At 45.8% G+C, this 142,851-nt stretch overlaps 2 protein-coding genes across 5 annotated transcripts; one reads left to right on the top strand and one right to left on the bottom strand.

The window, feature by feature from the left end:
• Positions 1 to 8,438: 8,438 nt before the first annotated feature.
• Positions 8,439 to 21,968, bottom strand: ACTR10 (actin related protein 10). Of its 2 annotated transcripts, XM_037395193.1 has the most exons (13): positions 21,821 to 21,938; positions 19,553 to 19,625; positions 18,927 to 19,009; positions 17,778 to 17,886; positions 15,407 to 15,514; positions 14,976 to 15,043; positions 14,596 to 14,675; positions 14,154 to 14,189; positions 12,545 to 12,624; positions 12,381 to 12,454; positions 11,839 to 11,920; positions 10,210 to 10,411; positions 8,439 to 9,033 (listed from the first exon to the last, which is right to left on the bottom strand). In XM_037395193.1, exons 1-13 carry the CDS (start codon positions 21,895 to 21,897, stop codon positions 8,852 to 8,854), a joined length of 1,254 nt encoding a protein of 417 aa, XP_037251090.1. In that variant the 5' UTR covers positions 21,898 to 21,938; the 3' UTR covers positions 8,439 to 8,851. The 2 variants fall into 2 exon arrangements, with proteins under 2 accessions (XP_037251090.1, XP_037251091.1); XM_037395194.1 differs by lacking the exons at positions 18,927 to 19,009; positions 19,553 to 19,625 and having other exon boundaries at positions 21,821 to 21,968.
• An 11,010-nt stretch (positions 21,969 to 32,978) lies between these two features.
• Positions 32,979 to 106,125, top strand: ARMH4 (armadillo like helical domain containing 4). Of its 3 annotated transcripts, none has more exons than XM_037396092.1 (9): positions 32,979 to 33,026; positions 39,217 to 40,600; positions 42,568 to 42,780; positions 43,996 to 44,211; positions 58,846 to 59,097; positions 96,511 to 96,542; positions 97,534 to 97,638; positions 101,123 to 101,257; positions 101,459 to 106,125. In XM_037396092.1, exons 2-9 carry the CDS (start codon positions 39,274 to 39,276, stop codon positions 101,525 to 101,527), a joined length of 2,349 nt encoding a protein of 782 aa, XP_037251989.1. In that variant the 5' UTR covers positions 32,979 to 33,026; positions 39,217 to 39,273; the 3' UTR covers positions 101,528 to 106,125. The 3 variants fall into 3 exon arrangements, with proteins under 3 accessions (XP_037251989.1, XP_037251990.1, XP_037251991.1); XM_037396093.1 differs by having other exon boundaries at positions 101,462 to 106,125; XM_037396094.1 differs by lacking the exon at positions 97,534 to 97,638.
• The last annotated feature ends 36,726 nt before the right edge of the window (positions 106,126 to 142,851 follow it).

The following is a 142,851-nucleotide window of genomic DNA, read 5'->3' on the forward strand; positions in this document are numbered from 1 at the left end:
GGGACCATCATTCCCTAGCCCTGCTGGCCGCACTATTTCTGACACAGGCCAGGGCGCTCTTGGCCTTCCTGGCCACCTGGCCACACTGCTGGCTCATATGCAGCCGGCCGCTGACCAACACCCCCAGGTCCTTTTCCTCCAGGCAGCTTCCCAGCCACTCTGCCCCAGGCCTGTAGGGTGGCGTGGGGTTGCTGTGGCCCGAGTGCAGGGCCTGCACTGAGCCTTGTTGAACCTCATGGAATTGGCTTTGGACATCAACCCAGCCTGTCCACACCCCCCTGCAGAGCCTTTCTGTCTTCAAGCAGATGAACGCTCCTGCCCAGCTTGCTGTCGCCTGCAAACTTACTGAGGGAGCACTCAAGGCCCCCGTCCAGATCGTCGAGAAAGAGATTAAACAGAACTGGCCCTGGGACTGAGCCCTGGGGAACACCGCTTGTGGCTGGCCACCAGCTGGATTTAACTCCTTTCGCTACCACTCCTTAGGCCTGGCCACCCAGCCAGCTTTTGGCCCCGCAAAGAGTGCAGCCGTCCAAGCCATAAGCAGCTCGTTTCTCAGCAGAATGCTGTGGGAAATGGCGTCAAAGGCTTGTCAGACGCTCACAGCTTTTGACCCAGGCGGCTCCCTTGGTGCTGACCACTGTGCTTGTGGTCGAGGGTGTGCTCTTGGTGCCTTTGGGACAGCAGCGGGTGCGGGGTGGTATATCTCCCGATATCCTGGTGGCGGGACGGGGCCTCTCCACGGCAGGATCTCTGTGCTGCTGTGCCACTGCGAGAGGACATTGCTTCCAAAGAGATGTTTCCCAAGGGGCATGACGGGGTGCGGGTGGACGTTTCCCAGCAGGCAACTCCCGCTGCCGAGAGAGCACCGTCTTCTCCATGTCCAGCATGTTCACTTCTGCGGTACCAGCTCCCTGGGGAGTGTCTGGCACGGGCAGATTCTCCAGCCGGACCCCAGTGAACACGTGGAGGCACATCAGCGGTGCCTCCCGCTTGGTCCCTGCCCAGCCGCAGCTGCCAGGGAGTTTCTGAGCCTGTGTGGCATTGCCACCGTGGCCATGAAAGTGTGAAGGGGAAGCAGGGTGACTATCATCTTTGCAGCCACTGTGGTCTTCAGCGGCCGCTGCGCTGGGATAGACCACTGAGAGGAGGATGCTGCCGCTCTCGTCAGAGGGCTGCGGTGCAGGCATTTCCCTTCCGTTTCGGTGTCCCGCATTCTGCCCTCTCCTGCCCTGCGGTATGAGGTCAGGTGAATGTCCCCAGCTCCCAAGAGACGCAGCTTCTCAAGGGTAGATCCACGATGATGGAAGCCAAAACCTTGAGCCCCAGCTACGCAGCCAGGCACTCTTCTATTCAGCATGTCTCCTCCTTGCTGAAGCCCCTCCTCTGCCTGGGAGGATGGAGGAGAACACCACCTGCGCTCCTGATTCTTTTAGCATTGCTCCGCAGGGCTACAGTTTGATTTGATGGTCCTCAGCTGCCTCGTCACAGCATCACTAGACCTCACATTGCATAGTAGGAGTGGACGATAACCTGTAGGCTTCAGCAGGCTTGGCAGCCTGTCGGTGACGTCACGACTGTGAACTCCTGGTGGGCAGCAAGCTTCTCTAGAGAAACTGTCTGGGCAGCAGACAGGTGCTTCGGTGCCTCTCAGGACAGACGCTCCAGCTGCTAATACTTAGGCGCTTTCCTGGTGGCACTGGTTCTGATGCAGGTGGCTGGGTGGGTGGCTCAACTTGGCCTCCTGGACTTCTCCTGGATCCTGTCCCTTACTCACGTGCTCTGAATGCCCCAATCGCAGACTACCATGCCTGCCTCCGAGCCCCTCTAACACCTCTGTGAAACCCCCCCGTTGCCTGGCAGCACCGATAAGTAACGGTAGCGAGACCAGCTCCAGGGTCGTTTACATCAAGAACGCGGCAGGTGGGACATGATGCCACGTGATGCCATAGAATTGCAGCTGCTTTGCAAAATAATAGTATCTCTGAGTTAAAGAGGGATTGGTCAAATCATGTTGAGGTCTGAGAACCTCGTGTAAAGCCGTGTTCGGGGTGCCCCAGTTTGAATGGGACACCTCATGCGCACGAGTAAAGAATCACTCTTGTAAGTCCATACTTTGCCTCCCGGCCTCTCTCCTGGCTTGGCCTGGGCCAGTTGTGAAAGTTTCCTAATGCTTCCCATGATCCAAAGTGGCTGTGGGGACAGCCAGCACCGCCCGACTCTCCCAAGACCTGCTGCCTTCTGGCCTGGCCCTCCCACATGCAGCCCAAGGGTGGGTTTCTGTTGCTTTTAATTCTTTTTTTCTTTCCTTATTTGAAAACCACCAAGATAAAAAGGGAGTATCTCCTGCCATGTGCCCACTCACACCACATGCTGGAGGTAAACAGAATGACAAAATTGTGCTGTAGCACACTGCCCTGTATGAAGATTGCTGGGGTCTGTAGTGGGTCTGCAGACGAGCTAGTTGCTTTAAAGACTTAGCCGTGTACCTTTCAGACAGCCCCAAATTGTCAGGTATGTAAACAGGATGTGAAGAACCGGAACTTAGAACCGTAGCATACGGGCACCTACAGCAACAGCAAATAGCAAACAAGAAGGACACAGAAAGCCTGTCAGGGTCTGACACATGTACTATCGAAGATATTTATATACAATTTATATAAACAATAAAAGGCATTTTTCCATTTTGTCCGAACCCAGCCACATAGGCATAGTGTTTCTCAGTCTGCCTCCACTTGCGTCACCACCTAAGTTCCACCGCAACGGTATTTCTTCGTGCTTAACTTCATGAAAAGTGCTGCTGCATGCACTCTCGCGTGGCCTCATCCAGCTCCTCACCAAGGCTCCTTGCATCGGTCCCTTCCGCTGCATCGGGCCCCGCGCCCCACAGTGCGCTTTTGCTGTGGAGGAAAGGTGCGGCAGCAATTGCCGTTGCAAACAGAGCAGTGTGTTGTGCGTGTCCGATGCGCTCCGTTGTGCAGCACCAGCTCTCCGGGGAGTGTCTTGAGGACTGGCCCTGTGCATGAAGAACTGAACCTCTCCCATAGCACAGCTCTCTGGCTGCGTCCTGCTGCTGGCAACAGTGGCCTCTGCCTACCTGATGCTCAGGAAGATGTCCGTGTCATCCTGCTGCAACCCAAACATCATCTCAGTCAGGAGGGCAGCTTTGGAACCGGACATCAGCTGGACCTTGCAGGAGCGCCTGGAGGGCAGCACTGTCAGACTGCAGTGTTCCGACTTAGGCAAACGCTGCCAGGCTGCTTTTAGCAATATCTGGAACCAGCGGGTGGTTTTCTCCATGTCCAGGTAGGGGCCAGTGCAGAGGGTGCCTAGGAGGCTGGCACCCTGATTTTCCATCAGCTCCTCCTTGGGGTGGTGGATGAAGCACAGCGCGCCCGCCACCAGCTGCTCCTGCCCGCAGGTGCACTTCAGCTCTACGCGGAGCATGGGGTTCCTCAGCAGCTCCCCCTCTGTGGTGCCCCACTCCATATGGAAGGCATGTCCTTGGGGGGGCTCCAGGGGCACGAGCAAGCGGTAGACAGCGTAAGTGTTGTGGGGAATCGAGCCTTGTAAGGCAATGCCCACACTGATGGCTGGCTTCAGTCGTGGCATGAAACTGGTCCTGGAGAGTTCTTGGCAGACATAGAGCAGCTTATTCAACAGCTGCTGAAGCATCACAGACAGTTCTGACAGATCCGGGGGGCACTTGGTCGAAACTCTTGCCACATCCAGCGCAACACTGGGTTCCTCTTCTTGGTCCTCCTTACACGCCTTGTTTTGGGAGCTGCCCTCCTTGCTGCTGCTCTCTGGCTGATGGCTGCTTTTGCTGGGACAGCACCACAGCACTAAGCACAGGACCAGGGGTGCAGCAATGGCCCATAACCACCAGTGCTGCCGGGCAGCCGAGAGCAGGGCTCCCCAGGTAAAGCCGCTCTTCTGCTCCAGCTCCTGCAGCAGCCGAGACGTCTCCTGGTTCAGCTGCTGGGCACGCTGCTGCATGCGCTCATGTGTGGCATCATCCAGCTCATCACCAACCATCTGTTGTTGCTGGATGAGGCTTACTACCAACCAATAGAAGAACGTTGCAGCCATGGCCTGCAGGAGGAGAGAGAGAAGGGCTTCAGTGGGGCTGGGCAGGAGGGAGCTGGCTGTGGGAGCCGCAGGGAGCTGGGGGCAGGCAGGGGAGGGGGTGAGCCAGCTGGGCGGCAGCAAGGCCTGCGCCCAGCCCCAGCACCCGGGCGTCCCCATGCCCTGCCCAAGGCGCTCCCGCCAGTGGCTGGGCCCTCGATGCAGGGTGAAATAACTAAAACTTTGCACCCCGTAGTAGCAAACCCATATACGCTTTTAACAAAGTTGAGGATCACTTGATTTGGGTTACAGTGTTAGACTTAAAAGATGCCTTTTTCTGTCTACCCCGAGCTCAGGAAAGTCAAAAGCTTTTTGCTTTTGAATGGGAGTCTCTCAACAGAGGGAGAAAGGTGCAGCTAAGCTGGACGGTTTTACCACAGGGATTTAAAAATAGTCCCACTTTGTTTGGTAACCAACTAGCCAAAGAATCGGAACAATGGCAACAGCCACTGGGAGATGGCGTTCTTCTACAATCTGGAGATGACTTATTAATAGCGACCGAAACAGAAGAAGAATGTGTACAACGGACGATCTCTCTTGTAAACTTCTTGGGTTTAAGTGGCTATAGAGTCTCCCAACAGAAAGCACAGCTGGTGCAAGAAAAAGCGGCATACCTGGGATACGAAGTCTCCGCTGGGCAACGCTCCCTGGGAAGAACAAGGAAGGAGGCTGTCTGCCAGACACCCAGACTGGAAACGGTGAGAGATCTACGAACCTTTCTAGGAACGACAGGTTCGTGTCGTCTATGGCTATATCAGTATGGACTACCTGCAAAGCCTTTATCTGATCCGCTGAGCACAACCCGAATCAACGTAACATGGACTCCCGAGGCAGACAAAGCATTCAAGGCTGAAATGAGAAGGCAGGGTGAGAGCCCACCCGCGGGGGCCAGCCTTTCTCCCCCAGCCCTCGTCCAGCCCAGCCTCCCACCACGTGTGCACTCACGGTTGGCCCAGGCCTGCTGGCGCCCCTGGTAACTGTCCCCATTGTGACATCTGACATCCCAGGCCTGCTGGCGCCCCTGGTAACTGTCCCCATTGTGACATCTGACATCACCAGAGCGCATCACAGGCACGGCCACCGGCCAGCCCGGCCTTTGGCCCCAGCCCGCCTCAGCGGCTCACAGCTGCCCTGGTGTACTCCTTGAGGCTGGGCTAGAGTTAATTTCCTTCACAGCCGCTTGCCATGTGATACGCACGCTGCTATAGTTTGGACGTATTGTCATATAGAATCAGAGAGTCGTTTAGGTTGGAGAAGGCCTTTAAGATCACCGAGTCCAACCGCAAACCCAGCACTGCCAAGTCCACCAATAACCCATGCTGCGGTGCGCCACGTCTGCGCGTCTTTTAACTACCTCCAGGGATGGTGCCTCCACCACTTCCCTGGGCAGCCTCCTCCAGTGCTTGACAACCGTTTTGGTGAAGAAATCTTTCCCAGTATCAATCTAAACGTCCCCTGGTGCAACCTGGGGCCTTTTCCTCTTGTCCTAGCGCTTGTTACGTGGGACAAGAGACCGACATGCACCTCGCCACAACCTCCTTTCAGGCAGCTGCAGAGAGCGCTAAGGTCTCCCCTCAGCCTCCTTTTCTCCAGGCTCAACACCCCAGTTCCCTCAGCCGCTCCTCGTCAGACTTGAGCTCCAGAACCTTCACCAGCTCCGCTGCTCATCTTTGGACGCGCTCCAGCACCTCAGTATTTTTCTTGTAGTGAGGGGCCCAAAACTGATCGCGCTGCTCGAGGTGCGGCCTCAGCAGTGCCGAGCACAGGGGGACCATCATTCCCTAGCCCTGCTGGCCGCACTATTTCTGACACAGGCCAGGGCGCTCTTGGCCTTCCTGGCCACCTGGCCACACTGCTGGCTCATATGCAGCCGGCCGCTGACCAACACCCCCAGGGCCTTTTCCTCCAGGCAGCTTCCCAGCCACTCTGCCCCAGGCCTGTAGGGTGGCGTGGGGTTGCTGTGGCCCGAGTGCAGGGCCTGGCACTGAGCCTTGTTGAACCTCATGGAATTGGCTTTGGACATCAACCCAGCCTGTCCACACCCCCCTGCAGAGCCTTTCTGTCTTCAAGCAGATGAACGCTCCTGCCCAGCTTGCTGTCGCCTGCAAACTTACTGAGGGAGCACTCAAGGCCCCCGTCCAGATCGTCGAGAAAGAGATTAAACAGAACTGGCCCCGGGACTGAGCCCTGGGGAACACCGCTTGTGGCTGGCCACCAGCTGGATTTAACTCCTTTCGCTACCACTCCTTAGGCCTGGCCACCCAGCCAGCTTTTGGCCCCGCAAAGAGTGCAGCCGTCCAAGCCATAAGCAGCTCGTTTCTCAGCAGAATGCTGTGGGAAATGGCGTCAAAGGCTTGTCAGACGCTCACAGCTTTTGACCCAGGCGGCTCCCTTGGTGCTGACCACTGTGCTTGTGGTCGAGGGTGTGCTCTTGGTGCCTTTGGGACAGCAGCGGGTGCGGGGTGGTATATCTCCCGATATCCTGGTGGCGGGACGGGGCCTCTCCACGGCAGGATCTCTGTGCTGCTGTGCCACTGCGAGAGGACATTGCTTCCAAAGAGATGTTTCCCAAGGGGCATGACGGGGTGCGGGTGGACGTTTCCCAGCAGGCAACTCCCGCTGCCGAGAGAGCACCGTCTTCTCCATGTCCAGCATGTTCACTTCTGCGGTACCAGCTCCCTGGGGAGTGTCTGGCACGGGCAGATTCTCCAGCCGGACCCCAGTGAACACGTGGAGGCACATCAGCGGTGCCTCCCGCTTGGTCCCTGCCCAGCCGCAGCTGCCAGGGAGTTTCTGAGCCCGTGTGGCATTGCCACCGTGGCCGTGAAAGTGTGAAGGGGAAGCAGGGTGACTATCATCTTTGCAGCCACTGTGGTCTTCAGCGGCTATTGTATCCCATGTAATCCATGATTTAAGTTTCATGGTATAGGAATGACTCCAGCAGGAACTGCCTGAACCACTGGAGGACAAGCCTTACAAGAAGCAGCGCAGGTGTAGCAGTGATCTGACCTGAGCTGGCTTTGGTGCCTGATAACCCCATACCAACACAAAACCTCTCCTCTGCTGAATGACCACCATAATAGACTGTGTTCATTGACTAAATGAACCCAACGGATATTTTGTGGACATTTTTTAGACATTTTTACAGGGGTGGTCCATAGACTAGGGGAACGGTATCTGTGTATTTTATCAAAGGATGGGAAGGGTGATGGTGGTTAATGAGGTTGTATTGGAAAGTGTGGCATGATATAAATGGTATGGAATAATGGGTGGATACTGACCTGGCTTCAGCTACAATCAATTGGTTTTCTTCTTAGTAGCTAGTGCAGTGCTGTGTTGTGGACTTGGTGTGAGAGCAATGCTGATAAATGTCAGCATCCTTTAGTTGTTGCTTGACGTGGAAGGTTCAGATACAATCTGTCCTTCACAACAGCTGCAACTTGCTACAACTTTGGCCTGCTATTACAACACAGTTACTTGGTCTGGATTGCTCATAATATGCCCATTGTGTCTAGCCACTCCACAGTTGCTAGGTAACGTTTACACTAAATCTAGGACTTTTCAGTTCCTTGGGCTCTGCCAGCAAGAGGGCTGGATGGTCATGGAAAATTGGGAGGGGACACAGCTGGGACAGCTGACCCAAGCTAGCCATAGAGGTATTCCATACCATATGGCGCCATGCCCAGTGTATAAACTGGGGGAAGGAGGAGAAAGGCGGGGACATCTGGCATTATGGCGTTTGTCTTCCCGAGTAACTGTCAGGCGTGCTGGAGCCCTGCGCTCCCGGGGATGGCTGAACACCTGCCTGCCTGGGGGAAGCAGTGAATGAATTGTTTTGCTTTGCTTACATGTGTGGCTTTTGCTTTACCTATTAAATTGCTCTTATCTCAACCCTCAAGTTTCACATTCTGATTCTCCTGCCCATCCCTCTGAGTGAAGGCAGAGCGAGTGAGCGGCTGCATGGTGCTTGGCTGCTGGCTGGGGTTAAAACATGACAGAGCCAACAATTCCTAAATGTAGTGCTAATATCCAAATGTGTGACAATAAAGTTTAATATTTCTGATGGGGGGAAGGAGGGCAAAGAAGTGACTTCTGAAGTGGACATTTTAATAAGAGGTTAAAGATTTCCTCTTTATAAGTTTTACATGGTTGAAGTCTTGGAGGAGAGACACTGGGCGAGTTTCTAGCTTAGAACTGTGGGAATTACAGGCAGAAGAGTCCTCTGCTAAAACTCTAACAACAGGGCTGTGTCCAGGGGAAATATTGTTCCCCCCCCTCTGCTAAAAAGCCCCAAAACATTTCCTCACACATGATTCAAGCTTGGAATATTTTAATATAGAACTTGGCAGAAAGAAGATCCATAGATGTTTCCCATAGTAGACTGCCCTTCATTCTTCTAAGCATATTTAAAATCAAAGTATCTTAAATTCCCCCAGCAATGCCATTTATTGTACACATAAATAAACAACTCAGTAGGCTACAACTCATGATGGTAAAGAATTTCTTCAGAACAGGACAAAACATCAGTTTCCAGAGTTAAGTTTTTAAACTGTAACTGGACATGGTTTTATATAGTGTTAGTAACCACCACCATACTGCCTGAAAACATTCACAGTGTTCATATTTAATAGTGTTACACACAAATTACTTTATTAATAAAATTCCCAAACCAATGCACATACACGTACTTGAAACAGAGGAGAATCCTTGTGTAGCATTTAGGTGCTTATTTCTCAGTAGAAAAGGCCCTCTTCATCAATGGTGGGGGTGCTTTTCCAACATCAAACATCATTTCCAGCAGAGGATTATTAAGGCAGCACCAGTCAGGTATGCGGCCTGTCTGGCTGTAATATTCTTTGGACACAGATCGACTCCCAAGTATGTCCTGAAGTGCTCCAAAAATGGCTCCTGCATTATTGGAGGTGGTGAGAAGTTGCATTAATTTGATGTACTGAATTTCTTTTTCTACTTCTTCCCACCAAGAATCCCAACAGTTTTTTTTCATTTCTGTCCCCAAAATTAAAGGAATGAAAGGATATAACCACTTTCCTTGTCAGTAGCCCAGCTAGTCCCAAATTGCTTCCATTTATGTCCCCGAAAGTAACTGAAAACAAAGAATCATGTAGTCTCTGCTGACAGCTAAACTGGCCTAGTTGACCTGCTTCTTATGACAAAGCTTCCTAGAAGTTTTTATTTTAAGCACTTCAAACAAACCACCTTGTGTTTAAGAAAACTTCCTCTCCCCAGAAAGTGCATCACACAATACGCATAAGAAGTTTACATGATTCAAGACTGCAGCAGCTGACTAGCACTGCCAGTAAAGAAAAGTATGAGAGAACTTGGTGCATAAGTCATTCTTGTTTGCTAATCTTAGAAGTGGACTCAAAAGGTTTTAAAACCAAAAGTTTATAAACATCTACCTTTCAAAGCATATAGAAATAAAATATCTACCTTTACAGTTAAGGTTAGTTTCTCACACATACCAGTTGGGCTCAACTTAGTAACCAAAAGCTTGGAAAAGCATGAATTCTTATCAACCTGAGAACATTTCTGAGGAGTTGCTAGCAATGCAAAGCCCTACCATTTCTCTGACTCACGAGTACAGCATCCAAAACCCATCACAGATGTGCTGTATTTGTTACTGGCACTTGCAAACAGCACAGGGAGTTAGCAGCCTCAGGTGTCTCCATAGCTCACAGCTCCTCAGTAATTAAACTTGCTTTTTCAATAGGCAGATCTTCCCACACGCAGAAGGTCTCTGGTCTAATTACTTTACTTGTGTCACAACATGGTGGTACCCCTGTACTGCACTTGAGTCAACACCTTATCTTCCACACCTCTTTCAAATTGCTCATCACCTATTTAAAGCTCCTATAACCTGCAGCACCATTCTGCGCTCCAAATGTCCCTGAGCGTGCTTTACTCCACACAATTTCTTTCAGAAGGGCGTAACGATTCCAAAGAGCTCCAGTGCAGCTTGATTTCAGTTCTACTAACTTTTACAGCTATTTATTCATTACAAATCTCACTTGGAAGGTCTGTTTTTCACTTTGTACCTTTGCTTAGTAGTGTTTTCATTCTTACCTCCCAGCCAGGCCACACAGTTGGGTTTTGCAGGTGGAGTATGAATTCTGAAGGTTTTAGTGGCAAGTGCTTCTTTGTATTTTGGTTTCTCTACCAGGTATCTAATTTCAGCCATAAGCCTGTGAAGGAATCCTGGCAACATAGCAGTGCCACCAGTAACTACCAAGTTCTCTGCCAGCTGCTTCCTGGTGTCTATTGGACACTAATGCAAAGAGGAATAATAATACAAAACCACACATTTTAACTCAAGTTGCACAAACCAGCATTCAGAGGTCTGTTAGAAATTCAGTCAGTCTTTCTGTGCACTTCCACTACCTGGCTGAAACATAACAAACATAATTTTTCCCCAGACTTCCCAAGAAAAGGCTTAGGAACTGCCCATCTGAGGCTTTCATGGGCACATTGCGAGTGCCTGTAAAGCCCTTCAGCTGAGAGAGGCCAAGACAACAGAGGACAGAGGTTATGAGTGCCAATAATTCCCAGAGTTCTGTGAGAAGATGTGTCAGAGAGAGGTGAAGCCTCAACCAGTGCTCTCAGAGAGGGAAAACACATACGAGACTGACCCTTTTTAGCTCCATGTCGGAAAAAGGTACTATAGAAGTCTCAGTGGCAGAAAAGGTTTCTGCTGGAGCTTGCTTTAGGCATCAGATAATCCAACCAGAAGACACAAAGGCATGAGAAGACCAAGCTTTGTCAGTTCTGCGCCTCACAAACAGATCTGCCCTATCCCTCTGAAAAATATTCCAGACTGCTGTGGTCCTCTTGTCCACAGGAAGTAACTGGATGCTATTTAACACTTTTTAATTTAACATTTCTCTCTGCCAAAGAGTGATGCAAGGTAAATGCCTAGAGGTACAGAGGTGAGGGGTCAAGGCACAGATTTAAACTATTTGTTTTCATAAGGATTTCTAATTGAAACGTTAGTTACATCATCCAAGCCTATGACTCTCCAACAAATTATATCTCAGCAAACTAATTTAAATGGCAGTGATAACTACAGGAAGTCAACTTTAATTAACACATGTACACCATCACATAATGAAAATTTCCATGTATAGTGTTTTCCTAATGCATTATTTTCCTAACAAGAAATGAAGTGTTTGTATATGCCAAGAACGAATCTAATATGCTGCCTGTAATAGAGATGTCCAAATTAATTTTATTCTGTCTTAGGAAAACCAGAAGTCTGCAGGACTCAGTCTAACTGAGGAAAACACCTTGAAAAAAGAAGAAAAAGAATCCTGTGTCATTTCAGTTTAAGCAGCGTGATTCCTACAACACCAAGTATTAGTCACTCCATCATCATTACATATGTAGAGCCCCACCCCCAAACAAGCGCAAGCTAGGTTTTTACTTTTGCTGAGGAGTGAGCACTGCTTTCTTAGAAAACTGTCCTACACATGCTGCAGTACAACAAAGAGTAAGAAAACAATCACAGAGTGGATGACACATGGTGACTTACTACCCCGCAGAAATTCAAGTGGCAGAACGCTAGGAGTCATGCTGTGAAATGTTTTCAACCAACCGCAACCTGCAGTCAGAATGGTGTTACTCTAGAAAGAGTAATTTATAACAGCAGATTCTCTAAGGCTGAAGGCATTCAATAAATTGTTTATAATATATAGATACCTGAACAAGTGAATCTAAGATCAAAGTGGCAACAGATGTCTCTTCATTATCCTGTTCAAACAGTATTTCAACAACAGAGTCTCTGTTGAAGACAGGAAACAAGTGTTAATGAGAAGCAACACTACACTATGAGCTAACACTCATGAACAGCAGAGCTGGAAATAACCACAGACTTCCTGCTGACAAAACAACATCACCACATCTGTCATACAGTCCATGCACCAGGCAGTGCCAACAGGGAGGACACAATGAATGCCCCGTTCACTTCGTTAAACCTGTCTCATCATCATGCATTAAAACTCTGTTTCTGTTTCCCCCATCCCAGCAATCTGTTTACTCTCATCTTCAACTGTGAGCTCTCTGGAGAACCTGACACCTCTTGTCATGGGCTTGCACTGTGCCCAGCACAAACCCTTAATTTATGAGGCATTAAAAGCATATGCAAGTGTTTCATTGAAATTCAATTTTATGAAAATTAATGTGCTTTTAGAGTTGAAAACACACCCTCCTAAAAATAAATACTCTGCTACAGTATTTCTTACCTGATAGGGCCAACTACATGGAGAATCTTTTCTCCATCTAAAGGATAGTCCACATCTGGAGGTGGTGAAGGACGCTAGAAATAATAACATACGTGCATTATTTTAGAGGCCCAAAAGGCTACATCCACTTCAAAAGACCAGGATAAGCTTTATTTTCCACCCACCTCAGCACCGCCACCAATGTTGAACTTGGCTGCTTGGATTTTCAGTCCTCGTTGGAGATCACTCACAAAACAAGTGCGGACTTCATAAAAGAAAAGAAAGGGGCAGAAGACAGACTTTGCTGGATCCCTTCATTACCAATAAAGACAATAATTTTGCTTAATTTAGAGAACACACACCTTAGGCCCTTGCTGGTCCAAGACACCATCAGATAAATACAAAGAAAAAATGGTCTCTACGCTTTAACAGAGTTCAGATGCTATCTAGACCATGAATTTAAATGAAGCCGACACTGAAACTATGCTAGGACAGGCAAGATTTCTTTCTCACACAAGGTACATAAGATTTTAAGACACAGCGATATTACTAATTGTGCTTTTGGCTACCACAATGTGCCAGGGTTTGTATTCTGCTGTCAAACATGCCACTGCAGGTCTTGCACCATGGCTTCAAATGAGACACTGCTCATTTTCTAAAGAAGCTGGAATCATACAATATTTTTCCTAAGGCAATTCTTCAGCACCCTAAGAATTCCAGAGGTTGGTTGTGGTGGGTTTTTTTCTTCAGGCAACACTGATAGAGCACAATTTAATTTGTATCCCAGCTGTTAGTGTTATTATATACTTATTTATTTGTATCTGGTCAAATAAGCATCTTCTTCATAAATGGATATCACAAAGAAACCACCCCTCAATACACAGACACTCACAATTCCAACCCTAGCATATTATATCTGGTTCCAAAAGACTGTGTAAAAGGACAACTGATCAGCAAATTGCGTTCAAGTCCAGGAATTAGAAATGCAACTTCCACTTGACATAGCACCAGCTTCATATTACTTATTTTGCATTTGACTGATGCATTTCTTCCTAATTTGGCCCAAGAGATACATACTCGTTGCTATTTCCTATGATTATATATATTTTTATATATGTTGCACATGAAACATTACATAGGAATTCATCCAAGTTCTGCCCAAAGATAGACTCTATTTTTTCTGGTGTAAATGTAGTCCTTGGCTCATCTTGCCTACCTGATTAACATGCCAAAATGTCTTTTCTACATAGGGTTTTTTTTTTTTCAAAATTGACTTTCAGGAAAATTGAGCCTTCCTAGTTAATTTATAAACAAACCTCACTTGAAATATTCTTGTGTCATGATGTTATGACTACTTAAATGCTGCGTTTGCAAACAAAACAGATTTATGGTAACAGGTTTTGAACATCTGCTAACTCTAAGTTCCATGTAGAGTACACACTGTACACATTCATATGCAAACAAAATGTCGGTAGTTAAAAAATGCAACACAACGTTAACCTGACCTCCTGGTCACAGGATACATACAATAGCGTAATACTCTTTCTGCACCGGTCTACCTAATGTGTCTGAGCTACATCTGAACAACACATAGGCTAAATGTGAAAGAGAAATTCAACATGATTTTGGTTTTGCTTTCAAAGAGGAAGAACACTGCAAGTTCTTCCAGTAGGTAAGAAACATGGTAAACAGAGAAGATAAAATAAATTCCTAAATATGAAGTATTGCACACTTGTTGTTATCACACCCTACTGAACAATATAAGAACTAGTTTCATGAAGCAGAAAATTTTACCTTTTATATCCTCTACTATGTCTTCTGGAACTGAGCCTGAAACAAAAAAAGTAAAAAGCTTTTGTTCTAGGTTGTTAAGTGTAGAAAGAGAACTTAAGAATGAAACTAAGTTTGAATTACATTTAATACATCAAAATTTCACTTTGACAAGAGCTTTTAAAGATTTCTAGGGAAGAAAGACTATTAAGAACAGAAATAAAAAGTATGTCTTCTCTCACAACAGGCTGAAAAATTACTACAGAACTTTTACCTCAGCCTTCATTCAAACCTGCTGCTATGAGTGGCTTATCATAAAAATAATATACCTGTTAAATACAGAGAAACAAATCCTGAAAGTAGATCACATAAGATGTGGTGAATACTAAAATAATTTTATTTACTGTTAATATTAACCCACTTTCCCCAGTGCAAGTTCACATATGCTACATCAAACAGACCTTACCCATCACGGATGGAAGGCTCTGTCCTTTGGCTAATCCTGTGTCAACTGTGCACTGCTCCAACAACTGATATTCCAGTTCCCTAAAACATGGCACGGGAAGTTAGTAGATAGTTATTAATTCAGGCTGATTCTCTGTATTATGCTTAAGGGACGTTATTTATTCCCTTCAGTTACATTCTTCTAAATATAAACTGAAACAGATTGATTTCTACAGCTTCTACTACATCAACAAAAGCCAAACAGCAGTAACTTTACAAATCAGACACTATCACAGTAACAGTTGTGATTTAAGTCAAGTTCAGCAGGAATCTTTGTTCATTAGTCAAAGATGAGCTTTCATAAATAAATCAGTAAAGTGGAATGTGTAACTGTGAACTTACTTGTGGATAGCCTTTCCTCCCAGGGGAAGAGAACCCCAGCAGCTCAGAATTGGAATTCCTTCATATATCTACATGACGCTCAGGAAATTCTCCTTTTTTGTTTAGGAGTTTTCAGTCTGCTGGAACTACATGTTTTTTCCTCTCAACAATCTCTTGCATTAGCTATTGGAAACACTTTCTAACTGCTTTTCTCTACAATTAATCTCTATTATATAAAGTCTGAAGTTATGAACCAGCCTTCCCAAGTTTTGAGGGAACACAGATTTAGCATGCCAGCTGTGAAAAGATTCCACACATCATGGTATCTTACAGTCAAAACCCAAACTGCCTGATCTGTTCCTATTACTTTTTAGCACACTTGAAGTCTATAAAAATATGTTGTCACAACAGCCCTACTGGTGAAAATTTTGTTTGCGTATTATGAAGGATACAGGCAGCACCAAGCTTTCTGCATATCCACAGTCTAGCACCATGGCAGAATTGATCCCAAGTGTCAGAAGAGACATTAGATGACTTGGAGCAAACAAAACGGAAGGTACCTACATGGAAACCAAAAGGACAATTAACAGAAGGGGGGAGTGGGGGGGAAGACAGAAACAAATCACCCAAAGCACTGATGTTTTCTCCAAATGTCATATTAAAAGAAAACCCAGGCAACTTTATCTTGAGGTAAGCATTTTTCATTTAGTTTTAAAGGTTGCATAATAACAAACAAAGCCCAACAGGATTCTACACTTGTCTGTGGTACGTACCAGTTACTTCACTAACAACGAACCTTGGAATGGGCTCGTAAGAAAAGTGTTAATTACTGAACTCATCTTAAGTCCTACACCAGGTTTCTTACTGCCATCGTCATTGAAAAGAAATCAAAGAAACTAAAAGAGCTACTTGAAATGTTGTAATAAGGACTTGAAGATGTGAACAAAGGTGCCAGAAAACCCATAAAAGCGTGCCTTTATGACAATGCACTGTTGCACACAAACTCACAGAAGAGGCCATTTTAAAACACTCTCCCAAAAGCAATGTGGAAACTCAAGTCCAAATTACACAAGAATTACTTTCTTCTCCCAGAATTCCATAAATCAAGTTTACTAGACAGAGACAGTTCCTTTAATGGAACACTTTGAAGCATGAATTAAACGAGCAGGTTCAGTAAATCTTGGATTTAAGGGCAACATCAACAATACTTAGCCCGAAGAAACAAGTTGTAATATTGAGGCTGTATTAATATGCCACCCTTATTATTTGCACCAAATGGAAATACTAGCCAGAGAGAACTAACCTCTGTCCTGGTTTCAGCTGGGATAGAGTTAATTTTCTTTTTAGTTGCTAGTGCAGTGCTGTGTTTTGGATTTGGTGTGAGAACAATGTTGATAACACACTGATGTTTTTGGTTGTTGCTGAGTGGTGTTTGTACTAGGTCAAGGACTCTGTAGTTTCTCAGACCTTGCCAGAGAGAGGGCTGAAGGAGCACGGGAAGTTGGGAGGAGACACAGCCAGGTCAGCTGACCTGAACTAGCCAAAAGGCCATTCCATAGGATGGCACATCATGCTTGGCATATAAACTAGGGGGGTTGGCCAGGGCCTGCCAATCATTGCTTGGGGACTGGGTGGGCATCAGTCAGCAGGTGGCAAGCAGCTGTACTATGTGTCACAAGTTTTCTTTTCTCCTTTCCCTTTGGATTTCATTCCTCTCTCCTTCTCCCTCCTCTTCATTCTGTTATTGTTATTACTATTATTATTGTTCCTTTGTTTTTATTTTATCTCAATTACTAAACTGTTCTTATCTCAACCCTCAAGTTTTACACTCTTTTCCAATTCTCCTCCTCACCCCCTTGGGTGAGTGGGCAATGAGCGAGCACTTAATTACCGGGTGACATTAAGCCACAACAACCTCACAGCAGTATTAGCTGGCTTAACAGGTTACGAAGTCTCTCCATCAAAATACAACTTTCCAAGTCACAAGTCATTTTCAACAACCAATTCTGCATGGGAGTGCTTTATCTGAGATGTGTTTTTTTCTTGTAAGGGGATTCGGAAAAAACCAATCCAAATCACTCAAATGTTTCAGCAATTTCAAGTCATCAGAAAACTTTATCTATAGTAGGAGAGAACTATGCAGAAGTTTAAGATTAGTTGGTAAACTGTGTTGTCGAAGCACAGTGAAGAAGTACTGCACACAAAGCAGTTTCACCACTTTTTACAGAAGAACCTTAATCTTTGTTCTACCTGAATTGAAGAATTATGGAATCATCTTCCAAAACATTTTCTGTTAGAACTAAGCAAGAATTAGGTTCAGACTTTTCTTCAAAAAGACCGATTAGCAGAAAAGAGAATGAATTTCAGGTAAGCTTTTATCTAAAAGGGTACAGCCAGGGGTTAGATCACATTAGGCAAAGACACTGACTCTGGTAGAAGTCATGAGATTTGCTGACGGAGCACCAACAAATGTTTAAATATATTCTGGCTTCAGGCAGTGCTCGATGGGGATTACTTGATCTGTCTGGAACAGTGCTATGTGAGCTGTATTTTTGTATGAACCAGAGAAACCTTTCAGATTCTTCTTAATAGCTCCTGTTTTGTGGCCTCATGAAGTCAGAATGGAACAAAAATGGCCTTCAGCTCAATTTCCAAGCCCTACCCCCCCAGATGACCACCTGCTTTTTTCCATCTTTTTTATGCCTCCCTCATTCTTTTGGCATTATTTTCATTTCTTTGTCTGCATCTGGTAGGGATTGTAAATAAAATTTCTACCAGCAAGTGCTATGCTGAGCATATACAGTAGTTAGGTAAAACACACACCTCAAAATGCTTGAAAAGAACTCTTGTGAGCGTGTCTCTGAAGTGTGAAGGGCACAAGACAGATTCTATGATCACAACACGCCGGTCTCTGGGATTCACCAGCAGATGTCTAAAACAGACAAGACACGTAAAACAAAACTGGTAAGATTAAGCACATATTATGACACCTACCTTGTTTTCATATTCCATTCTCCTCAAAAATCCTAAAAATATGCATTTAGGTAGCATTTCTACAGCAGATCCCCAAGTCTTTTTAATCTAAAAAACCTAACACTTTTCTAAAAGAAAGTTAGGAAGCTGAGTTACAGAAAGCAAGTTACAGAGCTATCTTCCAGCAGACTCTAGTTCTGAATACCTGTTATAACCTTCTAAATCAATATAAAGAAATGCAAAAATAGTCACGCATAATAGCCATTAATGCCTTGTCCAGTGTCATATAGTGTGCCTATAAAAGAGGAAGAATGACGATACAGATGTCCTCATTTCAGTGGAAGAAGATGGAATTGTCCTGATTTCAAATAGAAAGCAATGATCAAGGACAGGGGGAAAAAACCCCAAAACCAACCCTCACCAGAAGATCTGAGACACAGAAATTAAGTACTGGTTTCCCTGTGTCAAGTGATGATTCTTTACTGTGTGAAAATAAGGACTGGAAGTAAAGAGAAAAGACTAAGTCCAACTTCATTATTCATTAATCGTACTAAAAATACAAAAAAAAGAGGTAATGTTGGAGTAAAAACATTCCACGGGTTAAGATTCCTCCTTCCAAACCACTCTCACATGGAAAGAGCTCTGCACCAATATAAGATGAGCTTCAGCCCTACCAAAATCAGTGTAACTTCTTAGGTAATGACTCTTCTCTATCAAGTAGTTTATAAATGCCATAGTTAAAAGGCAACTTATAAAATACTTTCTATTTCTAGAGAGCAACTGATGCTGCAGAACATTAACTCTTTGTAATATAACCTGAATCTCAGCACCACTGAATTTCTCCTGCAAGAACACAGCCAGGCAGCCACCTGCAAAATCTTGTTTCTGTTTTCTTAATTCAACTAGACAGCAGCCTTCAGTCACGCTTCTAACACCTCCCAATTTACTCAGAAAAGAGCTGCAGAAGGCTTGCATAACTAACGTTCAAGTATCTGTTACCTGAAATACAGCATATGGATAAATTCCTTTAGATACGAATATAGCTCTTCCGTATTAATATTATACTGAACAACTTTGATAGGCTGTAAAGTAAAAATATCCACAGTTAGCTTAAATACTAGGCAGTGATTATACATAAATATATAAATGATATATAAATACATATATATGATAATATATATGAACGCATATAATCTGATACATACAAAGAAGTACTCACTCTTGCCTGATTTTGCTCTATGTCCTTAAAAATGCATCTCATAAACTCACGCTATAACTAAACTCCAGAATTTATTCATGCTAATTTTTCGTACTGGTATCTTATCTCAACATTAGTATTTCAAAGCTGCCATCCGCTACTAATGAAAAAAAACCCAAACACATAGCTAGGCAAAGAAATTTCTCAAGAAATGACCCAAACATAAGCTGCATGGGTGATGAGTATGTATTAACACCAGCACTGGTATCATGCTTACTTGTATCTAGTTATGATTTTTTAATAGCAGCAGTTACAAGATGATGAAAAATAGCCCACGATGGACAGAAAACATATCTGCAAATTCCTTCTATACCATAACATATATCAAACATTATAAAGGTAACACTGTTCAGGTAAAATAGTTTACCTTTGCAACATCAGGTTTCTTTATTTCACTAGGAATAATGCATCTTGGTCCTGTCTCTCCTGCAAAACCACACCTAAAAGAAAATATTGAAAACTTTATGATTTGGAGTCACTCTTTAATACACTGGGTCTAGCAATCAAAAGGCAATTAATTAGGGATATCTCTGTGACTGCAAAGAGGTGTCTTGTGTATTGCTTTTCTATCTAGCCTTTTTGAATGAGAAAGATTTTATATCTTTTTACTGACTCCCTCTCAGCTACATTAAACAAGTTTTCTTCACTTCTCTAAGGACTGTAATGCTCAGTTCTGATGCGCCTCCAAATTTCCACCGAGTAGTTTTCTGTTTATAACCATACACCTGCAACCTTCGTCATTGCCTATTAAATTTCCAAAGAACCATCTTCCTGTATCCCCCATACAGTCCCACAGTTTTCACTGAAACTCTCAGTAAGGCAAGATTAAGTTATCATGACATCTTTAAACCCTCATCTTCTATGACTCTTATTTCGAAGAAACAGAAGACAAAGACGTGATGATCACAATCATGCAGGTCCTATGGCCTATTTTGCTGCTGATCAGCAACATTTCACTGACACTTTTTTCCTACTTCCAGCACTGAAATGCATTACCTTCACAAGCATCCTGGGCGATACAAGGTATTACTGCCTCGAGATGACTGGTTAATACTCCAGGCCTCGACAAAACACGAGAGCTCTGCATCCAGCTTAGATGCAACATAATAAAAATAGCTGCAACCTCAAAACAAACTTTTCAGAAACCCATCCGGTTTTCATAAAGCAGTTGCACCTTAAATGGCACAAGAACCATGGACTGGAGAAGGCAAAACCAAAAGAAATTCAAGATTTGGTTTTAAGAAACTCAGTGCTTGACATTTGTTTCACCAGTGCCACCCCTATTAAGTACAAACCTCAGAAGAAAACTGCAGCAGAAAACACTAGTAGAAACCTACAAAGCTGCTGGACTTTGAGTATGTTTAATGTAAAAGGTCAATACTTTATTTTCATATTTGGCAACTATCAATGTGTTTCTTCAGGTCATTTCAGAAAAATAATCTGAAAATAGACACAAATCAGAATTTAATTTTTTAACTTAGTCTCCCAAAGACTTGTGTGGTCCCAGTATGTATAACTGTTGTCCCTGCCTGTCATCCTGACAACTTTTGAACTTTTGGTTAATTTCAGACTTATTTGGAAAAGAACAGACTTCTGTCATAATGAAGTTGATATCTCTTCTACAAGAATGAAGCCTGGAAACAGACCCTAAAAACAGACTATTCAGGGGAAATGCCTTTCCATGAGAGCATATTAATAGGCAAATAATGCCCATGGGATAAAACTTCACAAGTGCCCCAGATCTGAGAAAAGCCTGTGATCGACAATACGACATGAATCCACAAAAAGCCACTTCTGGAATTGCTCATGTCCATCCATGAAGGCTTTATTAAATCCTCTCCATAACCACACCATAGTGATTTCCAGGTAACAAAGCCTGCCTGCTGGTCTGCAATTACACAATCACTTGAAAGAAAGCAAGTACAACTTAATACAAAACAAAGTTTGACCAAGAAACCCTGTTCCTGCGACTCCTGCCTCTTTAGACAAGCAGAGAAATCCTCAGGGTTTCAAGGAGGTAAACACATCCACACCGCCACAGGCAGGGGCCTAGGATAGTAATATAGTACTATATTACTATATAGCAATATAGTATACATGTATATACATATGGTATACACCTGAATGTATGCTTTTGTTACAAGACAATCTTTTTTTCTGTATGCAGGTCACCTCTCCACACAGGCCACTGAAACCCTGGGAGCATTTCCACAGTATTTTAATTCCAGGCACTGGGCCGACTGCTTAAACAGCCCCTTTTTCACGAGGGCTGCACGGACCTTGGACACGAGTAAGGAGGTACCTGGAGGTTTCTAACATAACGGGGTATTTTAGCATTGGGCGGGCAGAGGCACGGCTACGTTTTTAGCCCACAACATAAATAACTAAAGACCGAGCACTTCTGCTTGCACCTCAAGTTTTACCCTTTCTTTATCTAAAACACGAGAGTACGAAAATAGGCATACTGTCGGCTTTGTACCACGCAGATCACCACAGAAAAGGGGCGAGGGGAAAAAAAGCCGCACAGTTATCCATCGCGACAGCAGGCCCGCCCCGCAGCCGCGACACTGGCTGCACGGCGAAGCCTGTCGCAACAGAAGGGGGGGGGGGGGGCGGGAGGCGCAGCGCCACTCACTTGGTGAAGGCCTCGCCCAGGTCTATCACGACGGCGGTCTTCTCACCGCCGCTGCCTAGGCCCTCGTAGAGCGGCATCGCGGTCTCACTCCCCCTCAAACGGCGGCGCGGCGGGGCCTTCCTCCTCCCCGGCGCGGCGGGGCCTTCCTCCTCCCCGGCGCGGCGGGCTGTCCGCGGCGCCTGCTCGGACCCGCGCCGCCGCCCGCCCTGCAGCGCTCCGGGAGGGCCAGGCGCGCAGCGGTCTCCCCTCCGCTCCGGCGGCGGGCGGGGAGGGGCGGTTTTCCCGCCGGACGAGGTCCCTGAGGCACAGCCCGGGTGGCGCCGTTGCTGGCTTGAAGGCGGGGCGGGGGGAGCGGGCGGCCTCGCTGCGGTGAGGAGATCAGCGCTTGGGCTTGCCCTGCCCCAGGGAAATGGCTGTGGTGCTCGGAGCTGGTGGAGGGTAAAGGCACGCTGGGGCGGCCGTGCTGTAGGGGTGCGTTAATTTACACCGCACAGCTCATTTCAGAGGGACCAAGCATCGCCTGTCTGTGCCTTCCAGCCATACATCGAACCATTTCTTGTATTCTAAAGCCCTCGCGAAAACTTAAAGCTACCACGAGCCCTGCAGCGTGTGCTCTGGCTGCCGTCAGATTTAATGCAAGAGCCATTTACTACAAGGCCAAATGCATAGGTACCCTCAGGGTGTAGTGTCCTTCCTCTCAAACAGAAATGAATGTTGTCTCAGGGGAGCAAAAAAGCCCCATCTCTTTACTGGTCCGAGAGAGCAGTGGTTCAAGAGTGAAGAAAGAAGCCCACAAATACAGTGAGGATAGAAATGATAACCACCATGGTAACCCATGCTTTCAAGACTGGCTCACCTGCGTCTCATGATCAGAGAGAGAGGTAGATCAGCTGTGGTGGTAGCCAACTGGTGGGGCACAAGTGCTAAAAATCTAATTCAAATTGGCTCAATTTCACCCATTTTCATGAAAGTATCATCGTGCTGGTTCAGCTGCAGTTTGCCTTCACCTGTGTTTTTTAAAGAAGGGAATATTGCTGTCCAGGCTTTCAAGATCACAGAGCCCCACAACAAACCACATTTCACAAAGTTTGCGAGAACACTATTATTTCAAATCCTGACAAAATTACAGGCTCTCAAAACCAAGATCTTAGTCCTGGAGCAAAGAAAAAACTCTGTAGAAAAGCATGCATGTGCCCACATACTAAAATAAAAGACTTTGAGTCAATGCTGAGGTTTTAATTCCATCAGGCTTAGAAAATGTTAAGTTTTTCTGAATAATCTTCATCTCTGTATTATAAGTGAATGTGAGCTCTGCTGCAGGTAAGGTCAGTCACCACTTGTTCACAAGTTACTCAAACTGAAATGCACATCCTTGCTTAGATGGTATTGACATTTCTGGTTTGAAGTAGCTGTGTCATGAAAGCACCTTAGCATGAGTTTGTGGGAATGGGCTCTAGAAGCACCTCAGGGTGTGGACGGAGAGACAGTTATCCAAAGCCAGACTGAAGAGAGGAAAAGCACATGCCAAAAGGCAGCACATGAAAGTCTCCCAAGAATTAATAATCCCCACAGGCTAGTAGTCCTGCTGAATCTGCCGGTGATAAACTCAGGAGTCCAAGAGTTTGGTGCATTCGTGCAAGGCTCTCAGCGTCAGCAATGGGTTGTCTGACTCCAACTGCATCCACAAAGGCAGTGGCTGTGCTATGCTGACAGAGACAAAATGATTATCTATACACCCAAAAAAACCAAGGCACCCTTTGAGGGACTTGGTGAACACCCACCTAGAAGCATTGGCACGTCAGTACGAGCCTCTATTTCTGGGTAAATAGCTGGGGTTGGCCTTCCAACTGTCTCTCCAGCTGGAACACAGAAAGAACATCTGTATGTGACTGAAGTGTGCGATCAGTTATCTACTATTAATAATAACAGATGGACTCTATTAATAGTAAGAGCTTAATAAATAAAAGGTGTTCTAATTAATATTGTTTGTGATACGTGTCTCCCTGTGACTTGATCCCCTAGTGGGGAAAAGTGATTTTATAACAGATGTTGGCTAGTGTAATGACGATCTGGGATCACTTGAGAGGGATTTCTAATGTAGCGCTTATCCAACTCCTAACAACCAGCTACTTTCCCCTACCAGTCTTCTTCTTCTTCTTTCCTCACAATAACCACACCTGTGAAATCAGCTCTCTTCAGGCATTGTCAGTGCCTGCCCAGGTGTGCAACTGTGGCCCTAATCACGTCCCAAAAGATCTGTCACAGAGTGTCTATATCAGCTAAGTGCATGAGACTCATTTCTTCTTCAGGGAAGCAAAATGAATATTAAAAAAGCGATTAACTGGTGACTTGGGTCTAGACGTTTGCTTATTGCTAGACAGGCAAGCCAAAGAGACTGAGTGCAGGAGGGCAAGAGCACTAATGAAGCAACAGGATTTCAAAGTAGTCTGTCATGACACTGATGTGCTCTGTTGCCACTGAACCCAAACCACCTGAGCTGTGAGCCACTGTAGTAGTTCATAGATGCTGTGTTTTTCAGGTACTCTGCAGCAGTGCTGTTTGTCCCACATCCATACGTTCTATTTAGGATCTGTGAAGGTGGAGGAGTGTGCGAGAGTTGGATGATGAGTGAGAGTGATATCAGACACCGAAAGCTGTCGCTGCCACCATCTGCTCTGTCACCTGAGCAAACCTCTGCACTAGCCCACTGTTGGACTAGCAGCTCTGCATAACTGCTTTCTCCTTGGCTCCTGTCACAGCCTTGTCACCTCCCCCGCTTCTGGTTTCTCTAAAGTCACCTGGGTTACAACCTGGGGTCAAGAGTGCAGAGCTAAGATGAGAAGGTCCATGTATGTGCGGAGCAGGAGTGCAGGCTAGAGGAGCTGAAGCAAATGGGCATCCTGGAAGGGCTCCGTATATCTGGAGGACACATGAGGAATCCAGGCAGTGCAGAGGGAGTGCAAGAAGGGTGTGAAGGGGAAATCTGCAGTGATGAAGTCAGGGGAGACTCTTTGCAAAGCCCTTGCATCCCTCAAAAACCCTTATATCTCTCCTTCAGGTACTATCCCACAACTCAATATAAGTCCATGCACTCTCCGTACGACCCATCACCAGCTTCCCATCCTGTCAGCTACCTCTCCTTGGAGAGAAAAACTGAGGATCAGGAACAAGGCTGTAGTGGTGATGTGAGATGCAGAAGTAGTGATGGGACCAGCACACAACCAGTGAATTCTGGAGGAGGAGGAATCATTGCCAAGGCAGCAGTGGAGGGTGCCAACACACGAACAAATAAACAAACAAAAGCCTGTAGCAATTAAATATTCTAATAGAGATCAAATTGCCTTGTGATTTTGTGTGGTTTTATGTTTTTAATGTTTTTGTAATTTTTTATGGTTAGTTTTTTATGCCCTTCCAGAATATGGAAATGCAGCTGAACTTTAAAACATATGCAAACAACAATGCCCAAAAATATGTTTAAATGTCATTCTCACAATAGAACCTTAACTCTGCCATAGTTGAGCCATACCCCAGTGTACCAAGGATATGTGCTCAGTTAGAATTAACACCTGACAGAGCTGGGACTTATATTCAAGGAAGTGTTCTCTATTTGGGCTTTCTTGCCCCAGAGTTCCCAAGTTTTCCTGGAGAGATAGCAACTGGACACAAAAGGAAAATTTTTCACAATGAGAACAATCAGCCATTGGAATGGTCTCCCTAGGGAAGTGGTGGATAGCCCAACACTGGACACTTTTAAGACTTAGCTGGACAAGGTGCTGGGCCATCTTGTCTAGTTTGTGCTTTTGCCAAGAAAAGTTGGACCAGATGATCCTTGAGGTCCTTTCCAATCTGCCATTCCATGATTCTATGATGAGTGACTAACTGGAGTGCTGTCTGCCATCACTGTTCAAGGACAGCAGGAGGAAAGTTGAGCAGTTTCTGTGCCTGGTGAGAATATGCTCTTGCCAGCATGCGAATTTTCATGCTTTAAAATTCTGTAAAATGCTCCCAAATCTCTCTGTGATAGGGGTCTTATAAAGACTAATATAAGATACTAAATTTTGTTGCTCTTGAAATACTTAAGGTCTAAAAATTGGAGTAAAGGTTTAGATATTATATGATTAAAGTACAATGTTTTCATCACCTGTTTTCATCCCAAATCTTACCTGTTTGTGATACCTTATCATGCCATAATTACATGTTTTCAGAACTGTGCTTATGTTTTAAATTAAATGTCTTATGTAAAAATAATTACTTAGATATGTTTTACAAAAATACTTGAAATACACAGCCCATCGCTTCCTCCTAATTATCACTGGGTTAGGAAAGATCATAGTTTACTGCTAATCACATCACCATCTTTATAGTCCATTGGAAATGTTTTCTTAAATGACATTAATCAATCAATCACAGTTAACATGAGTTCTGAAATGCAAGCTGCAGCTTAGAAGTGGCTTAATTTAATGGATGATCTTTCCAGAGCCTAGAATTTATTGATAATAGAAGCCAGAGACTTAGAAGTGTGCCAGCGTTTCATAACAAAATCCATCCATGCTGTGCTGGTTTAATCAAGGAAGCTGCTTGCATAATGGGAAAAGTGCTCACGCTCTCCCAGATATGCAACTGTTGAAGAAACAGATGGTAATGTTAACCTGTAAGAATCAGACTATAAACACATTCAAGATAACAATATAAATTAAGATAATTATTCACAGTCTAAGGAGATGGTAGGACAATTAAGCCAGCTAGTAAGCAGAAGGTTGAGGGGAGTAAGAAGCAGGATCTCCCTAATACAATAAAAAATTGTTCCCTGAATGCAGCCGGTTCCTTCAACTCTTGGGAGCGGTGGTGTCCTCTGACAAGCAAGGAAGAGGTCGCATAAGTATATAGAAATACAAGAAATAACAGTAGCCCGTTGAAATCAGTGAAGACTGTGATTTATATAGTATTTGTCGGACAGTTCCTTTCAGCTAATGCAGTCCTTTTCTTTTTTACTTTTTTTTTTCAAGACCCTGTTGGTATTGAAGCCACTGGCAGCAAAAAATCTTTTCAAATCTCACGCAGACATGTTATTGTAACAGAGCAGCACTGTGCACTCATCTGCAAGGAGCGGTGGTGAAAGCAATGCTGGTGCCTCGAGGTGGCAGCTACAGAACTATCCTGGAGGGTTAAAAGGGAACATTTTTCATAAAGAAAATGACTTTTCTGTATGAGTCCTGAAATACGGCAGCTCTCAGTTGAATTAAACCCCACAGTGCACTTGCAAACATTGGAAACATAAAAGAATGTGTCCTGCAGCATAAACACTGCAGGCCCGAATGGGTACAGCAACGAGGCATCATGCCCAGCTAATATTCTGTTCCCTTTAATGCTGAAATGCCTGTCTGGACCCCTGCAGAGACTTAGATTTCAGCTGAACCCTATGCATATTTCAACAGCAAAGCATTATTTTTTCTTGGTCATAAAATAAACAGTCTTTTGTGTCCTTACATTGGATGGCTTAGTCTGTATACTCACTTTTAAGCCTCCTTAATCCCTATATACATGCTAACTGAGGCACGTACCCATTTTTTCTCACAAAATCAGGTACTTGCATACTTAGGGCCAGCTTTAGACATAATAAAAGAGCAATTGCTCGGAGATATGTTGTAGCTTCTGGAGCTCACAGTATCTCCTCATCTTTTTCCAGCAATGGATTCAAGGGGATCCACTTACTGGCTCTCCAAAAGGAGAAAGAGGAAGAAAGCCCATAGTTTTTCTACTGCATGAGGTTCTGTTAATAGCTGGACCTGGTGTCTGCTGTACAATTTCAGCTTAATTGATTTGAATATTTCCGACACAAAAATGTGCATTTGCTCATAACCATCCAAAAAGCTGTCTGTACTGTCCTAAAATCCCCCCAAAGGGGAATAATGAATCACTGGTGGTGTCTGGATAGAGAGCATTGCTGTTTCACACTAAAACACAGTCTGCCTCCCACCCAGACATCCTGATACCATGTGTTAGCCATGGTGAAGACCCCATTCAGCCCTGTGGTGGGGGGATTCAGACCCTTGGTGCTAGTTTTAGTAAAGGGCTATACTGTGAGTGATAGAGTGGCGGTGCTCAAACTGCACTTCTTTAAAACCTGGATTCAGGGATTTCATTTAACCTCAAGTTTTGAGAAGCAAATGAAAGCTGAAGTTTTTGGTCCCTCTGGGTATTATCTGAACAACTATATTTAAGATGATGGAGAAGCTGAGGGTTTAATGTCAGAACAATGCTTAGGGTTAGCTCGCTTTGGGGTGGTGTGTCAAGTGCTTTTTTTATTGTCAGCCTAATTTTGTAGTGGAGTATGTAGGACGGGGGGGAAAAATACCCAGGCGCTACAGGGAATTGACAGATGGTTCACGTTTTAGCTGAGACTTCAATATGTATGGGGATGGCTTCCTCAGCACTTTATTTCTGGGAAAATTGTAATATGTGGTGTACTTTGATGTTAACTGCATTGATTTTGTTAAAGGATATGAAGAAGAGTGAAGGCTGTAGCGTGATTCAGTTATGGAGGTGAACATTGGTCCTCCTGGGCTGTATTCCCAGAACAACTGCAACTGATTCCCATGACCTTGGAGCAGTCTGCAAAGCCTGGTTCTACTCTGAAAAGTGACTGTGTAAAAATGGCACTTTCCTACTCAGCAGATCTGGTTGCTGTGCACTTTCCAAGTCATATTTGCTGACTTTAGTGACAAAAATAAGTTTTCACAGCTTCCCTGCTCTGTGAGCCCTGCAGAATCATGAGAGCTGGGGAAGCAGAAGCTGGATCCTGTGCCTCCTTTTAGGACTAATTACTATAAATCACAGCCAGCAGCGGGGCTGGGCTGGCATCACTTGGCCTTGCAGAGCTTTTCTGTTAATGCCACCTTTTTCTGTTAGGTGAGGAATATGGAAGCAAGGAATCCAAGTTGATTATGTTAGGTGAGGAATATGGAAGAAAGGAATACAAGTTGATTCCAGGTTGAGTTTTAATTGCAAACGTCATTTATCAGGTTTGCAGTTGGAGGAAAAAGAAACCTGTTCATCTGTAACATGATTACATTTGAAATAATTCATTGGCTATAAACTTACTGATACCTTTTTCAGAGTGGACTTGTTTTAAACATACTTCTCTCTCTGTAACAGGGGATGCTGTTCTCACTTTCCCTGAATTAGACTCATTGCTACACCATTCCAATATTTGCTGTTTAATGGGAAAAACAGGATCCCTTAAAACAGATGCTACCAGCCGATGTAAAGGTGAATTGTGTGATGGAGATGTGCACTGTTTTATGTGCTGGATGTCCCCAATATTCAATTTGGGAAAGTTATTCAGCAGCAAAATTAATGGTAACTATTTTAAAATTACCTTTACCTTCTGTGGCATGTCCTGACATACTTAGGATAGCTGATATCATTGCAGATGCCAGGAGTAGCATCATAAGATACAGTATACTTATGTCAGAACATTGATTTTTTTAGTTAATTTTATGCATACAAAATGTGTCTTCATGTAAATTTTTAACTGACCCAGCCTCTTAATTAGGACATGTTATTTGTACTTTTTGGTTTGTGCCATGAGGCTGCAATGGGCATATCACCTTTTAAAGAAATCCACTGTATTGTATTATTACTTTATACAACAGTTTGCTGTTATAATAATACACAGATCTTATAAGGGACTCTTACAAAAATTAGGTATTGTTATTTCCATTTCACAGAATGGAAATGAAGGCAGAAAGTGGTGAAGTTTGGTTTTGAAAGTCACCTAACAAGTTAGAGCTGGGAATGGGACATGAGTCCCATGTTCTTTATCAGCTACGCTACCCGCATGGAAGAATAAACCAGTTTATATCTGAATTTAATTTCTGAATTTCACCTGAGGGGTGAGAAGACATTGAAGAACAAGACCAATAGAGGACTGCACTAAAATGTCTCAAATCAGAATGTTGGTAAGAAGGGAAAGGAATGGATGTTTCTCAACTTGCTGTGGAAATGGGGCCAGTTTTGCTTGTTAGTGCAAAGTATATGCTCTGTGACATACTGAACCAAGTTAAAAATCAGTATTTCCAACTGATAAATCATAGAAATGAATAACAAAACAGTGCACTCTGGTGATTGCTGATTTCTGCCTCTTTCATCATGCCTCCTTCCTTTCAGTCTGCAGATTTTTTTTGTTGATAATGCAGGAGGCCGTGATTTTGGCAGGTTATGCAGGGTAGAGAAACTTGCAGTGTATGGGGAATTTGCAACTTCAGACAGGGAAAAAACCATAGATAACTATTTTGGTTACGGTGATGATCAGTGAAATGTTTGACCTTGAGAGTATACAGTGCCAATCTGGGTTCAGAGTCAGTCAATGACAAGGGGGAAGTGAAAACCTCTCCAATCTATTAGTGCTCTGCATGCCTTAGAGAACAGTAGAGCAGCAGTTACACATGCTTTGCATTTTAAATAACTTTCCTGTTAATTTTAAAGGTTACATAGAAACAGAGTTGAAAACAATATCCCTCATTCCGAATCCCAGGTCAACCGTTAGGCGTGAATTTTGTAGCTACTACAGCCAAGCCTCTGGGTCAAGCCTGGTGGACTTATCACTGATGGCTCTGATTTCTGGCAGGGGAGGGTCTTTTTTCCTGCCCCTCTCCCCACACACGGATGACTGAGCAGCTTGGGAATCAATGCCTGATCTGCCACAATGTGCAGCACTGCACTGGAAAATAAGCCCGCATGTAGAAGAATGGCTGCAGAAGCATGGCCTTAGAATCTCTGAAGATCTGCACAATCCAGGCCTGGTATTAGAATAGGCCCGTAATCAGAACTGTACTGAAGTTGCTGTGCTGAAGTTAACAAGAACGGTAGCCTTGAGCTATCCTTGAATCCAGAGACCAAGTAATTATGTTGTGCCAACAGGCCGTGGCTGTAACAAGGTACAGCTGCTGGGCCAAGAAAGATAGGGACCGGTATGGGAAAATAGGGAGTAACAAACTACAAGGCTGAAGCACAGCAACACAATTAGCTACATGGATAGAATGCTTATTTTAGTCATGATAATTAGGGGTGTGAGAACCGCGCATGTTTAGAGACTACTAACCAATTATATTTCTGCTTTACAAATATGCATGTGTATCGGTTCTATATAAGTAGTGTTAGAAACTAATAAAGTTGAGCAAGATGCATAATTCATATTGAGCGTTGTCTTGACTCTGGCGAAGCCTTCTTCCAACACCAGCATTGATTTCAATTTGCTGTAAAATCTGGCTACACCATTAATTTCAGAGGTGGCACCTACTCCATGGCTGAGCCATCCCCTCCTCTCAGTTAGAGCCCTCCACTGGAATGAAATGGGTGGAACAGAAGATGAACTTGCAGAGAGTTTTGGGTCCTTAATGTGGGAGCTAATGGTCTATTAAAATGGCCACAAAAATGCAGCTCTTATCTCTTCCCCGCCCCTGCCAACTCCCTTAAAGGAGAGAGTAAACATCCTTTCTTTTCACATATTTGTTGGTTTGTTGTTTGTTTGTTTGTTTTTGAAAGATGCTGCAGCACTAGGAATATAGATTCATGAATAATTTCTCAGATTTCACAATTCATAGATACAAAGCCAGAAGGGACTATTCCTGTTGTTTTGTCTGACAATTTGCTCCAACAAGCCTAACTGAAGTTCTTTCTGATGTCTTTTCCGAATGACTCTCTTTATTGCCGATACAGGCGCTTTTACATTTTATTTTCAACTTATGCAGAGGTTAGCAATATTACCCTGAAAGAAATTGCCCTGACCTACAACAAATCTGTCTTTTTTAATATTGGGTGCAGAATGCTACCAAAAATGAATTGGGTTGGTTCCAGTTTGGTTGAAATCCAGTGAGAAACACTCAATTCTCTAAAATCTGAGCAGTAGAACATTGGGCTGAGTATAGCAAAAAGAACAAAACGGTAATATAAATGTTATTTCCAGTAGCACAACAAAGAGAAAATAATTACGAACCATTTCGTGACAAGGAATATTTCTGTTTTATTCAATCAGTTATGTTATGTAAAGAGCTGAGTGTTTTGACACATACTAGCAGGTTAAATCTCACATTGTCTGAGGATTAAAAAAAACAAAAACAAAACTTTATTTTAAAGATTGTTATTATAACTGGAAGTACAGAGGGATTCACTGATGTGTTTTCACTTAATGTAGTAGAGCACATTCATAGCAAAGTCAAGATTTTGACTCTCCTGTCTCCTATATCATCCCTCCGTTCCCCCCTAGCAATTCCTCCCTAAATCTCTCAGCCCCAGCCATGCCCTCCTTTGAAAGAACATTATTTTTTGTCTCTTTTCACCATGAACACTTTGCATCTGCTGCAGCACCGCTCTGAGTAGGTCATTGCCTGAGACAGCATACAAAATGTGTGCAGCTGAGACACCATGGTGACACCAGGCTGAACAGGGATGGATGCACCAAGCTGGCTTGGGTGGTAAGGTATGGGCTTCTGAGGGGCTCTGACAAAGTGAGTTGATGTGTATGCTGGGACCTGATGGCGTACAGGTTATCCGTTCCTGTTGTTAGGCTAGCTATGGGGTTCTCGGGGGGAAGGTAGGAGAAGAAAACCAAGAGTGAAATTGTTTATCTTGCTTTCTTCTGGACTGAATCAGTCTTTAAAGAAAACAAACAAACAATCAAACAAAAGAAACTGAAATAAGCTCTCCCAATAAGTGTGTAGGATACTATTTAAGAAGCTCTCCTTTGCAGTCAGAGTACTGGGAAGGTGATGTCTACAGCCACAAATACCGGAGGAGAATCTGTAACCGATGGAAAGCTAAGGGAGCTGTAGGCCTTGCTCCTACATCTTACAAGCGGAGAGGCGCCGGCTGGGTGGCAGGCTCCGGTCCCGGCTTGTGAGGAAGAGCTGGGTGCGAGGCCGCGGCTCTGACGGGTGCTGGAACTTCCTTTGGGAGAAGGACTAAAGGAGACACGGGCCCGCGGGCGGCACCCCCCCATCCCCCGCCGGTACGGCGCTGCCGAGCCCCGAGCCCGCCACGGGCAGGCGGGAGCCGGCGCCCGGGCGGAGCGGAGCGGGCCGGGCCGCCCCCGACACCGCCCCGACACCGCCCCGCGGGGCCGGCCCGCCCCGCCCGTGCGGCCGCGGGGCGCTGGGGGCGAGCGCGGCGCGCCGCCGAGGTGCCGGGCGGAGGCGGCGGGAGGCAGGTGAGGCCGGGGGTGCGCCCCTTTGCTGCAGCCCGGGGGGGGGGGGTAAGGCACGAGCAGCACCCCACCCCCAAGCCGAATGTGCCCCGTCTTTCTGCAGTTTGGGGTTTTTTTTTGGCCGTGATTCTTGGCTGCCCGCGGGGCAGCGCATCCTCGGCGCGGCTCTTTGTTCCCGGCCAGCGGGCTGCTGCTCCCTGCAGCCCCGGGGGATGGGGATCCCGGTGTGTGTGCCCTCTTGGAAAATCCTGGTGTGGGTGTGTTTATTTCCCCGTGGTGATGGAGAGAGGGTGACCGCTGCTGTCCCTCTGTCCTGCTGCGGGCCTGGGCTGGAGAAATCCCTGGGTGGTTGTTTGCACACGATGGGTTGTCGTGGTGGGTGGCTGCAGGGAAAGGATGCACTTGTGGGTCTCTGAGCTCACCTGTAAATATGACTAAGGACAGGGGGATGGATCTGTGCCCTGCAAGCAGGTGTGCTGGGTGTAATCAAACCTTGAGCCACCCCTAATCCCATTCTCTGGCCAACAAACAGGTTCTACCCAAGCTAAAAGGGCTGGGCAAGGTGTATTTAATCTGATTTTAAACCTTCATCTGTGGAGACTCATGATCCTCCAGGAGCTCCACTGTGTGGTATTGGTGTCTGTGTTAGGTGAGGCACTGAAATTTCTGTTTCTTGCTGATTGGAATCTGAAGGCTCTGTCTCTGCTCCCAGTCAGTCTGGAGAGCAGCATTTCCATCCTCTGGTGTTTGAAAACTGCTGCACGCTTTTGCCTCATTCTTAAATCCCCCCTCCTCCCAGTCTTTTTAATACCTTGGGGATTTGGTAGAATTCTGACTTCTGTGGTGCTGGGGACCTGGCACGGGTCAGAAGCCACGAAGAGCTACGTGGCTTTTACTTGCAAATCTGAGTAGGGATTTCCATAGGTGGTCTGTGCTGTTCTGAACAAAGCAAGTGATCGCTTAGTTGGGGAAATAATGCCTAAAGCATGTCTTGTCTCTCACTTCTCAAAGAACTGCTGCTGGAACACCAATGCTGGGAGTGAAGGTGATGTATTATGTATTAAGGTTCCTCACTAGGACTGGTAGGAAGCTGTCCTTACAGAATATTAAACCTTATTTGTTAGCTTGTAAGGATCTGTCCTCAAAGGTAGAGTAGGATGTGCCCCTCCAAAGTGTAGTTGTGTCTACACAGTTTTGCTTCTCGGACTTGGGCTGTACTGGTGGCTGGTGTAGAGTCGTGTAACTGTTGGGATTTCACGGTGAGCTGTTAGAGATGGCTTAACTGTTTGAGGTCTGTTTATCTGAAGTATGTGCTGTAAGAGCATCAGCTCTACAATTCACTTGATTGAACTGGGCAAGGACATAATGTAAGATAAAATGAAGGCATTTTTCTCAGCTTGTGTGCAAAAGTAGGAGTACACTCTGCAGTGTACTGTCAGCTGGCTTTTGTATTCACCACGAGTAATAAGGCTTGGGTAGCGTACATTAGCACTCTGGTAACATAGCATTTGATAGCTGGTAGTTGCTTGACTTGTATGTTTTGGCTAAATCTTCACATTAAAAGATTTGTAGCATTTTTGTCCATTTCCCTTATCAATCAGCGGATGAATTGCAGAGCTGAGCAATCCAGGACTGTTCAGCCAGTCAAAGCTGGCATAATCAAGCTTGTACTTGGAGGTGCAGAAAGCTCTGTTCTGCAAAGGCTAGACAGTGATTTTGTCTGAAGCTGACCTGTTAATCTCCTGTGCTCTCTGCTATATGATGCATGCAGCCACTTCAGCTTTGGAGTAAAAGTGTCCTCTCAGTGTGGGAGAAGGATTGTTAGAACAGGGTTATTAATTCAAGCGAGTTAAAAGCTTGATGCTTTTTTCTTGCTGTTTCAACAATTCAGGAAAAGCACAGCCAGAACTTGCCAAAGGCAGAAAATAACAGTAAATGGTTTTCTTCAGAGTTTTCTCTGAAGTAAACTGTGCAAAACTCTAAAAAGCCTTCCTCGGGAGTAGCTGCATACCACTGGGGCAGAGGGGAGAGCTTAATTCTTTGCAGCATGTGTCCACAAACTGCTGGTCCATGTAAGGAACAGCTACTGGAGAGAAATCTGGTCTGCTCTGTGCTTGTCCCCTTCAAGTATACCCTGTTGGAGTGACCATAGCTGGCTGGGGTTCTTTCTGAGCTGGCTTTTGTCAGACCTCCCAAGAGCTGACTCTTAAAACAGGTCTCCCAAATTCACAGAGGGTGTTAGTGGTTTAATAGCTATTACTAGTGCTAACTGTATGGCACAAGGAAGCAGCCTGGTTCAGAAAGATGCAACTGGGTCTGCGAGACTGCATCAGCTGGTGACCAGTTTTTATTTATTGTCCCTCAGCTTGCTGACTTGCCCACAGTAGTAGATGGTTCATATTCTGATGGGTGGCTCCTGGAGATGGCTGGTTTTGGCACCTGTTTTAAATCTAGCAGTCCTTTGTGCTTCTTTCCAGCCTAATAAGTGATAGGTGTTAAAAGAAAACTCCAAACCCCCCGCCCCCTGCCGTGCTAAAGATAAAGCTTCTTGGCTGTCTGCGGTTGTGCTGCCTTTGCAGCTGGGGGAACTGCATCCCTTGGGATTTGTTAAGTGGAGGGGAAGTTGCTGGTGTTGTCTCTCAACCTCTGTGTGTGCTTCCTATTTGAAGCAAGGATTAGTTTTCCAAGAGCCTGGCCAGTGCTTGGCAGCTGTTCTCCAGGGCTTTGGCTTGGAGAATGCCTGGTGAAATCTGGGGACAGGGAGTTCCTGCGGCATGGAACAGGGTTATTCTACAGCTTCAAGCTAGTAATGAAAAAGCTTAGGCTTACTATATAGGAGGTGCTTGGTTGGAGCAGCATGCTACAGCTTGCTTTTATTGCTTGGCTAAGGCTGTAGAGCAGACTGCCTATAAAAGTAGCCAGATGGGGGGATAAATGTATAGCCCAATACAGCTTGAGTAACAAACTGCTCTGCAGCCAGCTACCTGCTAAAACCTGTGTCACTTTTGCATTAAGTGAAAGTGCTACAGCAAGGTGTCAAACTCTGCTTAAGAAGATAGACAGGTGTCTGCTGTTCATACACTGTCTAATCCAGCCTCTTCCTAAAGCTAAGTAGTTTTTAAGCTCTGACTAATCTTTTTTTGAAGCGTGAACTTGAGCCATTATCCTGCAGCAAGCTCCGTGCCGCTATCTCCAGCTTTCATTGAATGTAGAGGTCTAGGTTAGCTTAGATCTAGTTGTTGTGGATTTCCTGAGCAAATAACTCTCCGATGTTATTTTTGCCCTTTACAAATGTAGGACTATGGCCAAAGTGCTTTTCAGACTGGGGGAAACTGTATGAGGCTGCCCAAATTATCCTGGAAACTCTTTTTCAGGCTAGTACTGACTGCCCACATTATCTACTAGCCAGAAGGAGGAAAGCCTCTTCATACTTTTTTATACATTTTCATTAATGGGTCTCTAAAAGCCTATTAGGGAGCAGCTTTCCCTCATAGTCACTGACGCTCCTGATCCTAGTAAAGGTGGAGTAAGCTTGTTGGGAAAAGAGATGAATGTTTCACTACTACTGCTAACCACCTCCTGAATGTCTTAGGCTATTTGAGAACCTAGAGCTAGAAACCTACAAATGTATGTACATATGGATAATGTATATGACTGCAAAAGAAATACTATGGCTGTCTTTCAAGTGCAACTGGAGTTCTGGTTAGGTTTAACCACTGCTGCAACTACTTGCATAGCCTAAAAAGACTCCTGATGTCTAGAGAAACTGTATTTAAATAAAGAACAGTTTGGATCTAAAAAAACCCAAACCATCTTGATGTTTCAATACGTCTGGTCTTAACTGGTACTTGCTAAAGGGGCATGATGAGGTGAACTTAATTTAAATTCACCAACATGGCAAGGCAGATGCATGTCATCGGGGACTATCAATTTAACTTGTGTAATGCACACTTAGTGCTTTTTTTTGATTACAAAAGCACATGAAGGTTTAGCCTGGAAGAGTAGCTGAATACTGTCAGTTTTCAGCTATTTGTTTGGCAGGGAGGGTAGAGGAGATAGGCGGCTGGCCAGCTATCCTCCAGAGAAAGGCAATGCTAAAAATAAAGTGGAAGGTATCTAAGCTGTTGCTGGTGAATAGCTCTTTGGTGGCTTCTGTTTGTCCCTGAGCACCTGGTAGTGTGTGTGGCCTCTGACAGGGAATTATTCCAGCATCTCAAACTGCTGAGGGTCAGGGCTGCAGGGAGAGTGGAAAAAGTGACTCAGTGTGCCCTGAAGGCTCAAGCAGATAATGGAGCCTGCAGGAGCTGACTCTGACCTGTGTGTCCCTTCTTTTGCGTTACAGATAGCCCTGTGGATCTTAAGGGTCTTCAGCTAGAGAAATCTCTCTCCTGTGTGGAGTAAGAGTTATGTTTTACAATGGAAATACACAGTTGTGTGTGGCCAGACCAGATGTCATACAGGCTTTCTGACATCTTGGTTTTGTGTTTAGCTGGCTGGACAGATAACGCTTTTCCAAAAGGAGACAAATATACATGAGCAGCAGGACACAGAGGGTGTTTGAGTTAGATCAGGGGTCCTCACACTTTTTAACCAGGGGGCTGGCGCGTGGATGCAGTGGCAGGAGGTCATCTGCGGCTGCTTGGTTCCCCCCCCCAACCCCCAGTGTGGGGGGGCAGGGCGTTCTGTAAATACCGGGGGCCGGATTGAGGACCCTGGGGGGCTGTATCCGGCCCGTGGGCCGTAGTTTGAGGACCCCTGAGTTAGATGGACTAGCACAAATGTGGTGTTACTGAGATCCCGCTCTCCACAGCAGTGGTTACCTCTTGCACAGCATCACATGGGTGCATGATAAGACATGGAGGAGTGATACACCCTTGTATAAAACAAAGCGGTGCTAGACAGCTTGTTGCTGCACTCTGTGTGTACAAGTGCCAGTAATAGTTATCTACATGCTGCTTGGGTGGGAAAATGAGGTGTCTAGCAATCTGAGGGGGTCATCCTGGAGCCCATGGGCAGAGGGTCTTCTAGAGAGGACTGAGCAGTAGTTCTGATGACCCCAACCTCTTTCCTAACTAATATTGGTTAGTCCTGCTGCTCAAAGGTGAGAGCAGTTCACCTGTTAATCTGAACATACCAGCCAAAGCAAGTGAAGCTGTTGATGGTTGGAAGCTTCTTGCCATAGGGCTTGATGGTGCCACTGAGAAGCTGCCTCCTGGAACTGGGAGGAAGAGGACCTTACAAGATCTGCTGTGTGATGGAGGGCTGTTTGCCTCGTGCATGAGATCTGTGTAACCAGCAGTGCTGTATGTGAGTGGGCCCTTGGATGAGGTGGTCTTCTGTTGAGCAATGGTGCAACAAGCCCAGGACTGAGGCACCTGCCTGGAAGGAGGTGGCTGGGAGCAGGTGGTTGCTGCTTCTGAGAGGTCCTCTATCTGTCCTGCAGCCTTAGCTGTTACTGGAGGCAACAGAGCCTGCCAAGAGCAGGCTGTCAGCTGGTTGGATCACTGCTGGACTACTGGTTCAGTGTTCTCTTGGAAACTCTTGAAGCACACAATTATACGCATGAAACTTTCTGGAAGTGCCTCTATGGTGCAGTGCAGCGTAAACACTGTGCTAATGCAGCAGTGCTGCTGTCTGGGCTTAGCCTTTCTCTGTGGGGCCAAGGACCTCATACAGGACATGACACTAATGCAGCCCTAAAGCCTCTTGTTTCGGCTCTGGTCCTGTATTGCACCCTATAGAGCCACCTTGCTCTCCATGCAAGTTCTTTAGTTTCTTTCTGTGTCAAAGCACAGAATAGGGCTTGTCGGAACAGGCCTGAGACTTCAGTCTGGCCCTGACAAGTATCACTTGTGGACTTGGTAAAGGACAAACAGGTTGATCCTCATCATAGGCTTGCAAGTCTGATCTCTACTGGGTAAAGCACAGCACTCGCCCACTGGGGTGAGAGCTTGGCAAGCTCTGTCTTGGGCTTTAGATCAAGGTTTGCTTTTTTCTGGTGTGAAACTTCAGACTGGTAAGCTAGGAACAGTAAAATAAATGGAGGGATCCATTGCTTGGGACATGTAGGAGGGGTCTGCTCAGAACTGGCCATAGACTGGCATGCTTAGGACTTGTCACCCAGTTATTTAAGGCCCTGGGTCAACAGGTGGTTATGGGTATGTGTAATCTTGGTTCTTCTTTCCCTTTCTAGGTCTTGCACTCTGGACTTGTCAGTCTTGCAGGCTTCTGGGCAGATCTCTTCTCAGCTATGAGTAGATCAATAGGATTTAACATCTGCATAGTCACCTGCAGCATCCTGCTCTTGTCCTCCAGTCCATCATGCCTTGCGTCTCAGCCACTGGAGGAAGGGGACATGACAAAGATCCAGCATGGCCCCTGGGCAAGGAGTGGTGTGCAAGATGAAAGGACAAGCACACTGAATGTGAAAAATAACCCGGGCCCTTCTGAGCAGACTGTCTCTGAAAAGCCACTTGGAGTGTCAGCAAAGCCATCTGGGATGCCCTTAAATGAAGCTTTCACTGGAGAAGGAGAAATGCTGCCTGTAAGCCAGAGCCATGTCATCCCAGGCAGCCAGAGCGTGGCTGCTCACACCTCTGCTGCGGCAGTGGCTGCTGTGGGTGAGGAGCTTGGTCACACAGAGTCAGAGCTGGATGAGGGTGATGCATCCAGGGCCATGCTGACCACAGCTGTGACCACGCTGAACCCTGCTGTCCAGGAGGAGTCTGTCGGTGGTCTTGTTAGTGAGTCCACCACAGAGGGTGGTGTTGAAGTAAAGCACAGCTCTGCTGACCTCTCAGCAACCCCCCTTTCTGGGACAGCTGAGGAGGAGGCACAGGGCAGCTCTCACCCCTCAACTGTGCCCCAGTCCATGCTGTACCCCAACTCTCCCAGCTGGGAAACAGCTGGTATCCACCCTGTCATCCCAACTCCCCAGGCTCATGACGTGACCTCTGAGGTGGGAATGCCAAGAGCCCACACAGGGAGCCCTCTGAAGTTCCTGACTGTGCAAGCATCTGTGGCTGCAAAACAGCCCCTCATGGTGACTGAGGCCTCTCTCCACCTAGAAGCAGGGACAGATGTCAGGCAAGGAGAGCTGCCCACCACAGCTGGCACTGTCACTATCCACCCTGTGGACACTGTGCCGCCTGACTGGGATGACACGAAACTGGGGGATGTAAGTCAAGGGGGAAGCACATCTCACGAGGAGGTGACAGAGGACCTGGGGGTGACAGAACCATCCCAGACACTGCAGGGAGGTGTGAGGGAGGAAGAAGATGCAACAAGAATGCTGCCATCCCCAGCAGCCCCTCCACCAACTCCTGAGCTTGCCAAGGAGACCAACTGCACAGTGCTGGTGCAAGGGGAGGTGCTGCCAGCAGCTTCCACAGACAGTAGTGATGCTCTCCACACTGTGAACCTGACAGGCGTAGACATGGCTGATCTGGACTCACTGGAAAACATAAATGCAGTCACAGCAGAGGAGGGAAAAAGCATCCTGTTGTCACAGCCAGAGGCTGTTGTGGTGACAAATAAACAGTCCAATCTCTCTCCTACTCTGGAAAGCTCATGGAAAGGTAAAACTTGACTGTTACAGACACTTTCCTCTAAGTGTAAGAGGGGTGCTCCTGGGAATCTGTGCTTCCTTTCAGGGGGATAAAGTGTAGAAAGGTTGTGATACCTGCAATAGAGGGTAGGACACCTCTTCCTTGCCCCGTGCCCCCCCCCCCCCCCCCCGAAAATCTGTGAGACCTTTGTGGAGGGGTACCAGCCTAAACCGATAATTTGCATCTATAAAGTACTGCCTCAGCTTGGCTGTTCCTGTATACGATGTCCCTGACTGTGGGTAGGACAGTCTGTTGGGTGGTACCCTGTCCTGAGTGTTACGTGAAGTATCTGTATTGAGCGGCCTCTTCTGTTCCTCATGCTGGGAGAGGGTGGCTATAGTAACAAACTGGAAAGGCTGCGGCAGCTGAGCTTGGGGTTGAAGCGTATGCTTAAGCATGGAGGTCTCTGTCGAGAAATAGTCTCATCAGCAGAGACTTGGTGCTGGCTAAAAATTTTTCTTTGTTAATGTTCTGCATGTGTGGGGTACTACCAAAGCAGAGGCTTTGGTTTTGGTGCTCGCATAGTGGTTGAGGGGGAAGGTTATAGTCTGGTTGTAGGTGTCTTGCCTTGACCAGATAAATATATGTAAATCTGCTTTGAATAACCCTCTGGCATGCCACCCCTGTGGCTAGGAAGGAGCCGAGCCTCTGACCCAGTGGTTAAATAGTTTATTTCAAGGAGGATAAAACTCCCCCAAGTGTCACTTTGATACGGCAAGTGCAAGGACCCAAAGGTCGTCCTTGCACTAGCTCACTCTCAAGCCCTGGAAAACAGAGCAGGGAAATAATTCCTGGGGGTTTAAATTAATTAGCATCTGGGATCACTTGGCTCTCATCTGCTAGCTATAGACACTTGCAGTTGATGCAGAAGGTGCAGAGACAATGGATGGCTGTAAATGCTTCCTAAATCCGGGAGCAGGCAAGCTGTACCGGTAGGCTGTAACTGGTATCTTCCATGATTTCTTAAGTATGCTCAGATCAAAAGATCTGTCTGGGGCTCTGTGCTGTCCTTTAACAAAAGCACCTGGTGTTGTCTCCCCCCCTAGAGTGAAGCTGTGACCAGACTCTTACTGTTCAGTGTTTGTGCCAACTCTGTTACCAGCAGGCAGAAATCTTCCTAGGCAGCCTGCCACAGGCTGATGGTGTCACCCTGTACTGTATTAACCTGCAGAGATGGCACCTTCAGCCTAATGATGATGTTTCTACTCAGTGTTTAAAATATAGGGGGAATGCTAAAAAAAGTCTGGTTAGGTGTTGGGCAATGATGTGTTCCTAGGCTGGAGGAGCATGAGCTGAAGTTTAGGACTTTGTTTTAATTGCTGGCTATCTTTAATCTTCCCTCTTATGTTACAGAGGCAAAAAGATAACTTCCCCTCGCTGCATCAAAAAGATCTAGCTTTTGCTGTAAAAGCAGGAAAGCTAATTGCATGTTGGTGCTGAAACCTGACTGATTAACTTCTAGATTAATTTATAAGCACTTGACTTGTCAGCAGGTTCCCTCTCTGCCATTACCCAGATGTTGGTGAAACAACACCATCAGTAAGATTTGTGCAACAAAAATAAACCCTTCTACAAAGCCCAAGTCTTACAGTAATGAGAGCTGGTCACTAAAAACACTGTTCTGGCAGCCTTACATGCTTCAAATGGTATTTCCTCCCACGAACCTTCAGTGCTGTAGTCATTGACATTGTTCCCCAGGGGTTCCATGTGTCCCTAAGGGGCAATTATGAAAATCAGGAATGATTCCGCTGCTTTCATTCCTGTTATGCACATTTTCATGTTTGTCTTTATGCTACGCTACCCTGATACTCGGCTGGACCCGCTACTTGCACTGTGGCTCTGGAAATGCTAATGCATGGAGTTATATTCCTTCAAATGTCTGTTCAGTTGCTGTCAGCTGTCCTGTGAGTTGGTACTGACATATGTTCTTGCTGTAGGTGTTACTCAGGAGGTGACAACAGTTGCCCGGGAGGCTGATGCTGCTCTGTCAGTTGTGACACTGGTGCCTGGTGCTACCCAGGGAGTGGGAGCTGCAAACTTTCCCCAGGAAAACAGTGGGGAGGACACCCAGATGCTGACTGTTCCTAGTGCTGTCCAGATGCTGGTGACAACTGGTACTTCCTCTATGGCAAACACTCCAGATATAGAAGGTAGGGTTCTGCTTCAAGGACTGGGTTTGTTTCCATGCAAGATGAGATAGTACGTCTGAAACAAATATCAGTGCTTGGGCACTGAAGTCTCAATGCACAGCATCCATATTCCAAGTGACCTTTTTTCTAGCCTTCTGCAGGCTGCCTCTAGCCCTGGGCTGCCACTGCTTTCTGCCCATGCTACCAGATCAATCACATTGAAATATGCCAGCATATGTTTTTGCCCCAAATAACAGTGGAGTAGAGGTTTTTAAAAAATAATCACCCCAAAACAAACTCACCACATGTATCCTTGCTAGAAAGCTGACTTTTAGCCTTAGACATTTAAGCCAGTTTTTATTTATGGAGGGAGAGCTCTTACTTCTGGAGCCAAAGGTAGTCACAGATTGCTGATCCTCTGTCTAAAAGGATGAAGATGTTTCATCAGGGTGTCATGGAAGCAGTGGTGGGGAGGTAGACTTGGGTATGGCAGCCTGCATGGATGTTCACTTCCATTTAGAAATGGTGAGTTCTTATCAGGTTGATGTAACTCATACAGAAATGCTTTAAGCAATTGTGTTCATCTAGTTGCTGTCTACTGGCTTGACGTCACCTTGGCAGGTACGTGTAGTCTTGACAGCCTGTAGTAGCAAGCCTGTAGGAGTGTAGCAAGGGTTCCCTTAGCACAAAGCTGATTTTGAGCTTCAGTGTATTTCTGGAGTAGTAGGTACCACTGTAATGAAACTGCTGCTGGGCAACTTTTCTGGTAATTCTTACATTGCAGGGCATCAAAAGAAAAAAACTATTTGCATTGTAGTTCTTAATTTAAGGTCCCTTTGTAGGGGGGAGAAGGCTCTTCCAGCAGTTTCCACTAATTAATTTGCTTCCGGGATTGAATTATGAATTCAACTAATTTTTATCTTTGCAATAAGCAATTAGATCTGTCCCTCAGTTCAGATCTCAGACAGTGTCTCAGTGCTCTGATCTTGCTTTGGCATGGTGACCAGCAGTCCTCAAAGCAATGGAAGTAAAACCTAGTTGAGTTCTCATTAAGGGAAACCTCCTGTGCTGTCTGTTCTGGAGGAGGAGCTTTCATTACAGCAGAGTTACTTACACATCTTGAAATAGCAAGAATTTAACTTACTTCACTCTAAGAACCAACTTTTAATGAAATCTTAAATAGTGGGGGTTTTAATACAGTTGTGCCAAACTGCTGCTGCCTCCTGTCTTCTGTAGATCTCGCAGAAGTGGTCCTGGTCACCAGTGAGAAGGCTGTTCCAGCTCCTGGTGGATTGTCTGCTACCCAGTCTGGACAGACAGAAGAGCCATCCAGCAGAACTGCAGTCCTGGTAACTCCAGCATCAATGGCTTCTGTCAGGAGGACAGCTCTTCCATCTGTGAGGAGGATCAGTACAGCTGTGACCTATGGGCTGGACCGCCTGGAGTCAGAAGGTACCACTGATCCCAAGGCTAAGAGGCAGGCAGTTTCATGTGGAGTGGCACATTTGCCTTGACACTGAGCCCTGGCTTGTCTGTTTGGCATACAACTATGTGCATATGTCATTGTTCCTAATATAGTTGTTGAACAGCCTGTCCCCTTTCAGGAGGTGCAGGAAGCAAGCAATGAACAGTGTCATGGAGGATGCCTGAAATTCAAGTGGCAGTGGTGGAAAGGGTGAAACTTTCCCTTGGGGAGAGAGCAGCAGTGATATTGCTGTTGCAGTAGAGTCTGGCTGTGCACCTGTAACTGCTGGGGTGTGTGTATCCACTGCAGAGCCCCTGTACCAGGTGACATTCATGAGAACATGTTCAGATCGCTGGAGAGCCCTTGCCACCCTACTACTAAAATTGTCACCACATGCAATGCAGGGGGATGTTCAGCATGAGATGGTGGTCTCAGCGTCCGGCTGGCTGAAACCCTGCCAGGACAAGTGATGCCCTATTTGTGCTCCCTGTGTGACACTGCTGGGAGAGATGAAGGATGCATACCCTTTGACGTGATCTTCCAATTCAAAGCTACCTGCTAAGCTGCTGTCCCATTACTGGCTTCTCTGGCCTTGCTTCACCCCCTGAACTTCCTTCTCCTGAGCTGCTTTTGCCCACTGCCAGTCTTGGAGTCTGCTCCCTCGCTGTCTTTGGACAGCTGAAACCTAGCGATGCAAATTCCACCTGGGAAAACACCCATCAAGAGAGGTTTAGGTGAAGTAGATCCTACTCTGGAGTTGGTCTGCAGCTCAGATCGGTTCTCTCTTCAGCTCAGCTGTGATTTTCCTGCAGAGAATTGTTTCACTTCTGCTTCTTGCGCTCTCCTACTTAAACCTCAGCTTGCTCATCCATCCAGTTTTGTACTCCAGTGTCTGGACTGACACCACCTGACAGGGATTAATCTTTCTTCCTGTTTTGCTCACCTTTCTTTATCTTGACCTTCTCTTGCTTTCGTATTTTACTGCAAAGGTTGGCAGCCCTCCAGGGGTGGCATGCCAGATGGTATTTTTCTTCTGTTTAGAGGTGGGGTGCCGTAGACAACAGCTAATCAGCATCTTTTCTCTGCATGAAGCAATAATTCTCACTCCTGTTAAGTTTAGAGGGCAGCAAAAGCTGGGAGCCCTCCCCACTGCATGTGAGAGGTGCTGCAGCTCCTGCTCTCTGTCAGGCTTGCTGCTTGCTTTGAAGCCTGCCATGAGCTCTCCCGGGCCTCCAGCTACAGCCCTCACCCCTTGCCAGGATTAATCTTGCATGTATCTGGCAATGCAAGGATGTGTTGGTGATGATGGGAGAGCGGCAGCAGGGGAAAAAGGCATGTGTAAGGGAAAACCTGATCTTTCAGACTGGGAAATAGGGTCTCTGCTTAGGAAAAGCAGTATGATTCAGGAGGCTAAACTGTTTCTGAGCCCTCTGGGATCTCCTTTAGCAGTCTGGTTTTCTGCACAGAAAGATAAGAGGGATTTCTCTTTCAACTGTGGATTGATCTCTCCTTATTTAATTAGACTTTCTGCATAGGCATTTAAAAAATGTCTTTCTGCTCTGACACAGGACTGCTGCAACTTTCTTGGGTTCTTACTCTGAGCTCTTATGTAACCATAGGCCTGTTTTCTCTGCTCCCAAGTATGGTCTGAGATCTTCAAAGGGCAAAGATGAGCTGTAGCTAGCACCAGCTTTCCCAAATTATGATGGCTCAACTAGAAGGCTGTGAGTTTCTTGGCTCTGTGGTATGGCTCTGCAGGTGCCTGTCATCCAAGTGACATAGTGCTCTCTGGTGTGCTGTGTGATTTTGATGACTGGCACAGCTTTTGTGGTCCAAATCTGTTCTGATCAACCTAGATGTTAGTGCAGTGAGCCAGAACTTTCCACGGTGGTAGGTATCACCAATCCGTATTTTGTAAAATGGGACAAATTCCATTTGAGGATAGGCTTTCTGCCTGGGGATGCTGCTGCCCCACTTAAGTACGAAGGAAACTTTTGAGCTGTGGCTCTGCTTTCTAGTATCTTTTTCTCTGTGTAATGGCAATTAGGGGATACCACATCCTCATGGTGAATGGGCATTTGGAAGCTTGGTTTCTGTTCCCCCAAAACTACAGTTCCTGGTGCTTACTCAGAATGTCTAGATGCTGCCAGATATGAGGCGTTTGGGAGTGCTTTCCTACAAAACTATGTTGAGCTCCAGCACAGGGTGCTCAAGCTCTTGGGGGGTGCAAGGTCAAACATCACTGCTGTTGCAGGCATATGCTTGGATCCTTAATAAGGATCCTGGCCCTTGCTCACCAGTGGAAGAAGTGAAAGGAGCTGAGTGAGCTCAGCTGGTCTCCACTGCCTTCAGTGGGGTCTTGCTGACTTGCCTCACTGAGGGCCTGGCTCATTAAATATAACCCCCTGCTGTTCAGTTAGCTCTGTTTCTTGGGGACCTTCTGTGCCAAGCTGCCTGTGGTTACTTGCATCAGTATATTCACCTATCTGGCTTGGATGCAAAACTGCTTTAAAAATCAAATTGCACAGACAAACATGAGGTGCTTTGAATGTGTCTCTAGATGAGCTTATACTCTTCTCTAGCAGACTCTGGAGAGATTAGCTGGGTAAAGAATATCCTCCTACTTTGATTCTGTGGTGAGACTGGTTGTACTTGCCCTTCCCAGCCAGAGAAATCCTGTAAAGGGATTATAGGTTATGAGGACAGGACACAGCAGAGGATGAGGCTTACTTGCCTGGGAGACTTAATTGTATTTTTTTTTTCCTATGTCCAGAATTTTTGTGTCTCTAGCAAGCTAAACACTTTCTCTGCAGGGCTTCTAGGGTCCAAAGAGACACAATCTGATTCAACTTCCCTGTTCAAGACCATTGTGTAAGCCTCCCAACACACTTTGAAAAGTGGCTCTTCTGAAAAAACAAACCAAACCAAACCACATTCCTTTTTGACTAGATTCCTTTGCTGTAATGTCTGCTATGGTAGCTATTGGCAGAAATGGCTGCCCACCTTTAAGCATGGCAGCATTTGGCAGGTGTAACTTGCCAAAGTGGCAGGTAGCTTGCCATGTTTCCTCTTCTGCAAGATCCTTGCAGTCTTTAGTTAAAACATGGTGGACAAAGCACAACAGCAGCTGGTTCCCCTCAGCTGGTCCTAAAGTAGCTCCTGTCACTGTTCCGTTTGGAGTGTGATCTGGGAACGCACTGAGGCCAGTCAGGTCAGTTAGTGTACCTTCTGTGAGGACCCTGAAGGTCATGTTATCCTTGTGTGCTAATACTAAACCAGCAGTTAGTACAGAGCTAACCTGCTGCCGACAGTGATGTCTCACCCATCACAGCCTGGGTCACCAGCCAGTTCAGAGGGAACAGCTTACAGCACTATTGTCTGTGGCTGTTGGTGAGGGTGGGTCCATATTGACAGTATCTATCAATACCGACTCAAAGTTTGGTTTTCTTGTGTGCCACCACCCTGCCTGGACAGCAAAAATTCAGCTGAAATGGCTGGAGAAGGTGATTGTGGAGTGAGACGCATAGGATAGAGAATGGGAAGATGACGTGGTATTCATCAAACTATGCTGATTAACCTTCTCTGGCACGTAGAGCAGGTATTGCTGTGTTGCCTTCTTAGGTTGTCCAAATGCAGCAGTAACAGATGCTTCTTGATGTGCCTGTGTTTCAACCCTCAAGTCCATAGAAGCCCTTCAGCTGTTAGACCCCCACATGCTGCCCTTGCTGCATCCAAGATCATCAGGAAAACAGTTTGAGCTAAGTGCTGCCCACTCCCTGCAGCTCATCTCCAGCTTGGCCCACTTCAGCAACTTCAGCATTAACTTAGGATAAATCTGTTTACTTGTGGTGCTTCTGAGACGGAGAGAGAAACAAATAATCTGACTCTTGCTGCTCTCCCATAGGTGTTTTAAAGAGAGCTAAACAAGTATTATGCACTGGGGTTTATGGATACGCCTATCCTATTTTTTTTTTGTGTACCCCTTACCCCACAAAGTCCAAACCCACTCTGCAACAGTGTGTAAGGCCAAAGGCTGGTTCCTGTTTAGTCATCTAGGCTTATTTCAAGCTGTTGATGCTGGGGGTAAGCTGCTTGCACAGTTCAGCTGTCATGTAGGCTGCTGGATGTGGAGGGTGCTTGGAGCTTCTATAAAAGTAGGAGATGCTGTGGCTGCTGTATGGTGTCAGGAACAGTCAATAGCTCTGAAAATGGGCAACTTAAACTCAGCTGCTCTAGAGAGAGAGGTTCTTAACCATGTAGCTCTCATGTGAAGTGTTCCTGATCAATCAGGCTGGCTTTCAACAAGCAGCTGGTAGCATCCTGGTCTTTAGGGTGAAGGGATCGGAAACATTGTGTCTGAGTGTCTGCTCCCCAGGCCAGCATAGGGTCACTTCCAGTACTCTGCCTGATTAGCTGTTGTGTTCCCACCTAATGCAGTATTTGGCTGTGGAGAAGCCTTTCAACGATGCTGAAATACAGCTGGCACTGTCCTGGGGATCAGCAAATCCAGTGTCCTGCAGTCATGGGGCACCTCCACTCTGAACCTTGGCTGTGGGCTTCGCTGTGTTTGCTTCATCTGCTGTGTTAAAGGCTGTCCCAGAGCAGTGCTGGTATGAAACTTCAGGCTTTCTGACCTCAACATATTCATAGCATCTTACCAATGTGCACTTCTCTTCAGGTTTAAATAGTTCCTGTTGCTCTCTGCTGACCTGTGTACTCAAGTTTACCCTTCTAAGAAAGCTGTAGCTTAACTAATTTCGTAAGAAGAGCTCTCCTAGTCCTCTTCTCCGTTCTCTGCCAGCTTCGCCCGTATGTTGTTCTTTTTGTACACAGTCATCGAAGTTGTGTGTCATACTTCAGAAGTGAAGGTGATGGTTGCCTTTTTTTCAGAAGATACTTCAGAACCTGTAGCCAATTACATAGCTTCATAAAAGACCCTTCAAATTCTTACATTTTTCTTCTGAGCTGTGTCATAGTACAAGGAGCCTTGTTTTTTTTCTTTGGATGTGAAGAGTTTTTTTGCTGGAAATTAAGGCCCTGACTGAGATTGCTACTTGGACCCTGACTGTATGGATTAAGACCTGCCTAATTAAATCTCTGCAACCCCATTAAGAATGAGGTTGCAGGGGTGTAAATAAGACAGGCACTTAACCCGGCTTGGTTAACTAGCCTGATGCTATAATTCCTCACCAGCTCTTTAGATACCAGCTAAGTTGTCAAGGAAGAGAAGATCTAAAACAAAGCACATGCAAAATGAGTTAATCATTAAATGTTCTTGGTACATGCTTTTGTCTTGCTTCTAGTTTATTGCTGCCATTAAAATGGGACCTGCTGTCTCTAGTGTAGGTCAACGTCCATGTTCTTCACAGTAGGTGGTAGTTCATCCCTGATTCTCTTCTGTAGCAGAAAACCACAGGAAAAAAAGTGACAATTTTGTATCAAAACCAAGCTTTTTTTTTTTTTCCCTTTCTTTTCCTGAAAGTGTTTGACCCGACAACATATCTAGTCGTTACCTGTTTTGTTTCATGAAATCCATCTGAGAGTTGAGGAGGGAGGGGTATGGAGAGTGTTCAAGCCTTTAATGAGCTGGGAGCCTGTGGGTGGACAGCCAAGAGGGTGTTAGGCTAATTAAAGGCTCGCTAAGAAGAGGAGAAGGAACCTCTTGCTGCGTGCACTCGGTATGCTGCGCTCGGGCTTGTCTGTGCTTCCCTGTGCAGGGAGGCAGAACATGGGCTGGCCACCCTGCTCTGCTGTGGGTGCACTGGCAGCTCTGACCAAACTCAAACCGCACGATCTCTCAAGTGGCTGACTGTGCCAAATGGTGCACTCCAGGGCTTTATCTCTCAGATACCCTATCTGTTGTGCTTTACGGTCTCCAAGAGCAACTCCTGCAAGAATTTCTAGGAATGGTTTAAAACATCATTGCATTGTCTTTCTGGACGTCTGGGAAGTAGCATGTGCCTGCACAGCTGCTCTCTGGGCAGAGGTGAGCTGCACGGCTCTTTTGTTCCCCTCCCAAAACCCAAGAACAAAACTTCTCAAAGTAGTTGTTCTTTGTGATATTCTGGCACTGTTCTGCCTCCAGCAGGTTAGATGATATTTCTTAGTCTGACCCACCTTGGTTCCTGTTCTGGCCAGGCTATGCTTGAATGTTTAACTATCAGGCTACTCATTTGTCAAAAAAATGAGTTCATTTAAACATCATTGTAGCTCTCCTATGCTTATCTTCAAGCTTAAACACAAAACAACGGAAAACACCTACAGTTGCTTTTGAAAGGTAATTGAACTGTGCAGGTGAAAGTTTTTAATGAGGTTTTGTTTGTTTTAATCTGGGGATTAAACAGTTCATCTTTGCAGCTCTAGGGAGGTGGATTCAGATAAGCAGGTATGTGGCAGGTTCTTCTGAAGGCTCTGCAAGGAGTGTTTTCCTCCAAAGCTGCTGATGGTTGGGGTCCCTCAGCATGTGGAGGATAGTGTTGCTCCTGGGGCTTCTCTGGGGAGCTTTGGGCATTGGGACCAGGACAAGCCACACTACAAGTTGGTTTAGCTCTTTCATTTCTGCTTCCTGCCCTGTGCAGGTGGAACACTGTCTCTCTTGTTGATCTGACACAGGATGCAATGACCAAGAGTACTGGCTTCTTAGCGTGACTTCTGGGAAGTGTCATAGGCTGCTTTTTTAAAAAAAACTGCCTTTAAACAGGAGGTGGAGATCTGATGGCGTGTGTCCTCGTGGCCATGTGGGTGCACAGACAGGCCAGCAGTGTCATTCTGAACCTCTTCATGAAAATACCCAGAGAGGAAGCACTGCCCTTGATAAAGGACAGTGAAGGCTGCAGGAGGGTAATCAAGGACTCAGAAGCATAATCTCTGACTGGAAGTGAGCTGAGTGGGCTTGCAGTCATCTTCCCTTTTGGCACCTGATAGGACTTGAGCTAAAATCTCGGTACCTTGGAGACTGTTGCCCATAATAACAGATTCACCCCCTAATCTACATCATCTGTGATGGATCCATGCTAGGTTTGTCTAGAAAATGAAGCTTAAATCAAATGTTTTCCTAACTCTTGGGCTGTTGGTTGTTACTTTCCCAGGCAGTTTGGTTAAACTGGATACTTATGAAGAAATACCACCAAACAGCTTTTTGCAAGAGAAAATGGAAAAAACATCTCTGCTGGGGCTTATTTTTTGTGATTGGAAAAAAGTACCATTCCCACAGACTTTTTCTGTTCCTTTGGGTGGCGGGGGGAGTGAGTGAGTGGCTGTGTGGTACTTAATTACCAGCTGGGGTTAAAGCACGACGCATGTGAAAGCATTTTGTTGAGAGGAGTAAAATCTTTATCTGCCTTTGTCTGTCTTGTTCTGCCCTGTCCCCCTACAGGTCAAATGGACTGATTTGAATGGCCTCACTTGATAAATCACCTCATTCTTGTCTTGATTTTTATACTGGTTAGTTCAACAACTGCATACCTCAGGTTAGAAGAGCTGTTCTGCAGGAAACTAGGGAGAAAACTTGTTATAGTCCATACTGTGTATTCTGCAGCATTTGGGTTTTTTTCCCTTTAAAAAAGCCTTGTGTAGCTAAACTGACTTTCTAGCCTCGCTCAGTGTGAAAGCAATTTTGTGGTGAATGCTGCTGAAAGTGCAGCTCTTGCGAATGATTGTTTCTGATCTTAATACACAAGCAGACCATGGTTCCTGCTGGAATATCTTTTGCATTTTTCTCCATTCCACCCCCCCCACCCCCCGAAAAAAAAAAAGCAAAGCTGTTTAGTGCCTGGGATCCCCTGTGATGAGCAATGAGCCAGGACTGTGAAAAAGCAAGTGTGAACCCCCTCAGGTCTCATTGGGGGGGGGGAAGTAGGTTGGGATCAGAACCCGAATCTCTCCTTGTGCTGTCTTTGCAATGTTGAAAAGCTGTCTGCTGGGGAGTGGCTTCTGCAGCACTTGGGCTTTGGCGAGCAGAGGCTCCTAAAGAAGCATCAGCTCAGCTGCTGGCGATATGTTCCCTCTCCTAGATGCAGCAAGGATTTTCTTCTGTTACAGAAGAGCTTTGCATATGTAATTTCCTCCTCTCTGGGAACTTATATGGGTAGGGTTAGGTTATCTTGTTTTGTGTTGTGGGATCCCAACGAGTTCTTCCCAATAGTCTGTTTCCTTGGCTCTGTGCAATAAGCCAGATGCTGATATTTCCCAAGACAGACCATGCTTGATTTGGCTCCCGTTCCAGAGTAAAGTGTTTAAGACCATGTTTAAGTTACGTGGTCTGCAAATACCCCGAACAGCTTTGTAGTGAACATGGCTGGGCTTAGCTGAACTCATCAGTATAGGGGTTTTACTTTGATGATTTTGCATAGCTTCTGCGTCCACTGCTTGCGTGGGTATCTTGACCCACCATGAGTGGGTCTCTGTACTCTGCCCAGAAAGCTGTCTGTGCATGATGGGAGCCCATCTACATTCCTACCAGCTGTCTCCTTCCAAGCTGTCACAAATGATTGTTGTTGGCAGCATTTTGGAGATGTCGGATGGTGACATTATTACTGATCATGTGAAAGCAACAGATTAATAGGAGTTGTCCTAGAAAAGCCTTCCTGCCTTCACAGTCATCTGTGATCGTAAAAGCAATGTGGAAAATGAACCTCACTGGAAGAAAGCATTTGGCAGACTTCTTAATGCCTGTTCCTCGTGTTCTGGCAAGAGAAGGTAGTCATAGACTCCCATCCCTAATCCTGTTATTTACTCTTCTCTGCTTCCTATACTGTATGTGCATGTGGGTGACTGAGGCCCAGTGCTGCCATGTGGGTGTGAAGTGAATGGGAGTAGAAGATAAGCTCTGGGGTGCGTGGTGGACAAGACACTTGTCTGCCCCCACTGCCCTGTTCCCCTGTGAGTGGCTCCAGTACACACAGGAAGAAAAGAAACTTCTCAACAAGTAGAATTTTGCTCAGTGGTGTGTGTCCGCAGTGTGTGTCACAGCACAGGTGGGAGTTACTGTGCTCCATAGCTCTCTTTCCTTCAGGAGCATGTTATGCAGGTAGGTGCTAGATCTGTGCTTTCTGCAGCTGTCACTCAGGTCGCAGGAGCCTTTGCTCATTGATTGTATGGGAGAGGTCTTGGCATACTGCATCTCCCTGGAGTCATGCAAAGAGTGGGCTTGCCAGTGGAAACATATTAGTGCTGGCTGCTGATTAATCACAACTTACTTGGCACTCATCAGGTGCTCCTAGACAGGCAGGCCCTACAGTGCTGGGCACTGTGTAAAATTATAGCTTAGACTGTTATGAAGCATAAGGATCCTCTGTGGTACTGTCTAGACATCGTTGTTCTCTGAGTTTGGTGTGAGGGAGACTGGGAAGGGAAAGGGCAGAGAAAATGAGAACTCTGCGTTTCCTGGTTTTGTCCTGCAAGTTCCTTTTTAGTTTGCTTTTTTGGTTGGGTTTTTTTCCCCCAGTTTGAATTCGGTTTCTGACTGTAAGTGAATCTATCATCTTCTGATGACTCTGGGCACAAGAAGATATTTCTCTTGTGTGTTAAACCTGACAAATGATGTTTTCTGAGGAGTAAAATATTTGCAAACTTTAATGGAAAATATCTTAAGTTAGAAGCATCCCTCTTCAGTGAAGGTTTCCTCAACTGAAAATAGAGGCCTCAATGTAACTCCATTGCCTTCAAGGTTGTGACAACAGTGGCTTCAGCCCCAGTTCATGACAAGATGATATACCAAAAAGTCCTGTCCTCACTGCTGTTGCAGTCTATCTGTGGCATGTTCCTAATGGTGGTGTTTGCACCAAGCACTGTTCTGAGTGCCTTGCTGATGCTGCTTGCCCGTGGTGTGGACTTAGAGCTGCTGCCCTGTGCTAATAGCAGTGCTGCAAGTAATTCGGATTTCCTCCTGCTGGGGAGGAGTGTGGGTTTCTGCAGCTGTATGAAGCCTGTAGAAAAGCGCGAAGCCCAGCTGAAGTCATCTATGAGGAATGGGCTATCGGCGCTTGAGCTGCCAGCAGGAAGAGCTGTCCCTGTGATCCCCTTCCCTGCAGCACAGGATCATCTTGAGGGACCAAGCTGATTTGTGAGGGCTCTGCTGCCATTGTGAGCTGGGGCTTTTACTTGTGGGATGCTGGCTCTTGTCCAGCTGCTTCAGACACTGCTGGCTGTGGATGCCTGGTGGGCCAGGGAAATGCCTCACAAAGGAGGTGTGAGGTGGCCTTATTTCTCTCTGCTGAGCCACAGAAGTCATTGTGGCTATGTATAGTTATGTACTGTTTTGTGAAGCAAGCATAGGGAGCCTTTGCCACCCTGAAATGGCAAATCCTGTGGGTATCACCAAAGTTGCTAATGGATCAGTACGGAGTCCTGTGATAAAGTCCAACTGTGGCTGTTTCTGGTGACTATTAATAAAGGTGGGAACCCCCCAAAACTCTGCTAAAAATCTGTTATTTTGCACCAGGCATGTTTTCTTGGTGCTGTCCTATAGCTTGTCCAAACCTGAAGATTTGAATGCATGTTACAAAGGTTGTCAGGTCCCTCAGAACTAAAACCTTTGACAGGTGAACTGGGAATCTCATTTTCCTGGGGGTTCCTGCTGCTTGCATCTTTCTTGGATTGTACCATTGTCACAACAGGGAGGTGTTACGTTTCTTGGGTTTTTTTGCTTACCTGTTTCAACGAAGGCAAAGCAGAGCCTACGTTACAGAATATAGTGCTATTTAGTGTGTCAGAGTGGCAGATTGTGGATTTCTTAGCTCTTGGAATTGAGACTTAAAGTGTCCTAGACTACTCTTGCATTACCATAACTGCAGTAGAAAATATGAATGTCTGCACGGACTAGAGTGTTTCAGTGCTGAGATCTACTGGTGTCACCAGGAGGGCATGTCACAAGCAAGAATTAGGATTTGGTGCATGCAAACAGGATAACAGAATCTGCTTATATGTAACATATGAAGATCTATAGAGCAGGGATGGCTCACAGCAGAAACCGCTATATGTGCTGTGTACCTGTCTGCTTTGGTGAGCAAGGGGCACTTTTGAATACTGTCAGGTTTCCAGAAGTGTTCCTACAGCTGGGTTCTACATGAATGTCTGATTTAGATAAGTTTGTGTCTGTGGCCAAGAAAGCTTTATACTTGCATTTTACTTGGTTAGAGACTAATGTCCTGACTGCAAGGCACTAGTATAGCATCATCATCTCTCTCTCTCTTTCTCTGAACTTTAGCCAAAACTGAAGAGCATATACAGTTTAAGGGAACTGGGGTGTTGAGCCTGGAGAAAAGGAGACCTTAGCGCTCTCTGCAGCTGCCTGAAAGGAGGTTGTGGTGAGGTGCGTGTCGGTCTCTTGTCCCACGTAACAGGCAATAGGACAAGAGGAAGAGGCCCCAGGTTGCACCAGGGGACGTTTAGATTGATACTGGGAAAGATTTCTTCACCAAAACGGTTGTCAAGCACTGGAGGAGGCTGCCCAGGGAAGTGGTGGAGGCACCATCCCTGGAGGTAGTTAAAAGACGCACAGATGTGGCACTTAGGGACATGGTTTAGCGGTGGGCTCAATGATCTTAAAGATCCTTACCAACCCAAATGAATTCTGATACACAGAATAGTTCACAGTGGGCTGCAAATGCACATGAACATCTGAATGCCGTCTGAATCTGCTGGGCTGTGCACTTTCTGTCCTTGCTACTTTCAGTCTTTTCTGTTTCTTCTCTTTCAAGCTGCTGCTGAGACCTCTGAAGGGCCAAAAAGTGCCAGTTTAGGAGAGAAAACATGATTTTTGTAAAAGCCTCTTGTCTGAGACAAACCTCCAGCTGGAGGTTCAGCTGTGTGATGCTCACTTCCATTTTCCATCTTCTGAGACTACCAAGCTGTACGCGCGGCCTGCCGACAGTTGCCAGGTTTCTGTTGTGCCTATGCTTCTGAAATCCAACGTTTGTGAAGTCTGTGATTTATTTTTTTTTTTTAGTAGTGTAGCTTTCTCCTTGTGACCACCAAGTGGTGCTCTGCACTGCACCTTGCAGCAAGGCGTGCTGTTGGCATTTTTGGGATGGGGGGTTAAAAAGCTGTTTTCAGAAGTAGGAACGAGCTAGAGAGAAGGAGGAAACAAGAGCCTTTTCCTCTCACAGTGGTTGTGCTACAAGGACTACATTATTCACATCTTTGTGCTGTGGCTGTGTGATGATTGATGTAGCCTGGTGATGGTCAGATATAATAAGTAGTCTTGGCACTTTCAATTTGGGTGTTCAGCTTGGCTGCCTGCTAGACTTCAGAGGTACAGAGATGGCTATCTGCTGCGTCAAAAATAGATCCTGGCAGGTGTCTCTGATTTGGCTTGCTAAAATCGCAAGGAGCTTCTAAAAACCTCGTCCCAAACTAGTTTTTCAGAGATAAAAATCTGATGCTTGTTTCTCTTGGCTGCTTTTTTCACCCCATCCATCTAGGGAAAACCTCTATTCATGTTCCTCTTCTCTGGTGTGCTAGCTGTTTAGTGTCTTTGCTATTAAACTTTGGAAATGTTTATAGCTGTGTTGCTCCCAGCAGAGGCAAAATACCTACTTTAACTTGTCTTTGCAGGTTTCCTGCAAGTACTCTCCAGGTACCGCTCTCAGGTTTACAGAAGCTGTGCATTTTGTATGAAAACATGCAGTTTGATAGAGAAAATTTTTATGTTGATTTGAAATGACGGGTACATTGTAAGACAGAAACTACCTATAAAATGTAATGGGAATTTGAGTGGCTAACTACATCCCTGTAAGCTCCATTACATGCTCTGCATGGTATAACTGTTTGCAGGAGTGATCATTCCTTTCCAGGTACTGAAAGCCATGCTATAGCAGGATGATGCAGCTAAATTCAAATGGCAGCTCATTTGTATGAAGTGCAGGGCTAGAATTGAAAGGTGGCAAGGGGGATTGTCTTATCTGGTGAGCTGGAAAAACATGCAGTGTTTTAAAGCAAATCCTTGAATCGGAAGGAAAGGAGATGCCATGGAGCAGCACAGTGAACGCTGTGGTTTTATAATGAACACTGATTTTTCTAGGTATTCCAGTCTATGAAGTAGAGGCCAAAGGAAGGATGCCAGCTTCCCCCATTCAATTCAGGTTGGATAGCCACCAACTAAATAGCTTCCTTAAAGCTCCCCAGTTTTTCTCCGGTGTTTTGTGGAGCAGCTGTGCTGGAGTGCCATTGCGTCCTGCAGCAGAAAGGAGAAGAGTGAAGCCTCACCTTCTTTACTTATAGCAGGTACAATATGTGCAACCCAACAGGTGTTCTATCGCAGCGTCTGTAACCTATACAAGGTACAACTCCAACAGAAATAAAGGGATATTTAGATAACAAGTGTTCATCTGGCTGGATTGTTAGTTTTTAACATGGTCTCAGGCTCCTGGCTAAACCAGCTGCTCAGATGCAGGGTGATAGGCTCTTCCAGTCTGACTACATCAGGAGGGAGTTTTTCTGCAGGGCTGAGCAGTGGGTCATGGAAATTAGATGAAGTCCATAAATATTATGTTTTAGTTCTCAGTGTTGAAAAAACTAATCATGAGAAATTCAAAGCATGTCATTATTCCAGATACTATCTTTTCATGGTGGGTGGCTCCGTTAGTAGCTATTAAATAGCTTGGATGCAAATTCTGGCTAGGGAAGTCCTTGAGTCTTTGATAACTAAAAGCTGGGAAGAGAGGCGGTGAGACGATGGGCTCTGTGTGGCCCTGCTCTGGTCTTTCTTCAGTATCTGCAGGTAGTTGTGGTCAGAAGTCGAGTGTGGGCAGAAAGGGCCTTTGGTTTGACCCAGTATGGTCATTCTTGTGTTGCCTTTACCCACTGTGGCTTCAGTATTTTTCTCTCTGTATGTTAACAGTGCAGTCAGCTTTGGAATAAGATAGGTGGGTATTTGCTTTAGTGGGAAATCCCCGGGGTTTTTCTCGGCATCGCATTTATCTGCTCCCACGTGAAGTGTTGGCTGTGCTGCCGCCTTTCCAATACTGAATTAAGTCTTCCTTGGTCATCCCTTTGTCTAGTGTAAATCCATTGCGACAGGAACGCCATTTTAAACCTACTGAGGATCCTGCTGAGGATCACTACCATCACTGCTGTTCTCCTGTGCCCAAGAGCTGGTCTGCCAGCACACATCAAAGTGAGATGCTTTTTTCTGGGGAAGGGGCCATATCAGTATAACTGGGCTGGAAGGCAGCGTCCTTTCCAGAGCTGTGAAAGGCTTAATAAAAGTTAAAAATAGAAACAACTTATTGCAGCCTCCAAGACTGGAAATCAGGGAAACAGTTCTAACTTGAGCTAAAATTAGTTGAGCAGAGAGCACTATTGGTACATATATTCAAGTATTTGTACACGTGCTTGTTTGTACTATGCTATTAGGAAGCAAAATAGCAGTATTTCCCACTAATGCATTGACAGGCTAAGACAATGTCTTGTTGTTACTTGGCAACTTAAAACAGTGGTGAGCTCTTCCAAATTAACCCCTTTGGGTGTTTTTCCTGCCAGGAAATGCACAAGCTTGTTCAGCTGGTCTGCCTTTGGAGAAATGGTATCAGCTGGCTGTCTTGCTGCTCACCTATAGAGATGTATGAACTTTCTGTCTTGTGGGATCTTTCCTGATGTTGCTTTTGTGTCTCCCTGGCCAGAGGGGGAGGAGGAGGAAGAGGATGAAGAGGAAGAGGAAGAAGAAGAGGAGGAAGAGGAAGATGAGGAGGACAAAGACATAGATTTGATGGATGAAAGCGTGGAGGGTGACACCGAGCTGCCAGGTTTCACACTTCCAGGCGAGACCTCCCAGGAGCCCATAGCTGGCCTGGAAAACCCTGTGGCCCAGCTGGCCGGGTTGTCCTACCAGGTTCCTGACACCATTGAGTGGGAGCAGCAGAACCAGGGTCTGGGTAAGAAAAAAAGCCTCTTCTTCCTTTACCCTTACAGAGGACTTGTTTCCTGCTCTTCACTTTGCATGAGGCAGTCCCCCGTGCTGGGAAGTCTCACAAGTTGGCTCTCAAGCTAAACACAGAGCAGGTTCATTTCTGAGGAAACCCCATCTACCAGTGAACAACTGGTCAAACTGGGATGGGTCCCAGGCAGAGTGACCTGAATTTTCATTTTGGGGAGAGCTGCTCTGAACATTCCAGATATGCTCCTTCATTCTGAGAGCTTAGTGTTGTCTTGCTCCAGTGGTGGGCAAATAAATAACTTATCAGGAGAGATTCCTGGGGAGATTCCAGTTTTGTTTCTCCAAGGTGGGTTGGTGCAGGGATATATGTCCTCTGAGGACAGAGTGGGTAGGGTAGTTGAGTAGTTGCTAGTCAGCTCATTTGCTACTTCAGCAGCATTTTTGTAAGTGCCACTCTTCTGGAAATTTTAAGGGGTATATGGTCCAGCAATGGGACCCTATGCTGGCAGTGTTAAGCAAGACAAACCTGCAAAGCCCCTATAAAGCTTTGTCCATTTTATTCCCACTGTACACACAGGCCCTGTGTTTAATGACTGGGCTAATTTATTCCACCTATGAATAGCTTGTCAGTGTTCACATGTGTGTTGTCCATCTGATGCAAGTCAAAGCTGGTGTGGGACAAGGTAGAGATTAGAATGGAACTCGCCCGGCTTGGCTAAGGGCACTGGGATCGTGTGCCAGCATACTCAATTTCCAAGTAAAGTCCCATCAAAAGCTGTGGGAACCTTTCAGGTGAATTGGTGGGAGCTGAACCACATCTGTACGGAAGGTCTCTGTGTCTGACTATTAGAGAACTAGCTGCTTTGAGAAGCTCATCAAATAAAGAAACCCCAAACCTCTTGTATATGTTGTGTTGTGAGAACTGTCACTTTGCCTGGGTGTTTAATTCTGATTTAACAGTTTTCCCCCTGTAGTGTTGTTTCTAGCCTGCTTTAGTGTTGTTAGCTTCCTTGGAATTGAATCAAAGAGCGTATTTGAAGAACTCCATGGGAGGGTTGCTTTTTGAGGGCAGACTGAGTTTGCATCGAGTCTGGTATCTCCCTGTCCCCAGTAACTTGCTTGAAAAACATTGTATTGGATGGTTACCATATCAGATCTGTTTCACATGTCCTGTTATCCCAGCAGGCTGGACAGGAGCTGTGTGAGAAGGGTAATTCTAAGTCTTTAAGGCTTTCTGGTTGGCTTTGGCAAGCTGGATTAAAGAGGTAGGTGGCAGTGCTCGGAGGAAAAGTGTGTAAGAAACAGGGTTATGGTGGGAGTTGCATCAGCAGCTTTGTCTTATCTTACTCATTTCATTTGTGTGGGATCTTTGTGGTGCCTTGAGAGAAAATGCAAGAGGAGCAGCATATTATCTGCACTCAGGGGTGCAGTGGGCTGGCTTGGTGAGCTCTGTACCACTGCTAGCAATAGTGAGAAGGTAGCACTAAGCTGTTAACCAACTAAAGCTATTTGCCAGGTTCAGGATCATAAGTACTAGGACTGGCAGAGCTTTGCCTCTGATTCAGTCAATCCTGGCTAAGGGTGCTAGTGCTTTGTAATGTGTTTGAGGGGCAGTTTTGCAAACTGAGGTGTGTCCCCACATGCCAGACATCACATTGTGCAGCATGGAGGAATATGGCCCTCATACCTCTTTAGGGACCTCGGTACCTTTAACCACCCCAGCTAAGGTGGCTGGTGCAGTGTCATCTGGCTTGGGTTCCTGGAGGGCTCTAATGGGAGTCCTGTTCACAGAGCAGGGTGCAGGGCAATGGTTAGTTTGTTTGGTGTCTAGAAACTACTGAAGATGATGTTGTATATGGCATAGGCTGTTGCCATGAACTTTGGGGCTGTGGAGGGGGTTGCTCTGCATAAGTCATCAGGCACTCCTCTGTACGTAGCCGATGCAGGTCTCAACTGGAGTCACAGCTATGTTTCCAGCCCTACCACCTTTGATGCTGGAGGAAGAGGATCAGGGTAGGAGGTGCTTGTCAGATACGTTGGTAAACAGGCAGGTGAGAAAACAGTGACCAGAGGCTGAAGCTGTCCCTGGTGTGCAGTAAACCTCTCTGTCTGGAGAGGTTGTAATAATTGTGCACAAAAAATAAGCAGGCTATGAAACAATATGTAGCTTTAACGCTCCTCATGTAATAGCATCTGTTATGAGGAGTCCTTGCCCTAGCACAGAGCCATGCTGGAGGATGCACTTTGCAGTATCTTTTCCGGAGATCTGCTTCTGAACATATGGGTCTGGTTCAGTTTCTGATGTTTAATACAACATTGTGCTGCAGTGTTCATCCTCCACCACCTTCTCTCTTTCTTAGATCTTGAAAAGGCTGTCTTTCCAAAAATTTCAGACATGGAATAAATTGACTGTGTGGCAAAAGGCAGGATTTTTCTCCCTCACTGATGTTTTATTGACCGTCAAACAAATTGGAGGAGCCCCCTGTGAAGTCTGTCAAGTTGGGTCAGCTGCAGAGCGCCAAGTCTGGGCACCTGAAGGACTGGACAGATGTGAATTTCTGTGTTCTCTGGAAGTGCTTGGCTGGGTTGTGTCTCACCAGATCCACATGGTTTGGATTGCCTTTTGTTTTTAAGCTGTTGCAGTCTATGCAAGCAGCTGTGAGGGAGAGAATGAGGCTGGCTGAGCCAAGTTCATCTTTAGGAGTTGGATGGGACTTCTGTGCAATGGTGGTGTAGGCAAGAAAAGAGAGGATGCGGTGGGATCAGTCTCTCTGCTTGTGACTCGCCCCTCTTATTCCACCAGGTAAACACTTATGTAAAGAGCCATTTAATCTTTCTCTGTCTAGATGACCTTAATGGCTCTTTGATATTGCTTCCTTTCCCATCTACAATGTGCCGATGCCCACAGTGCTTCTAAGAGGAAGGGAAATTGTTTATGTTTTAGAGGCACAAAGAAAACCAAGGACTTGCATGAGGTCACACTGAAAATCTGAGGCCAAGCAAGGAGCTGAACCCAGGTATTCCAAGGCCTGGTTTACTGGGAGTGCATGCAGGAGTCAGAGATGCTGTCTCATCTCTGTGGTGGTGCTGGGCTCCTTTTACCTAAGATGCTGCTGCAGTGGTGTAGCACGTCCCTTCTTCCCGGTTTGTGCCAGGTGGGAGTTTCTGGCCTGGTTCCCCAGCCCTGGGTGTACGTCCATGCCTGTTTCCATACCTGGTCCTGGTTATGTGTTTCTTTATGGGGTGTATTAGGGAGAGCAAGTAGGGTGGAAAAAGTGTATAGCTTGTGTCAGCAGGAAGTGGATTCTTAAGAAAAGAAAAAATCTCCCAAACCTGTCAGGAGCCCAGAAGAGCTGCTTGCATTGCTCTGTTGGAGCACCTAGAGAGACCAGACTCACGTGAAGGGCTCATAAAGCTTTAGTTCTGCTAGAGGTGTGCATGGGCTATTTGTCTTTGAAACCCTTTTTCTCTAAGTGAATTTCATCTAAAGCTACTTCATTGAAACCCATTTCCACTTAAGTCCTTTTCTTCTAAAGCTAAAATTAACTTGATTTTAATTTTGAGATGGCTTCATAACGGCTGGACGTCCCCAGGTGCAGCCCCTGGTGGGGGGACCTGCACTTCTGAATGCAGTCATGTCAGGGGCACTGTGCACGCACATGCCTCAGGCCACATCACGCATCTTTGTCATCCTGGAGAAGAACTCTGCACTTCCCTTCCAGTGCCAAGTAATGCTGAGATGTGAGGAATTTCCCATCCTGTGCGAGTGAAATACGGTTTAGAAGGGGAAGTTGTTCTGCTTGACCTGGGATTTCGCGTAGGAAAGGAAGACCTGAAGAAAGAGAATGGTACCCAACAATACAAGATGAGGGTACACCATCTAAGCACCAAAATTTTACAGGCGGCATTTTCAATTTTTAAAATACTTTGCATGTGTCCTTTTCCTGGGGATGCATCTGTCCTCTGGCCTTCAGAATTTTGACATTTAATGCTAAAATCTAGAGTACGGAAGAGCCCAGAAGTATTGTAGTAGCTATTCTCAGGTTAGTTAGTATTGACTTTGCTTGGTCTGATGACTGACACACTGCAAATCCCTAGAGAACCAGTAACTTGATCCACAAACAGCTTGGCAGAGCAAGAGACTGTTCGATTTTTTCGTAGTGGTAAATGAGAAAGTGCTGGAGAAACGGAATCATTAAAAATGTCAGTTCTGGGAAGTCGGATGGTCCTACATTAACTCCAGCTGAGCAAAACCAATTTATGAGTACTGATTATGAGGCTGTCAGTTTTACAGTCCATCAGCTGACACTAAACAGCAATATTTAGACAAAAAGTAAAGCAGAAGATGATGTCATCTGTGCCTTTGTAAAATAGAATTTGATCATCCAAAGGCTGTTCTGATGGCCTGCAGCTCTGGAGAATGAGGGTCTGAGTGTGCTTTGGGATCTCTTGGTGACCTGTTCAAATGGTTTAAGAGATTGCCAGTGAAGGACACAGCAGTACTTTGGGACCTCTCTGCATTGTGTGAGATGACTTTGACCTTTCTCTACTTGTTTCTTGATTTGTATGTAGGTGGTGTGTGGTGGGTGAACACTAACTGTTTGGAGAGCATTAGAGAGGCAGGAAATCCGGGCTTTCTGGGAATGAGTAAAATTACATATTTTTTTCCCTGCTACCTCTTCTGTGATTAAGTGTTTGTGTATTACAGGAAGAACTGCAGTTGGTTTAGATGACTTCACACCTAGTGAACAGTTTTGGGGTCCTTTAGTTATTCCACATGAATGTTAAAGTAGATGGTCTTTGTTGTACACCTCCATGGAGATCAAAGCCCTCTACTTCTGTGTTGCTGGTGGCTACTGTGACTGTGCTCTTCTCTTCTCCCACATCTTAAGATTATTTATTCTCCCAGTGTCAGTGAGAATTCTTAATTTACTGACCATGAGCCAAGACATAGCAACTTAGCTTGAACTGGTGTGGGAACTTTGTGTCGGAGCACAAAAAGGTTCCCAGGCTCCCAAGCTATTTGTTAGTGCCATAGTGCTTGTGTGTTGTCCACATCTCAAGACGAACTCCTGCTATCCATAGTAAGGTAGCAGCAGGAGGTCTAGGGCATTTTTTCTTAGACCTTTAGTGTTGCTGCTTTAGGGCATGCAGTAGTTTGCTTTGTGCATTCAAAATGTTTGGAGTGTCAGTGACATTTTCATCTTGAGGCATATAGGGTTTTGATGTTTTGAATGTATGGCTCGAGTTGTCTAAGCAGAGGTTGTGATGGTGGACTTTGGTTCTGCAAGAGGCTAATTGAAACCACCAATTGCTTATCCTAGGCCACTGCTAATATAACAGCACTAAACAGAGGACAGACTGATTTGAACCACAAACCTTAGCAGAGGCTCAAAATCTTGTTTTATGGGCAAAGAGAAGGCATACCTCATATATATGAGAAATGAGCACCCAAGAATTTATTGCTAATATAATTGAAATACTAAGTCTAATTCTAATCATTATTAGTCCAGATTTAATTATTAAAGGAAAAGAAGTAATAATGCAGTTGGGATTGTTACACACACTTTCCATGGTTTCTGTCTTTTATCCTGGTGTCGTGCTTCTCCTTGCTTCTGGGGGTCCTAAAGGTGGTGGTTTCATTCAGGGGTTTGTGGTGTCATCAACATCTGGAGTCCTTTGCCAGGACTGTGTTCATATTGATGATTTCTTCCTTCTCACTTTAGGGTTCACTTGAAGTAATCTTTGTGTGTTTGCTAGCATGGTTTTGCATCTTTCTTCATTATCTGCAGTTCCATATTACATCTGAATTTACGATGTATCGTAGAATCATTTAGATTCAAAAAGACTTTTGAGATCATCAGGTCTAACCATTAGCCCAGGACTGCCAAGTCCACCACTAAAGCATGTCTCTAAGCTGATACAGTGTCTTTTATGTATGTTAGATACTATTTTTTGTTCTTCAGTTTACCCTAAACCCATATTTGTCCATGTCTATATTTTTTTAACTGACCATTGGTGTGTTGTTTATATCCTCTTGTTTGTAGTAATGGCAATACCATATTACAGGGCTACATGATTATGCTGTAGCTTATAAGAAGTCACCTGGGTTGCCTGGTTCCGTAGCATTCATTATGTATTTCCATCTACCCATGGAGGTATTGTACACAGTGGAGTATGGACCATCCTTGCAGATGGAAATTAAAGATGTAAAAAAATAAAATGACAGTTTAGAAAAGTTATGAAGCATAACAATGTAATTCTGAACATGTGGTTTCCAAGATATATATGTAGTGTCTGCATTTTGGGTAGTTCTGTGTGTAGCATCTCAGTCCTTACAATAATGTAAGGTCATATAACTCAGGTAATGACAAGGCACTTGCATAATAAATGTACATTTGGAATGTGATTTTTTAAATTTTTTTTAATGGTTAAAAAGTATTTACAGCTCTGAGTATTTCTACTTACATTATATTCTACTTACAGAGAAAATAGTTCTAGCTGTATTGCAGATCTGTGGTTGCAAATTATACTGCATAAACTATATAATGGATGCCACTGGTTAATGATGGTAAGGCGGAGTAGTGGAGAATGATGAATATTGGAAATGTTGTTTTTACAGGAAGATAGGATTAATGCTTTCATGGGCAAAAATAACCAGCATTAGGAAGGCAGAAGCTGAGACTTAGAAGTTAGTAGTATGTTCTTTAATTGCTGCCCAAGATGGATGTATTTTAAGTACTCTTAAAGCCTGCGTTACTGGAACATCAGAGTGCTTTTTAATCTTTAATGCATTTTTCTTCCTAATTACCCTGGAAAGGTATCCATGTTTTACAGCTGGTAAGCAAAAACACAGAGAGGCCAAGTGACCCCCACTGGTTTCACGAGGGAGCCGTTAGCAGAGTAGGGATGTGAACAAGGGGAATTAAATTAGCACTTGGGCATTTCCTTGCTCTTGCTGGAGGAGGGAGGTGCATACCTGTATTTCTCCCTGGAAAGTGAGAAAGGATCACACAAAAAGTCACCATCCCAACAGAAGGGACTGAGTTCATAGAAATCCCAGGTGAGAGATGATGGCAGGAGCCAGGATCAGGAGTGGAGCCAGCAAATTTTTCTTCCCAATGTGTTCAAAGTGCAGGTGCCTGCAGCAGTCCTGCTTTCTGTAGCTTTGCCCCTTATGTGTTCATGGGAGTTTTGTTGCATGAAGTGTTGGCCATGCGAGGTCTGAGTTCCAGAGGGCTGCAGACCTGAAATGAACAACCTCAGAAATATAGGTGATTATTTTTCCTGTCTTTCTGGGTGCTCCAAATAATTTGTACAGCTCCATATGTTCCTTGCTAGCTCCCCTTCCCTCTCCCAAGCAGTAATAAAGCTCCCATCATTAATCTGTGCCTAAATCAAGATTCTTTTTCTCGTGAGGGATGTATACTGTGTTTAGAATGACTTATTTTTTAACTGTTTTAAGAAATTGTTCATGGTTGTGTCTTAATCCTGGAACAAACTCATATTTAATCAGGTTTGCCTTGTCAAAGGAAATTTTGCATCCACATGCCTGTAAACCATAATGATCCTCTCTGCCAGCTTGGCATGACGTATGCAGTTGTAACAACAGTGCAACTCCCAGGAGGGACCAATTCACATCAGAGATGTCTTTTTCTTTTTGTTGGATTTTAGCTGAAGGTGTTTTGTGGGGACTGTGTCTCTTTTCCCTCTTTAATACTGTTTCTTTCTTCAACCTGACTTGCTCTTACTTCTCTTCTGAAGCCAACTGAGATAATGAGCCTTGCAGACCAGTCACACACATGCTCTGCAGTGTGGTGCTCAGTGGTGTGGCAAGAGGCAGCCCTGTGCCTTACACTGAGACCCTGGGCAATGGGACCTCCCAGGAGACGCAAAACTTGGACAAGTCTGAGTCCTGTGGTACTGACCTACCACCCTGCTCTTCCCTTTTTCCACCCAGCACAAGGCTGCTGTGCCCTTGCCAGTGAGGCCTGTGCATTTCAAATGGGAGAAGTTGACAGTGTGTCTGTTCTGCTGTGAACTGGGATGAGGAGTTTCCAGCCATGGAGCATGAACCACTAAATGGGTTGGAGCCACGTCCCTCCTCTCGAAAGCACCTCAGCTCTTGTCCTTGAAACAGAAATCAAGAGCAAGAGATGGGAATAGAGATGAGTAAAGTAGAGGAGTGGAGGGCGTTTTGGTGGTTCCCAGCTCTGAAAGCAAGCAGCTATCAGAAATAGGTAAAATAAAGCTGTTGCTTGCAATAAAAAAAATGTATGCTTGCAATTTATCATAAGGAAGGGGAAGAAGCAGGAGCCTTTCTACATGGAAACCTCCAGCAGGAAACTTGGGCTGATATTTTAGCCTGACATTTTTGGTGGGAGTATATTGAGAAACAGCAGCACTGAAACATCCTCAGATACATTACTTTGAAATAGCAGCCCTTCCACAAGGTTTATGCATCTAGTTAAACCTGTGACAGAGGATGACTGGCTAAGGGCATTTGTTACCAGCCCTTAAGTGCTGCCTCCACGAGCTGGGACGGATTTAGAGGTATTTGCTTCGATTTGGCTCTGCCTTCCTTCTCCCTGCCTGCAAAGAAGATGGGTTGCCATCAGACAAGGTGTTAAACGGGAGGTACTGGTTATTGCTAGGAGGGGAATGAAGAAGTCCTGTCCATCCACAGTGTTTCTGCCTCTTTTTCTTCAGTTTCGAGTGAGGTGTTGTGAAGCCGCAGAGTAATCCTCTGCTGGTTTGTGGGAGAAGAGAGGGGACATTGGCTACCATGGTTGACATGACAGATTGATGTATGAGAGGTCCCCGACGAGGTCTGGCTGAGCACAGGGTGTTTCTTACGGATGGGGGGAGGCATGGGTGAACCCAAGCCTGAGGGCTCTGTCACTCCTGCATGCCGTAGTCCTTGCTACCCTGCCATGCAAGTATCTCCTGCAATACTCACAAGGAGGGAGAGGTGGCTTCTGTGATGGAAACGGCTGTCTCCCTAGCTTGGGGCGGAGGAGCCTTGGGTGATGTTTGTGTGCAGAGAGCGTTAGGAAAGCTTTGCTGAAGGGAGCTGAAGTCTGGGCCACCGATCGGCTAGAGTTTGTCTGACAGGCCATAGCCAAGCAAATTCACCCTTCTCGGCTTGCTGGGGAGCACAGCAAGCAGCCTGCGGCAGCACCGAGCTCCTGGGCTTTCCCAGCACAGGAAGACTCACTCCTAACAGGCTTTCTGCCTGCAACTCCGGTTGCTCTTGTCGGCCCAAGAAAGCAAAGCTGGAAAACTCAAGCACATGGCTGAGTGTTTTTGACCTTCTCCAGCTGTCTGGCTCTACCCATCTGTTTGCTACAGATTTTCGAGTCAGGATGTGTCTACCTTAGTGCACAGCTTGCCATTTGCTGCTCCAAGTAATTGATCTTGTTTTTTCGCCAGGATTAAAGGATAGGGTCCGTTAGCCAGTGCAGAACTCCGTGCTGTGAAGGCTGGACTGCATCTGCTAACCAGGCACCATCTGGGTTTCTGCACGGTGCATAGTGAGGCAGGCATCCTTCTAGGCTGTCAGCTGTCTAGGCACTGTCTGTCTGTCCCCTTGTCTGTCAGTCGTACTCTATAATAGAAATGTTATGCCTTTGCTCTCTTTTTAATCTGCAGTAATCTTTCTTTCCCCTCCCCCCCCCCCCGCCCCATGTCTGTATTTTCAGCGAATACATGTATCACATCTCAGTGTGCTTTGCCTCTTCCATTTTTCAGTTTATATGTGTCAGAAAACTTGGCTCCATTTAGACAGAGGGGGTGGTTTTCAGCCCTCTCTCTCCCTTTGTATTTTCATAATCACTTAGCTTGATTGAAGAACACAGGCAGGGCAGTAACTCCCTGCTTGCAAATTATTAATTTTTCCTTTATGTGCTAGTCTGGGTGGCCTTTGCTGTGTAAAACGAGACTTGTCCTTACATTGGAATAATTACATTTATTTTCTGATAGTGATCTATACTACAGTGCAAAAGATCTGTGTGTTTTCATGATATTTAAGCCCTCAAAAAAAAAAAAAAAAAGAGAGAGGGAATGTGAAGATTCATTGGCATTGAATTGCCTCTGTCCTTCTGGAGATTTGTAGACTTGTGTCAGAGACTGATCTTTTGGTTTAAAACGCTGGCTCCATTGCAGAGCTGGTAAGAGAAAAATAAATAAAGAAAAAGAGCTCTTTGTGATGAGTATCGGGGAGAGAGAGGGTAATTATTGAGAAAATGGTTTTAAAATATTCCTGTCTAATGAGAATGTAGATAGACTTTCTCTCTGCTTGAGCCATGCAAACCACAAATGACTGATGCTAAACCTGCCTCCCCTCTGGTGTTTGCTCAAATTAAGACCACTTGAGGATCAAAAGAGATCCAAGTTCCTTCCTGAAAGGATGCTCTTTTAATGCATGTATACAAGTCCTGCTCTGCCTGACAGTGAGTTAGGAACATATATTGGAAATAAGCACATTGCTCAGGTTTTGACTGACAATAAAATAATTACCTCAAACTTCCAGCAACTGTTGTTTTGCAAAAATGCTGGGTATCAGAGAGAGGGGTCGATACGATGAGAATTACTAGAGGCTTTTGCTTTTTTTTTTTTGCCTTGCTTTTTAATAACTCTAATCACAGTCTCATCCAAGCCTGGGATGTAATAAAGGGTTTCAGCAAGGCTGTTCCACCATAGCCTATCATTTATTTTAATATACCAGCAATGCCATCTGTGCTTGAGGATTTATTAATATGAAGCAAGGCAAGGAGTTTCTCCAGTTCGGTTCCTTTTCTGGGTTACTTTGCCCACATCTGGCCCGTATCCCTCTGACTGCTCAGGCTGACTTTCTCGCTCAGGTATTTGCATGGTCCAGTTTTGCAGGAGTGGATGCTCAGCCTTCTGCTTGTTTTCAGCAAGGGGCTTGGTGCAGTCACAGGGGCTGAGCTCTGTACCCGTGCCACCCGTTCTGCAGTCACAATGTCTGTCCCTGGAGGAACCCCTGTTTTGTTTAGCAGTGTCATCTGCTACACTCCTGTTGCTGTCCCCTCAAGTTGGGCATGCTGTTTGCATCCATCGTACCAGCTTATGGGTGCCCATGCTGAGGTGATCAGGTTGCTGCTCCAAGGTCCCCGATGGGAGCCCAGCCCCGGCACGCTTGGCGTTGTGACGGCCCTTCTGTGGTTTTGCTGAGTGTGCAAGTTGCACTGGCATTTCTCTTTGCGTGCTTGAGAACAGGTCTGTCGCGAATTAGTGGTTTAGGTCACTTAAAGAATCTCCATCAAAGGTATTAGCAAAAATAGTTTTAATATGGTTTTGTTGGAGTGTGACTTCACAAAGTTTGATGGTGAGGTTCACTCTTACTTAATACGTGGATGAAACACACAAAGGAAAATTGAGTTAGAAAGATTTATACAGAGACTGGGGATGCAAAAGGGTAAGAGGGAGACCCTCCCATTGAGTCATGAGGTTCAGAGTAAACCCACTTTGCTTTCTAAACTCCTGATGGAGCTTTGTTGCGGCTACGTCCAATTGTAGTCTCAGACTTGGTCCACGGTTTATGTGTAATGACAGAAATATAATGAGTAAGGAAATTTTCCCATTGAGTCATGAGGTTCAGAATAGACCTCCTTGCTTTCTAAAGTCCTGAGAGAGTTTGTGCGTGGCTAGGTCCAATCTTAATCTCAGACTTGGAGAAGGGTTTATATCTCATACTTATTCACAGTTTAAAGATAGATCAAAAGATTTTAGCAGCACTCAATTATTGACTAATTTAATGCTTACAAAGGGAGACCAATAAGATTTACTTTAATTACAATAGTGACTTAGTATAAATGTTATCATCTCAGATCTCTATACTTGCTGTGCTATGAGGTATCTAAATCAATTCACACGCACATGCACACAGGCACAAAGAACAGATGTGTAGAGACAGGTATGTACAGCGGTGTACCTGTTAGATGTTCCCCTTGAGTTCAGTGAAACACACCAAATGCCTTGGTATTTCTCAATGGGCGAAGGGTTGAGCCTCGAGGAGTGGGGTTTCAGCCCAGGCCCTGTCGTCAGCTTTGTGATGGTCTTTCTAACTTTGTAAACTTGGAGTTTACAAGCTCTGAGCAGTGTCCCACTGGGAGAGAGGTGCTGGTTGCAGCCTGCTGCAGTCCAGGAGACCTCAAAGGGTCTCAGTTAAGACTGCTGTTCATAGGGTCACAAAACGTTTGGCTTCAGTTATCTGTAAATTTCCATCCTGGCCATAACCTGAGTCAGTAATTTTTTAAGATCCGAGTGACAACGGTACTGTTCCACTTGGGTCAGGCATGTTCCAAGGCTGTCAGAGGATGCCTGATTATCCCCTCTGTCCTTCCCCACCTTGGCCAGGCTTTGCTGGAGTTGCTGGTACGGCCAGTGCCATCCCCCACCTCAGCCATGCAAAAGCTGCTGGTACAGTGGAGGAGCACTTTACCACCCGACCCATTACCCAAAGGCCACGGCCTAACGGGGGTTCCTGAGATCGTAGAGCGGTCTATGGGAGGGGACACAATGCACCACCACGAGGTCTAACACTCGTGCAAGGTTTCAAAGGCCCTTCGATGGCTTCCCCATACCACCCCATTGACTTGGCATGTGACTGCCCCCGCTTTAGTTGTCCTGATTTTGTTCCCTTTCTACACAGCTGTCCCAAAACGCAGACTTAAGTGTGTGCTTTGGTTTAGGATTGAGGGGAGATCTTGGTGTCAAGCTGTTTCTTGCGGTGATTAAGGGGGTTTGCTTTGCCTTGCTACATCCTGGCTTTCCTTGCAACTGTCCATAAGCAAGTTCTGGAAAATGATAGGGTAGGGTTCAGTATAAATATCTTGTCAGGAAAGTGTCTTCCTCTTGGGTTTTGTTATTATCTCTCTCTGTAAGAACTGGTTAAATACAGTCTCATTCCATGTTTTGGTTGTAGGGAGGGTTTAGTAGAGGGTCACACATAATATTAGACCAAATGAATAACCTCAATAAAGCAAGGCTTTCTGGTTATGTGTGCTCTCCCGTAGCCAGAATGTGTTCCTGTGAGGGCTGTTTATGAAGGCTAGATTTTGTTAAGTGCAAATTATATACTGTTGATTTAGAAGATGTTTTGGGGTTTAGCATGCAAGCATATAGTCCTCCAACAGACATCTACTGCCTTCGATTGCGTACAGCTGTGTGATATCTAAGCTGGAGGTGATTTTCTTTGCCAGACAAAATGTAGCTTTATACATCTATACCCTTTGCTGTCTTTATTGTAGTCAGCAAATGTGTTCCTGATTGCATCCTTCCTGGGAGACTCGTGTGGTCTTGTGCTTCAGGTTTATGTCAAGTTACAGAGCATCGGCTGAAGCACAGTAGCTGCTTGTCCGTGTGGGCTTAGTTTGCAGCAACATCAAGGTGACGTGCCATTCCCTGGCCACAGCAAGATGAGCTGAGCTAGGTCAGGGAACCTGATGTTTCCCATGGGTTGGGAATGTGGCTTGGCTGCTCTGTGTGGCTCAGGTGTTTTGCAATGACCTCTTAAGTCACAGTCTGCAGTGACTCCACGGTGAGCCAACCCTTTTCAGCCACACACTGCATGCTGCAGGAGAGGCAGAGAGTTAATTTAACTACTGCTAGACAGAGGCAAGCCAGGAGCATTTTTTACTAAGGTGCATAGCTTAATGAAGCAGATAAAGTCAGAATCTCAGCTAGCAAAACTGAGCATCGTTGTGGTGACTGCTCTGGTGCCACAGCCTTGGAGCTGCTATGAGGTCTGTGAAGACCGTTCTCTGGGACTGTGTGGCATTTTGCTTCATTCTTAAGCAGGGCTGCGTCACTGGCCCCTTGTGTTTGACTTCACTTGACTTTGCATCCTGATAAGCTCAGAGCAAAAGCCACAGCAGTTAAGTGTGGCCCAGGTTTAATGTCTCAAACCATGCTAGATCACCTCTGTGCAAGAGGTGGTATTGGCCTCGCTGCAGGCAGGCTCTGACAGCATCAAGCAGACAGAAATACCTTCAGGGGCAGCACGGGGCTTGGGATGCAGCTGCACAGCTCTTTCCCAGGGTCCTGCAGGGGATCCTGTCCCTGGGAATGTCTCCTGGGGCAGTCAGTGCAGCTGGTGGGAGCTCCTGGGACAATGCATGAACACAAACTGGCACAGGTGCTGCAACACCATCCTTCTGATCCAGAGTGGGCATCCCTGAATCAGTCATCTGCTGTAGGGAAAGTACACTTCAATGGTACTAATGGACAGCAGCAATGATTAGTTATTAAGCTTTGATTAGTCAGTACTGCGTGAGCTCTGAAGCTGAATATGAGGATTTAAAAAACAGTGGGACTCTTAATTCTTAATATGTTCTGAATGTGCTTCAAGTTCCTGCCAGCAGTGACACTGGATGTATTACATAGTGTGGGGTGTGCAGAAGGGTCCCCTTGTCCTCATCTCCTTGGGACGAGTTAGGAGAGGTCTGCAGCTACCCAGAGTGCTCCTGAGGGTGCTGGAGTCCCTCTGCATGGCCTGCCTGCTCAGTTGCTTCCCTCACGTGCTCTGCACTGATTAAAACCAGTCTTTACTAATAGAGTTCCCAGGTGGTGAATGCTGGACCCATTCTACCCTGTGCCAGGCCCAGGGTAGCAATGCAGAAGTTTTCTCCATAGTCACTCTCGTCTCAGGATGGGTGGGTGTTAATGCTCAGAGTAAATATCCCTGCTGAGTCACGGAAGAAAATAAAACTTACTTATGCCTAGGTGAGCAGGAAAGCATAGATAATGTTTCTGAAAGAGATCATGAAGAAAATGCTAGGGACAGTCAAGTTCCAGAGAGAAATTTAGGTTGGGAGTTATTTTTATTGTTAGTCCTATCACCACAAGGGAGTGAGTTTGGATAGTGAACTGGGGACTCTTGGCAAAGAGTAGAAATTAAAGCAGATCCTGTGCTCCAAATCCTTATGAGAGGAAGGGGAGGATGACACAGTAGGAGCACTGGCCTGGTGGGATGCAGGGGAACAAAGGAACAGACAGGAAAGTAACAAACATCATTCTGATCAGTGCTGTTCTGCCCCTCTGCCCATCTGGAATAGGATACAGCAGAGCTGGAAAAGGTATGTGGATGAAGGAAGGATAACCAAAGAATAATCAAAAGAATAACCAGAGGATAAATGGGATCTGTGCAAGGAATGACTACACAGACCTTGAGCAAGTTTGGTAAAGTCACAAGGGGTGTTGAGCGGGGAGCAGCGAGTGACTGTTGCCTGATACCAGACATGGGGAGCATCACATGAAACAGGCAGGAGGCAGGTTCATAAGTTACATGAGACTTAGCTCAGTGTGTTGCTTACTGTGGGAGAATGCCTATCCACAGGCGTCTGAGGATGCTCACAGTTTGTGGGTTTGCTTTTCCATTTGGGTAGGCAATTTTGCAGAGAAAAATCCATCTGTATCTCTCAAATGCAGAAACCCTGTGTCTGGCTCCGTGGGTCTCTGAGCTGCAAAGCACTGAGTGCCAGGAGGCTGTGTAAGGGCTGTGTGATCATCCCATTCATAAGCTTTTCCTAGACAAATGCTGTTGGTTGCTGTCAGCCTTGCTAAGCCAGCCAGACTTTTGGTCTGACCTAGGTTGGCTGTATGTGGAACCTGGTCTCCTCATCTGTTTAATTACCAGCAGCGCTGCTTTTTTTAATACATTCTTGAGCAAATCACATACTTGTCCTGCGCCCGAGTCCTGTTGTTCATAGCTGGGACAGTATCAGTGCTTCTTTCAGGTTCTTTGGTTCTTTCAGGCAGATAGTGTCTCTCTTTACATGTTGGTAGAGCGTTTATTGCATGAGTGCGTCGTCTCAGATGGCCTTTCAGCTGTCACAGTAATAGAAATAATTAACAAGGAATTCTGTCCCTTCCTCCCTGTATTACATTTTGCTCATAAACAAAATGTTGACAGCTGGTGAGACAAAAATACATATTGAAGCCTGCTAAAGAGGAAAGCCATGGCCCCTGGATCAGCAGTAAGTTGCCGCAGGCTGGAGCGTGAGGCAGGGAAGTATCATCAGCTTGTGTTTGTTGGGTATTTAGGCTTTCCTGTGAGCATCCGCCTTCAGCCATGGGATGTGGGGCTAAGCTGATCCGGTAGAGCCGTTCTTAACATTCTTCCTCCTTTGGCACGAGCTTCCCCCTGCAGCCCTTAACCATATGCCAGGGACAGAAATCCCAGAAACTGTCTGGTTTGGCATACCGGCAGGGAGATGTGACTCAGTAAGTAAAGGTGCCTTCCAAGGGGCTTGTCTGTGCAGTGTCTTTCAGATTCACCAGGCTCCACATAAAACATTTTTATACTGAAATCAGAAGTGTGACCTTGTCAACAATTTAACTTGGGGTCCAAAGACATGCAGCTGAGTGCAGACACCAATGGAAGTTTGCCATCCCCTTCCCTTGCTGAGGACTTTGCACATTTTCTTTTGTGGCCTGTCTGCCTTGCAGTTGTCGCTGTTGGGCTGAGTTAATTTCCTGCCTGCAGCACTTGCAGGATCTTATCTCGAATCTTCAATGCAGAAAAGCTGGTGCAATAGCATAGAAAGTAATGGCATTTTCAGCAAGGCACCAGGTAGGTTTGCTTTGCTTTCTTTCACAGGGTCTTGTTCACTGCTCACAGATACCAGAATGGAAATTTTCTTAGAAATGAGCTTTGAAAGTGAAATTTAAGCTCCTGTGTCCCTTCAAGTTCAAGTAAATGTGGACAAATAGCATTTCTCAGTCAAGGGACAGATTTATAAATCAGGATGTTGTGATGAACTGGTTTAAGTCAACAGTTCTTCTGGTCCAACGATCGAACTCCTGACTAGGCTTGAGCAGTAATTGCCTAAATCTGTCAACCGATTCACAACGTTATAGGATAAGGCCAGTAATTTATCTTTCATGTTTAGGACTAAATTTCAGAAGTGCTCTGCAGTTTCGTTGTTCTCCGTACCTACAGAGAACTGAAGATTTTAGGTGGCCCATCGAGGTTTTGTTTGTACTGTGGAAAAGGCAGGCTTTTCCCTGGGAATTCCTTGTGCAGGATGTTTGCAGTTATAAACCAAAAAATTGTATCTTATTCAGGCACTGCGCTCTCCTGACCAATGGACTGTGATACTTTTGAAACAGCCAAAAGAAACTTCTGCTTCCCAGCCTTTTCTTGGCTTTGTGTATTTCTATTAACATTGCCTTTGAGATTAGAGCTTGCTTACTGACCTGTTTGCAGGATTTTGCAAGACCTGTTGCAAGATAAGCAACCAGTCCCTTGCCTGAAGTCTGATGAGGTGCCTGTGTCTTTCTCCAGGCTGATTACTTTTAGCATGTTATATGGAGATTTATCTGCACAGTGGGAGATATAAAATCCTGGCAAAGGTCTCTGAATATTTCATAGTGCCTTCTCCCACTGCTGCTGCTTGTCTTTTTTTGACCTTTGTTGCATCTTCTTACGTGGGTGATGCAGTGTCCTACAAACCTTCCAGACTGGAGGTGAGAGTCATCCACAGCGAGCTTGGACAAAGATCTCTCATCTCCCCATTTGCTTGGGGTGCAAACGAGTCTCTTTCTGATGGAGTATGTAGCCTGGTACATCCCATCATCTGACAAGAAGCTGGAGACCTCAGGAGGTGTGGCTGCCCCACAGCTGGGCGTGGACCCAGCTCCCTTTGAGCTCTGACCCTGTTGCATGTCTCACCTGGTGGGCATGAAGCAGCTGGTCAATACGGGTTGAATGACCTGCCTGGGGCATGGGGCCACGCAGGAGGAGAGAGCCCGCAGCATTGATCTGCTGACATGTAAGGATCGAGTCATGCTGGGGAGGTGGTCATCAAGAAGAAATCAGGTTGCATACGGTTGGAAAGCCTGTACATGTGAATTCAGTTCTTCAGGGTATCTGCTGTCCCTTAAAACTGCAGTGCAAATCAGTCACTACAAAACTGAGTTTTAAAAGTGTCCTCTGCTTATTCCTTCCTTCGAGCTTCTCAGTGCCTTCTTTACATGTCTGTCTCTGCAGTTTGTCTTCCTGGAGGACTTGATACAACATTTGTCAAGTCAAGAGAAAACTTTCTGGCCCATTTGGGGGCTTTGGAAGCTAAGCCGTATAGAGTGGCCATCAGCATTTTGATAATAATGAGATTTGGTGCTACTTTGAAAGCAGTTTAAGCTCTGAAGCTTTATCGAGATAATTTTATGAAGGTTCTCAACACATCAAATCATTTCTTCATTATTTGAACAGGTGATGGCAGCAAAATCAGGACTTCATTCAGGGATATATTCCAAAATGTCTTAGAGCCACATCATATCATTGTCCTAATTCGAGAGTGGTCTCTGACCAGTTCCAATCAGAGTAATGACCTTTCAGTGTAAGTAAATTGTTGCAGATTATCTTAATCTGCTTGGAGAAACACCAGAACTATTCATTTCTGAGCAGAAGGGTTGGGGTGGAGAATTCCACAGCACTGGGTGCGGGTGCCTGGGGGCAGCAGCAAACCCCACGGAGACTGAAGTCACACAGACATTAATCTAGCAGGAACAGTGCTCTGTGACATTAAGTGAAATACATGGAAAATGCAGATACCATCCAATCTGAGGATAAATTAACCCTTTCACTCCCAGCATTGTCTGGGAGGTGATAATGATTTTATAAGGTTCAGTGGGTGGCAGCATACTTCACCACGATTTTGGGATATTGATTTGTCTGCAAAGCCTGACTCATAACTGTTAATAGGTGCTGCAGAGAAAAGAGAGGTTTTGCTTCAGTGAAGTTCCTGGAACAGCCACTCCACAGCATTTAAACTTAATATATGAGGACCTAAGTTGAAGGTTCAAGTGCAGAGGGACGTGGAGGTAGGGTTGGTGCTTGGTTTGGAGCTTACTCTCTCAAGCCAGGGCACCTCTCCAGGGCGAAATTTGACGGGGGGTCAGGAGCTACAGGGTCCAAGCGGTGGCCAGGCACTGTACCAGGTTGCTGCACAGTGCTGCATCCTACCAGTGTGGTTTTCCACCCCCAGCTCCATGAAACCAGGCTTGCTTGTCTGGGGGGTGAATTTGGCCTTGTGTGGTTTTGAAATGCAAGACAAGAAAAGCCAGGTCCTGACCAAAGTTGCTCCTCTCCTTCAAAGCGTTTCCCTTCTGAGTTTTTTCAGCATTAAAGTGTTTGAGTTCAGCCATTTCCTCCTACACAAGCTGAAAAGGGAGCTGCCTTCTCCCCCTTTTGTCTACCAAACATATTTGTGGCTCCTTCATTTGGAGAGCCCTGCATCAGACTGTCGTGTTCTGCCTCGTAGGAGAGGTTTTTGTCTGTCAAACTTGATTTCCCCTCAGCCAGGACAGGCTCAGTGAAACCATTTTGGGTTGATTGCCATCAGGTGTCTGAGTCATTATTACTGAGAAATACCCACTGGCTTTGAAGCCTCATTGCCACACGGCCCAGGTTTCATTAAGAGGCTTTGCTAGTAACTGGGTGGGAAGTGTCATTGAGATAATTTTTGTTATGACAGTAAAATAGGACTTTGGGTGAGGTTGGCAGAATTGCTCAGGACTGGTCTGAACCTCTTTGTGATGAAATGCAAATTACTTTTCTCAGCTGTAACAATGACATCTGTGCTGAGGATATTTGCAGATTTTGCCCCCGCTTTCTTCACTGGCTTTGGGTCTTCGTGCCTCCATTTGGCTGTAAATAGATCCTGTTGGTGCCTTCAGGTTTGGATTCCCACTCAATAGATGAAGATAACACTGCTTGCTTGTATTAGAGAACTGTTGTGAGTGCAATTAATAAAGCTGCAAAGCTGAAAAGTAGTAGAAGAGCTTAATATCATTACATAATGAGACCTCATTCACAGTAAATGATATGAAAAATGATTTCTTGCAAAGAATAACAAATTGCCATGGCTTTTTAGCCTAATTGTAGATGCTTGATTCTAATTTGTTATTTGTCATTTCCATGTTAATGAAGAGTTTTAGATATAATTACCGCATTTATGGCAAACAACACATTATCATTTTTCATTGCTTGCAGAGTACCAGCTTCTTTAGAAATAGAAGAGCTAAATAATTATCCTCATTGTGCAGCTCCGGGGAGGGCTGTACAAGTCCAGTTCCCTCTGCAGAACAGGTCTTGTGCAAGATGCTTCTCAAAGGTGGCTGATCTCATTAACCCTCTTCTGCATTTGGGGAGCTGAGACTCAGAGACATGAAGTAACTTCACCAGGGAGTGCCCTGTTTAGCAGTGTTCCTGGCGCCCGGATCCCTTCTGGGACAGCATCTTCTCTTTGTAAGTCTCATAATGCAAAAGACAGGCAGAGCCACCATTTTGGTTGTCACCAAGTTTCCCAGTTGTGCTAGTTATCACAGTCAGGGAAATGATCCTCAAGCCCCATTCACTGGCATATTGCAGAGATTTTGCTTGATCAAGGCTGGGTTTGACTCCCATTGGTGGTGATGGGAGAGTTTCATGGGTTTCTCATCTCAGGCCTGGAAAGTCCTGGTATGATAGGAAGCCCATAACCGCTGTTTTGGAAAAAAGCAGTATAATATTTGTGAGTTCCCTTGCCCCCTGTGATTGTGCTTTTCTGTTGCATTGATAGGTCTGATAGTTCCTGATCCTGCATTTTAGCTACATCCCCTCTTGTTGTCATACCCCATCCAATGACAGAGGTAGCCCAACCTGAGCTTCTCTCTGTGGGGTGGCAAAAGGCAATTTTGAGCAGCTTTGACGTATAGCAGCAGGGGGCAAGGTCCTAGCCCATCGACCTGAGACACTGGTGAACATGTTGCTTCTCTGTGATGGGCAGCTATACCATACCGTCCTCTTCCACCAACAGGCTCAATTTCAGAGCTGCTTTGAAGTTTAGCCAATGTTATGGGAGAACCCTTGTTGCTCTGATAATGAGAAGCCTTTGGCTTTCCAGTCTCAAGTGTCTATGGTCCCTTTGTGCCTGGAACACTATGGTTATTTAGCTTAGCTGCCTCCTCCTTGTAGCTTTTCTTCCTGTCCTGTTGCTTGCACACCAGGATTTACTTAGAGTGCAATGCTGCTCCCTTTCAGCCTTCGCAGTAGCTGAATGAGCCAAACATTTTTTGCTTTTCCTTTCAAGATAGTTTCTGCTTTTGCGTCGTAGCACCGAGACAGTCTGAGCATGTGTGTTATGAACATCTCCGATATGTGGCTTTTCATTACCCATTAGGGAAGGTGGATGCAACTCAGAGAAAGATGTTGGGACACCAACCACACACAGGGAGGTGCTTTACAAATATCTTAAGGGTCTGGTAAGTAGCGTGGGCCAGAGGCATGTGCCAAGTGTTGGAGGCAGACAGATGCTCCAGTGCCGAGTATGAGACTATGGTCCTCTGTGTTAGGGCATATCATGAACTGGAGATTCACCTCCCTCCAACCCCTCAAAATGGGGCAAACTGTTTTCTTTTCGTTCCTCTCCATGCTCTGAGTTCACCCCTTTCATAGACCAGGCTCAGGACCCAGGAGATGGCATGTAGTGTGAAGTGGAATAAATCAGCCGGCACTGCTTTCAATTATCCCAGCGCAAGCTTGTTCACTGCACAAGGCAGCCTGTGAAATATGGCAGGACTGACAAGCCGTGAGTGCTGCCAGAGCGTGCGCACTGATCTGCAGACAGACATCAGCACAGTGCCTGCCATAAGCAGCAATTGCTGCCTGTGCTGCCTGTGACAGGTCCAGCTACCCTGACTCCTGAAGGGAGCTTCTGTCAGTGTGCCATTGCTGAAATCCTCCAGTAGCTTCTGCAGCTAATGCTTAGAGCCACTTCAGCCTTCTCAGCCATACACAAGATGGCCTGGGCTGCTAGTTTCAAGCTGACAAAATTGAAAGCATTGCCACTCATCTCACTGTGGTGAGAAAAACACTGCCCCAGGGTAGTAATGCCGTTACTGAGGCTCACGAACACAAAATGGGGTAGAGAACCTTGCTCCTGCTCACATCCCAGACCTGTCTGGTTGATGGCTGTGAGTTAGTTACATCTCCATGGCGTCCATTGGTTTCCCTGTCTGTCTTGCAGACCTAGATACCCAAGTTAGGATTGAGCAAGGTGACACAGGTGTAGGGCGGGCCAGTGGGAAGCGGCGCATGCAGAAGTTGGCACTGGCCAAATCTTAGGCAGAGGTGTTGTTTGTTAACACACACCAGCTCCTAGAGGAAGAGGGCTGAGAACAGACTTTTGTATTATTAAAGGGTCCCTAAGAGCTCGGCACGAGCTTCTGTGTGACTTTGTGACAGCAACAGAGAAGAAGGTGCTTTCTCTGTTGTGTTCGTACCGAGACATTCTCCTGTGTCACCATGTGAATCTCCAGCTTCTTACAATGCAATAAACAGGAAGGAATGGCCCACAGAAGCGAAGCACTGGAGCAGGAGGGACTTGGTTAACTTGAGCCTGACTCAGCTTGTTTCCTTCAGTGTGAGACAGGAATAAGTCACTGCCATTCAAGTAATACAGTGACTTCTGCTCAGCTTAGATCGGTATAAGTGAATTTATACTGGTACAAGTGCACAGTTGCAGTGCCAGAACAATTGCAACTTGTCTCAGAAATGAGCATAGAAAGACTGTGTTTAGAGGGTTTCATCCTCCCTGCGACCAAGTCTTTCCTCACATCTCCATAGTCTTGGATGGGAACATCCCGATGTGCCTTGGTGGACTTGACCAGCAAGGAGACCTATCCGATGGCCAGCCTAGCCTGGAGGGGAACAGGAAGAAGTCTTCTCCCTTTTTACTCTGGCAGTGTGGTAGCAGCTGGAGCCAGCTGAGAGTGGGACTTCACCGTACCACTGCCAGTGTAGCTAAAGAAAAATACATTGAATTAATCAGTCACAGACACAAAAAGGCTGGGGAAGAGTTACAGCCAAGCAGATGAGATGTGAAAGAGACAGATCTCTAGAGAAAGAACCTTGGATACAGTCCGAACAGGATAGTTAAGTTAGGGACAAGGCAACTTCTCACCAGCAGATGCGAGAAACAAGTAGTGAGCAGTGGTGTCTGTAGAGATCCCACAAAAAAAGATGAGGAAAGGAAATTCAAAGGTGTCTCTCTGCTTTGTTTGCTTTGACAAGACATCTAGATATCTGGAGGGACATGCCAGAGACACGTGGAGTTTTTAACTGACGTACTGCTTGGGAACAAGCAGCCTCTTCCCTCTCTGCACCATGTCCCTGTAGACCCCCATGCTGTCACTAGCAGTGTTTTCTCCCCGTTGCAGGTTCTTCTTCCTTACCACATCATCCTCTTGACACACTTGTGAGTTTGCATTCACCAGCAAACCACAGGGTGGTCAAGACCCTTGATGGAGAAGTGCTGTCTGCTTTTCCCTGTGCTTACTCCACTGCTGGCCATGGGTTGTGCGACCCTGAGAAACAGGAGGGACGCACAGATTCACCTCTAGCAGTGCAGCACATCAGTATTATATTTTCAAGCACTCTATGAAAGGGCAACAATAAAAATATAGTGCAGAAGAAGGAAAGCTAGACACGGCCATGTCTGAAACACCGCCCTGCCAGCGTGCTATTGCTTCACTGTTCCTGGACTTGTTTGGCTGATAGGATCTTCCAAACAGCTTGCAAGCTTACTGCTGAGGAGTAGGAGATGTGCCTGCTGCTCATTCAGAGCCTGTGGATCTTGGGGGAAAGCGGGTAATGGATCAAACCAGGATTTGCTATCACTTCACTACGGATCCCTGATACTTAACTCCAGCTTTACAATGTGAATGACAAATGCAATCCATCCTAAATGACCGGGTGTCTTGAGCTAAGATTCGGATCAGAGAGCTGCTAAACAAAACTGCTTTACTTGCAGTGGGCGACCTATACCAGGTGTGTGTTGGGGTTCACTGAATATGTGCATGCCCAGAGGGACTGTCCGTGCAGCTGGCTCGATGTGCATCTCCCCGAGTGCACTGTGGTGTGCCAAAGGTGGCTTCTCAAGCCTGTGGTGTTTGCAGCTCTCCTCCGGCCCAAAGACGGCATCTAAAGGGGAGGTGGTGATACGACGCACATGGCTCAGGCACTTTTGGCCTGAATGAGGCTGCTGATGTTGGCTCTAATGAAAGCTCAGCCAGCCTTCGTCATCCTCCCACAATACTGTTCTGTGCCTTGGCCTCTTGGAACAGTGATGTGATTTCTCTTATAATATGGTGGCACTTTCTAAATGTATCTCACTGCTGCCAAGCACTTCGTCTCCAAGCAAGTCAGGCCTCAGCTATCCCAGGAGATGCCTTTTCCCTTGCAGTTTCTAAGATCTGGAGTTGTAAATCAGAACACAGCAGTTTCTGACCAGAGGAAGCTGCGGAGCATCTGGTCAGACACCACACCACTGGCATGGCAAGGCCATGTTGTGACAAAAAGACCAAAGAGCTTAGCATCCCATGGAGACAGCAGTCGCTAGTCAGAAAAGAGCTACAAGATGTCACAATGTAGAAAAAAAAAAAAAAGAGGGGGACACGCACGGATGGACTTGTAGTGCTGCCCTTCATCCCATCCCAGGCACTCTGCTCCTCTGACGCTGAGGAACATTGGGCATGTGCATGCTGTTGGGGACAGTATATAACGAGGCACAAAGCCTTTGCCCGGGAGGTGACTGTTCAACTCTGAAATCACCTCAAAATGTTCCTTAACCTGAGCCCGTTCCCCTGGGAAATCATTTTAAGACAGCTGCCAGACTCCATGTGAGACTTGCCGGCGGTGGGGAGCGGAGCACGTTCCCTCTGGAGGGGCTGATTGCTGCTGCACATGGATCCATGACCCTGGTTCCTGTGGGTGGATGGTTGCCCAAGGTCACTGTGATTCCCATAGGCACCAAGCAGCCTGGTACGATGAGAATTATGTTACTGATTTACATTTCGATTTAGTGAGTGCTGTAGTAACACTTTCTGACGCATCAGATCCTGTCGTTTGGCTTCTATTTTAGCCTGGTCTTATGTGACTTCATGGGATGTACACAGAGGACTTCTCCCCCACGTCATGTGCTATAAATTTAGCGTGGTGGTGTTCATTCAAAATGCATTACAGCAAGTAGAAGGCATCATTCATGCTGCCTTGGTGTGATGCTGTGTGCCATTATCTCCCTGTCTGCCTCACTTCCAGGCATGAAGTATTTTTGTGCCATCGCTTTCCTGGAGCTCAGAGGCTAATCAGCAGTCTCCTGGTACCCGGCTCTCCTGTGACCTTCTGAGTGACCTGCCCTCTGAAGAGTACTGTAATTTCTGGAGTTTTTCTGGGTTTTAGGGGATAAAATCTGTCAGTGACAGAGGCCATTTGTAGACAGCAGGCATAAGTCACTGGGAAGTATAAGCACACTGGAAAATCGCTGTACTACTAGTAAGATCCTACCATTTCCGTGTTTTCTCCCCACAGGTTTGCTTTGCTCTTTGCTCATTCCCTTTACCCTCTTTGTGACTTCCCTAAAGCCTGTTCCCATAGGTCTACTTTGAACATTACAAGTAGTTGGGAGAGGTTTTGGGGAAATGTGTTCACTTTCTTCACCTGCCTAATGAAACTATTTTGTTTTTCTTCTCTTTTTCCTTGGCTGGGTAAGGATGCTTTGCTCCACAGATTTTCAGCCTTCACAGTTGTGAATTTTACTGTAAGTAAAAATGGGTATCAACCATTTTGAGCTTAATATATAGTGTGTCTGAGTTTTTGGTCAGGTTTATGCTGACCTTAGTGGACAGTAGATAGAGCCTTATATGAACGAAATGGAACAGCATCTTTTCATGGACTCTTCATTAGCACCAAGTATGGAGTCCAGGCAGGCACAGATTGTTGAGTAGCAGTTGGGTATCACCTCCTCCCTGGAGCTGGGCTCCTCCTAGCAGCATGCACGATTTTCCTTACATTGTTGAAGGTATCAGAAGACACTAAAGGCATGTAATGTGACAGCATGCCTGGGCAGGACACGTTCTCTGGTGGAAATGGTGCAACTCTGCTGAAGTGAGCGGAGTTTCACTGCATAGTGAAAGCCTGGGTTTGGTTTGTTGCCCCACGTTTCATGTTCCTTCCTGGAGTACGAGTAAGATCAGGTTCAATTTCTGTCACAAATACACGGTCAGAGCAGCTTTCTGAACAGCAGAATTCTTCCCTCTTTGGTTCTGTATTTATTTGACAATTTGCTTCTCCTTGCAAGTATTAGTTAAAACTTTTCTGTGTGTTCGATTTTCAAGAATAGGTAATAGTCTGAGTGGGTGCTCATGAGGGTAGGGAAAGGAGAATATATTTGTTTTTCTTTAGCACGCTGTATACCTTAACACATTAAATAATGGCCTCCTAAAGAGCATTTGTTTCTGAATAAGACCATTTTACTGTGATTTAATGTTTGTACTGTATTAGCTTCTGGAACGTCACATCCAGGTGGAGGTGTTACAGTAGGGACTCTTAAAATATGTAGGAAGAGGCTCTTACACAAGCAACTTGCAACAGAAACAGAAAAGACCTACTAAATATTGTATATTATACCCTTGATATTCCCATGGTAAGGATGGGAAATGGAATAACAGAGATTAATTTACTTGCCTGTGGTAATTCAAGAAGACAATTGCAAGGCTATTGAACCAGTGTCAGGAACTTTAAGCTTCCATTTGGTATTTCATCACAAGAGCATCGAATCATAGTGGGAATCGATGGTCAGTTCTTGATGCAAGAGGAATGTGGGATCAGACTTCTTCTGCTAGCAAATGTAAAGCAAGTGCATTTTCCTTTTGTGACTAACACTGGACAGTGCTCATTTTCCTAAGTATTTACATGAAATGAGTCTCTGAGATAATCAGATTTTATTTCTAGCATCTAATCGATGCTCAGGGCTTTGTGGTTTAATTACTAGAGTAATTGTTTGCTGAAGATACAGTTCAGTATCTATTTTTTCCATTAAAGGTCAACTCCATCATTTTCAATTCCAACCATTTAGTGCTTTATTGATCTCTATGTCATTTCATGAAGAGTGCTGCATCTTGCCGGCTGAAATAAAGGCAAAAACTTGAAATAAGAAAAATACTTTCGTTTTCTTAAATACAAAAATGGAAAATACACATTTCAGCCTTGCTTGCTGCAGGCAAATCCTTCATACAGTGTCCCCAGGAAAAATTATTCTGAAAAACACATTTGCTCTTTATGGAAGGAAAAAACAAACTAGGAATCCTTTCTGAACCTGATTAATATCAGACATAAACTGAAGCACAGAAAGAAATTTTGCAGTTTAGCTGCTGGTCCTTTAAAGTAGATAAGGATGCAGGCTCCATCATGAGGACAGGGAAGTCTGTGTGGCTTGCATTTAGAGAGGGAGGAATGAGTGGCTTGAGAGCTGCATGGAGAAATGCCCTCTCCACTCTGTAGAGGGGAAAATCACGTGGCTTCAGCTGGAGATTTGGAAGGTATTTAGTCGAGTAACAGCAGCCATTGTGTTGCTACTGTCCTGCAGCAGAAATTAGATACTGTTAGAGCGGAGGGATGCGTGAGGCGCTTTCCATCTGCAGCCTCTCTGGTTCTTTTGTTACCCCCATCACGGCATCTTGACATTTAGTTTTAATTTGCAAAAATGTATCTGTCTTTCCCAGATTATGGGAAAGGGTTCTGGGTTATAGAGCGGAAAATAGGCTTGTTGAAAAATGGGCATTAAAAGGTAGCATGGGACCAATTTCCATTTCATGTTCTTTTCTACAATATACGGGGTCAAATCCTACAGTCATAGCTCAGGCAAAACCACTGGCTATTTCAGGGGGACTGGCTACCAGAAAGAGCTAAAAAAATGGGCTTAATTTAAGTACAAAGATCCTTGAACCATTTCTGCAGCTTGGCTCTCTGCATCGGTGGATCAGATGGCACAGCTTCCCACTGCCGCAGAGCAGCTCCATGCTGTTATTTATTGCACTTTGTTTTCTCTGATCCCCAAGATGACTTGGGCAGATTGCAAACACAACACAGAGCCTGTTGAGGTAGGAAGAATTCATACTTTAGGCCCACATCCTCGGGTGCTGTAAATCAGGAAACAGCCAACTAAGGAACTCAGTGTACCTTAAAGCGTTTTAAAAAATCTATCACTAATGTTGAGTTGTATTTACTATGGAAGGGTAATGCTTCCCCCGTAAAGCATTGCCCTGTACATCTGCACATGCCTGTGGCTTGCCTGGCAGTAACAGTCATGCCTATCATTAAATTTGTTGGATTTATATTCTGTTGTATTCTAGTTCTTGGTAACTTTACTGAATTTTAACTATTTGGGCCCAAATTTTTCCATGGTGCTTGTCCCAGACTTTTAAAGAAAATTTTAGTAGAAGTTCACCCACTCCAGTGTATTAAGAGATGGGAAAAATAAACCATCAATAACCTTTTTACTGGAGACCTCTGAGAAAAAAACAATGGGCAATTAGAAGTGGTGTCATGCTGAACATGCAAAATGAGGTGTTTCTTTACATATGGGTCCTGACTTTGTGGCTTTAATAACCTTTTTAAGATAGCTTTTGTATGCTGTTTATCTACATACCACTATCCAAATATTACTACATAAAAGCAGCAGTTGAAGAGCCGTGTGTCCTACTAAGGAAAGCCTTCATGGGCTTTTTCAGTGCTTTTTTCAGGGCGCTGATGTATCTCTTCCAGAGTTTGTGCTAATTCCTGTACTCTGAATTCTTATAAAATTTTGTGCTACAGATGTTGTACTCTGCCATCCAACTGAAGTCCCTCTTCAGCTCCCTCTCCCCCTGCTCAAATCACGCTGTGCTGGGATGGACTTGTGCAAGTGCCCTCATTGCTCACTGCAAGGACCAGATCAGTGGTATTAACCTGGACTCCCATAACCCAAAGAATGTGTTAAAAATCTCCAAAGAGCAACAAGGTGAACCCAAAAATGCCATGAAAACACTACCTGGCTTTGTGCCTGCTGCCTCTCTTGGGAGAGGAGCTGTAGAAGAAATGTAGCATGAAGACCTTCTGGCAGGCTTGGAAGCCCTTGAGACCCAAATTGGGGTTTGCTGTCTCAGCCAAGGGAACCCAGAGGTCGGAGTTTTGAACAGAGATTTTCACCATTGCCTATGAGTCCACACTATATTTGCTTTTAGCCTCAGGATGTTAGATCTTGCAATCATGGCACATTTATGTTGTAGAGCGGCCATTGAGTTTTAGGTCTTCTTAGGAGTTTTTAAGGTATTTCTTATTGTCTCCTTGGTTCAGTAAGACTCATGGTACAGAGGCTGGACTACAGAGGGAGGGACAGAAGGTAGAATCACAGTCAGAGCAGGAATCAGGCAGCGTCTGTGTGCAATAAATCACAATGTGTGTCAGTAGTGGTATTGTGTTTGCTCCCCTCCAGGTCCTCTAGCTTCACCGCCTTTGTACTTCCTCCTTGTCTCCATGCTTTGCACTTCTCCCGAATGAAACTTTCTGTTGAAAACATTCAGGCAATTTGATGCAGGAGCCTCCCCTCTAAGTGAAGCACCAGAGTTGCTCTCAGCAGAAGAGAAAGGCTACTTCAGAGGAAAAATCAGACCTTGAGTGAGGTGAATGACATTGGGCAGGTGGCATCTCTCCCTCAGTGGCTCTTAGATAGATTTTTAATTTGTGCATCTTAGTTGAGTACCTGAAGTCTGAGCGGATATACCTTAAGTCTTGCAAACAGTTTTTGCCTTTTGAGTGATGACATACATTTTACAGAGGAGGAGGGCTAGCTACAAGTGGGAGAGCCAATTGGCTGTTAAGGCGTTCCATTCCACTTCAATTTTTAGGAATGCTTTGTGTTCCAAACATGGACGCTGTGGCTGTGTCATGAATGAAAGCTGGTGAATATGAACATTTTCAGGATGCAAGTAAACCCATTAGCTAAAGCAGGGTGGATTCTTGCCGCTGGTAAGTCTGTGTGTTGCTCTAGGAGCTGTGCCAGGGCAGAGCTGTGGAGAACTTGGTCCAGCGTGTGCTCCATCAGAGGCGTTGCTGTTTCCATAAGCAAGGTTTGCATTTCCTCTCCCAGAGCGTACACAGCTTTTGGACATGGTGCAATCCAGTAAATGTTTAATTGTACAATAAATTGCGGCAGCCAATTCACAGCAATGTCCTGCTGATGCCTTTTACGATACCAAGAGGTTTTCTACCTTGGCTTTTTTAACGTCTTGCACCTGTCTGGGGTCACATAGGGAGAAACAAATAGTTTGTCTATGCCAACAAGCATTTTGAATGCACCACAGGAGAACTGAGTTTACAAAGAAATGCAAAGGCAGAAGGGCAGTGCCTTTGCCAGCCCCAGCAAGTGGCTACTCTGTGCAGGCAGTCAGGGTGCAAAACAGCTTGGAAGAAAAAACTGCAGGAAACTGCAAGGGAAAAGGAAAATGAGAAATCTGACCTAATGCCACAGGGAAGGCAGCATCAAAAGGATTGATAAGGTTGGGGAAGGAGTTAGGAAGCCCATTTTACTTTCTGCTTTCTGGATGAGCATGGCAAGTTGTCCTCCCCATCTCCCTTTCTCTCTGAAGAGGTTTGGGTAGGTCGTGGCAGACGATAGTAGGCAGCCAGGCTTGGGCTGTAGCTGGGAGGACAGGGAAAAGGTTGGAGTCAGTACAGTTAATAAACCAGGACAGTTGATGGTAACTGTTTAAAGTACCCTTGTTAATTCGGAGTTCACTCAGCAAAATTTTTTTTCTGAAATCATAAATGGTAATTGTCAGTTTGACGTTTGTTAGATTATCTGGCCATTCAGATCTTCTTGAGTTAGGCATGGGGGGAAATGCATTCATTAAAATTCCCATCAAGTAGGTATACTTCTGTTCTGGAATTAAAAATACGCTGCCTTCCAGCCAAATGCCATTTTTTGTATTATTTATTTGTGCAAGTAAGTAAATTAGCAATTGTGGTTTTAAAGGAAAAGGAGCCGATGCAGCCTTGTGCCATTAACTTGTTGGAGCTGAGCAGATGATGTACAGAGCATTTCAGCAAAACTATTCTCACTAGTCTCATCTAAAAGAAAGTCTCACCTGCAAGAGACAGGGGTGAAATCTGTAATGTAATAGGGCAGATTGCTTGGTCTATAAAGACTGATTTAAGATAAATAATCTTTTCTTTGTTTTTTTTACATTTTAACCAGCTCTCCTTTGCTGGAATGAGGAATACAGTTTGGAAATTGTGTGTGAGGGAGGGAGGAGTAGTAACTGTAGCAGGTAGTTTGCCCTAATGTATGTAACGGAGATTGAACAGGTGCTTTAGAGGACAGTAACGCCCCATTTTCTCACTGCAGAGGCTTACACAGGTAGCTGCTCTGGCAGCGAGGTCTCTAGCAAAGACTGAATATCAAGGATGAGGTTTACTCCGCCTGACTACCACCAGTTGTTAGCTCCAACGAGAAGCAACGCCAAACCCCAGCCATTTCATGTCGGGGAACAGGGAGAGCAGGGTAGCAGGCCGGCATGGAAGGGGGGAGTGAATTTGTCCTAGGGAGAACTGCAATGGCAAAGCTGTGCTGAGCTGAGTCAGCTGCAGAGTGCAGTTACATTTCATAGTACCATGACCTACACAAAGCCTCCTCACTATGTATTTACAGTTTTCACACTCTTGCAAATATGCTAAGCCAGTCTTTTCTTGCCTTGCAACTGCGGCCATGGGTGGGACAAAAGACCTTGTCCTGGCCAGAGGAAGGCAGAGCAAACGCAACATCCACAGCAGGCATAGCCCGTGCTCAAAAAGAGCTGCTTTTCTTGCTCCTTGGCTCCATCTTGTTGCTCCTTGGCATCCATCCATCCACCTCCTGCATCTTGTCTGATGCACAGACCACTTGCAGTGGGGACCGTCATCTGCTGCAGTGGGGGCCTTGTCCTTAAACAGCTTCTCCAGTTCCTGAGATAGGGATGTCTCTGGTTTCAGACAGACGTGAAAGCAATTAACAGTAGCTGTTAGATCAAAATCTTCTCATACCCTGAGCTTATTGGGGCGACTGATATTTTCTGATTTCTCAGAATGAAGTTTGGTGCAGCTTTTTCAGCCTATTGCGTTTAAAGAATTGCAGATGTAACGGTTGGGTCAGATTACCTGAGCTGCAGGTTAGTTCTTAACCATAAAACCATCCTTCAGTCCATTTCTCGGCCCTTTGGAGAGTGTGTAGGAGCTTGGGTGCCACATTTTCACCACAGGTCTGGCAGTTGCAGTGGAGGTTTATTAAAAGAGGAGGTGCAGGATGTACCTTCATCAGTGGCAAGATGAAGTTCTGGAGTGAAGGTGTGAATGCTGGATTTGGAAGTACAGCGAGATGCACAGGACAGGGGGATAATGTGCTGGGTTTAACATGGAAAACCAGAATTGCTTTAGCTGATGATTAAAATAGGGAATATGATTAAAACCAGCTCATGAGGTGAAAATAAAGTGACAAGGTAAATCAGCAGGGCATCCAAGAGGGGAAGGGAGAGATGGAACTGATGGCAGGAGGGCATGAATTATTGATTGAAATCTCTACCAGAAGGTAAAGTCTTTGCATTTTCTTATCTGGGAAGGGAGAGAATGAATGAGAAGTGAACAGAATTATTAAGCAGCTTTATCATTGAATTGGAGTGGATAATTAGGCAATTAGGATTACTAAAAGTTGGCAAAGCATGAAGCCCGGAGGATCTGTGCTCCTGGTTTCAGAGCGGGTGGTGAGGGAAGCAGGAAAAAGCCTTTGGCAAGAGATTTGATGGTGCATTATGGTGAGGTTTAAAGGCAGAGCCTAGCTCTGGCACCCATTACCCTGCAGCTTCCAGAGCAAAACGGGGTTCAAGAGACTTGACTAATAAAAAAGAACTTATTTGAAGATGGGCAGTCCTCGGAGCAGCAACAAGAAGTGAGATCATGAGTGAAGGCCACTGATAAGGGTGTGGGGAAGGAGGACATGGGGAGCTGGACTCAGTGATCCTTACGTGTCCCTTCCAACTTGAGGTAATCTATATTCTATGATTCTAATAATGGTACATGTGGACCCACTTTTCTCCACGTTGGGGATGCACAGTAGCCGTGGGTGTTACTATGTAGTAAATGTTTTGTGTACTTTTTCCGTATCTTTGCCCTCAGTTAACATCCCCTCTCAGGTGAGTTGTTTGTAGCGAGACTTTGCAGGGCTGTAAGCTGAGGGTGCTGTGAGATCCCTGAGCAGAGCGTCAAGAGGTCAGACTCTTCCCTAGGAGGAAGGTGTCAGACTGTGGTTTAGACTTGCAGTCAATATGGTCTGTCATGCTACCTTAATTTCATTGTCTTTGGTCAGAAGTGACAAATACTGGATTTTCCCTTGATGTAAGTCATGCAAACGCTTCATTGTCAGAAGATCTTTCCAGCTGAACTTGGAGGCAGCTTCCAAACCTCTTACACTTTGATTCTCTGTTGTAAATCACATCTAATCACCCCCTTTGTAAAGAGGAGCTCCACAAAGAACAAATGAGCAGGCTGGGTAAGCTGGCTGAATGTGTTCTTGTAGAGGATGCAAAGCTATTGGACACAGTGGAAAGGAGAGGGGTGAGGACACAAGAGCCATCTCCCACGAGGCTCTGTTTGGGTTTATAGCATTGAAGAGTTCATTGGTGGAAGGAGATGTTGAGCCATGCAGTGCCATATACCGCAGACCCTTAAATGTCACCTATTGTCCCTCTGCTGAGCCTTCAGCCTGCATCTGGCAGAACCTGAACTTTCAGAAGGGTTTTGCTCATGGGGCTTTTTGACGGGTTCCAGGTTTTGGACCTGGTTCCTCCAAGGAAGGGCCAGGCAAGCACCGCAGGCTGCTGCTTACCTCTGCAAATTAGCCTAATTTCTTTAGTTGGCAGCATAGCTTTTTAATAGCTGGCTGCACATTTTGAAGGGGAAAGCTGGGTAAAAATGACTAAAAATAGCATGGTGCATCTGTAACTGTCTGAAATCATCCTGGGCTGCTCAGACACCAGTGTCACACAACTGTGCTCCTCCTCCGTGCTCCTGACCTGCTTAGTCTTAAGCTATATGTTATTTAAAATCCATTTGCAGAGATGCAGACATTATATAAATCACTGAGGAAATGTCAGATCATGTATGTAATTTTCAGAAGTGCTCCACACTCATCTAACTTAGCTTTCCGTAAAACCAAGGGATCAAAATTAAGCCGAGGCCGAGCGTTTGGACTAGTCACTGTCCTTAAAATACCATAGAAGACGAGCCAGCACTGTAGACACTTGTTATAATTTCACACCCAGGGACTGTTGTCATTTGTTCAGGACATTCAGTGATCAGGGGAGGGAAAAAAAAAGGGAATGATGAAAAATACATTGACTAGAGAATTTGTTACTAATTATTTGCTTGTCCTCATTGGCAAGTCACCTAGTGTTCTCAGAGAGCGTTGCATTTTTATGAGAAGATGCCATCCATAATGTTCCTCTTCCAAGACCAAGTTTAGAATATTAATTATGAATAATGATGCATAATTAGAGTCTGAAGTCCGGAATTAATTGATGGTAGCCATTTAGCATAGATATCAATTCTAACTTGAAAAAAAGCTTCATCTCCTACCCATACCCTATAGTTTCTACATATGGGTAAATAATTGGAGCAGTAAGTGCTTGGTTTTAATGACACAATACCTTGTCATTTCATCAAAGGTATTAAAACAGTTTTGTGCATTAGTGACATTAAAAGTGTTTGTAATTCATGGTAATCCAGGGCTCCTCGACTTGTCATGGCCCCAGCCTGACCAGCTAAAGAGCTGAGGGGCCCAGGCCCATGGCTGCAGCTGCTCCGCACTGGCCACTCCTGCCCAGGGGAGCTGGATCTGCTGCTGCCACACTGGTGGGGTCCTACTGGGACGCTGAAGGGCCAGCCAGGCTTCTGACCTCCTGCTGCCATAACCTCCTGAATGTGGGACCGGAGTTTTCCTCTAGCACAGGTCAGAGGCTGTCACCCAGCCAGCCAGCTGGTGGTTGCATTAGAGCATCTTGGAAGGTCTGGGAGAAATCCTGTTGTGTTGTTTTCCCCGTGGCTTGGGTTGATTCACAAAGGCATCTGACATGTGTTCTACATGGCTGAAAACAAAGTTGGTTTTAATAATAAGCAGTTGTATAAAGAGCAATTAAAGATTTGTACTATAGAGTCCATAGGTCCCAACGGATGTGCTGTTGTTGTTTTGTGCAGCAGAGGGGAATGAAACCAGAATTTGTGTTCATTGAAAATAGGTAGTAGAATATTATTAGATCAGCCCCTGCCTCTGACTTGTCAGAAGTGCTCCAGAGTTAATGCAGTGCTTTAGAGGCACCGTTGTTCAGCTGCAAGAAAGTGGGTCATCTATTGATGAGATCACTGGTCCCATATTATTATTGTGAAAGACATGTAAAAATAGGCCTCGTGCTTAGCTTGAGTTGGGGCCAACTGAGCATCGTAGCAGCTTTAACCGGCTGTGGGCCTGCAGCGTGTGTACACGTGTAGCTGTCTGAATGTGCATGGAGAACATCAGTCCAAAGCTTAAAAATGTGCACTGTGGTTTTGAAGCTGCAGCTATTATTGTGTGACTCCGAGTCACTGTCACCGCTCCTCCTGGCAGCCTGGAGCAAAACACAATAGCATCTTTATATGTGAGAGTCATGAGAAGACTCTTTTGGGGATTAATTTCTTTGGTTTGCAATATTTTATGTTTTCAAGTAGAATTTTCCCAGTGTTTGGCGTCTCCCGTGCCTGTCAGCAAGCCCACAGTGTAGGGGCTCTCCTTGAAAGTCTGAGTGACATCTACACCCAGTGTTTGTTTTAGTGTTATATCTAGAAACCCAGCTGAGAAACCTAGCCCAGGGGAGCCGTGTGTTTCCTTCCTCTCTGGTACTCCACTGGGAGTGATGTTCAGGGCATGCAGGCTCAGACTGGCAGAAGATGATGATGATGATGACACCTTCATAAATTGCAGTTTATGAAGAAAGATAAAGTTTACTTTGATTTAGTCCGTGCAGGTCAGGACTAATGGTGGGGAGAGCTGACAAAAGTAGACCTCTTGTCCTCTTCTAGTGCTCTGGGTGATTGTCTCCTGGATAATTTTTTTTTAATTTTTTTTAGCTGCCTGTCAGAGATAAGTGAGTTTGCATGTATGTGCCTGTGCCTGTTTCAGACTTTTTCACCTGTAGGTCATTCAGGATCCTTTTTTTTGGAAAGTGTTTCTGTTTGGAAAGTAATATTTTAAAAGGGAGTGAGTATTCAGATCACTTGTAACATGTTAAAATGATGCAGATTAATTCAGTGATGCTGTCCGGGCTGAGTCTTATTACTTCCTAGCTGCTGTGCTTCTCTGGATTGTATCTGAGAGAGAAGAACGTCATTTACTCGTGGCCCACTGCTGCACCCTCCCCACTCACAGTTAGGCTCTCATTTCAGAAGGATGGTTACCCTGAGTGCCATATGTGCGTGTGCAGGCTGTAATACTGCTAATGCAAGCTTCGAAGGGAACTTCTATAAGAAAGCAGGCTTGGAAATAGAGTCTCGCTCCATACACTTGGGATTTAACGCATCCTGGGAAAAATATTCCTCAGAAGGACTTCAGTGCATCTAAGAGTCCCTTTGCGCCTGTATCTTTGTGCTTCTGGAGAAATGGGTATCCTTGAGCAAGACGTAAAACACAGTTGCCAAACCCTGAAAAAAACCCTTAACTATTTACTCGCTTCTTACCTATGGGCAGGAATTCGTTAAAATATTAGTGGATCTCTCCAAGGCTGAGCATTTTGTCTTCGGTGCAGTGCAGACAAATCCAGTCACCTGTGGAGTTAATGAGTCGTGCACCCGCTGCTAAGCACTTGCAGTTCTTTGAGATTAGCTGAATATTTCATCCCAAAGTACATGCCATTAAAGACTTTTAATTCTTGGGTCTCATATTTCATGGGACTTATATTAACTGTTAGGAAATTAAAGTCTCTGTGATAGCAGTATAAATGTACTTGGTTTAGTAATTTAGCACCTCCAGTGCTATCCCAGTTCTCTGACAACTTCCCAGAGCAGGCAGTGGCTGCTTCCAGAAAAACAGGGGAATAAAAGACAGGGAATAATACTTTTTTAGGCCTCATTACAGGCTATGCCAAATAGAGGGAAGAATATCTATGTGGAGGAGGCCAGTGGAAGAGGATAGCCACACTGTAAGGTTTTCTCCTTGTCAGACATCCCAGTGTGTACATGAGAAGTGCTGGTTAAAACCCCACAACTTGAAATTCATCTTCCTTTTTTGATCACTCTGAAGATACGAATCGCACAGGCAAAAGCAAGCTTCCTGCCTGCCAACTCACTTGAAGAGTTTCTCATGTTGATTTGCTGCATATGCTTTTTTCATGAATGAGAAAGGAGGAAATCTAATGAACAGTGTTATCAGCTTGTCAAGTTAATTAGTGTCTACTTTAATACTATCATTATCATTTGTTACTAATTAATATAGCATAAGTAACATGATTACAGCTTTTTTGTCTTACTTTTCAGTGAGAAGCTGGATGGAGAAGCTGAAAGATAAGGTAAGAGTCTCAGTGTTTCAATTACTTTAAGAGCAAAAACATTTTTACTTGCAGGAGTTAATAAACTCTTGTCAGTGTAGTTTTTATTTCTACAAAGACAACTGAGAAAGGGCTTAAATTTTTCTCTTGGAGGCAAATGAACCAAATGCTGCTATTATATATAGTGGCGTACAGCCACAGTACATCCCTGATGAGTAGTAACTAAGAGCAGAAGGAGGGACAGGGGTATTTGAAAGACTTCTCTGCACTCGAAAGCAACCTTCTCTTCAGACTACCCCAGTAACTTTTTTTATGGCCTCTAACTTACCTCCACCCCTTTCCTCTAAGTCCTAAGCTTGATTGTGGATCCAAATCAAGAGGATCTGGTGTTTGCCGTGCCACCACCTCTGGATGAGACCTTTCCTGCCTCCACATGCAAGAAGAGCTGCAAATCCCTGGAAGAAAAACGAGCAAACACAGGAAGAGTGAAATGATAAGAGCCTGATCTTTTCTCCCTGGTGTTACAGGGCGGTGGTACATGGAATCAAGAGTGGTGTCAGACATGGGCAGTGATGGCTTTTTAGGCTCTGCTGCCCTCGAGCAAATATTAGTATTTTGAAACGGTTGTGAAGCCTTCCAAATGCTGTGTTGATGATGGCAAAGCCATGAAGCTAGAAATGAGACGACAGTAGTGTTTTAAGACAGGAACATTCTGTGACTCAACAGGGCTTGGAAATTCTTGAAAAGGATCAGAGTCAATAGGCAAAAAATCCACCACATGGAATAATGACTCCATAGGAAATTCCAGCCCCTGAAAATACATCTCTGAGCTCAAGCAGATTGTCACCCAATGAGCCCAGCCATGCCACATGATCCCCACCAAATTTCGGTAGCATCAAGTGTGAATGGAGAGACGAGGTCTGGGTGTCTGTTTTCCGGGACTGGGGAGTGGAAAGGTTTTGAGGTGGGTCCCTGCCCAGCCCTTGTTGAGTTGCTTTTCTGCCTACAATAGGAAGGAGGCATGTCTAGTACCATCTATGCTTATAGCAGAGCACCTTGGCCTGGGATTCAGCCAGAGCAAATGCTGAAAGGACAGAGAATGGTTTTCCCGACGAAGGTAAAAAGTGAATGCCAAGACTGGTTGAGTGCCTGGAGTGAATGTAGCATGCATGGGTCACCTGCTCATGCCAGACCTACCCCAGTCAGCACAACACAAGCTTGGGGGCATCAGGTGTCTTTTCACTGAAGCTGTAGCTTTCACTTCTTTCCTCTTGGCACCTTGTTGGCTACCTCTGTCTTTCCTCATTGAAGGGCAGGGGCGCGTGTTCCAGTCTCCAACAGAGTTGCTCTGTAGACTCTGAACCTCTTGCAGGGAGATGTTGGAATGTGTGGCAGTGACCAGTGCAAGCATTGGTATAACTGAGGGTCAGCTAGTGTCCACTTAAAAGAGAGACTTGGCCTTGAGCCATCTCCCTCCTTTGGGGAATGGCAGATGTGTGGAGGCAGATCTTTCACCTTGCTCGCATTTTCCCTTAGAAAAGTCCAACAAAAACCACTTGCCCACCCCCAGCCAAATGCTGGTGTAGCAAATCACTTGCAAATAAACCTGCTCACCCCATTTCCTCCTCTTCCTTGTTGAGTTAATCAGCACCAGTCATACATGCCCCTCTCATTTGCTGTTGGCAGAGCTCTGTCCTCTCTGTTTTACAATCCCTCCATCCAGAAGAGGATCCTGGCACGATGGCCCCATCCCTGAGAGATGCATCCTTCTGTGTCCATCAGGGCTGCCCTGCTGGGAGAGGGAAGGGTCTGGGGAGCGCGGGACCAGCAGCATGGGTCAGTGACAGGTTTAAGTCTGGTCTCCTGCAGACACTGTGCCAGTGTTACATTTGGTATGCCAAACAATGGACACGGGGTTCCTCTGAGGTCCTCTGATGCTGTTATCTCAAAGTCCAGCAGAGCCAGGAAGATTGGGGTCAGGGATCAGATTATTAAAGCTCCCTAGGATCGGTAAAGCAGCTGCATCTTCCCCATGGACGAGGGGTAGAAAACATGGCTTTGGAGCTGCCTATGACATGGGGGTTTTCATCAAGCAAGTGCAGAAACCTTCGTGAGTTGGGCTGCGTGACACAGAAGGGCTGGGAGAACAGGTCCTGGATCTGCTTCACATTGCAGGCTTTTGGGGTCCAGCTGTTGGGGGAAGTCTGTAAAAAGGCATAGGCTGGCCAGGCATGATAAAGGCTCACAGGTGGGCGAGGGAGTTCATTATATTAAAACTAGTGATTTCTGATATAGAAACTCAACTGGGCAGCAGCTAAAAAGCCATTTCCAATCTCCCTTCTGCCCAAGCCAGCAGCAGAGTTCCAGAAATAGAAAAACCCACGCTACACTAATTAGGTCACCCCATTAAGGCACCTTAATTGCCTCGCAGAGATACAGTCTTTTAGCTGCGTTCTCACTAACCTCCTTTTTTTGGGAACTGGGGTGCAGGCACGCAGCCCCCCTCCAAGCGGATTTTCTGGGAGGGCATTCAGAGGACCTGCATAATGCAGCTGCAGATTCCTCAAGCCTTGGGATCCAGACACAAAGGTGTTACTATTTAAAACACTGAGCAGGATCTGGAAGGGTTTGGGAGAGCAAAACAGCCTATGTTAGCATCATATCTGCCCTAGATGAAAGCAGTTTTTTCATTCTCCAGGTAAGCGTATGAAGCCAGGGCAGAGCACGCTGAATGGCTTTGTATTTCCCCCCACTCAGTGGAAGAAAAGCAATTGCGGTGTAAGCATGTGTTGTTAGGCTGTGTTGCAGTTTGGGAATGCAGAAGAAGATGAGTGGTTGTAAGCAATGGGCTTGCTAAGATGAGGCTTGCTGAGAGCTGCCTGATAGTCCCCTGAACTGGGCATGTATCCCTTGGCAGGTGCAAAATCCATTTCGGGGGGTGCAGGTGGCGAAGGGTAGAGCTGTAAGCGTCACAGCAGAGGACTCTGTTGCTGCAGCATGAACAAAGGCAGCACTAACGAGGGAGGGAGCCAGGCCCTGCCTGCCTTCCTTACTCCATTGAGCCCCCCAGCCCAAATTAGGTGAGGATGCTGAAGCAGTCTGCTACTTTGAAACTTAGGTTAATTGTCATTTTAAACAGTAAAATGTAAAATAAAAAGCACTTGGGAATATTGTCTGAAGTATTTTACATGTTTAAATGTGTAATTTTAAATTAGTCATGCTATCTATTTTTTTTTTTTTAGTAGGCAATGCAAACATATGGATCACAGCAATTGAATTAGAGCTGGCTTACGTTTGCTGTGCTTCCCTTAAGAGTAGCTGAAGGTGTGCGTGCCTCCCTCAGCGTCATTGTCCTGCTCATGCAAGTGACCCCTTCCTTTGCAAAGTGAAAGCACGTGCTTCAAAGGTTTTGAGTATGAAGCTGAGGAGGCTCAGGCTGTATGGACAGGGAGAGAGCAAACTGCTTCCACTTCCCGCAAAAGTGAGCACAGCCTGGCTTGGCACTTCAGCTCCTTCAGAGACACAGCTGCGAGCGTTGGGAGCAGCTTCTGCTGTCCCCATGCTGAGATATGACATTAGTGTCCCAGGGCCCTTGCTTTCCCATGCCAACGTGTCTCTGGGAAGCATGGGAGCTGTGTAATACTCTTTACTGGAGGTATTGCATGATTCTGTGATTCTCTAATTAGCAGTTTGGCCACAGTAAGACACATTCCAGCAATCGGAGCTGACCCAGAGGATGTTGGGTCCCTTTCCCATCCACCTCCCACAATGGAGGTCAGAGTCCCTGCTTCACAGTGCAGCTGTTCTCCAAAACCAGCTCCTCGCCCGTTCTGCTCGCTCCCCAGATGGTGCCTGCCATCTCACCTGGGGCTCTTACACACGGGCTCTTCAGCCTGCTCCACGTGCTCCTCTGCCTGCTCCTGCCACCCCGAGGGCTGCGGGGCGGGGGGCTGCAGGCGGCAGGCTGCCAAGGCGCTCAGCACCGCACCACTCAGCACCACTCTTTTAGTCCGGATTCATGCCAAAAAGTGTAACCACAGCTCTCGGCTGTCCAGATTGAGCTCTGTTGAACATGGGCAGACATATACCTGTGCCTTGATTTATTCTGGCAGTACCTGGGGAGCTCAGAGCAGCACTCAGCCCACTTTACATAGCATGTAGGGAAGCTCTTTGGGTGGTCACAGGTCTTTGTTGTGGCTCAAGATTGCCTGCCCTTGGCAGTCAAGGTTTTCCGTCACACGTGCGCCTGTATTAACGGACACTTCACCCCAGCACTTGCAACTCTGCACCAAAATTGTTTCCTCTCCTAAAGGCAGGCAAACACTGCAGTGCTTCAGCTATCACAAGGAAGTATCTGTTAGCAAAAGCTGACAGTGGGTGAGCCATGGTGGTTACTAGCTTGGTCCCGGGGCGAGCTGGTTGGGGGCTTGCTTAGCAATCCTGGAAGTAGGGCTCATCCTATGCAGGCAGCTGATAGGGACTCAAAATACAATAAACTTTGACAAAAGCAGCATAGGGATATATTGCAGTCCTGGACTGGTGAAAACCAACTCTGAAAGGATGGTCTTGTGAGTGCTGCTCTGCTTCTCTTTTCCACGTAGGCCGGATACATGTCAGGAATGCTGGTTCCTGTAGGAGTTGGAATAGCAGGAGCCCTCTTTATCTTAGGAGCACTCTACAGCATTAAGATTATGAATCGCCGAAGGAGAAACGGCTCGAAGAGACATAAAAGAAAGGTATGGCAACTGCAGAGGAAAACCCCAATCCCACTCCCTCTTCTATTAATCATTTTGGCTGTAAAGTGAGCACAGCCTGGTTATGGTCATGGTTTGTCTGGGTTGAAGTGCCGGGGACCTCTTGGTTCATGGTGGGGATCTGAATGCCCTTCATTTCCTTTTCGCATGTGGAGCTCTTTCATGTTTTTTTTCTTCCCCTAGCAGAGGGAATTTAACAGCATGCAAGACCGAGTCATGCTCTTAGCCGACAGCTCTGAAGATGAATTTTGAATTGAACTGCAGTGCCGTTGTGATAGCCTGTGACTTTTAAAAAGAGGGAGTGGGAGAAAAAGAACAAGCGACTTTCTGCTGCATCGCTGCTCTCCGCCGCCCCAAGCCACTGAGCAGTGGTCAGTACCACCCCGGCGAAATGGCATGCTACGCTCTATGTGTATCGCGCAGTGATGTTTGTTTTGAAACAGTAGTGAGATTTCACATTCGCACCCGGCACCTCCTTCAGATCCACAGCGTGTCTTGTTACAGCTGGAGCTGATCCGTATGGATGATTATTTTCCTATTACCCTGGTGTACTGTTTTGGTCCTGGCTGGCAGTAATCTAATCATAACAATAGCTCTCACCTAACCCGGGAATGGAAATCTTTACTGTGAATGACTTCTGTCCAATTAATTTTAAATGTTACATTACCTGAGCTAGAGTTCATTAGTGCTAAGATTAGCTGCTCTGCTTAATTAATGAGTTATACACTTGAACTGTATCCCTTGCCACCTGAAAAGTGCCCATGTACAGTGTTGTTGATACAGTTTGAAGCACATTTCTGCACTCGGGTCCCCAACTCTCACCCCTTCTTTCTTCCTTCAGCTCTGCTCCACGCTTCTTGGAGACACACAGGAATGGCCTCAACACCTGATTTACAACAAAAATTCTAATCCATTTTCAACCAGCACTGTCTGTTACAGCACAATAAATACCAGCACTCACCTACTGATGGATAGCCTTGCATGGATCTCTTTAAGTTTTGTTCAGTGTGCAAGTAGGTAACAGAAGAGGCAGGTCAGAGGTTTCGTCAGCTTCTGCCTCCTGTTTGAAGGACACCAGTTACAGGTTCATCTCTTTCACAAGGCTGCATTCACATAGAGGTGAAAGTGGAGCATCTGTCTCCTTTACCCACTGGAAATTGCATTTTCAGCCCCTGAAAGCTGCATGAACAGCAGCACCTTTGGGGGATCTGGCTAGGTCTTGCCTCCAGACCAACGAATGCAGAAAGGTACCAAAGGCTGTGGAGTGGGTGACTGTCACTGTTGAGGGATTTGTGGTTAGTAGTCAGAAAGCAGCTGCAGCCACAGCTGGAGAGATGTCTGCTATGGGGAGGTGAAATGGGACACTGGGAACCCTGGGCCATGGGGGAAAAGGTGAAGCTGTGGGACAGATGACTGCACAGATTTGTGGAGGTGAAGCCCAAGGGTGGCACTGGGTGAGAGCAAGCTGCTGTGCTGCCTGGGCTGCTAGCACTGGGTTGCACAGGGAGACAGCCAGTGTCTGAGACGTTACAGGGACCAAGCAGGGGAAACTCATGTTGCTTTGCTCAGAAATGCTGTCAAAATAGCTAGAAAAAGGGCTGCGTTGCTTTATCTCTGCTTCCAGTTGTGAAATTACTTCAATCTGACGTTTATGCAAAACATCCATGTTTCATAGGTGGGAATCACTGTTCTGTGGGGAATCATCCTTCATACAAGGAGCAGCAACTGCTGTCAGAGGAGACCTGGCTAGACAAATAAGGCCAGACCACACATCTACTGAGATTAAATCCCACTGAGTCTTTGAAGAAGTGGAGGAGAGGAGAGTTTGAGGAGGGGCAAATGCAGGATTTCATTCCTTGTAAAGGTGAAAAGGCCTGTCAGACTGTCAAGGGTGGATATCAGTGGTGCTAAGCACATGTCTCACAGGCATGTGAATGGGTGTGGAAGGTAGAGAGGACATTCAGAATACCCTCTTGAAGCTGAGTTCTCTCTGGAGAGAGGCAGGGCCTCCTCTGGACATTAAATCATCAAGCGTGATGTTTAGCTCCAAACAAGCAGTGCTCTTCAGAGCCCAGGTACTTTCCTGTAGGCCTTATCTACACATCTACTGAGTCACCTGGAGAAGGACAGGCAGGACAACCTGGTTTCAGAATGCTGCTACTAATGCTAGTCTTCCAGATGAAGAGCTGTGTGTGGTCCCTCACACGCTGATCCTGCTGAGTGTGTGGGAAGCAGGCTGGGGGAGACACAGTAAAACCCAGTCCATCAACATGCTGGGGAATCTTCATACCCCAGTCCCTCTAGGACAGGCTTTCCCAGCCAGGGCTCCACAGTGCTTGCAGCTCTCCCTTTTTGTTCCTGAAACTTTGACCAGGAAAATTTTTCCTTGCTAAATGCAGCCCCACATCTTTAACAGGCACTGTTAAGTCCAGGGGCCCCTACCCCAAATAAATGCCTCTTTCTTCCATAAGTTATTAGTCCAAGCTAAGAAGTTTTCCTTCCAGACTGGTCTCTCCATATTTCCTTCTCATTGCAAAGTCTCTTGGAGTTTGTAGATGGTCAGGAGGTGTTAACAGTCCAGTTGAGTGTTGCTGGCTGTCTTGCTGGGGAATCAGGAAACGTTGTCCCCAGGGCTCTTTGATGATTTGTTCCTGGCAAGGTGAGATGGAAGTGTGATGCAAGGTGGAATGACTTCTCCTCCGTCCCAGTTTGCTGGAGACCATCTCCAGAAAGGCTTGTCTTTCAGGTACAGCACCAGGCAGGCTGGAAACAAGACTGCATAGGCAGCTGTGGGATGTTCTTGAAGTGCTTTACCCTCATCCAGCCAGGGAGGCATGGAGAATAAGCAGTGACAAAGGGCATTGGCCTCTCTGCAAGAGGGTTTCTGTCTTGGAGAGCAGAAAGGATGGTAGCTGGGGTGGTGGAGTCCTTCGCATGCAACTGTAGCCTGAAAGAGAGACCCAAAATAGCACTGGAAAAGAGGAGCAGCCAGCGATACTGCAGAACAAGAGCAGATGCACCAGCAAGACCCAGGCAGCTGGAGACCAGCAGGGGTTTGTGCAACAACAGCCCGTGAAGGACAGTCTCCTCTTGCTTTCCTGTTAGTGGTAGTGCCGTGCGGCATGTGCTCACAGCACCAGCTGTGCTAGGTAGCCGGTAGAACACAGAGCTGCTGGGCCAGTCACACGGAGGAGGGATGGCTGAGCTAGGCTGCTGCTCTGAGCGTCAGTATCCCAGCTCCGGCAGCACAGGAGGAGCTTTATGGATGGGATGTTGCTTTGATGGATTGGGAGGGCTGGTGAGGAGGTGCTGTGGCCTTTCATTGTGCTAATAAATCCACAGTTTGGGAAACACTGACTTTCTACAGTGGCAATCAGTTTTATTGTATCTCTTCTTCTCCCTCCCCAAAATAATGAACTTAAGAAATTAAAGGCAATGCTGCCAGTCAGAATGACAAAGGTGGTGTTTTAGCGCATCAGCTGAGTGCCCTGGTGTCCTCAAGAACCAGGCTTCACTCCGTGCAGGCACGGTAGGGGTTGCTGGGGTGCTGGAAATGAGCGATGCCACAAGTGGAGCTGACAAATAGTTGCAAATATCAAAGCGGTTATATGGCAAGTATGGTAGGATAAGCTGGGCGAGCGGGAGAGTTGTAGCCAAAAGGGGTGTCCAGCTGCATCCACAGTTCAGTGCTGGAGCCAGACTTACAGGCTAGAAGGGCTGCCCAAAAATTTTGCTTGTGGTTCATCTTCACTCCCAGGCCTGTCTCTGGCTCTGAACACCATCAGCCAAGGTGTCTCGGTTGAGAGCTGCTCATTGGCAGAAGGCAACTGTTGGCCAACTTTCTGAGCTGCTCAGCAGTGCAGAGGGATCCCAAGCAATGCCCATTTGAAGTGGAGGTGTTTGTTGAATAGTTGGTTTTGGTCAGGCACCTGCCCCAAAGCCTGGAGGCCCTCGTATCTTCAGCTTAGCTGTGCTTAACGTGGAGGCAAGAGAGAGTCAAAAGCAGCCTCGGGTCCCGGTGAAGCTTGGCAGAGCCTTTAGAGCACAGACAGTGTTTTCTGCAATGCTCCTCGTGTCAGTGCAGTTTCTGCAGGTCATTAAAGCACAAACATCATTCAGCTCCTTCCCTTCTCATCCAAGGCCAATAGACTTTGGATTGGGCTCTACACAACTCCTGGAATTTGACTCACATCAGACTACAGGCAGGGAGGTGAGGAGGGTGTCAGGTGGGAGCTCTACTTCTTACTGCTCTACTGATTTCATCTATAATTCTGCATTTCCAAACATGCAGATTCTTTTGAAAGAGACAGGACAAGAAAAACAGTCAAGAAGGGCCCTCCTCATCCTCCCTGCTGGCTAAACTGCAAGCCCCTGAATGTAGAGGTGCGTCATGACACTGCTAACACAGCCTTGGCCCCATGCAAAGGCATGGCTGTGACAGTGACTTTGCTGCAGCAATAATCTCTCAACTCGACACAAGATGAGTCACTCACCTCTGTTTTGGGTTTTCCTGATAGCACAAGCCAGAATTTATTATACACATCGCACAACTGCTTTGGCATCTACAGCCCCGTTTCCAACGGGAGGAACCAGCCTGCCTGATGTGCAGCTCTTGCCCTGATGAAATGCACCTGCACCATCCAGCTGCTGATTTTTAAAGGTGTCTCTAATGCCAGATGTTTACCTAGCTGAGGTTCCTCTGGACTGCGCTGCTTCCATAGAGTGATATTAGCAGTCCTTGTGCTTTCTTGTGTTTTTCTATTTCAGACAAGAACAACAACTCATACTGTAGCTATGGAATGTAGCACTTTGTTAAATTAAAACATTGGGAAATAAAAAGCTGTCCACCATATCTGACTTTAAGCGCCTTGTCTCCCTGATCTGTGTTCATGGCATTCACTGTCTCAGGAAAAGCTGTGAAGTGCTTGTGTGGAAGACTTGGGTGTTGCGTTTCTTTCTCGGTGCTGCATGGTCAGTGCAAGGACTCAGGCTGATCTTGCAGGGGCAACGCAAGCCATGGGGAGGCTCAGCCTGGGACTTTCTGGGTAAGATTTACCTGGAGGTAGGTGTCGGCCATAGGCTGTGATGAGTAACACCCCAAATTCCCTTGGCTGGGTTTCCAGTAGCTCTAAGGAGCCCCAGTGCTGATACGCTTACACCATTGGTGTTTGCATATGGCTAGGTGTCCTTGTGCATACCAGGACATTTGTCCTTTCTCTTTTGCCCTGTGAGCAAGGGCCTGTGCCAAAATCTTTCAAGACCCCAGTAATATGGCACTGGTGAGCCTTGAGTTTCAGTTGTAGGTGCTGCAAATGTTTCATAAAAGAGCAGTCTTATTGCAGGTGAATATTATTGCACACACCTCGATGGACCTGTGATCGAGCAGGAGAGTTTATAATTGCCTTTCCAGTCCTGTTTGCTGATGTCCTTGAATGCATCGTGTTATTGCATGCAACTACATGGGCTGGGTACGCATCCTTCTGCTGTATTGTGTATAGGTGGAGGTCCCAGGGTGGGGATGTGAGCCAGCAGGGCACATGGCCAGCCTGCGGCGGTGGCTGCCGGCTCCTCTCCACTCTTCCTCTACTAATAAAAGCCAGCAAGAACTATTTGTCCAAGTGTGTATATTTTCTCAAATGAAAAATGTCTTGTTCAAAACAAGAAATTCCCAGGGAAATAGCTGTTTGGGGATTACATGAACACATTCTTTGCTAATTGGTAGTTGCCAAAAGCAATCTGTATATTCATGAAGCTGTTTGCTGCATTGCTGACTTTTTCCAATGAAAAAACAAAACCTGCTGAAAGAAGATAAACAATGACAATGGTTTTTTTTCCATAGGTTTATTTTCTAAGGAAAGTGCTCTCTCTGATCATGCTGCCTCACTGTGAGCCTCTGTCCATCAGCTGGTCTCCTCCTAATGTCCCTGACTGCCAATGAAGCCGTGGGTTTGTGAACACAGCGGAGAGGAGAGGGGCCATATTAAAACCCCCACAAGAAAAGCATGTGTGGAGCTGTTCTGAGGCTGCAGAAAACCTGTGTGAGCAAAGAAGGTTCTAAGCGCCCTGACAGCAGGGACAAGCTGGATGTCCCAAACACCCATCAGGATTGCTGCCCTGCGTGGGTCCCCTGGGGCTGAGCAAAGCACGAGATCAGTTTGGCAAGGGGTTCAGCCTAATTCAATTACAAGCAAGCTGTTGACCATGAGGCACCAATCCATGCAGAGCAGTGCAGACAGCCCAGCTTGAGGTTGTTTTCGTCAATGTGTTTTGGAAGGACAAACCAAAAGGCATTCCCTGCTTCCTCTGGTGGTAAAGCCACCCGTGGGCAGTCGTTGCTGCTGTGCCTGAGCTGACCAGGGTTCTGCGCTTGAGCTGAAGGCCTGAGGCCAGGCATGGAAAGCTCCTTTACTTTGATGCAAGTCTCACCCTCCACCTGTGAAACCCCCAGTGTGTGTGGGTTGTAAGTGCTTTAAGGTTGGACCTCAATGGGCAGAAATTTAATGCACAAGGATGTTGACTGTCAGCTTATTCAAGGCTTGCAGCCACGCACGCAGTGGTTTGCTCCTTCTTTTCCTCAACAGTGATGCTCTCCCAAGGGCTCAGGAGCAGGACAGCCCCTGCCTACAAGGAAAGGGTTTGGGTCTCAGCCAGTAGCAGGGAGTCAGCAGAGGTGATGGTGGCATTTCCCAGAAGAAACTTTTCCACCAGTGAGTACCTTTTTAATGGTAACTGCTGAGCACCCTGTGCTCCACTGTATGAATGACCAAATGCATACATGTGAGCGCACTACATTATTAGCATGCATATATGCTAAGATATATGCACGAGTAGAAGTTTAAGCAGCGGGTTGTGTATACACAGAACCACATGATATTTGCAACACAAGTATTCCACCTGCCAAGCACAGTGGGTTTTTTCTGATTTACCCTAAATCTCTTCAAATTCTATCTTTTCTCAGTCTGATTTCCTGCAGATTTACCCCATGTCTAACATAAGGCTTATTGCCTGCAGAAATCTGCTGAAGGAGACACAGGAGGGATCCAAAACAGGCCCTGGCTGAAATTTGCAACTAAAGGAGAAGATAAGCTGCTGGGGAGGGAAGAGGAGGCTGTGGCTAGCTCTCTATGGGGCTCTGCATGCAAAGCCTCTGAAGCATAACCCAAAGGTAGGATGGTTAATGTTGAAAATCTCTTCCCAGAGCAGTAGAAATGTGCCACGCTCTCTGTCCAGCTAAAAGGCTTCTTAGCAGCTGGATCGTGGGAAAAATCTCCTCAAGCTACTTGTAGGAGTAGGCTGAGTTACAGTTCTGGTGTTCCTGCTTTTACCACCAACGCAGTCAGAGCAGCACACAAACCCCCTCGGCAGATTAGCCGTGACCGCTAAGCTGTACCTGCCTGCATCACCTGTAGGATGCTTTGGCACTGCCTTCTGTGAGGCTTCCCGGCAGCACTGAGCCGGGCTCCTGCCTGGAGGGGAGGGGGCCAGTGCTATGGGTGTGGGAGGTGGGGAGCTCACCATGGGCTAGCTAGTCCTTGGTGGGGACAGCCCTGTGAGAGACAAGGTGTGAGACCAGCTCCGTGTCTTGGTAGGAATTGGTGGACCCAGGTGCTGCCTTCGGCTGACACCGACAATTTCATGCCGAGGCTAACAGGCCACCTTCAGCAGAGCCTTCGTGTCCAGGCAGGCATATTCATGGGTAGGGTCACACTTCGTGTTGGCAAGTGCATTTTGGCCAAAACCATGCGAATGTTGTAAAGTGACACTGACACTAAAAGGTTGCCAGAGACCTAAGCAACTGCTGGCATTGCCTGCTTGCTGATGCAGCTTTAACACAGAGCTCTATGGAGGGACACAGATGGAGCTGAATAGCAGCTCTTGAGTGTCCCTTTCAAAAAAATATCTCCAGAAAGATCCTGTGTCATGCACATTGTGCAAGAAGAGAAGTGTTAACCTCTGTGTTGGAGCCAGTGCTCAGGAGTGGAGGTTTATTCACCCTTCCTGGAGGCTTCCAGGAGCTCCTGGCAAAGTATTTATTTCTGTATGATGTATAATGAAGGCACTGGAAGGACAGCAATGTAAGTTTTGCTCCACGTTCAGTGCTCGGGAGCTAAACCTGACACCCAGGGAAGAACGCCAGGTCCATTGCGTGGTAATAAACGCCACTGCATGGGTGTCTCCAGCTCTTGCTCACAGCATCTTCATCATGAAGGCCATGGGTTTGGCAAGAAATAAATCCCCAGTGGTTGGTTGGAAAGGGACCTGTGTGGTGCCTGGCAAAGCTGTCCGGGTGCTACTGCCAGCAGCACATATGCCAGCACCACCCGGACAAGCAGGAGTTCACTGAAGCAAGATGAATTTTCCAAGTCTTACATACAAAATGACTCGAAGGATAAACTGTAGTCGTCGAGGCTCTTCACTAATGAATTCATTTCATCTGAAGCAGAGGAAATGGAACTGGGCAACAAGAAAGAGGCTAATGTTAACAGAGGTATACTGCACTTCAGTTTTAATCTTTTTTTTTCTTCAATGGAGAACAAATAGGTAATGTGATAAAAAGAGAAAAGAAAATCCGTGCAAAACGTGACCTTATTCATATAAAAGGATATTCAGAAATAAATCAAGAATTTATACAGTAAAATTAAAACATCTGCTGTTACACAAGCATTAGATAATGAGTCATTTGCCAGCATCAGGGTGTAATTTGACCTGGGATTTTGCAGTCAAAATATTTAAATCACTGGGTTTAATCATACTTTATATCAGGAATCTGAGAAAATCTTTATTTTAAATAATTGATCAACTAGCTATTTTTCCATTTTTAGCTATTTTCCCAAGATTCATTCCTACTGGTCAATATGCCCTTTAAAAGTTATTGATTTGCCTCTGGAGACTGTCTGCCACGGAATTGTGCTGCTTTTTTTTTGCCATAACTGACTCTGCACTTATGTGCACTTACTTAAGCAATTTCAAGTCTTCTGATATATTTTGTTCAGATTATTTACATTTTGCATTTTTTAACACTAAAAAATAGCAAATAACATCCTTCCAATCCACTGGCTGGTTGGTTTTGCATGGCATTCCGGTCTGGTTAAACCTCACTTGGATACAGACTGAAATTCAACTGAAATACCCAGAAATTGGGCTGCTGCGGGTGGGACCTGTGCTACTGTGCAAACATTCAAGACCAGTTTGTGTTGACAAACCCTTGTCTATGGGCACAAGGGGCTGTGGAGTTTGCTGATGGTATTGTGATTTGTGAGTAAGTAACACACCACCAGCCTCAGTCCCTGCATCCCAGGGGAGCTCGGAACTGCCACCACTTCAGCATGGTTGGACATGAAGGGCTAAATAGAGAGAAGATTGATATTATATTTGAGGCACAACTGTGGCCAAGGAGACCTACATAAAAGATACACTCGTCTTGGGTTGAAAATGAAAAGGAGGGAAGTAGTAAAACGCATCATTGAATCAAGACTGGAATGAGAGAAGGCTGCGCTGTGCATTAGTGCCGGGTATGTGAAAGTTATTTATGGGCAGGAGGGTGTTGGGTCTCCAGCTCCTCTGGACTGTGCCTGCATGCGGATTGCATCAAACACAGCCGTGGAGGTTTGTCAAGGTGTTTTGTTCTTGCTCTAAGTGATGGAAAGAGTTTCCAAAATTACTGTTGCTCACAGCTTCTGGCTGTTGGACAGGAGGTTGCTGCCACGGGGCTGGAGGAGGGGACGCTGTGCACCCCTTCGCCAGCAACCTGCCCCTGGCTGCGGTGTCTCCTCCCTGCTGGCTCTGCCTCCATTCACCAGGGGCCAACATCAGCAGCTGGGTCTGCTCACCCCAATCTCACGTGGCCTTCACTGCTGCTAAAGTAGCTACCTGTTTGGATGTGTCCTTATGGAAGGCAGACATTTTCATAAGAGACAAAAGAAGCTTTGCTGATGGATTTTTCCTCTAATAGCTGGTGCTGCTGAGCTTCCCAGCCTGATTGGGAAGCACCTGTCCCATCAAGTGCAACAGAGCACACAAAGCAGCCCTTGCTAGGAAATACAGCTGTGGTACTGGACACCAAGCTCAGGAAATGCTCAGCAGGTGCCACGGGACCTTGTCCCACCAGAGCACTGGGTCCATGCACCTCTGAGCATGGGGAGGTGAAGGCAGTGAAAGCAGCCGCCAGCTGGTAGTAGTTTCCATCGCTCACCAAACTCCCTGCTCAGTTTTATCGGCTGTGTGTCAACGTGGGACAAAAGCACTTTTTAAGCTGTGGTGCCAAAATTAATTGGTTTTAATGTCAAACTTAATCCAGAAGATGACACTTAATCTCCCCCATAGGGGGTAATGTACTTAGGTGCTAAATGAATTCCTGGAGATGGCTGCTTAACAGCTCCAGGGTGCCTTAGGTGAGAAGAAATTACAGAGACGACACACCCATATGCTTTCATGTCAGGCATTTTGGTACGCTGATGAATGAGCTGTGCTCCCCATGTAACACTGGGGCGATGCATCAGCTACCTGATCTCTGCACAGGGACCTTTGGGCTGAGCTCTTGGGGCAGAGCAGAAGGCGGGATCTGTCTACAGCAATGCCTTGGGAGGTGTCATCACATAAGCATCACCTTCACCATTCCTGTAACCTTCATAAAATTGGCAGCAAAGCCAAGGTGTTCAAGCGGGGGACCTGGTGGTGGCCCTGATGCTGCATGCATGGAGGCTGGCTCATGCATGGAGACCACGTCTCCTTAGCAGCACAGGGGTTGCTGTGCTTTTAACTGCTCCAGATGGTTTGACAGAATAGGAACTCTGGGATGTGCAGGAGTGAATGTGCATGTTAGCTCTAAGTCAGAGGTGACTTTTATAACTGTATTTGTCTTCTGTAAAAAACCCCAAACAACCACAAACAAACCCAACAGAAATAACCCAAGTCCATCCTTATTTCCAGAAAAGCAGGGCAGAGGGCAGTGAATTGTTAAAGGCTCAGTAGCAGTGGATGAGCTGGCAAGCATATGCTACAGAAGACCTTCCTCTAAAATGGAAACTGAAGAATGTGGTTTAATAGCATTAAAAATAAAAAGCTAATAAAGGGATCTGGCTGCATGCAAACTGTACAGCATCTATTAAAAATGAGTTTTTAATTGGATATTTGTTTTGCAAGTCAGCCTGCTGGGCTTAAAAATACATGCTATTGCCTTGAAACATTTGAATGATCATACCTGGGTGTAGAAAGGGAATGAGGCTGTGGAAACACTAAGCCAGAAGATGCACACTTTTTCTGGATGGCAGAGTACAGACTTTGAGGAGACAGGAAACAAGAAAATCATCTTGTTATTTAACATTTACCTTATAAAAAAGCAAAGTGCTCTGAGCCACACTGGGGCTTGCAGTGTTGGATAACAACTACAGGCCTGCAATGTCGCAGACCGCTTAAAGTGTAGAGTCAAATCTGCAGATGTGCCATGGTCCAGAGAGGGCTTTAAGCATGTGTGGTTTGGGAAATTCATATGGGCCAAGCAGTGTTAGAGCCTGAGAGTCTGCACAGAGGATCTCTTCTAGATACCCCCGTCTGACAGAAATCTGGAGTAAAATCTTAGCATGAATTGCTTGTGAGCTCCGCTGCCATAACAAACCCTGTGCCCTTACGCTGGTGCTCACAGAGCTGCACGTGGGAAAACCACAATTTGGGGGATTTTCTGCAAAGAGGGATCTCAGCTGACGCTATAGGAATAAAATGTTAGTTCTATTTTATGGAGTGAACATTTGATCTGAAGAACAATGAAGCTGAAGGAAAGGCTTTTGCTTGCCTAACCATTCTTGAGGTGACACACCTATGGCCACTGCTTGTAAAACAGCCTTGAAGCAATATATGTAATTTTGGATCTAGTCAGCAGTAAATAACTATATATGTCATCAGGAATTGGTACGGTGGAGAAGGGAAGCCGTGCAATAGACAGCCTAGATTTTGCAAGTGAACATAAGCACTGGAAATATTGCCAATCCTGCTGGCTGAAGTCTGCATCCAGCAGAACCTAAGATGTCGTAATGGAGCTGGCTGGACCTGCAGCATTTTAGACAGTGATGGAAACATTTGCATGACCATGTAACTACAAGGGGCGCTACCAGTGCTAAGTGCTTGAAACCCACCACTATGTAGCAGACTGCCGCTGCGCGGCCACTAAGTGTGTGGTGGAGCTAATACTTGGCTTGGGCCAAGCCAGCTTTTGCCCAGATTCATTGTATGGATCTAAAAGATGTGGAGGACACGTCCTTGATAGTACAAGTGCCTGATAGTAATTAGCTTCATGGCTGATCATCCTGGCAGGTCTTGCGCTGCGTGGGAGGAGGGAAACCCATTTCAGGATGGAGTGTTGGCAAAGGGATATCTCCACTTGTAGGCGAACAGCAGGGTGTGACAGGCCAAGCCCTGGCTGGGATGCTGGAGACTGAAGTTCACATGCTACAAGGTTCCTGGGTGATCCACTAGCGAATTCATTTCATCAGCTTTGGGTTCCCCTTTGTAAGAGGGCAAATGGCCCCACCGTGTGCATGGCCATCTGCTGATGACAGTCACTGCTGCAGGGGCAGGTGTTTTTCCTAAGTGGAAGTTCAATGTCAGAATACAAAAAATTTTTTCTCTGCCATTTGATTCTTCCTCTGATATATTGAAGTGTCCAATGAACAAATTGACCACAGATTTGTTTGTTTGTTTGTTTGTTTTTTTCCTAAAGCTAATGACCAGCTCATCACAGAGAGTGTGAGGTGCAAAAAGCAGCACTTCAGTCCCACACCTTCTGCACTGCGCTTCCTCCTCTGGAAGTAGCTAAAGAAATAGATGAGACCAGGGCACGGCAGAGCCCATGATAATTTCTCCAAGTCCCTTTCCCCATCTGGCTCCACTCTGCGGATCATTTAGTATGAAGAGAGCAATATTTTGCCTTTGATACTGAAAGCAGCAAGGAGGGTAATTGGAGCCTGGAAGGCGCAGTAGCTACCAACCCATCTCAGCCCTCACAGACCTCTGATGTACTGTAAAACTCAAAGGGGAGTTACAATTACTACCCATTGCCCTGGATGATGATTTATCTTGTAGCCACATGAAAGACAAATCTCTCTGATCAGGTCCCCATCCATCATCATCCACCACCCCCACCCCCCACCCCCCCATCAGGATGTGTCATATCACAGATTAAAGGGCCTTTCTTTTCAATTGCTGCAAGGAAAACTTATGTGTGACATTTGTTTATTCTGCCCTTTAAAATAATATCCCCAAAGAGAAGGATGTTGTTGCAGTGCTGTTGTTCTGAGAAATTGGATGCTGAAGTGGAAACTTGGAGTATCTAATAAAGGGCCACAAAGCAAATGGTTTAATGTATCTTTTTTAAGCTCCTTTTGAGGGGGAATGACGATTCAGTAGGTGAGAAGTGAACTGGAATGCAGGAAATGAGGCTTCAGTGCTTCATGTTGCCGCAGATGCAACAGGAAAATGAGAGGTTAAATAAGGGAGAGCAAATTCAGCAGCTTGGGTGGTGGCTTGAGTTGCAGTAAAGCCCTGGGAGCAAGCACCCATGGAAGGTGCTGAGTGCACAACAGCTTGATGATCAAATGTATCTTCCCAAGAGACGGCACTGGGCAAGCAGTGTGAGCAAGCAGGAAGTTGCTCTCAGGATCCTTTTGCCTAAAGAACTGCCCGGGGTTTCAGTGGAAGCTGCTCAGTTCACAGCGGAGGAGGCTGCCCTGTGGCATCTTGCATTTGGGATGCCAGTGTGTTGGACCTGTCACACGAGATCAGAGCCCTTCACCATCCCCTCCTGGTCCAAACATCCCACACCGTGGTCTGAGCAGCGACTGGCTCTTCAAGGTGGGATCTGGGGAGCCCTGATGGACAAAATGAGCCAAATGGGGAGCTTCTGCCTTAGTCTGGGATTGGTTTTATTTTGTCTCAGATGGCTTATCAAAGGGCAGCTTGGGAGCAGGCAGCAGTCTCTGCTGCACATCATCTCAGAGCCATAATAGCATTAATCCTCTGGAAATAGCTAAGACATTCTAAACTTGACATTTTCCCTTCTTTTCATAAAACATAATAGCACATCACAAGCGTAGGCTGCATGAGAAACCCTCCTGGCAAGTGGCAGTTCCACTGCCAGGGAGGATCATGCTTGTGATGTCTCTTTGATGCTCCTCCAAAGTCCTTTCTATTAACAGATGCTTTTTAGGGGAAAAAGAGAGGCTGTACATAACCCAAACTCCCACCGCTTCAAGGCAAGTGAGACCCCTTTCTTTGCTCAGCAGCACGTTGGAAGTGCAAGTCACAGACTTGCCGGGTGTCACATACAGAGCAGGGAGAGCAGATCTGCCTCTCACTCCTCCACCTGGCTCACTGGGCATCCCCCACTCCACTGCAGATGCAGTTGATCTGGGATCCACCGCAGTATCAAGGCAGTGAGGAGGTGATGGCCACAGGTGCTTGATGGTTTCCTCTCATGAAACAGCTTTGGATGGTGACACGGTATCCCCCAATACACATCATGGGGGCAGAGAAACTGGAGAGATCTTGACTGAATGCAGCTAAAAACCATCTAGATCTGGGTGGTTAAATTGGTGAGTAAATCCACCAGACTCAGTGAATAAACCGAGCCTTGGTTAGCTTAGCTCTACCATTTAGTTGCAGCCTATGCCACCCATTTTGGACCCTTTTGCTGGTAACCAGCACCCAGTAGGGAGACACCCCTGAAATGGGGTCCTTTGCTTAGCACATGGGAGCTGGTCAGCCAATTGATTTCCATCTTTCTTCGAGAGCCTTCTTGGGCTGAGAACTACTGAGGAACAAACTGCTTGGTCCAGCATCTGCTAGTTATTGGCCTTCCACCAAAGGAGGATGGAAGCCCTAGTGACACTGGCATATTCGGGTGATGATCGTAACAAGAAAGTGATGGTCTCTGCTTGTGAGATGCTTAAGATGATCTGTGGGATGTAGGGCAAGGGGAAAGGCCCAGTCTGGTGTTTATGTGCTATCCTAGGATAGCTTCAGCTGTGGACCTGGAGGCTTTTGATGTTGTTGAGGCTGTGAGTGCTGGATGCTGGCTGTTCATGTTTCAGGGCACAAAAAGCACCCTGGCTCTGAACACAGATGAGAAAATGCTGCTGAGGACCTGAGGGCAGCTTGTCTCAATCAGTGATGCTCTGGTGCTCTCTCGGAGAGGCTCTCAGTTAGGATGGGGACACTGCAGCAGGATGTCACCACGTGCTGTCATGGCTCTGGGCAACGATAGAGCCTGTTCCTACTGTCTTTGCAGCCCATCTCTCCATTTGTGATGGCTCTTGGTAGAGCTAGAGCCTGAATAATTATTTTAATGGTTTATTTAAAAGCAGGGAGTCCTTAAAAATAATAATGGCTGCAAGTGCAATCATCTGCTCGATACAGACAAAAACAGGCATGTAACTGCCTGCAAAGAATACAATGTCCACCATTGGCTTTAGAGTCTACGGATCAAATGCTGCTCTCATCTGCTCTGCACTGACAACTGAATGTTTCCCTGAGAAGGTGAGTATTAATTTTTTTAAGTAAATATGGTTGTTCCTTCTCTGAAGGCAACTGGACTTTTGCCTTGGTTTTGTCAAATGTAAGATGTTCTCTGCCCGTAACTCATTGCAGAAAGTGTATAACCCATGAGGTGTCACGTGGATGGCAGGAATGATGCACTGGCTGCTGGCACTAACCTGACCCTGAGACAGGGCTGTATGTTGCCTGCAGTCTGTGTGGGATCAAAGATAATTTGCACATTAGCCATTTGTCTCCGTGACCCATGAATATGAATACATTTATTCAGCAGTCCTGGACTCTTCTCCATGATTTCCAAGTGCTGGGTTGACACTGGTGTCCCCTCTGATTCCTGGCATCACAGCTTCAGCTGGGGGAGGTACTGATGGCAGCCCAGCCAGAAGCAGACATGGATTTACTATGGTGCTCTCCTTTCCTGCCCATTCCCACCTCCTAAGAGAGCACTCACAGCAGTGGCAGTGCATGGCCTTTTCCAATACCCTCAGGTGGTTTCCACATCTGGCTATGAAAAGTCCAATGAACACCAGCTGATGGCTGCTTTGATACCCTTCAACACACATATCTTGTTGCACCTTGGATCCCATCCCAGAGGCATCATCCCATAGGAAAAAAAACCCACTAAGTTCACCAGAGCTAAGACTCCTTGATACCTTCACACAGTATTAATCAGCACAGCTTCATCAGCTGTGATGGAGTTGACCCACTTCACACTAGCAAAGATCCAGCTGTGTTTAATTATCCCACCTGCCTTATGGGCAGATAGTTCTGCCTTCATGCCAGTAAGCCCACTGCCCTCTGAGCCATCCCTTTACTTTCACCTAGGTTATTTGTGCAGGAAGGTGGTACCTGGGGTGGGTTAGAGAGGCACAGATTGGCCCGTATACCACCATGGGTCTCCTCTACCATAGATGGGTTCATGGACAGTGAAAGCTTCTGATGGAAAAGAGTCTCAACAGTGCTTGGTTATGCAAAAGGAGGCTTAAAGAAGTGTATGACTTCAAGGCTAACACAGCTAGTGCTTGTTCCTCCATGAAAAGGAGTTATATTTATCCTAATATCCAATCTAAACTTCACCTGGCACGACTTGAGGCCATTGTCTTGTCCTAAAGTCTTGAGCTTAAGGGGTAGAAATTATGTCAGTTATTAAAATGGCAAAGTCCTTAGCATAGGACCTATTTTGCAATTTGATCTTTGAGCATGCTCAGCACTGGGTACACTTCCAGTGTTTTTTGGCATTATAGTTATTTGTTGATTTTTTAAAAAGGTCGCCTAATGGGCACAAAAAGTGATTCAGTCTAATAAGAAGGGATCTATTCAAAATATTCCTTAAAATCTTTTAACAATTATTTGATTAAGAGCCCAAGACTGCAACCCTGAAGTATGAATGCTGGCACTCAAATGCAAGCCTTTAATGGGTGGGTTATGTATGTTGCAAAACAAAAGCTCTGTTGATAAGAGAGGATCATTTAATTTTTTTTTGAGCTTGTGCTCGCTCCTGTTGTGAGTTTAAGCTCTTGCAGCCAATGTAAGAGCAAGAGACATCTCTGAGAAGACACCGAAGCCAGCTGAAGTTCTCAGCTGATGACAGGACTGCAGGAGCTGCTGCTCTCAGAAGCCTGCCAAGAATCAGGAGAGGCACCACAATCCTCTGAGCAGCAGCACCAGCTTTCTCTGAGGCTAGTAAGTAGCAAGTAAGTTTCATGCCTTTATTTAACTGTATCCATGAAACACCTTTGTGCAAAAGAGGATCCACACAGTTTTCCATAATTTTCAGATAATTTGGGGGCAGTCTATAGATGATACATGGGAGAAGTATTGAAGGCAGCAACTGTTGATCTATGAAACGACTTTCTGGTTTACGTGCAGTAAGTAGTAAACACATTTTTTAATGAGACGCTTTTCCTCTTCCTTTCAATTTTCTTTTTAGTATAGGACTGAAAATTTTGCAAAAGATACATGCAAACTTTCCAGCAATGAACAACAGAAAAAGCCATAGCACATGAGAGGGCAAGTAGCTGTTGACCTCGGCTACCGCCATATTTGCTCAAAGCCCATGGCTGTCACTCCCCAGGCTGCTGGCACTGCTCTGCAGCGAAACGGGTAACTCACCAGGCATCCAGTCCAGTTCCTAATCTAAGAGGTTATTGGTGGTAGCTGGTGCTATGTTACTGGGGCAGCTGTGGCACAGCAGCACTGCTAAATATTGCAGATGGCACTCTGTCAATGAAGCTGCAGCTCTGTATCAAAAATTAATACCCTTCTCCAAAGCTGTAAAGATCCATGCATGCATGTGCTGGCACAGTGATTTAATAAAATAGCTAGCTTAACTAAGTGTATTTGGGGGATGATTCAAAGCCTATTTGAATTAGTGCAACCTCCTCTCTCACATGCACACGCATCACTGCTCCTAGCACTTCCAAGTGGCCGCTGGCTCAAGCGTTTATGACCAGCAGTAAGAGGAAGGTCATCTATAAATCTCTGTAGCTGGGCACAGAGCTCAGTTAATGCAGTTTAAATCAGAATGTCTTGTGTGCGTGGCCCAGGGGCTCATCAGTGATGAAGATACTTTTCAATTAAACATTAAAGGCTGTTCTGCTTAAAGATTTTACCTGAGCTGCACTCTGAAGAACAGTCCCAGGTGACAAACTTCTGTTTCACTTGGTATAAGTAGGCTCTGCATTATTAGCCATCCTTGTGCCGTTACTGTTCAGGGCAAATGTGCCAAACCACCCTGCCCACCCCTATGAATAAGTGCTGCATGGTGTGGCAGCAAAACAAAGCTGATTCCTTGTTTTCTGAAGTTAATAGTGTCTTTCATATAGACGTTTCTTGGTTGTGATCAAACCGCTAGTGAACATCTCCATCACTGCAGCGGTTAGCTTGGGATCAAGGAAGATCTGCCATGCCTAGGAATGCTTCAGTCCACTTAGGTCCAGTTTTAAATCATCTGAACAGTTTCCAGGTTTCTCCCAAGAACAAAGGACCATCTCCAACGCTGCCAGCTAACAAGTGTCTGGTGGAGGCAATGGACCCGCCACTGCTGTGTGTTTAGATTAGGGAATTATCTGGGTAAGAAATAAGCCATCAGCCAACCTGAGAGAACTGGGTTTGTAGATTTTTTCCCTTGGCTTGCATCTATTGCTAATCCTTGGATTGAGTGTTGATGGTGATGGCAGGAGGAAAGGGGGTAAAAAAAGGAAGGTAAGGTTTGGTTCTGCTAAGGGGAGCAGTTTCATGCAGTATATGTGGAGAGAGAAAAGTTGAAGGGTCTGCTCAAGCCCTTAGAGTGATTCAACAGGACAATTCAGGTGAATAAGGACTACTCTAGGCTGTCCTGCAATACCTGAGTTGGAGCAGTGTCCTGCGGATTGTAAACCTATTTCTTATTCAGGGTCTGCACCTTCCCCTATTGGTCTCACCTCTGGTCTGTGCCATGCTCCTGGTGCTGGGAGTACCTGTTGGAGGGTCATCCACAGCAGCGCTGCTCACTGTGCAGCCTGGTTTGGGGCAAGGGCAGCCCATGGTCTCCGTGAGCGAAATAATAGCTCTGCTTTGCACCGAGAGCTCAGTCAACACGTGCATTTTCCAAATGCACAGGGCATGGAGCCTAGAAACATTTGGTTCATCTCTCTAAAAGAGCAACTGGTGCAGACTTTCTCCCTGAATAAGGTTTCATAACACCAATTGTTACTAGGCTTTAGCGATTATTTTTCTCTCTCTTTTTTTTTTTTTTTTCTCCCTAGATGATTGCTGAATAGGCCTAGAGAGGAAACTTGTGGGGAGGGGTACTTTGATTGATATTTCCAAAGTAAATGCAGTGCTGGAATCAAAATGTCTCAAGCAAACGCTTCCACTGCAGCTCCTCAAATTCTCATCACACAGTCCTCAAAGGTTATCCTGTCTGCTCAGTGATTAACAGCTCCTCTCTGTAATTGCCTTGGGTGGAGACTGTCTGAGTTTAAAATGCTCCTACTGTGGGAATTTTTGCTTTAGTACTTCTCCTGATTTATGAATGGAGCTGGGTATGAAGAGAAGTCCAGACCTGCTCTCTCAGACTGCAGCTGCCTCGCAGGGCTGGCTGTGCTGCAGGGGCTGGTCCCAGCCCTGCCCTGGGCATGGTGAGAGGCTGCTGTGTCCTTGTGCCCAGAGCCTCCTCTCGCTCCCCGTGGGACCCATCACTGCTCCTTGCAACAGAGATGCAGCTCTTGGTGAGGGCCTGGGAAGCTGCCAGGGAGGTGGCAGTGTTGGCCTCAGCATCCTTGCCCATCACCAGAGCTAGGAGGGGGAGCAAGGACAGATAGTCCTTTTCCAGCACTGATTTCACTCCAGCTGGAGGCAGCATTCATTTTTGTCTGGGAGGCAGGCAGTGGCAGCTTTTCAAACAGGACTTGCACCAAGTGTTTCACTGGCTGGTTTCTTGTACAGCCAGTGTTCCCCCACTTTCAGCTGCTGTTTCTGCTTTCTGCAGTTTTGCAGGTCCTCAGTCACACCAAGGCTGCCCCTCCTCATACAAATTCCTGGGAACTGCAGTTTCTGCAGGTTTCTTTGGGGTAAGGGAACCAGCACATGCCAGGGCTACACACCTCAGGAGGGCTTTGGAAATACAAGGTGGTCTTATGAATGGTTGCCAGTGTCTCAGTATCTTTTGGAAGCATATCTTGTGATTTCTACTTAAAGACACTTCTGACTGCTTGGGATAATGTGATCTTGAACAGAAAGGAGAGGAGAAGGTTATGTTTTCCAGGGGAACTTATGGGAAAATTCAGTTTAGCCAGGGTTGTGAATGGTTTGGCTGGCGGGAGCGCCAGAGTACATAAGTACTTGTCAGTGTGCAGCTTCATCCAGTGTGAGAGAAGAGACCGGTCTGTGGCTGCGAGGGCAGTTCAGTTAGTTGAACTGTATTTTGAAACTGCCTTGAAGTCGTTATCCCGGTTGGAGCTGTGCGTGGAGCAGGTTCCTCCTTGCGGGACTAAGGCAGAGCGTGTTTTTCTGTCCCTGTGGTGGAGGAGGGAGTCTGAAGAATGACAAGATGTTGAGTGAATGTGTTGTAATTTCAAATCCGCACTGTGGATCCTAAACTTGATTATCATAGTTAAGACAGAGCAGGCAGCAATTTTTGAAACAGGATTGTTTTCTGTAAGCTGCAATAATATTCTTGATGCTTTTTTTTCTTTAGAAGAATTGGAGATAGAGTCTTCTCTTGTGCTGGGACTTTACCATAATAATTTCAACAAGCTTGTGGCATTACTCGTGACTACTTTAGGTTATGTAAAAGGAGAAGTGGCTACGGTACTACCAATGCATTTCCATTAAATGGCGTTAGGTCTCCAGTCAATTCATAATGAAAAGCAATGACGTTATCCAGATTTTATAGATGGAGAAAATGAATAAAAATTTGGTGAAAATCTTATCAAAGATCATTTGGCATTGGTGGAAATACTCTGGTGGTCTAGCTACGACACTGCAACAGTTAATATAAGGATCAAGAATATCAAAATGATAGACTAGCATTAGGTAGTATTTCTGTACTGAAATTCAAGGAGCCATTAGCAGTTAAAATCAGTCAAAGATCAGCTTTGTTCATATAGTAACTAGAACAGACATAAAAATACAAACAGGTTTTTAGAAATGTTGTCCAGGGGGTGGTTACGTGCTGTGATGATTGATGGATTGTATTCTTAAAAGTCCCTTTGGGTTTACTGTAAGCTGTTCATATTTATTACAGATCTACTATACTTAATTTTGTTACCAAGTTAATTGTATTTTCCCTAAGAGCTCCAGCAGCCTGCTGTGTATTACTGTGTCTTTGCCAATGAACTGCTCCACTTATTGGTGAATAACTGACTGTAAGAATTTTCTTTATAAATGCAGTCTCCTTAAATGTCTCTGATAACATGGCCTGTGTAAGTAGTATCCTGGCTTCTCTTTCTGTTTGCCTTCCTCTAAGCACAGCAATATTTTGAGTTACTTAAAGGTTTACTGTCCTTTGTCATATTTACTATCAGTATCTGAACTATAAAGATAAAAACTGCTAGTTTGTGAAAGCCGCTGTAATTGCTCCCAAATCTCCCTCAGTGCAAGTGAATCTTGAAACGGAGGCTTAGAAAGATTGGCTTTGCCAAACTGTGCAGTGTGGCTAGGGAATAAATGTAGAGACTTTAATTTTTTAATTAAAATTATTTTTAGGCCTTTATTAGACAGTCAACAATGTTTTTTTCAGCATTTCAGAAATTCTGAGCATTTTATTCATAACTTCATTGTAGTATGTATACCAAGCACTCCTGACATATGAACAAGCTGTACATTTTCTGTGACCAGTTTGATATGATAAAGGTGTACCTGCAGGGCTCCCTGGCATAGCAAAAGTACACAGTTGCCGGGTAAGAAGAGGGTGTTGGGGTCCACTTCAGCTGTCCAGCCTGTTGCCTTAACTACCTCATTCAACTACGACTAATGTTTTCAGTGTAACTTCATTTTCTTGTGCTAGTAGAAGTTTTGATGCTGATTCAAGACAGACTCACAAATTCCCTTTATGTGCTTTCCTATAATATAGTGCTTTCTTATTACTTTTATTTTTTTCTGTCATCCCCCCAAACAGTGCTGGGATGTTTTCTTTCAGTTATATGCTAAATTCTTTAACTTCGCACAGATAGTTTCTGTGGTGGATTTAATTTGGCAGACTCACTGTTGCAGAAGCAAGAGGAACAATAAACTGGTGCTGACCACCCTCTACATGGAATTACTCCTCCCTTCTCTTAAAAGCAGTAGTCATCATTTTTATGTCTATTAACAAACAATTTCTAGATAAAGTCTTTTAGTTCATATCAGAGACACACCAAAGCTGGGGTGCTGTAAACATTTACTAATCAATACAGAAGAGCTCCAAGAGAAGAGACTGGCCAAGAGTCATATCACTGTCCTGGTGGTCAGGATGCTCTTCTTTGGACATGGGAGATGGAAGTGTAAGTCCCCACACCACATCAAGGAGATTACTTCCAAGTCCAAGCCCATTTATCTAGCCTGTTGCCTCCTCTTCGTATAGAGTTTATTCTCTGTTGGAAGCAACAGATTAATCCCAGGCAGGCAAAGGTCATGTCCTAAAAACCTACATGGATTATGGTTTACCTTTGATCAGACCAGTTGCTTAATTCCTTTAAATCAACCTATCATTTCTCTTTTCCTTTCTGACTGGTGGAGGTCCTTTGATTTGTCCATACATGAAGTATACTGCAAAGACATTAAGTGGGGCTAGCTCAGACACTGGATGCAGCCATACAATAACTTGGGTTAACTAGAGTGAGTAAAGCACTGACCTAATGTGTTTGTTCTGCTTCCAAGACTCAAGCTCGCTCAGTCTCTGCACACCCTCGCAACATACATCTGGTTTCTGAGCATCCAATCTCTCAGCACCAGCTCTCCCTGTGCAATGTGTAGTCACCCTTGGGGCTTCACACCACAACAAGGATTTTGTGTGGTGGCAGCACAGCTAGGAGTAAGGCACTGATGGGTCTTTGAGGATCTACCTCCCACCCCCCCCACCCCCCCCCACCCAAGTCCAGAGAGCTGCTGGAGCAGAGGCAGGACTCACTGTCTGGTTGTAGCAAAGAAAACTGGTTGTGTCCCAGCTCCCTGGGTGCCTTTTTCTGGCATGATCCTGTGATCATCCCTCTTCTCATCACACTGTCTTCCAGGTAAGAAGCACAGCCTCATATCAGTGCCTTGCTGTCTGCGTATCACCTGATGCAGACAAAACAGCGAGCCGCTCCTACTTGCAGTATGACAAGGAAGCTTTGATCACGCAGACAAAATCAGGGTTACAGTGGAGCTCAAAGTCCCTTTCTCCTTCCCTTGTACGGAGGTACTGTCTTCACCAGCGCTGTCACTGTCTAGTATTTGAGGCTGTTGTGCCTTCGGCTGCTGGTTTTGATCACCTTATGCTGCTGTTCATCTACTGCTCTCGGGGCACATTCCGTGGCCAGCAGACTGGAACTGACAGTCTCTGGCTGCTGCTGTTAATGCTGCTGTGTGGATCAGCTGCTAGAAGCCTCGGTGGTGGTTGGCACAAGCAAACTTCTTGGGCAAAACCAAGTGCCAGCTAGACGAGGATCCTCATTGGAGCTGGCCTGGAGATCCAGTGGTCTCTACTGCCTTCATGTCTCCTCTGTTCACATAGCATCGCTCTTTGCTGTCCAGGCTACTGGAGTAGGCAGCTTACTCCTTGTAGGACTGAAATGAAAACGTATAATGAATATAAACAATTCTCTGCCTGGCAATCTTTGCCCTCTAACAACCCAAACTAAACTCTTCTGAATGTAGTGGGGTGGAGTGTCTTGCCTTTATTGTAGGACAGAGCTATGAATGGAGGGTTCACAAATGATGAGATACCTCTTCAGGAGGCTCTGGATAAAAAAACTTGGACATGTTTATAGAGGAAATGTGGGTTTAATTTTTTTTACAGGTAGCTAAGCAGTGATGCTTTGTTCTGGTATTGCCTGTAACACATTGGGGATCAGGCTGGAGGGAGTATTTGCCTACAGGGAAAGCTGATTAACCTTTGTTGTGCCATGCTTCAGATCATTTAAAAAGATCTTCAGACCTACAAGCTACTTACAAAGGAGAATAAACTTCTAAGGAAATTTATGAACTGAGGATTTATATAATGAGAGTACAGTGAGAGTAGCTGTCTGTTTGGATAAGTCACTTCGGTATTCTCCATCAGGAGAAATCTCAGGGAGACAGGGTGTCATCCTAAGAACACGCATGAGCTCTGCCAGCCTGTGAGGCTGAGTGTGGAAATGGCTGGGAGAAGTTTTCTAGGCTCTGCCATACACTATAAAAGCATCTTTGTTTTATAGCTGAGGAAGCCTGAGGCAAGAGGAGTTGAAATTTGGCTTAAAGTCACACTGGCAGCCAGACGTTTCCCCTGAGTCACAAGTCATGGAAATTATTGTGTTGCTTTCAGAGATTTTTGTTTGGAAGGTTTTTTTGTTTAATCAAGTGCCTGTTAGGATAGGGTCTTAAAAAGTAGGCATCTGTTAAGGGTGACATCAAGGCTTCTCCTCTTCAGGGTGGTAAAAATGCAAAGCAAATGTAAATGGTAAATAAAGGATCTTTAAGTACTAATGAGGTGGTACAATGATAGATGATGTTTAAAGGTAGAAAATTCAGAGGAATATATTGTTACAAAACATTCATAAAGAGAAACTCTGTTAGCTGCTACCATCCAGAAAAGAGATCTTCAAACTGTGGCAACATCTTTGAAAACACTTCCAGTCTCAGCAGTGCTCAAAAAGGAAAACAGCAGGGGAAGAATTATTAGGTAGGAATAAACAACAAATCAGAAACTACCACTTGGCTTTTTCTGCAGATCCACAGCATGTCTGCAGTAATGTTGTGCACAGTGCTACTCCTCCATCTCAAAAAGGACAGGCAGAACTAGCAAAAGGCACAGTGAAATCAGAGATGGCCAAAGATACGGAACAACTTCTGTATGAGGAAAAGTGCAATGAATGAGACCCTTCAGCCTGGAAGAGAGATTAACAGAAAGAGAATACGATGGAGTTTTGTAAAAGCAGCAGTAGCATGGAGAAGATTTAACTGAGCAGTTAAACATTGTTTCTCATAATGAAGAGACTAAGGGGCACTAACAAGTGGTCAAGTGGTAGGTTTTAAAGTAACAAAACAATTTTCCTTTCACCATACGCATTTTAATGCTAGGAACTTGTTGTAAGTCACTGTTTATAGAAAAGCCTACAGACATTCAAAAAAATCAGGGAAGACAAGTCTTTTTACATGCAGCTTAGCAATCACATGAAAAAAAAATGTCATGCCAGCTGTCTGAGGCATTTGGACTAGGATGGGATGAAGCACCCTCTGAAACTGGTTATCTTTCTCCATTGATTACAGGAGGAACATAAAGGTTCAGTTTAGGCTAAATGTGTACATCGTGGACAGCTAAAGGAAGGCGTGATAATTCCTCTCACCCATTCTGACAAGTTCTCCTTGGAACTGACTTGCACAAGGCTTGTAGGAAGATAAATTCTTTCAGGTACAAGGCAATGAGCCCAACTTGTGATCAAGTCAGCAAAAAGCTGGATTCTTTGTCTCAATGTTGGAAAAGCACAGGAACAGCAGTCGGTGTCCTGAAAAGATAAGAAGCAGATTTGTAAGGGAACGGAGCAAGATGGAGTGGCTCAGAGTGGAGAAGGGGCAGGAGGAGAGATGGTCCAGACCTTTGGTACACATTTATCATTGCTTGCACTGAAAGGGAATTAAAAGTGCTGAATGCCATGAGTGTTTCCTCAGCTGCGATAATAATTCTGCATATTACAGATTCAACTGGATTTGTTTTGATGTTTTTGTAATCTCTTAAGTCATATATTGCAGATGCTTTCCAAAGTGGTTGCTTGTGTGTCTGGTTTGGTTGGTTTTAAACATGGTCATGATTGTCTATGCCTGTAGACTATGATTTTGCCTCTGGTTTTCCAGTGAATAGGACGGTACATGCACTAAGCACCAGCCTGCAATTCTGTTAAGGAGATTGAGATTTGCTCTAAGAAAGCAAAACCTTTGTTAGTGTTTCATTGCCAAGCCACAGCAAAGTGACCAAAGCAGAAGGAGGAATGATGAGCAAGTTACTTATCCCATGTGGTTAGTGATATATCAGTGGTTTTTTGTGAGGTCCACTCAAACACCTCTGGGCCTGATTTGTGGATGTCTTGAGATCTCCGAGCTACAACTGAAGCCCTTGGGAACTGTGCCTTGAACACATAAAGTGCTAAACCACAGTTAAATATCTGGAAGATTGGTGCCTTTGTCTCTGCACCTACTTCCCTGTGTGTAAAAGGAGGGCAGCGAGGCCTTTTGACGTTGGCAGTGTGTTGTGAAGATGAAGTCAAAAAAGTGACTTTTGCACTTTGTTTGCAAAACTCTCAGTTTCTCCTGTGATGAGTGTCCCAGAAAAGTCCCACAGGGAATTATTCATGTTCTATTCAGTGCAGAGGTTTGGTGCTGTACAGAAAATAGGGGCTCAGCTCTCACACAGACTAATGAGTGTGGAAAAACAGTGACCTGGTGTCTTGTCCCCACTGTGTCAGCACCTCCAGGAGGTAAGAGACTTGCAGGAAAAATAACATGCAGTCATGTCATGGAATATGGGCTTGAATGCAAGGGCATAAGTAAAAGCTAGCTCTGAGGTTGTGCTACTTAATAAGTCCTAGAGATGTGAGGGGAGGTGTGTGATAGGAAGAATGGGGATGGCTCTGTGTCCAAGTCAAGAGGTGAGGAGAGGAAGAGTCATGCTTTGAACCAGACAAAAATAATAAGCTTTTGGAAGTGGGGCAGCTGTACAGGGAAGGGGGGCTTGCCAGAGCCATTTCATAACAGCCAGTTTGGGTGTGGGGCATGATTTCAACAGGTAGGTAAAACCCATTCAGCACAGTCCCAATGGCACAGGCAGCCTCCTGTCTGGTGTTTCTGAATTTTTTAGTGCTTGACTTTGTAACCTTAACATTAATGGTCTCTGTTTTCAATGTAATTGAGAGGTAGCAACAGAAGTTTCAGATACACATGACATCTTGAAATGGAAACTTTTGATTTATACCACAACCAAATAGCTAGCAGGGAGGTAATTTATTGCAAACAAAGGAAAATGACTGAAAGGCCTTATTCTTCACACCTAATAATAGGAAATGGTTATTACTGCTCTAAATTTCAGTAGTATAATAGTCACAGCCCTGGGATTAGTAGATTTATTTCTTGTAGAGATTATGCTAACAAATGTGTCAGTTCCATGCTACACTTCAAACAGAAACCCAGCACTGCCCTGACTGTGACAGGAGAAGGTTTCCTGCCCTGCAGTGTGACTTCTACCAGGTATCATTCGGTTATTACATAAAATAAAATAAAACGCCCTTCTGCAGAGCCAGTGCTTTGCGGCACTCTCAAGTAGATCTCAGTGCCACCCCAGGTACCATTTTTGGCTTTGAAAACTGAAGCTGCCAGCAATGTTTGATATGAATAGAGCTTTTTTTTTTTTTAGTAAAGAAAAATACTGGGTTCTCATAAAGATAAAGATTCAAATAGTGCAAGAGGGAACAGCAGAAAATTAATCACTACCAGACACTGAAAACATTGTTCATGGCAAGTTGCAGTACATTAGAAAACAGAAAAAAAGTACTACAATTTAAAAAGAATATATTTAGCTAAAGACATTAACAGCTGGCTCTGTTCCTGATGAAAGATTTAATAATTTATGTGATGAATAGCAAGTAGTTTTGATGTTATCTGGGTCAGTATTTCAATATGACAGCTTGTTCTGTCTGCAGAATATGTTGGTCTGTGCTGATATTTGACAAGCCCCATTAGACACACAAGCCAAACTCTGATGATGTAAACACCAAAGAACATATTTAAATGACTTCAATATGTAGGATTGTTAAAGGAAGAACCATATTGCCATTTTCCTTCTGGCCCTAGAGGTCACATTTACTTACATCTTGCAATCTTCAGCAAAACTGAAGTAACTAGAATTGGAATGGAGTACTGTGGTAAAGAGGGAGAAAGGAAATTAGTTTTTTAACAACACGGCATCTAGGACTGATTCCCTGCTGCTCTGGGTTGGATGGACTCTCTGTTGTGGAAGTCTTTTTAGCTACAGTGAGTACAGGTGGGAGATGATTGTGCAACCCATGAGGAAGACTTGTCTGCAATGATCTCTTGAGCTGCTGTTTCAGGTGCAGCTTTCAATGATTTTATGATCCCCGGGGCTCTTAAGGATGTGAGTCATTCTCTGGCACACTAGAATCTGGAGATGCACAACTGATCCAGATTTTTGGAAGGGACATCCTTGCTTGTGCATAGCGGTAACAGGCAATTGACCTCATTTTCTACCTGATTTTAAGCAGATGTGTGGCATTTGACAAATAAGAGGTTTTGTTGTACATAAGGACATCAGACTGAAAGGATTGCCCAGTAATTGTTAGTAGTCTGGAAGGCTTTTTAAATACAAAGTCAATGAGGGGAGAATGTGTACACTGGGATCTTATCTGTAGTGGCTGAAGCACTAAAATAATGTAAAGACAGGCTAGGTGATCTTGAAGGAAGAGATGTGGTGATACGTGAGAATTTCGAAATGCTTATGGAAGCAGAAAAAAATACTAGCAGAAGAGTTTGGGTTGCAGCAGTTCTCTCTCTCTATGGACAAAGAAATAAATCTCCAAATAGCAGCGCTCGAGCAGAAAGCTCAGAGGCAGCCATAAAACATGCAGTGCCATCTGGGAACAACCTGCATTTAATTAGAAAACTGTTTGCAAAAGAGATCTGCTGTCCTTCCCAGGCTTTCTCCTTGGACACAGTGATAGTTCTCCAAATAGCAGAGCCAGGTCAGGCACTGGAAAACAGAGCACTGAACAGCTTTGCCTCCGGTACAAAGTAATGGCCGAAAAATTGCACCAGCAGAGGGAGCGGGACACCAGATTTCTTTTTCCTATGTACATATCTAATTCATAGTGTTGCCAGAGAGAAACCAGATGTTTAAAACCAGACTTCACCCGCTGATCCTGTAGAGAACGTGTTAGTTGATGTACCTTTTTTTCCCACGGCTAAGAAGTAGCTGCAAAGGCAGAAAAATAAAGTCCCTAAATATGCATTGCAGCAAGTATTATGGAAAAAGCTCACAATGTTTTTAGGGTACTGCCCAGACCCTTCCAGTTTTGTTTTTAATGTCCTGTCATGAGAGATCCCAGATTTGAGGCACATGACAGAAACAGGAGTGAATACGCCAGGTAATGGGGCTGCAATATGCAATGAGACCTGAGTAAGGAGGCTGGGTCAAGTTCACTGCGTTCTTTGGGGGAAGGTGGCTGGGTTCCTTTGGCAGACTCTTTGGGTGTGATGCAGTGCTGCTGCAGAGACTATATATGCAGCATCAGCAGCAAATCACAAGTGCTATGCATCTACTTGTGGGACAGAAGAGAGTTCACAGTGCTGGGCTACAAATGTGGCAGATATGAGCCCAGAGAGGACAGTGTGTGGAGCTCCAGCTAGATCTGTCACACACAAAGGTGCAAAACCACAACAAATTTGACTGAGGAAAATCCAGGGAATCTGAATTCATGAGGTCCTTCTGGAGGGGGGTCAGGGATGTCACTGTTGCTTGGTGATATGACAAAGTCAGCAGGCATTCTGAGGCCGGGCAGGGAAAACCAGTTGCAATCTGCTTGACTTAGTGCAGCACAGTAAACAGATGGAAAGAAAAGGATAAAAATCAACCTTACCTTCACAGACAGTTTGCAGCATAAAAACCTCATTCCCAAAAGCAAAAAGGCTCAGCTTGCAGTTGTACTCCTCCAAAGGGTAGGCTAGCAGGAAAAGCAGAGCACAGTTAAAGGTACTGTCCCAAGCCTGGGATGCCTTGCTTTCTCCACATAATTTATCTTTCTGACTGGCCAGCATGCTTTCTAGGGAGATATGTATACACGCACGCACTTAACTGAGCTAATCTGAGTGCTTGCTGTTTGTTTCTGTTGAGTTGTGCTGCCCTATATCCTCCCAGGTGCAATTCAGATAATTCAGATTATGCAGTCAGCAAATCTGACAGCCTTGGGACAATGTAACAGCCTGCTCTTCCGCCTCCTGGAAGTATACATGACTCAGGATGAAACATGTCTGCCTTTAGAAGCATCAGGATCTGTGTGACCCGATCCCCAAGTCAGGTCACACAGTTATTTAGGGGTGACACTGATGGCTTGATTCACACAAAACTTCAAAGCCGTTTGGGATGTGCTGGGAAACACTTCACGGCCCCCAGCCACCAGCACAGGAACATAGCGTCTCCTTAGATCCTCTGTTATTACAGCTGCCAGTGCTCTGCAGTTTTCTTAGATGCCCCATGGCATATTAAATGACACCAGATATTGATGTTCAGGTCAATGGACTGAGCCCTGACTCACTTTAAGAAGTGGAGTGGAATCATATTAAAGGAGTGTTCTGGAGTGAAAGTGCAGCTTGTGTGATGGGAAACTGGGTGCAAATGGTCCTTGGCAAGTTAGCTTCGAGCTCTTCTCTGGAGAGCTGGAACTGGAGAGTCCTAGGGGCACACGTGGCCATATCGTCCAGCTGCTTATTCCTGAACAGGAGATGATCAGTGAGGCTACTCCTCTCTTTACACACCAGGTACAGATTCAGTCTAGGACATCAGAAGGAGCCGAACCTCCATCTTCTATAGCATATTGATTGAAAGGACCGGTGAAAGCCAGGGGACAGGGCTAATTTTATTGCTGGGGCTAAGTCACATTGCTTGTTTTAATCTCCATGCTTTGGGGCACGAGCTCAGAGAGGAAATCACATTCTCCAACAGCACAAGGTAAGTCAAAAGGAAGGAGGCAGAGGAGGAGATCTTCCGTCTTGGCTTAACTAGTCAGAATGTGGAGAAGCCTACAGGAATTGATTTGATGTAGGCAGGGAGAAGTGTGGGAAGGAAGAGTTGAGGATAGACTGGACAGCTGCTGCTCAGGTAGTACCTTACCTATCACTGGGAGTTTTAAGGGGTTACAGAACTGATCTGAAGACACCAAAATCTTTACAGTGATGTCAGATGATCAGGCCTCATTCCATCAGCATCTTTTCTGTGTACACAGAGAGCAAATGTCTGCCACCAGGAGGGAGTAGAGATTTTTGAGTTTTTCATGCCGCTTTTCATGAACTCTTACTTCTGCAGAACACCATCTGGGAAACTTCATAGATGCAGATATACTGAAAGAGCAAGGACTTTATTATCCACAAGAAAGCTCCTTTGAAAAATTGCCCAGGGTTACAGATTTTTTGTGTGTTTTACACAGTATTGCTTGTTGTGGGTCCTGCTGATTGCTGGTCAAAAGCAATTGAAAAACTGGCATAGACGATTGCAGGCCAGGAGAGATTTCTGACACTGCATCATAAGCTCGGCTGTCCTGACCACCAGCCACCTGGACATATCAGTGCATCAGCCTGTTCACTTTCAAATTACACCAGCCTCCAAATCCCGGGACAGGGAGAAGTATATGAAATCTTACCAGATGCTCAAGAAACCAGTGTGGATGTCATCACAGCTGAGTCCTGAGTCACAGTGTACAAGTCCAACTCCTCCATGCCTCCTGAATGCTGCAGGCTGTTCAGAGACCAAATCCTGGTTTGAATGAGGAAGGGCAGGCGTTAGCAGGAAAGTGGTTCCTTGCAAATACCATATAGATTTATTAAAAAAAATACCTTGTTTTCTCTACAAATAACAATTTCCTTTCCCTATCCCTACTACTGCAGTCGGAATGGAATCTGAAGGTCCAGGCAGACTTTGTCCACCCCAACTCTCACTGCTCCCAGGAAAGATCTTCTGCTGGTACACATGGTCACAGCTCTACTGAAAACAGCACAAGAACCTAGTTGTGGCTGTTCATCATTCTCAGAGCTTGCTGAAGAAGTGGGTGTTGAAGAAGCAGAGCAATGGGTATAAACCAGTCTATCAGCTGAACTCTAGCCATCAAAGCAGGAGGGCTAAAGGCATGGTCAGTACTTTACAAAAACAGGTCTCAGTCCATCTTAAGTGACATAGAACACAGTAGCCATGTGCTATTTGCACTGGATGGAGTTCTGTAACTGCTGTTCTTTTGTCATTTAGACTGAGCTGAGGTGCCTTGAATAATGACCCTTGGAGAGCAAATACTTGCAACAACCAGTTGCAATTTGGACTGAGTTTCTTCTGTGTTTCCCCTGTCTTTGAAACAGGCATCAATAGACTGGCAGTGCTACTGCTAACTAAATGTTTCCAGGAAACATTTGAGAGTGTAGGCTCAAAGGAGTAACTACTGCCCTTTGCTATTTGGAAACAAAAATGATGAATGCCCTGAAAGCTCCTTTCTTGCTAGCTTTAGTTAGAACAAATGTACAGAGCTGGGGGCTTGAATTTTTATACATCTTGGGGGAAAATGCTAACTACCCCTCTGTCTCCTAGTGCCCCAAATGGATCAGAGCATGGTCATACTCAGACAAATTACTTTGTAGCATGGGGACTGTTTAAAGCTGCACTGTTGTCTGGACTACAGGTACACAGTAAGAAAAAACGTGCATAAGCCCTTTCTTCAGGCATTGCCTATGGAATGGGTATGTTCAGCCCTGGCACTGTGCCCTCTCACCTCCTGTCCCGCTGCAGGCTCGGAGCACGGTTGAGCTTTCAGGGCTGGGATTAAGCTGTTCCCCTTCCAGGGATGAAAACTGCAGTCTGGTTTGGGATCAGGAAGGCAGTTTTTTTCTAGTTCAGATTGTCACTGTTCTGGTGTCCATCTCTCTTGACAGCCGCCTCCTTTTTCAAAATTTCTATTTCCTTCTGTTCTTTGCTTTCCTGCTCGTTCCCATGTCTCTTCCTTGTTCTTCAACATGCCTTTTGTTATTTTTCTGGCATCTTTCTCCTCCATCCTTAATACCATCTTTGTGTCTTAGTTTCAGAAAGAATTGATTGTTTCTTGTTCTGCCTCCCGTCAATGAAATCAACTGGCATTAAAAAGGCTGCCTAGCTCATTGCCAAATCAAAACCTTTTAATATCTGGTAATGCTCTGAAATATTTTGGAACTGGACTTCAAATTTTGTTCCAAGCTGGAATCTCTCCAGTTTTCAGAGGGGAAAAGCTCTTAAAACCAAGCTGCCAGCTTCAGGCATCTTTACCCTAAATGGTTTCATACTGTCAATGAGTCCTTTTTGACCTTGATGTCAATGGAGAGGAGTCCATCTTTTATCGTTGCTGTGTGTGATGCAGAGCAGCTATGGAACTGGCTATGCTCCAGTGACTTTCATGGGTACCACTTAAGAGGACAATCAGTGGAACTTTTAATGCTACAAACTTTCTTGTCCCTGTCTCTGGATTCAGCTTTTTCATGTTTATGACAGTTTTACACCAGCATGACTGGTCTGAGAGGAGAACTGGGCCCATAGCATACAAAATATTTTTTTCCAAATGAGATGAGAGAAGTCCTGTTCGCCATGACTTTTTAGATTCTCTGTTAAGTGCAGGCCAAGCCAAAGTGACAAAGTCTTGTTTTTTTTTTTTAAAAAAAAGTATCTTGGAATCAAAACAGTTAATTTGGAATGATCAACTTGTAATTAATTTTTCACTTCAAAGAGTTGCTTGGCTTCAAACATTCCTTGCTGTGGCAGGTTTTTTTTCTTTTTTCACCTGTTCACAGGCTCATAGGTTAGCTGCATTCAGGAAATAACGGGCACTGGCAGACCAAAGCTGTCTGTATTTTTTATAGCTCACTCCTGCTAAGAGCTTAGGTCAGAACCTCCTCAAAGAGATAGGATGGCAGGATTGGCAGTAACCTCTGCTCATGGACAGAGATCACAACTTCTCTCACCTCAGGTAGACTGAAGAGGTGTGTGGAAGCGGATGAAATAATGAAGGAGAAGGATAGGGAACTGGCATGGGAAACAGAACTGGCTTATATTCCTCAAAGCCTGTGGTTGATCTGCTTCAGGGTCTCAGGCAATCACTTCAGCTCTAAGCATTTTCACTACCACTCTTGCCCCGTGTCTTTCCCTAAATCCTTTGGGCTGTTTGTCCAGCATGGGGACCTACTGAGCTATCACTGTTGGGTCTTTAGGATATCTTGCAGCATAAATAAGGAACTGGAAAGTAAGAAATGCCTTTTGCCTCACAGAGAAAGAACCAGAGTTGATGTGATCAGAAAACAGGCAGGTAAGGAAAGGTCTGCTTCTTCAGGCCCTGCTCATGTGAGGATACTTGCTGTTTCATGACAGCACCATCCAGTGGGATTTGAAAGGCAGCTGTGAAATACACCCAGACTCTTGTTACTTTCTATTCGAGGCTGTCTGGGAAAGCTGTGAGCAGCAAAAAAGACACTGGGACTGTCTGTCTGCAGAATCAGCAAGATGATCAGGAGACATTTACATTGTTCTCTCACTTGAGAGGTTATTTTTGCAAGCATATGGCCTGGAGTTGAAATACGTTTTTTTGAAAAACTGCGGTCAAATTCTGTGGCTGTTAATGGTCTAAGTCTCTTTCTCTAGAGAAAGACACCCATTTGTAGAGTCTGGGGGAAATTCAACCTGTACAACAAGCTCCAAGTTAAATTGATGCTTTTAAAGCTCTTTTCTAGATCAACCTTTAGGTTTTAGTCACAGAGCAGTAAATACACAAATCTCTCTGCAAAATCACTTTAGTGTATTTATGCAACTAGTGACTTTGATGGGCCTGTTAGCTTGAAAAGATGAAACAAATAAGTCCTCATGTGTTTTTTCCTTGGTAATAAATGGTTCATACATCTTACTCAGCTAGGTTTCCTCTGCACTCTTTAACCATAACTTACAGAAAGCATAATTGCAGAAAAAACAGTCTGCTTGGTTGTTCTTAAAAGAAAAACTGTCAGCATAGTAAGAATTCAGAAAAAAATAGGAAGCTGCAATTCATTATAAGCTTTCAAAGAGACAGAGGGTACCACTATGCATCTATCGCATAGAGCGATGTTGGAAGGGAACCATAGTCAGGAGCAATTTCAAGAATGGCTTTGCTTATAATATCAACTAGTGATGTTTAAACATGCACAGCATGTCCTTCAAAGCCCAGGGATAAAAGGAAGAGAGGAGATGAAAAATTAAGCCAGAACTAAGGCGTCTGGAAAAAATTTGAAGCTTAGAATTGTTTCTGGGCACATTGGTTTAACCTTCAAATGAACCAGTCATTTCTTTCCTTCTCTTCAAAGTAACACTTTTAAGTCCCAAAATTTGACTTTGAAGCTGAGATCAATGCTGGTAATGTTCTCACAACACCAACTCCCACTGGAGCTGAAATTGGGAAGGGGGGGACTTGCGGTTTATTCAGAGATTCCACACAACACACCAGGCAAGTGATTTTTGCATCAACTGTGCTTCCCTAACTAGGACAGAGAATTTTAATCTTGCAGAGGGGGTTAGAGCCTTACCAGCTCCTACTGACCCAGCACCTCTCAAAGCCAACTAATACATGGCCTGGCTCTCAGCCATTTCTGTCCCACAGTCTGTGAAATCGTGTAAGGGTGCGGATTGCTTGTAACACTCCACAGCTCGGAAGTAAAAAAAAAAAACTTAGTTGTCATTTGGTGTAAATTCACCATGCAGGAGTCTGTGCTTCTGTCGGACAAATTCAAAAAAACTCTATATTGAAAAATGTTAAAAGTCACTAATCTTGTTTCATAGCTAGCCTAAAAGGGGATGAAGAAGCTGTGAAATGAGCTATGCCTTGAATTTCTGAGTTATAGGTGATTGATTTATCACTGATTTGTAACTGCCCTTGGTATTACATTTTGTATTATGTTTTGTCCAGAGCAGCTGTGGATGCCCCATCCCTGGGAGTGCTCAGGGCCAGGCTGGATGGGGCTGGGAGCAACCTGGGCTGGTGGGAGGTGTCCCTGCCCGTGGCTGGGGGTTGGAACTGGATGGTCTTTAAGGTCCCTCCCAACCCAAACCATTCTACAATGCTGTGATTACCTAACAACATGGCAGGAGACAGGAAATCAAGATCAAAAGAGTATTTAATGCCTGATGTGCATTTATTGTATCTGCATTCATACACCAGAAAATGTTGATCTTCAAAGCGCCGTACAAACACTAACCAGCTAATGACTCCCCATGCAAAGCCACAGCAACAGCTATTTTTAATACATCTATTATTTGTTTGTGCTCATAAAAGGCTGTTTTGTGCCATCAGCTTATTTAGCCAGGCACGGAAGGGAGAAGAATGAATGTGAACCGGGGAGGATGGAAGGGATATAAAATGTCTTTGACTGGGTTTCCCATGCATCAGTTAATTGAAATGGTTGGGTAAAAAAGGAGCAGGTGAAGATAAGGTATGACAGAGCCACAAAACAATGGAAGGGCTGGAAAAAAAGTGAGTTGATTACTAGACAGAAGTAAGTCTTGGAGGAAAAAAGGCTGGTTACTAATGGCCTTTTCTGTCTAGCACAGAGAAGTGTAACAAGGACCAGCAGCAGAAAAAGTCAAGAAATTCAAAGGCTGACTGTTACCAAAGACAGAATTAGTCTTTGGAATGAGTAACAAAGCCAAACAGTGATTTTCTCGCCTCTTTTTTCAATAGCAGGCAAGGATTTAGAGGACACCCTATGGGCAGATCTTAGAGCAGGTGTACAACCTGCCTGGGGGGCAGAGGGCAGATACCCCTCCTCCTGCTCTGAACTCCCCAGCAGTGGGGGACAGCATGGCTGGCCCAGCCGGGGTGGCATGCCTCCCAGTGGCTCTTCTGGAGGGACATGGGCAGCACCCAGCAGTGAAGGCTCCCCCCTCACCCCGCTCGGGTCCGCTGAGGCCAAATTTGCCCTCTCTCTTTTCTGTGCGGCCTGTGGGCAGCCCCCGGGGGGACAGGTCTGAGGATGTGGACCTGCCGCCATTTCAGGGCGCCTTCCTCAGCCGTGCCAAGCCCCCAGCTACCAGTGTGCGGGGACGCCAACCACCCCACAAGCCCAAGTAACCCCTCAACTCCACAGACCACCACGCCTCTCTGGCAGCCACCGGCATGGGGAGGATTTTGGGGAGCTTGGCTCTAACAGAGTGACACAGGCGTTTCTTTGCACACACCACAGAGCTGGGGCCCCTGCTCCGAGGGACCCCCTCAGCATGCCAGGGCCCCCTGCTCTGAGGAGAGACCCCTCAGCGTGCCGGGGCCCCCTGCTCTGAGGAGAAACTCCCTCAGCATGCCGAGGCCATGCTGCCGGCCCTCACACCTCCTTCCCGCCTTAGCCGCGGCCCTAGAGCCAGCCAGCTCATCATCCCCACCTACTCGCGCCCCCCCCCTCGCCTTTAAATAACGGCTGAACTACCGTCCCCCTCCCCCCCGCGTCGCCGCTTCCCGCCCGGGGCTGGGCGGGGGGGGCCGGGCTGGGCGCGGGCCGCCGCGCTGCGGAGCCCGTCCTGCACCAGGCGGCGGAGTCAGAGGAGCGCCCCGGCGGCTCCGCAAGCTGCGGCGGCCGTGCCCGCGCCGCCTTCCTCCCCCTCCTCCTGCTGCCAGCCCGGCTCGGCTCCGCTCGGCGTCCCGGCCGGCCGCCCCGCGCGCGGCTCCCGCCCTCCATGGATGGGAAGGCAGCACCCAACGGCGTGGCCACCATCGAGGACAGGATCTTGCGGATCACGGGCTACTATGGATATTACCCGGGCTACTCCAGCCAAAAAAGTAAGGCGCCCTCCCGCCTCTCCCGGCCCTTGGGGGGTGTGTGTGTGCGTGAGGGAGGCGGCAGAGCCCTGGGGGTGCCCGTGCCCCCCCAAAATGCCGCCCCCACCCTCTGGGCGGCTGCGTGTTGGGGGCTGAGGGCGGCTCCCTCCCCGCCTGTCCCCTGAGGAGACGCGGCGGGCCGGGCGAGCCGTTGGGTCTGCGGCCGGGGGCGGGGGTCGGCGGTGGCTGGAGAGGGGGCGACGGCGGCGTTGTGCCTCCTAACTTAGGCGTCCGCGGCTCCATCCCGCAGCCGGCGCGCAGGGGAGGTGCGGGCACCTTTCGCTGTTATGTTGAGGTTTATTTATGCTTCCCCCCCCCGGCTGCCCACCTCCGCGGGGGAGGTTTGCTCACCGGGTGCTCCGCGCCGCACCGGGAAAGTTTCGGTCCCGGTGGGTCCCCCCAGGTGGCCGCTTCGGCGTGGGGCTCCTGCGTTATTCATCTTCCTCACAAAACTAATTAGATTTTTCCAGAAAAGTGGGGACTTACCGAGGGGTTTTCCTTCGTGCCATCTAAGACACTTGTGGTTTAGGGGTTTGGTGTTGGTTTGTTTGTTTTTTTAATATATTTTGTTTGGTTTTTTTGTTATTGTTGTGTTGTTTTGGTTTTTTTTTTTCCTTAAAAGAAACAACTGAAATTAAAGCAGTTGGTCCTTGCAGAAATTCGCTATTTTTGTTTTTGAAGTTTTTAATTAGGAACAGCGGGTTTCTGGCAGCTGGGAGAACCTTAGTGGGTTTCTCTGAAATTGTGGCTGTCCCAGTGCTCTGTAGAGCTATTTAATGGGGAAAGTTAGGCTAATGAAAGACATGATTCATTTTGTGCTACCGAGGAAATAGATGCATTAGGGGTTTATTGTCTTAATAGTTGCTTTGCAGTTTGCAAAAGCCACGACATGCCGCCGCTTACAAATATAATAAAAGGGGAATGGAGGCAAAGGGAGGTGAGGAAGGCAAAACCTCCTCCTTAGTGAGCAGAGCACTAAGCAGCAGACTTTCTTCTGCATATTTAAACTCCCCTTGGAATCTGAGGAGGTGAACTGCTTTCCAGAACAGGCAGTGCAGTATTTTCCAGCTCTAATACAACAGTAAACCAAAGCACAATTAACAAACTGCTAATATCAGACAGATTTGTCTGTGGGCTTTTTATGACAGAGCAAAACTGTGGATTAAAACCACTTTAAATAAAACAAAACAAAAAATTAAAAATTCCTTTGTGTAATGGTCAGCTGAAAAAGCAAACAGTCAAGCCCAGTGGTTTTATTCAGCTGTTATTTGTAGCATGCTAACAGCATGGCAGGTGTTTTGATCATTTGGTGAGGTCAGTTGGTTTGTCTGTAGTCAGAGGAGTTGGGAAGAAGCTCAGAACAATCTGGAGGCATGGCTGTGTGACAATCCAGGGACTATTTAAGTGTGAGCCAGGTGGGACCTGTGTCCCAAATTCTGCAGCACTCCAGAGGATCTCTACAGTGTGTGATTTACTGGAGGAGGATGAGGGTACTGGCTTAATACTTTGTCATAAGTTTGTTTCGGTGCCAGAATGCAATTTTTTCAGTCTGCAGCAACACTCCCACTCTCCATCAAGGTGTAGACCTGAATTCAGTGTTGGCAATGCAAGGGGCTCTGCACTGGTGCATCAGGGAGGCCAGGAGAGGACTGCCTGGACAAAGAAAAGCTTTCTTAGCCCAGCATCAGGTTCTGCAGATACTACAAATTGCATCTGCTTAAAATTAGATAAGGCATGCTGTGAGAGGCTTTCAAAAGTGCTGACTCTTAGAATTTTATTGCAAGTCCCCTAGCCTTTTGTACCTTTGAGTGGGTGCTGAGGCAAAACAAAAGTGATGCGCATCTCTGGTTTTGCTGTTTGAAGACAATAAGCCAAATTAGTGGTTGTCATGCTTAAAGAGGAAAACTGGAAGTGTGTAACCCAGAAGGTATCCCAATATGTAAATGCCCTCAGGTAAATGAAAAGCATGTACCCCCTTCTAATCTATGAACACTTTTTAAAGCACTATCATAAGTTTTGGAATCATCACCGTAATTTTTGGAGTTGATGAACAACTACTTTATCCTTGTAGCTCTGTGTTCTGGGTTTGTAAAGTGCTTTAATGTGTTACAAATTTCACGAAGATGTTCTGCCCCTTCCAGGGGAAAAAAAAGAGGCATCCTTCAGGTACCTTGAACATACAGCCTCTTGGCATCTAGGCAGCAAGTCACTCTTGGAGATTTTTGGCTTGGGAGTTCTTACTCTGCTCCATCTATGCTGAAGTAGCACCTTCAAGTGGTGTCGTTTCAAAGTGCTGTTGACTGGCAGTTCTTTCCGTAGCTGATTGTTCAGTACATCTGCAGCACTGTCGAAATGTAAACACTCAAGGTGCGGAGTTTGTACAACTAATTATTAATGTACTTGATATCTCTGTGTTTATTTTGGTGAGGGCATGATTTTTGTCGCTGCTATCCAAATACAGTTCTAGTGCAGCTGAGCAATGCCAGTGCCTTTTGCTGGACAGCAGCATGCCGGTGGCATGCAGCGTGCTCAGAATTTCAGGTAGGTTGCATCTCTGCCCTCCCCAGTGGCAGAGGAGCCATTGTCCTGTCATATGCCTGAACCTGTAGCATGTGCCATCATTTACTTTCTCTGTCACCTTGCTCCTGCTTGGGTCTGAAAGGTGCCTGAGGAACATGGCAGCTGAGGATGAGCTGTTGCTCCCAGGATGGCTTTGTGCCATCTTCTTCTTGGGTACCCCTCTGGTCTGATCAAAGAGCTGGCCAGGCACTAGATGGGGATGCTGTTTGGATGATGGCAGCCTGCTGGTGGTCACCACCTTCCTTGAGGCTCCTCTTTGTCCCCAGCCTGTGGTTCTCAGCTAGGGACCTGAAGATTTCTCTCATAGAGGAAAGGTGAAGGCAGTGGGTGGGTGTCTACTGTTCTGCCCACTCTTTGTGTGGGGTGTGGTCCTGGAAAATAACAAAAAAAGGCCAGGGCTCTGTGAATTGTGCCGGTGATTTCATATCCCTCCTTCGGTGGATTGACATGTATTCCATGGTTTAACAGGAGATCATGCCTAGGTTTCTGTGTGTGAAGGCTAAAGACTGGTGACAAATGGTCGTGATATCCAGCGTCAGAGGACTGTAGTGTTCAAGAGCTGTTATTACGAAGAACTGCAGTATTTTCTGGTGACTTTTTGTTTCAACTTCTATATTTGTGTGTACTAACCTACTTCAGACTTGGGAGTGTGGATATGATGTGGATATGTAATTTTATTTATCCCTAAAAATGGCTGTTAGAGAAGGGAAACACCTTCTTTATTTCTCTGTTTTTGCTCAATCAGAGGATTTACATGTATTTTGGTCTGGTATTTACCTCTATGTATATTGCAAAAACCCCATATCCCACATAATACATCACAGAATATAGAGCAAGAAATTATGGGTTTTTACCCCACCTGTTCCTGAGATGAAAATGGCTTTTTCTGATCCCAGTCACCCCGTGCCTTTGAATGCATGGCTTGATCCCTCAACTCCTGCATTTAAAAGGTACAGAGTATGTATGAAGTCTCCGGCTTCTGTGGGAAAGAGGAGGGACTGTATTTCTTCATTCAGTGACTTTCTTCAAAGTTGCTCTGTAATTTCCCAGGGCATGGTGCTGGTGTAGGTCAGATGCTCCAGGCTTTGACCTGGGGCTCTAGATAGTGCTCCCATGTTAGTGACCCGCTGGCTTCATGCTTCAGTGCGTGCATTTTCATTTGGTATGATCTAGCTCTTCCATCTATATAAACAGTGAGAAACCCTTTTC

This window comes from Falco rusticolus, chromosome 7 (genome assembly GCF_015220075.1).
Source record: "Falco rusticolus isolate bFalRus1 chromosome 7, bFalRus1.pri, whole genome shotgun sequence".
NCBI lineage: Eukaryota > Metazoa > Chordata > Aves > Falconiformes > Falconidae > Falco > Falco rusticolus.

Coding starts and splice junctions, on each gene's coding strand:
- ACTR10 (XM_037395193.1), bottom strand. CDS start 21,897: ATGCCGCTCTACGAGGGCCTAGGCAGCGGCGGTGAGAAGACCGCCGTC. Junction 19,626..21,820: donor CTGGGCGAGGCCTTCACCAA/GTGAGTGGCGCT, acceptor ATTTTCTTTTAG/GTGTGGTTTTGCAGGAGAGA. Junction 12,625..14,153: donor CATAGTAGAGGATATAAAAG/GTAAAATTTTCT, acceptor TCTTTTATGAAG/TCCGCACTTGTTTTGTGAGT.
- ARMH4 (XM_037396092.1), top strand. CDS start 39,274: ATGAGTAGATCAATAGGATTTAACATCTGCATAGTCACCTGCAGCATC. Junction 42,781..43,995: donor AAACACTCCAGATATAGAAG/GTAGGGTTCTGC, acceptor TGTCTTCTGTAG/ATCTCGCAGAAGTGGTCCTG. Junction 96,543..97,533: donor TGGAGAAGCTGAAAGATAAG/GTAAGAGTCTCA, acceptor TGCCTACAATAG/GAAGGAGGCATGTCTAGTAC.